This window comes from Epargyreus clarus, unplaced genomic scaffold (genome assembly GCF_041222505.1).
Source record: "Epargyreus clarus isolate Ecla_fem2 unplaced genomic scaffold, WU_Ecla_fem_2.2 ptg000027l, whole genome shotgun sequence".
Classification (NCBI taxonomy): Eukaryota; Metazoa; Arthropoda; class Insecta; order Lepidoptera; family Hesperiidae; genus Epargyreus; species Epargyreus clarus.
In genome coordinates this window covers 10,000,001-10,120,059 of record NW_027332234.1, presented here as the reverse complement: position 1 = coordinate 10,120,059, position 120,059 = coordinate 10,000,001, and the positions used below count along the sequence as shown (strand labels likewise).

Genomic DNA, 120,059 nt, shown 5'->3' with positions numbered 1-120,059 from the left:
CTATAATTACGTAGGTACATTCTTCATAAATAAAATATTAACGTAGAATTTAAGATTTTTTGCGAAATTTCTAATAATTTCTTAGCTAATTATGAATTACGAACGTATCCAAAATTATGTTTAATTAATACCTATGTTATATTTTTTAGATTAAGTTATACCTATTAATGTGTATAATGTGTGTATAATGGTTTTGGAGCAATAAAATCCAGAGAACTTTCAATGTTATTTATCTTAACATTCACTATTCGAATACAATTATTAACACTTAACCTAATTAATGTTTAACATTAATCAATTTAAAAATTATTTCTATACAATTATAGTACCTATTTATAATCTATTCAATTTAAATAACTATATCACAATATGTACAACGGGACATAGGTGCGAGGTCGAGGTCCTTGGAGCGTACTGTCAATAGGGTCTCCACACTTCTTGGCTGCCGGCGCCGTACAGGCCGTGCTTCACGTCATCACTAGCTTCGCAATTCTGTACAAGGCCACTGCCTTCCGCGGTACCTGGAAGCTCCGTCGTAATGGAAATACCACCGTCGATGTCGCTTATTTTAATCTCGCTCGGTATATACTGGTCAAGGTTGTACTTATCGGCCGAACTGTGTAGGTGGACGTGTATTTGGTTTTGATTGACGGTAGAATAAAGGTTTGGTAAGATCATTTGGGCGTTGGGGTTGATGTAAGGCGTGTGGGGTTGGATGCAGGCGGGGTTGTTGATGTTGTTGTTGTATTGGTAGTTGTAGTTGTTGGCGGGCCAGTTGTAGTAGTTGGGGTCGTATCGTTGCGCTGGCATGGCGGTTGAGTTGAGGTCCGTGAGGCCGGCGCTCGCTCCGCTGGGGCTGCCTTTTACGAAGCCAGTGGTCCCGGGCTGGAAGGTGCTGTAGTCCGTGTGCCCCAATTGGATTTCAGGCAGGACTGCAATGTAATATGTGGTCGAGTTAGTTTTAATAAATATTTCTTAATGCTATAAATATGCTAATAATCATTTAAATATATTACTAATACTATAACTATAGAAGTGTTACGGATGATTTTCAACTTTAGGTTGAAACTTATCTTATATCTCAAAAATTTGACGCGATCACCAAATTTACTTTAGATTATGGCATCAAATTTTGCTCTAATATAAAATCTCGAAATGAATAATAGCATACATTAAATTAATTTACATGATAAAAGTGTGCAGTGGTGTAAACGTTAGGATTCCCCCAGGTAAGTAGATTCATGTGCCAAGCAGTACAATAAAAAATATTTTGGCCATTATTTTGATATCTGTAAAAAATCTGTGTAAAAATAACCCAACTCATTTAGTATCGATACTTAATAAACAAGTACAAGTATGACGTCTTTGTTGAAAAACCTGCTTTATTTTCGTCATACAATTCCTAGTATGTAGGTACTATGTGTTCATATTGGATAATAAGGTGCATTATTACCTGGAGGTATATGAATGGAATCTGGCTTGTAGTAGGGTGGCTGTAAGGGCGGGTAGGAGTACACGGGCGCTGTTGAAGGGTATCCCGTGTTCCACTCACTGGCCCCCAGGATATTGCCGCTGTTTTCTGAAATAAAGAAAGCATTTATTGTAATTATTGTTTTTTCAAAGATCTGTACGATTTTTTTAATACTAAGTACTAAGTAGCAGAACTTTAGGTGTATTACTTGATTCAAAATTATCATAGCCATGGACCCGCACACTACTAGGGCTGCACATGGAATTGAAGTTCTAACTGAGGTACATTTCATGGTATCCCTGAGAACTGAGAGAAAGAACAAGGACAAAGATTACAGTAATGCAAGTACATATTGATTTATAGGTATGCCCGAAAATGGTTGGCTTAAAAGATTACAAGAATTGTTAGACTTAAATTTACTGTTAAAAGGTTACTATTATTTACATAGTAGAAGGTAAAAAAGAAATATCATGTTAATATATTTCTACAGTCGTTTAGATTATCCTTAGAACATTCCTTCCTCAATTTTTGAAGAAAACATGCTATCGTAGTGTATCTTTATTTATAATTAAAACATTTTCCGTATAAATAGGTGTAATATCTTCCTTATTATCTTTAAGAATTATTGCACTTGTTTAAAGATCGCATGACTGTATTCGGGATCTCCCCCTAAAGGGAAGGTGAGGACATACTGATTCGGTGGTGTATTTTATAAATAGGACGCCTAAACCTTTATACGAAATATACTTACGCTCATAGCAAACAGGAGGAATTGATAACAGTGATAGCCTAGTGGTAAAGAAACTCGGCCTGTTGATCGACGGGTCCGAGATTCAAATCCCAGGCACGCACGTCTAATTTTAAGTTGTACGCATTAGCAGTTAATTGTCACTTGTTTAAACGGTGAAGGAAAACACCGTGAGGAAACTCTAAAAAAAAGTTTTCAAAGGTATGTAAAGTCTACCAATTCGCACTTGGCCAGCGCGGTGGCCTATGGCCTAATCCTTCTCATTCTGAGAGAAGACCCGTGCCCAGCAGTGGCGCAGTAAAGGGTTAATGATGATGATGATAATATTGAACGCTTCTTTTATTATTTTTAAAATTCCTTTAACTATCGAGGTATGATTATTTTTCTTGTTATACCTAGGTATAAGTATTGAAATTGCTTAGTTGGAAATTGGACATTAGCTTTCTTTATTATTCTAAAGGTGTATAAGTAATACATAACTAAATGTTGTCGTTGTCGACCGATAATATCAATCGCCCATTGTCAATGACAAGCATTATTCTTTACAACTTATATAGAGCCACCGCGAGAATGTAAGCGATTAGCGAACATGTACTTTGCATGCTAATAACTAGATTCTTACAAAAGGCAGTACCAAAATATTTTTTTTGCTAAAACATTATTTTTATTAAAGTTATTGGAAGCAAACAACTGGCAGTACTGCTAAGTAAAGAGCTGAATATAGCATAGTAAATAAGATGGTAGAATCACCATCGCCACTTCAATTTTCAACAGTGCTGAGCGCTGTTGTGTTAAGATTTGAAGAATGTGATAAAAGCTATCTTTTAGTGCTAGTGAGTCTATACTCACTACGACACTTCGAACTTAGTTCTCAATCCTTAATGCATCTATGGTAGTCCTTAGTTTGGGACTCTAGATTAAACATTTTCATGGGCGGTAGTTGTCATCTATATTGGTGGACTAGTGTTCTATTCCTACTTCTATATTAAAGATAGCTGTCTCGGCAAACTTTGTACCGCCTCATAATCTATTTATCAAATATATTTCATATAAAATATAGCCTATGTTACTCGTAGATAATGTAGCTTTCGAATGGTGAAAGAATTTTTAAAATCGGTCCAGTAGTTTTTGAGCGTATTCATTACAACCAAACAAGCAAACAAACTTTTCCTCGTTATAATATTAGTGTAGAAAAAACTAAGTATAATGGTAATGATATCATGACTAATATTTTACGTGAGAGAAGTACGTGTAATTGATTTAACGCTCAACTTAGTTCGTCAATGGTGAGACAAGTGACAGTACTGCAATTATAATGGAGGTCACACGTACGGAACTCGAGCTACGGAAGACGGGATTGCCTGGTGATTCACACGTCGTACAAGTGTCACTATGAAAGTGGGGTCACGGCGAGTGCCAAAATTATGAGTCCTATCCATATTTCAACACTCCATCTGACTAACCAAATTAAATTATTAATGAAATTGGTTAAGTGTTTGTTACCGTTTTGGTTTTGTTATAACTTTATTGTCATTATAGTTTCGAAAGACGAATTTTATTCTCATTATTTTTTTCTTTAGATGTGTCATACTACGAGTATACATATATCTATAAATTTAAAACTACTTTTCCGGTAAGGACAAGTATGGGCCATTACATAATTACGCATGCGGACTTATGTTTTTATTTTTCTTGTTTAACTTACCTACCTATGAACGGCGTTATTTCATCCAAACTTTTTCGTATTAAAAGATTAATTTACCATCTTCAATGAAAACTAAAAAGTCTACTATTTATGTCGATTTACGCTTATCTATAATCTATAATATAATATATATATAATTATGAACCGTGTCGCCATAAACAATAATTTCGTATTTAAAATCAGTTCGAAATTTGGCGAAAGTTTTCCGCATCGATGCCTTCGCATTTTTGAGTGCAGATGCAAAATGTTATGATTTTCGAAAATGGTCATTGGTGTGTGATTGCGATGGGATTGGTCTTATGTTAAATCTGATTTTCCGGCATTTAACTACAGTACCAAGCATTATGGTTACTCGTGGTAATGTGGGAATTTGCTTTTTGGTTTTTGTTATTTTTATCCTCAATTTAGCACGATTATTAACGTTTTAATCCTATTAATAGTCTAAGTATTTTTTCATTCAATTCAATCAATTCAATTCAGTTATTTCGTTTTTAAACGATTGTTGGTAAAATATTAACTTTATTTTACAATAAATTGTATTGTGTACAAAAAGTTGAATAAATAATAAATAGAATACAATACGAATACCAAAAGTATAACATTAAAAATGTACTAATTAACGGTAATGATAGCGCGGTTGATTGCATAATTAATAGCATGTTTGTATTAATCCATCAAAACACTTTTCACAAAACAATTTCAATCAGAACAAAGCTTTCAATTTGTTTGTTTGCATTAAAAGTTTACCTACAAAATGTTGTGGGTAATGTAACGTGGATCCTATGTTACGCTGAGTTCACACAACAGTGTACCTACGCATGTTTTTGTACAGGATTCTTGTCGATTAGTATTGTCCGCGTAAAACTGCTAATCCGCTCTCTATATAGAAATGAATCGCGTCGCCATAGCAAATTGAATGACTACACCTGTTCGCAACAACTTCAGAACGGACTAGCAGTTTGGCGAGGACTATACATAGTTCCATTTACGTAGCGTTTGTCCTGCAAATTATATATTTATTGAGGACTAATCTAAGTTTTTAAGCAAATTATATAAGCTTTTATGTGATCGGTTAACAGTACCGAATTGTAATTAACACCGTTTCTATCACCCATGCTACGTTTTTAATCGAACTTACAACAAGCGCGTAAAGGATCCGATTAATCGTGAAAAAATATGAAAAGACGTTTCAAAATGACTGATTTACCGTTCGAATATCCTGTTTGCCTAAATTATAACACGTCTAAAAACGTGCAGTACTTATTACGCTATAGGATCCGATTAATTGTTGAAAAAATATAAAAAGGCGTTTCAAAATGACTGATTTACCGTTCGAATATCCTGTTTGCCTAAAATCTAACATTTCTAAAAACGTGCAGTACTTATTACGCTATGTGAACTCAGTCTTACGTTATGTTTACGTATTGCAACCGTGCACCGTTGACTCAGAGTTGATAAAGCAAATCATTATGCTAATTCATTACTTGTAAGCTGTCAGCTTTGTATGTATATTCGGGGACCACGCGAGGTGTGACACGTATACACACCCTTTGACGTAGGTATATTTTATTATGGTTAAATCGCTTTAGCGGGAATACAATGGAGTTCCTCTTATTTTGTGACTACAAAGAGTTGTAATTATAAATTATTCAAAGCTAGGTACTAGTATGTACCTACTACTATTTCTAGCAAGTTTATTGTTTATGACAATTATTAATAGACAGTAAACATAGAAAATTATTAAACATTATTTCTCATTTAAATAATGGAACATGGTATTACTTGAGGAAAAATAAAATTTGGTTCCTAAGGACAGTAAAAATGATTATCAAGGTAATAGACATTTAAAAAAAAAAGTATTTTTGATTATAAATATAATGGCAATGCATCTGTTCACTTCAAGACAACGATAACATCCACAAAGATAAAATATTATTTTAAATCGTATGGACTCTGTCTTCGTTCATTAAGTTTCACTAAAATAATGTCATATTTTACTTTGAAATGGCAAAGGTTGATCTCTACTTTTTGCAAATATTGATTTACCCATTTGTTTTAATTCAACATTACTTATTTATAGATCTGTATATCGCTTGAAATCGCGTCACAATTACGTGTAATGACGTAAATACAAAAAGATGCACCGGTCTCTATGTAGAGTTCTAAGTGTATTTTTATATCCAGCTATTTATGTCGCAGAATTGAATAACGGGTCACGTTATTGTGTAATAGATTAAATGGTTAGAAAACAAGAGTTACGGAAAAACCCAATGAGTAGTTAGCTGCATTTTGTAAGGAGGTCTCACCGATTTATTTGTTTAGCTAACAAGGATTCATTATTAACTCGATAATCAACACTTATTAATTAAATTGAATAACTACTCCATTGCAGTTTATGATCGTATAATTAACACCTTTTAGCAAATACTTGATGGTAAGAAAGTTTGACTGTTGTTGTGATCAAATATAATCTTAATATATAGAAATGAATGTTTGTCTGTATGTCTTTTAAATAATCGTATACTATGCATTTGATTATGTGATGATCTTTAGCAAAGTTATTGTGTATGAGCCCACGAAGGTATCTGAGTTGGTACGACCAATTTTCAACAGATGGCGCCACCTTCAGATTTATTTTAGTTGGCGGCGTAGCAACACGCTTAGGGTACAGTTAGTTTATAATATAATTCGTAATTACCCATAATACAAACATTAAAATGTATGTATGAACTATGAAGTATGGTTTTTTTATTTTAAAGTAAGTGGATACTTTATTTTCTCACATTTTTTTATTTTATCTACATTTATTGTACTAAGGTAGTATCCTTAGTACAATAAATGTAAATCAAATAATAAATGAAATAATTATAGATTATAAGTTCTTGTTTTTTACTTTTAGGAAGCTAGACATATGAGAGGAATTTGATCTTAAGTAGATATAATGAATATTAATTACTCTCAGGGAAATATACCGTACGTAGTTGACTGATCATTTACGCAAAGATAGAGGACTTTCCACGGAATGACGTGTGTTACTTCATTTTATTTTACTGTCTAGACAATATCTAGTTTCTATGGAAAATTTTAAAAATGTTAATTTACACCCGTTGTGGAATCGATTTTATGGGTATAGTTTTAATGTAATTTACATAAGTTTTTTTCTTTAATTCTGTATCTAAAATATGTTATCTTTTAAGGCACATAATTTTGTTCGTTGCGAGGATTTAATGGAATAAAGCAGTGATAGCATGGTGGTTAAGAAACTCGGCCTCTTAATCGAGAAGTTCGAAGTTCATATCCTAAATATAAAATCAGAAGTGCGTGTCTGGGATATCACGCACCTCTGATTTTAAAAGCTATGTGCGTATTAGAAATTAATTATCACTTGTTCAAACGGTGAAGGAATTTTGAGGAAACCTGCACACCTGAGAAATCTTAAAAAAAAGTTTTCAAAGGAATGTGAAGTCTACCAATTCGCACTTAGCCTGCGCGGTGGCCTATGGCTTAATCCTTTTCATTTTGAGTGGAGTACCCGTGCCCAGCAGTGGGACCGTAATGGGTTGATGATGAAAAAGTTATTCAGTATATGGAGTTAGTCAAGATGCAACACAGCTCTACCGTGATATACCTACCTACTTCTGCCACATCCATTTATACATTTTACTATAATAGAATCATTATAAAATTATCATAGTTATTTTCATTCATTATTATTATTCTACTTAAAACGTATACAATTCTTGATTAATCAAAGCTTTTCAAATAATATAATATTTCCTAACGGTAACCCCATGACGTGAATCATGCTTTATTGAATCATAAATCCTATCAACTTTTGTAAACACAAAGAAAAACACAAACACAGACAGACGTACACGTACAAACACTACGCTAATACTTTTGGAGCCCAATATATGATAATTTATAATTATTCTTTATTTTTAACGCTTCCAGCAGAAAAATAAGAGGTTAGTTTTAAATAAATAGATATATTTCCTAAAACGGAACAGAATTAATTCGAGGTCTCGTTTAAATTTGTGTTCTATAAGATTTATATAGTGGGTTATAGTTTTCGTATCGTTGTTTAATCACTATAATATAAACCAAGTGAATTTATTTTACATCATTTGAGACAACCGTAAGTGGATTGTCATTCCCCAATGAGTGTGTTTAATTACTTGTACTAATAATTAAATTATTTACAGTGTAATGTGCATTTGCGAGTGGCGCGGTCGGTTTGTGACGTAAATGAACCACTGGTATTTCCAGAGTTTTAAATGAATCGTCATACCAGTTGTATATTGTTCGATAGAACTATGACGAACGATCATTTTAAGTCCTTTTAATTCAATGATAAGTTAATGGAAAATCCTGAATATGGAATTGTAAATTTTCCGTTATTTATTCAAAAGTGTTATTTTCGTTTTTTATAATATAATCCAATGACACTTGCCAGATCATGACAGTGTTTAAATAATGGTATTTTTATATTATATATTTATATCCATATTGAATACAATCTTATATATAAAATTCTTGTGTCACAATGTTAGTTACCGTACGAATCGGCTTTACCGATTTTCACCAAATGTTATATGCATATTCAGTAGGTCTGAGAATCGGCTCCTATCTATTTTTCATACCCCTAAGTGTTAAGAGTTGTTCACTCATAACATTTTTTTTATTTATATGGCAGCACAACGTTTGCCGGGTCAGCTAGTGTTAATACAAATATGTATTAAGTTGGCGACATCGACCTATTGGCGACATAAAGTACATATAGGATATAAAAACAATGCGTCATGCGCTTGACATTTTAAAAATACAGTGAAAGTATTTATCGACTGTAAATAACTGTTGGCAATATATAATTTAGTCACAATTGATAGGTACATATTTAAATTTAATCATAGAAAGATTAGAAAGCAGAAAGAGGGACGAATGTAACATAAATAGTTCAGTAATATTGTGTATTAATTATTAACATCATAATACTTTAGAATCTACTTTCTATTATAGTATCATAGTAAAATATCGTCGTCTACCTTTTAATATCCCACTGAGTAAGTCAACATTGTAGGTTTTTTTACGATAATTTCCTTCATCGTTAAAGGTTACGTTACGTAATATTTACTATAAGCACAACTTCGGAGTATCCGAGATGATCAAGTGGCATTCGAACTTCGGACCCTCAAATTGAAAGGCCGAATTTCTACTAGGCTGGTTGCTATGGTATATCGAACCGTAATAATCACCTTGGCATTTGTTTATTTTGCACATAGATTAGTAAAGATACTTCGCCGCCTTGAAATTGAATGAAGCCGCAACTGGTTTATTATAGTAAGTTCTTTTTTTTGAATTATTGACAAATAAAAACATTTTTGGAGAAAATTTACGAATAAATAACTAATACTGTGTAATTTACATAATAAATAAATAATTTATAACAGTAATTTCAAAATTTTAGGGACATTTTAGCACGGAGACGTGGCAATACTTTTTTACGCAACTATTTCAATTCTCAAAACTGGGTACATTTTCTTATTAGGAGTGAGTAATCTTTACTAATCTATGATTTTGCACTACATATTCGTATGTTTAGGTCCGCCTTCTCTAGGTTCATGGCCTTGATGTCAAACAAATATCTCTTAATAGATTTATTAGGGGATTTTAATATGAGGCTGGTTTCGTAGTACTATAAAAATTAATAGAGATAATATTATTAATGTTATAATTTATGAATATAAAGCAAAGTAAATAGGATGTTTAAGATCCGTTTATGTTTATATCTTGTACTGTGTTAATCGTACAATGACCCCAGAAATACAAGTCAACTAAATGTATTTTGATATTTTTGTCTTTATTATTACATACTAGATATATCGCGCTGTTTCACATATATTTAAAACAGTGTCAATAGTATTTTTACTACTTTTCCATATTCCGATTTCCACTCTCTGTACATAAAAATCCCAATAACCATTTTTTATACATTTATATTATTTTATACATTATATAAATTATAGCTTAAATTATAACTTTACTTAAAAAGTGACTAATATTTTTTATTATTTCGTTTGGTCCGTCCAGTGGCAAGAGTTTAAAACCTTATTTTGAAATTTATAATATTACTAAGTAGATAATAAAATAATGTTTATTAAATTATCAAATGTCATTTAAAATTAAATATTAAATTTAATGTCTCTTACCTAGAGACTTGAAAGATACTTGTATATATCATCGGTAGATGATATACGAGTATACACGTATCTTTCAAGTATCGACTATTAAACTTTACTTTAATATTATAATTTTGGAAACCACTTAACCCGTACTACCTCTTTATTATTATCTAAATCGAATCGAAATCTAAATCGAAAATCTGTCTAGGTAAGGCAAGTGTGTAGCTTGCGCAAAATAAAGTATAGTATGAAAAGTAAACAAATACCATCAACATCAGTACTCTGCGTTATTATAATAAGCACCGCCTCGCTTTCTAGTGCAGGCATCCGTAATTTACGTACGTAACAATGTCATTAGCGCTAGGTACGAGTATATTAGATTAGACCACAGTCGAAATATCGTATTAACTGGTGCCCTCACCACTATGAAAAGTATCCAATAATGATTTTCACTAGCGTCGATTGCACACAGCCCCGAATCCGAACGAATCCACTTCATTTTGCGGTTCGACCGCTCACTGTTCCTAATTTTGTGCGCTCGTACATGAAATTAAAATCGGGTTAATGTATAAATGAGATATGCACTTAATAAATATTTAATTAGGTGTCTAAATAAAAGCGCTCAGTGCGTTCGGGTTGCGGTTCCCATACAATGTTGTTATGTAAAATAATGCATTTCGCGATAAATGAAAAACCACAGCTTTTTGACGAGTATTTTATTAGCCTAATATCATTTAGCGTGAATGGTAAAATTTTTGGTTTAAACATTGTTAAATATTAATTTCATGCTCGTACACACATTATAGGCTTATTGTATTATATTAAATGCTTTATAATTATAACTGATCTAATAGGATTTCCTTTAGGTTCTCAACTGTTGTCTGTCCAACAGTAATTTAAGATATTTCGGTTATAATGATTATGAGGACTGTGCTTGTTTCAACCTATAAGTATTTAAAATACTTTATTATATTCCGTTCCCGAATTCCGTTTCGATACCTCATTATAATCATAAAATTCGTACAAATTACAAATAGTTAAAATTTTGATAGAAAAAGTAGGTTCCAGAGCCTCTCTCATCGTATTCTTCTGATCATCATGCAACTATGTCAATATTGCCATCTGATCTGAATCAACATCATAATTATTAAAGATTAACAAAGTCTACTACAAATCGAGTTACTTTCTTAATTTTCTTTTCTTAATTTTAAGTTTTTAATTTCATTTCATTTTCATTCATCATATTAGTTTTTTAATTTCTTCTTTGCACCTTTGCACGGTTCAAACATCGTCATTTTATTCACTTACGTCATAAAAGTAATCCGTATAACATCAACAACATTCATAAAACGTTCACAGTACCCATCGTCCTCACTTACATAGTTATGAAAGTAGCTAGCTGGCATACAGTCATAGACAGCGACGGGAGCCTAGGTCTGTTGTTGACGTGGGATAATTACCGCCGCCCCCCACCCCCACCGGTAATGTCACATTAACACCACCCGCGTGAACTGTCAAAACATCGCACGGGTACTATTTAACGAAATTGCAGAATGAAAACAACGGTGCTTGAACGAAAGCCATCGCAACAATACAAATTTGATTCGAGCAATCGTGTCTCATTATGTGGGGCGCGCGAATTTAGTTGAATTCGTAATTCGGTGCGCGACGCAGCTTTTTAAATGAGCCGATTATGTTTATCAGTTTCATAATAGTAAGTTGAAATTAATTAGCTGGTTAAAACTGTTGTTTAAAGGTACATAAGCGATGCGGATATTCATATTATTTAAACGCTTATGTACCTTTAAACTGTTGTTTAAAGGTACATAAGCGACGCGGATATTCATATTTATTTATTTATTTATAAATAAATAAATAAATAAATAAATAAATAGATGTAGGTACCTATGTCTATTGTCTATTGTACCTGTACCCTTAGTATGAGTTTTGTACAAAGTTGACTGTTTATGTATTTGCCCTTACATTTCCAATCAGAGCCCCTAGCGGACTGTATCAGAACTGATTGAAAATTTATAGGAAATACGTAAACAAATACAAAAACAGTCGTTTTTGTAAAGACGTAAAAACTCATACTAAGGGGGTCTCGAACATGTAAAGTGATATGGATTTGTTTTCGACATACTCGTAGCATCACTATTAACCTCATTTTGAAATTATCAAATGATTGGTAGGATATACAGACTAATAAATACACGCTACTTTTACTACTATTATTACAGTTAAATTTCTTATGTCGTAGTTAACCTTATTAATATTGTACGAGTCCAACAATTACGTAAGTCATGTTATAATGGGGAATTGAACCTGTGACTGTAATAATTTAACATGTTTCAATTATCTAAGACGAGACAATAAAAAAACAAAAATCCCGACTGCTTTAAAATATAGCCTATATCATTTTCATAATCTAGGCTATTTCAACGACACATCATGTTATGTTAAAATCGGTTTAGCCGTTTGAGGTCTAGGGTGTACTAAATAACGAAACAGGTACATACTCCTACATAATTACAATCAAACATAAGCTCGAAAAATACCCTTTGTAGTTGCTTAAAAATATAATTTGTCCTGTATTCTTGTACACATAATATTGAATGTTAGATATCCTTTTATATATAAACAGGCACAATAGAATACGCTCGAAAAACATTACCCGCCGCGAAAATGTAAAAACTATCTAACCTCTATTCTACACATAGTACATGACTACTACTACACATAGTACTGAACGTTAGTGATCCTTTTTCGTATAAACAAGCACAATAGCTCGTCAAGCGGGCGTGTCGCAAACACGCGTCGCGACCAAGTCAATCGCGATCAAGTGCGTTGATTAGCGCGCGGTAATTAGCCTCCTTTGATCACGCTTGGTCTTGTTACACAAATTTCACGCAAAGCTCGTGGTGTACCTGTACCTACCTGTTATGTGCTTGGTTTGTAGTTAGATCTCATCGTACGTCCTACGACATACAGTCTAATATAAATACTAGATCTGATTGTGATATAACATAGCTGTGACTTGTGTAGATGGTAAAACTCTCTGTGAACACACCAGTGGCAGCACCGCTTTTCTTATTTCTGCCTAATTACAGCAGTGTTAAACGCTGTTGTGCTCTGGTTTGAAGGGTGTTGTAAGGGAGACAAACTTAGCCGCCCATTTCAGTTTAGGTCTCTGGGGTAGCGGCGCATTTGTGGGCGACCTTAGGTAAGAATGTAATCTTACCTGGGGTTGATTACAGATGCGCATGGGCGGCAGTAACCATTTACCATCAGGTGGACTGCATGCTCGTTTGCTTCTTCAATCATATAATATAATAACTATGACTATTCCTATTTCCTAATGTGAAGTTATGATAAAATTCATATGCGAAATATGACTGTATTTAACGGCAGACGTTTTTTTTCCTAGAAAGTAGGTACTACGAGTAGGTCTTGCCAACTGTGACGAATTATTTTAATGCTTCGAAGAACCTTTGTCATAAGTAGTACACAGAGAATAGAACACAGTTTTGTAGGTACGCATTCTGTAATTTGCACGTTTGGATGCACGGAATCCAACTGAACTCTACCATAGATTTTACCAAAAGTGAAATACAAAAGGTAATCTCGTTGCTAAACAGACACAAAGTCGGTAAAAATTATTAGTTTATGTGATCATGATTCATAATAGTATATTACTTTATTGGATATCAAATACATTAATATAGATAATATACACATGAAATACAATGTTTTAGACTGACTAACTTTTAAACTAATTTCTAATATTCACTTCGAAAAATCAGAACCACTTCGCTTATTGCCTACTGTTTAAGTTATGTGCATTTGATAAATTAATTATGGCTATAGTAAATATGGGGCGAATTTTGCTATTTTAAGATACCATGACTACTAACGGGACAAAAATGTGTTATTGGTATAAAATTTAAAAATATTTATGTTTTTGTGAGCCCGATAAATAGGACAGTTCGTACAGCTTCCCAAACAGTTTTTGTGCATAAATCACGAACGCACGCGGTCAAAGCTCGGGAGTTACACGCCAATATCCGATATCGTATCATAAATAAAAAAGGTTTCATTGTAACACTGCTCAGCATACTTTGCTGAAGCTTTATAAATCTCATTAAACTCCCATAAGAATATTCTCACCCCTCGCCCGTCAAGATCTTTCTTGTCGTTTTGTTGAGTTTTTGTTGGTGATCATTTACATCGTAACTCGGCGTAATTCGATACATCCTGTGCTTGACGGCCCTGGGTGAAGCCTCCGTTCGATATAAAAGGGTCTAACTACTCTCCAGTCTCGTGAAATAACAATATTGTACACTATTCCTATTTGAGATGTTAGTTTCACTTTTAAATTGAGGAAAGCGTTATTATGTTACAGGAAATTAATAACAGATAAGTATTTAGAATTTAATAGTTTTTGATTAATGTAGTTTTAATATACAACAATAATAATATAACTTTATCCTTGTAGAAGTACATGTATCTCTGTTATTTCATTTAAGATATGCCTAAGCGTTAAATTAGTTATGTAGATCAAAATTACAAGTAATATAAAATGGAAATGTTTCTTTTAGGTAAAAACGCAATGCAAAGATTTTTTAAACGTTATCAATAATAAGATCATACATGCATTAAAAATTGACGTACTTATTTAAATCATTGTTATTTATTGAGTGGAATAATTATATGATTCTCTGAAGCGATTACGGCGTGGGCGAATATTCAAGGTAATCCTTAGGATTACTTATTAAAATGCGATAAGATTAAACAATTATGATAACGTAACCAAGAATTTGTAGTAACAATAAGTTAATAGCAACAACTTTGGCTTTTTTGGATCGATAATTATTTGAATAAACGAATGATTGATCACGTAATAATATCATTTTAAGAAGTTATTATAAAACATCTGTCTAAGCTGCGTTTAATAATATAATTTACTATTGAATGTGGCGTTCTAGCTTAGCCTCCGGGAAGAGCAATATATATTTTTATCAATTTTTAACCTAAAGTACAGCACCTACTACTTTGATTTAGTGGCAGATGAGTACAGTAACCATTTCACATTAGGCGGCCTACACAATGATGTGTTACTTTAAGTAAAAATGCCTTAGGCCTTCGGAAAACAATAAAATTTCCAATATGGTTTACGGAGTGCAAACGGTAATAGTTTTCGGTTCAGTGCGCCGGATTCTTAGACACGTTCAATGTGGGTAATGTTAGTTGCTGAGATTAGAGACGTGGCCACGAAATCCGAGGAAATGTAATGCTCATTGAAGTGGAATTGTGAAAGTAAAGTTTTAAGGAAAAAATGCATAACGATGTGCATTTACAGATGTTGCAATAAATGGAAAGTAAATTCTTCAATTATAGAGTATAAAGTAAATTTTAAAGTATAGATTAATGGATCTCCTCTGTCGCAGTGTAGACAATTTATTCGTTTAATTTTTAAACAACATTCGTTTAAGGTAGTTTTAAGGTAAAAACATAGATAAGTATAGAAATCTCCCGCCTTGTAATAGAAGGAAGACATTAAATGGTTTAAACGGCTGACAAATGTGTCAGCCATTTAATGGCTGTCATGGTGTAATTAACGCGGAATAATGCCGACATGTTAAGTATGCAGTTAAGTGGTGCAAAAACACGAAATCGAAGAAAAAGTGCGGAGAAACATCATTTCATTCGTAAATGATCTAAAAATTACATTTTTTTAATATTTTTCAATCACGAAAATAGATGACAATCACAATTTCAATTGTCAATATTGGTTACATTTTCTTGTTAGGAGTGAGTAATCTTTACTAATCTATGGGTATAAATATAAAAATCGGAAAATACTACATTTTACCTATGTGTTGCTTGAAAAATAAGTGTCAACGGTATCTTAAATGCTAAAAAGAAGACATTCCTCTTTATATCACTTTTCAATAGCAGTAAATACAAAATTCTATGCTTCAAATATGAATATATAACAAAATTGTAATAAATTCGCGGTTTCGCTTAAAAGTTACGATTACTTATATGTGAATACTATCAATTTAAGACTGTTAGAAACCGTTTTCCTTTACATTGCAATTATCTTTTATTTAACCAATATAACTGCGTACCGCAACATAAACCACAATATTATATAAATATTATCAACAGCAACCGCAAAATTTAACAGAAAATACATGTAGGTAGATGTTTGCATCACATTTTTGATAACTTTCTAGGTATAAGGGTATATTTAGTAACGACCCAATTAATTTTTCTATCGAATTGTTTTTGCGTGATATGTTACTTGTTATATTAATGTTAATCCAATCATTTGATTACTGGTATAATTTAATGTTTACGGACAAAATGTTGGTTTATTACATACAGTACACCTTTTCAACTATATAATTAACCGTTTTAAAAAAATATTTTCTCAATTTAATCATTTCATTACTAGTATTATTTAATGTGTACAGACAAAATGTTGGTTTATTACATAAAGTACACTCTTTCCACTATATAGTAATTAACCATTTCAAAAAAAAATATTTTCTAATGCGACAATAACTCAAATGACAGGGAATCATATTTTTGTTACTTTTACAATTGACTTAAAATAAAATTTGATACACGTGTTTTATTCTACGTTTCACAGGGATATTACACAACTACAAATAATACATACCTATGATATGATATACTTTCCATACTTTATTATGCATATGTGTATACGTATGATAAGCGCTAATAATTCTCATTTCTATCGTTTAATTGTTAATTAGAAATAGATAAAAATAAAAATGTCACAGCTATAACTCAATATTTTAAAACTTGTAAAACTGTTCTTGTTTGGACTATTTCACATTTCTACGCATATGCTTGCCAAAAAGTGTCTACACAGAGATAAAGTGAGTACGTACAAGGCGACGTAAATCCGCTCCCCGCTCGCTGTTCGCCCGCGGGTTGTGTAGCCCCACCGGAGGTATTGTTACACGGAATGAATCCGGCCGATTGACGATCGTTGATACAGCCGGCCGGTCGCGTAACACTATACGCGGTACACGCGATACGCGGGCTAGCGTTACCTATCACATCTCGTAGGTAGATACCGGCGCAATAGAGATATGTACTTGCTGGAATGCCAACTGTGTTGACGGTGAACCTTCTAGACGGGATTTGTTAATTTTCCGATTAATGCGACGTGAATTGTGTTTAATGAACTTTTTAAATAAAAACACTGCTTAAGTGGTTAATTGTACATTAAAACTACCGAAATACCAGATTTAGATTCTAAGCAATATGTGAAAAAAATATGAAAACCTCCAGGAATTGGGGGAATATTTTCTTTTTGATACAGATATCTTATTAAAACAAGTGGTAAGAAAAGTAGAAATCGTATCAACGAAAATAGAAACCCATATTATTATTGGACTAACTTCTCATGAGATAACTTACTGTAGGCCATAGGCACGTGCCTTTCCTATATAGTGTCGGGAAACAACTCAGAAAATAATAAACAGCAACAGTAGGTACGGATCACTTAACAAAATTGTAAGGTACAAAATGTGGTAAGAATCAGAAAATATTTCACCAAAGGCTCTTGTGGCGTGCTTCTCTACGTATGTGCAAGAGCAGGCAATGTTCGTGCTCTTTCAGAGGGAAAATCAAATCAGTACCGCGTCATAGGACACGGCTTACCTATTTAGAACTGCACTTTGAATGTCTTTTTCCTGGGTTTGGCGAGTTAGAGACTTTCGGCAATCGGGTTACAGTTTTGTAAGTAAGTGTAAGTAGAATTTTGTTACAGTTCACAATGCTCTTTAATATGTAATAAGTTAATAACTAAGAAACGTTTCGACACTTCACAGGATTATGTATGAACTCTTTTAGAAAGAATGTAATTTTTCAAACGCCCATATTCAGAGAAGAATTCTAAGTTTATCAGTATTTTATGAGTGTTGCCGGGGTTCAAATTCGGAATACTCAAACGTGTATAGTGTCATTGTCGTCGAGTCGTCGTAATGATTATTTATGAAAGTTCCTGATTATGTTTTCTGAAATTTTAAGTGGAAGTTATCCGTTTCGCAAACCATATTCTATAGAGTATTGGTAATTGTATACCTGTACCTGTGTAAACTATTAAAAAGAATAATGACATCAAAGACATTTAAGTAATAAAGTTATATCAGAGTGTACAAATATGGGAAAGGAAAAGGTGTTTGGATATTAATACAATAAAATTATCTAAAAGGTTTCGAGCCTATGACAAAATTTAAAAGTGAAAATAAGTTGTTTCTGTGACTCACAGAAGACCTACATTACCCTAAGTAGGTAGATAGATACCTGTCCCTGTAGTCCCAGGACTAGAATAGGAGTAAAAATCCCACATACCCTGGCGTCGCTCCCATGTCGTCGGGTAACTTTTGAAGGTTTCCCCCTCGTAAACAAAAAAGGTACATAGATACCTATATAGGGTCATTATTGTATTGTACCCTACTTAGGCATGTAGGATAGTGTATGTGTTAGTTCTTAGATTTATTTTGTTTAGTCACTTTACTACAAATTTCAGGATTATACTGCTACTATCCTTCGTTAGGTACGTATTAAGGAATTGCAAAGGTTACAAAGGTTCATATCCATTCATCCTTACTTTACAAACTACATTATTTTCGATTCCAATTTTACCAGAAGGCAAGTGGTAACGAAAATACCGCTTATAATTTACAAGAATATTTTTTCACGAATTTAAACACATTACCGACAGAAGGTAGCCGAGCAACACGTAGAACAATAATTGATTGTATTGAGTCCGTTGCACACCTCAAAAATGTATCAGCCAATATCGGGAGCGATTATTAATTTGGCGTCTCTCTCACTCTTAGGGGAACCGGGATGTAGGAAAGAGAAAGGGTTGTACACGGTGCTATTTGATACGCGTTTTCCTCCGAAGGATAGGAGTACGTGATTCGGTGTGTTTTTTTCGTGGGTGGAATTATTTGTAAGGTTTCGTTATGTGTTGCTCATTACGGTACAAGCGCGTATCCTGCCGGCGGCGACCGCAAATGCGAGACATTACGTGGTACTCGAACCCACCTGATCCTTGGAGATGAAGTAGCGCTTCTTTAATACTCCCATTTGAGATACGTGCTCGCAATTCCGCAAATGGACGATAGTAAAAACTTTTCTTTTTAAGTCTGCTCCTAAATATCAATGTTGTGTTTTGAAAGAACGACGCAGAACGACGGTAGAATTTTCGAGGTTTTATATTTTATATGTCCAAAAAACCTAACCAGAACCAAACCTACCCAGTGTAAAATGTGATAAAGTTGACAAACCGTATATAATAATAATTTTTGATTATTTTCACTATTACTATAATTTGAAAATTTCCTTTTATGAAAGTGCTAAGGCTGTCGCTTTGTTTTCGCCGATATGTATACGATTACTACACTAATTTGGCCAGTAAGCTAAACGTTCTAAGATTTTCTTAATTTATACGAAAATATATATATTTATACGAAAACTAAATCTAATAGTGGAACAGTCACGGGTTAACGTTAGCGATAAATATAACCCTGTGGTTGCCATCTTAAAACCTTAATAAGACAAATATGCAAACCTTAGACCAGAACACAGTTTTCCTTTCGACATCTCCGGTTTGCGGTCAACGCATTTGGCTTTGCGCTTACAAATTTACCAAATGAGAGAAAATGCGCTGGAATTTACTAGTCAATGGAAAATAGTGGCCGATTCTAATGAGACGGGGGAAAGGTGAAAAGCGAAATAAACTGGATTAGTTATTCATTATGTAGACGCGTCGAGACGGATTATAGATTGGTGTTTGGTATATTTGCCTTTCGCGATGAAGATTGTTATATTAAAGTACGTAAACATGTTTACTACATTACATTATGAAGGTGGTAGAACCCTTTGTGGATCGACTTCGGCACTACGGCAACACCTATTTCTATCTAATAACAGCAGTGTTAGGCGCTGCTGTGTTCCGTTTTTAAGGGTGTGGTAAGGGAGACAGACTTTTCCGAGGCGATTTTGTATGTGTCGATAATATTTATAAAGCTCGTTAATTTTAAGTTTCGAATTGTAACATGAATTCGACATTTTCTTTAACTATTTTTACCCATCTGCGAAGGGTAACTAACGTTATATATGTATAATATTATTATGTATATCTTATTCTTTAGCACACTCTGTAGCTCAAACGACTTGACAACACAAGCTTGAGCTTTTCTAAAACTACGAGTAAATATTTGTACATCGAGAGAAAACATATTAATCAATAATTTATTTCGCGAAACCTTTGCTAGTGGATATAGGTACAAACCACTCAAGATCTAAATAATTTCAAAAGCTGTCCCTGTTATATCAAAATAATTTTCGATTCGTATCATTAATGCAGTCGGTTGGGAAAAACAATTACAGGTACTACACAATTACAGTTAAAACATATTAATCAATAATTTATTTCGCGAAACCTTTGCTAGTGGATATAGGTACAAACCAACCAAGATCTATCCAAATAATTTCAAAAGCTGTCCCTGTTACATCAAAATAATTTTCGATTCGTATCATTAATGCAGCCGGGAAAAACAATTACAGGTACTACTGTTCGAAGTGAAGATAATGGACGATGGGCTCAAGCCAGCTCGTCCAGAAGCTGTGGTTTGCGGCTAGAGAGCTTAATTCCACCCGCACTGCCCCGCCCTCCATACGTTTTTATAGTTTTAATGCCCCTGCAACTTGTCTTCGGCTAATGCTTATTTTTAATGCGTACTTATAACTCGGGAGCGTCTCAGATCGATCTCAAATTTAATTTTGTTACGACATACTAGTTAATCAATCCGTGTGCGGCTTACGCGAGGTTAACTAGGGAAGATGTGTTGGATACAGAACCAGAGGAGGGACGGGACACAAGGCAATCTTACAAAGATAACTGCATATATATCCTTCCCTACCAAAAGCAATGGGGTGTATAGACACCTAGTATAGACTAATGATGAAACCTACTCGTAATTTAGCACGCTTATATTAGCTCCACCTGTTGTTCAATTCTGGTTAACAACATAATACATATAATGTAACCTAAGTATGACTATACGTATAAGTTAACTATTAAGAGCACCTCTTAAAATTAAATTTTGCTCATAGAAGACCCATCTCGGCACAAAAATCTTTAATCCATTCTATTTTTCATATAAAACATAAACGCCTAAATCGATCTAAAATCCGATTATAAAGTTTTTTGTCGCGGATAATTACAAAATCCTTTCCAAATAAAGACATTTGGGAAGTACGTGGTCAATTTAGATCTATTTGGACTGACCGTTGATGGGTTTCTGAAATTTATGACCATGACGTTAAAACTGCTTCGATATTTGACGGTTTATAAGATATTTTTTTAGTATCTATATCTTGCCTTACATTATTTTTAAAATTAACTCTTTCCTTAAGTTTCATGTGTTTATAGCATTCATGTGTTTATACACGTACACAAACCTTTATCTTTTAAATAATTTATTTAAAATAGGTACAACATAAATGACACAGTTTGAATTATATTTTTTTCAAAAATTCCTTAATGTTTAAAGTTATGCTTTATAATTAATTATATTTAACACTTTACATTTAAAACTACCTATTTACCGTAGTGTAAAGATAACTACTACTATACAGATACTAGTAGCTGAAATTAACTTCACAAATTTAAGTTTCGTAATAGCAAATTTACTTCAATGTGTAGTTACAGAAATCGGATTACATACGTGAAGTAAATCAACATACCTACCTCATAACATAAGTGTGATAGGCATGAAGCTATCATTAGGGAAGTGCGAGTAGTAAGGTGAGTGTAGTGTGAAATGTATGTGATGAAACACGGCGCGTGCGGCGTCGCGGTTGTGAAGGCGGCTAATCCCTGACGCTTATTACATCCCACAGTAGCACACGGATTGAAACCGCAGCTATTGCCCCTCGATTTCTGCAGCCCCATCGATCTACAGATAGTTTCGTTATCAAATTTTCACACGGACCCTCGCTCTCGCACCAAGATTGACTTTATTTGAGTAAGTGTAACCGCAGAGCTACGCGGCAACGCTGTTGCTGCATTGAGCGGGGATGTTGAGCTCTGTGACCGTAACCGATCTTTCGGATATTTGTAAGAAAAAATATCCGAAAAAGGAACGTTATGAGTTACGATGTTACCGAAACTTTCGAATATTCGAAAGGAAAATACATGAAATCATATTTGGATTTTTTATTCAAATAACTTTATTTATTGTGGTAAGGACAGATTTTAAATTAAAATTACATTTAAGTTGCACTCTTTTGATTAAGAGCATAGATTACAATCAAAGGTTTCATCATAAAAAATATTTCTATTTTAATAAATATTTCTGGCTAAATCTATTAGACATCCGAAATTAGTTCAATTTTGAAACAGTCACATGACATGTAAATTACGTGTACTAACAACCTTATTGTTACCTCCGATCTAGTTCATAACACAAAGCTGTAGAGCGTCCATTTTTTTAAATATTCTCTCCCAAGACCTCCGAGCACTGGCCATTGTATCGAAATAGAAGAAATAGTCACAAGACAATCGTTAGGTAGCGGCCGGTAGCCAATCATGGCGCCCGTGATGTTATTGATCATCGAAATTGATCAATAAAATCGAAATTTGCACTTTTGTCAATAAGAGCACAGACTTAGGAGATAGTTATAACCAAAGGGTTATCCGATCATCATAAAAATGATAATAAACACTTCCGGCTAAATCGATCAAACTTCCAAAATTAGTTCAAATTTGAAACAGCCACATCACCTGTAAAAGAATTACGTGTATTAGTGTATAGATCCGAAATCGTATAATCTAACAACCCTAGTTACCTCCGATCTAGTTCATAACACAAAGCTCGAAGCTTCTATTTTTTTAACAATTCTCTCCCAAGACCTCCGAGCACTGGCCATTGTATCGAAATAGAAGAAATAGTCACAAGACAATCGTTAGGTAGCAGCCGGTAGCCAATCATGGCGCCCGTGATGTTATTGATCATCGAAATTGATCAATCAAATTGAAATTTGTACCGGAAATAAGGTGCGATGAAATATTTTATTGAATTGAACGTTTTACGCAACGGCGTCTTATTTAAAATAAGACATTTCCTAAAGTTATTTTGGTGTGAATTGAGTTAATAGTGTATATTAGGTAAATATCTTTTTTGTTGTTAGAATTTAATCTAATTTCTTATAAGTGTCGTTTTATTTATTTTTGTACTCTAATAAATGTAACATTTTCCTGAATGGGACAAGTCTGTGTGAAATTATGTCATTTTATATTAATTATAATGGGTATACTTTTTAGAGGCATATTTTTATAAAAGAAACCAAACGGGATTTTGCAACGTATGTTCACAATGATTTTTATTTTGGCGATGGGGCTAGATACCCTAATGGTGATAGGGTTTAGCTACTAGAGAAACCAGCACTCTAAATATACTACAAAAGATACAACTCCGACACAGAACACCAACAGTGTCAAGAAACATACACCGCTACCACGTACTACTACTACACCGTACAGAGCTTTGGAATAATCGACTAACAAAACCAAGTTACGTCTCTACATTTCGTAGATCTATGGACTTTCCGGCGTAATGACATTGTGTCGGCGGCCGTCTGTTTTTTCTCTGGATCGTATTTGAAATTATTGTTATTATTTTTCTCTCGTAGACCATCCAAAGGTTGTCGACCTCTTGTAACTATGTCCGATTTATCAATGTGATATCCGCTCTTGAGATTTGGATGTAATGAGCTTCAGTTTTTACGTTACTTTGCATACAACGGTTTGGAAGTTTTACTCCTAAATTATTTTTCCTTTTTACTATAATATTTGACAATTTTTAAAATACTACGACGTACTTTGGTATTATTCTACAATTAGTAATATCAAAAATTAATTAAGTATGGATAAACAGGAAAATATTTAATTAATTTTAAAATATTTTATTAATGTATAATATTATAATAACAAGTCAACATAATAATATGACTAAACTAAAAGTTGATATCATACAAAAATAACTTTACAGCATTAAATTTTATGTGATTCACAAAAAGTGTGTTAGTATGTAGTAGTATAGTATATATAAAGTTGTTTTTTAATTAAAAAAGTTCAAAAAATGTTAAATATTTTTTTTGCGCTTGTTGTTTGAAAATTGTAACTTATACGTCACAGCACAAATATTTTTAGAAATTGATGATTTCATTTAGAAAATCCTTTTCCAAAAACTCTACAAAATTATGTAATGCACATTTTTTCTACGAGATTTTTTAACGCAGGTCTATACCTGCTAAATAGATAGATAGATAGATTTTTAACAGACTTCGCTAAGGAAAAAAGTCCGTAAGGAAAGTGGTCATCTATGTGTCGCGTGTATATAATTTATTTATTTATTTATATTGCATTCATATGTTTAACAAACATTTAATAAATTATCTACACACAAATATGGAGTCTGACAACGTTAGTTATGTTAAGATAAACTTATAAAATATCGTAAACATGATTATTACCGCATAAATTAAAGAAACAATCATAGTTAATTTCTTTTCGCATCAACCGATCATATAACCCTAAACTACTGTATCCCATTCAACACAATACGAAGATTTACGCACATCGTTTATTATCCTGTGATTGTCGATACCGGCAGCAAGGTGTTCCATCAGTGTGTAATTGTGTTGTTCGGATTGTGCCTTCGCTCCTCACGCAATTACCCGGTATAACAACCCTGTATTGTATGGGTTATGGTGTTTTTTATATAATAGAAGCAAATGGATATACAGATCACTTCTGTAAAGGATATACCGCCTATAAACATTGGTACACTATCGCCTGTGGACATCAGAAATATCATTGGACATCATTCTGAGAAATTTGAAGGTTACCTGTCATAAGTATTAGTGAGATTTTGAAGACTGTACCCAATGACATTTTAGTAGTATATCGATGACTGTACCCTTCAAAGTCAAACACACAGTGCAAACAGTGGTACTATGTGACAGAAGTAGATGTAGCGATGGAGTTGGTGCTATGAAGCCAAGAATAACGCGACAGTTTAAAAACCGTTATAAAGTTAATTTAAGTACTATTAAAATGGTATTAATATTTGGAAGATCAGTTTTAATATACAAATACAAGTTAATCTATCCAATATAAGTACATCAAAAGAAAATCGAGCCTATTATTTCTTACTAAGTAATTCAACAGTAGCAGAACATTTAACGCATTGTTTCAATGGTAAAGTGCTTATGGTAAAAGACACGCGCATCTTAAATAAAAGGAACATTATTCAATGCCATAAAACGCAGTAATTATTTATAACTTTTATTTTATTCTTCTAAATTCTTATCTATATGTAGGTACTACATAAAAATTCCAAACATTTTAAAAGTTTCAAATGTACAATGTTTTGGTGTACAAACAATACTACAATTCTATACATGTACTGCTCCAATATATGGATGAAGACAGTTCATAGTTCACGTATGTTTATTATCTATGATTGCCGATAGCGGCTAGCAAGGTGTTCTGTCGGATTGTAATTGCGTTGTTCCGATTGTGCCTTCGCTTTGCAATAGCTCTGATATAACAAGCATGTATTGTTTACTAGCTAACACGTGTTACAATTGCGTTAAGTGGGGAGTCAACTTGTAGACATTATTATAATGTTTTAGCATAGTAAAGAAAGAGGTTTTAGTTTGTATTTAATTTAGAATGTGTTTTCATCTTAATTAATTTTGAGGTATGAAGTTAATTAAATTAGAGGAATATTTGGTAAAATAAAATAAAATGCGATTGAATATAGTAAGTTTGTTCACAGAATTTCTTGGTTGTTATGTTTAGATTGTTTCTTGACGAATAAAGGGGTATATTTGCGGATATTTATATATATTTTTCAAAATATTATCTATATGGCTTGATTAGGAACTTATTTATCTGTTAAGGAGTCATTGTGGTTAAAGACTTTTAACCAATTCCACATTGAACAAAAGTAGAAACAAATGACTGGCGTTCCGTTCTCTGGGGACATAAGTAACTCTCTAACATACCTGGAATATAATTCCTTTTTTAAACTTCCAAGTTACAGTGTACAGTCGAATTGGTAGAATTGCGAAGCAGCGGTGGGTTGTGGCTAATAACTTAGGTAATGCGCATGTTGATGGAGCCGCTGGCGGGATTGCCTTGTAAACACGCGACGCTTGTCAACACGACATTAGAGGATACAGAAATGGCTACTTTCGAAAAGATTTTCACATACTTTCATTTTAATTGCATTGTTAGTTCGTGTGCATATGAGGGTCAAATCGTTCAATTGGATTATGAACAAGTTAACCCAAACCAATTGTGCTGAAATTTGGCATACACGTTCGGTTTAATAAGATAACTAGCTTAGTGACTTGATTAGCTAACTTTACTGAAAGCTTGTTTTTTATATTCCTCTGGTAGAATTGTCTGTCTACTACCCTAAATCGACCCTAAAAAACCCGCGTACGGTTTCTGCCCTTGAAGACTAAGTTGGAACTTCTCGTATAAATATTTTTCTTACCACAATCCTCAAACCAAAGCATAGCAAAACAGCACTACACTGAAGTTATAATACTAACGTCAGAGTGCCGAAGAGTTCAATCACCATAAAGTTTACATTTATTAATCATTTTAGTAGTCATCAGTAGGATATATTACAAGTCGTATTTACAAAGTTACAAGATGAAGAGTACAAAGTATTGCAAAACAGCGGGTTGTGGCTAATAACTTAGTAATGCGCGCTGATGGATCTCGCTGCCGGGATTACCTTGTAAACGTGCGATGCTTGTCAACGTGTCTTTAGACGCTATAGAAATGACTTCTTAGAAAATATTATTAGGGAAAATGTCTCAAATTTAGGTTTATTTACGAATTTGCCTCGTATGATTGCCATTGACACATTTTAATTACTCTAAACTAGGTGTATTTACGAATATGTCTCATATAATTGTCATTGATTATAAGTTTGCAAGATGAGAAGAATAAAGTCTTTACAAAATTAGATAAAAGTTGTGTATTGTAGTTAACAAAATGAAAACGATTGTCTACGAAGTCCTTTATTGGTATTGTATTCAATTCATATATATGCTATTAATTAATTCATGTAAGTATTGGCTTATCATCATGATGTCACGAGTTATAAAAATAAGTCCTTTCAATATTGTTAATTCGATTCGTAAGTACGTAACTCAGGATATCGTGCTTAGGAAATCAATTTATTATGATGATAATGTGTGAATGTGTGTAATAATTTACGCCCATTTTTAATAATCTGTCTATCTTTAATGTTTTATTTACCAAATATAAATATCTGACAATTTATTTATATCTTTGCCCACAAATGACTGCAAAAATGACACTGTCTAGTGAGAAGAAATTGCCAAGTCGATCTTTGGTACGTCATAATGCATATATTCTTCATTATTAACGGGCGTACATTTCTAGTAGATTCATGAGTGTGTGACTTGCAGCTCGTCGGCAAATAAGGCGGCAGTCAGTTAGAGGGTCGTGATTGTGAGATGTAATGGTAATGAGCGGGGATATTAATACACTTAGCGCAGCCGGGACACTGCAGTTATTTAGGACATAATTACGAATGAAATTAGTTTTGTTTAGTATGATTTACACAATTATTTCCAACGGTAAACACTGTGCTTCGAAATTAGAATTGGTTTGGCTTTTTTATTTTTAAAATTGCTCCGTCATTTATGTAAATGTAAGCTTTTTCTCGAATTGTATGGTAATAATTCGATGATTCCTTTTCTTTGCTGTATATAACGGTTTTGTAATAACTTGTAGTAAACAAATCGGAAGAAAATATGTTATTGATTTAAAAAATAAACCGGGAAGACTTATATTTGTCTACCTTAGAGGTAATGAGATATTGTAATAATAAAATGGGTAAATATCTAAATATACATAAGTACCCAGTCGGAACTAGAGCGAGAACATATTAGAAGCATAAATGTATTCTAATGAGGTATTTTTTGAGCTCTGGAACCTGAGATTTGAACTTTGTATTGAAATTCATAAAATAGGCTGTCACATCCTTAGCTCTACATAAACAACTTGAACTTAATTCCGTTTTACGTACTTTAAACGTTATAAAACACTTGTCAGAACATTATCACCGTATGAAGATTTACTTCTTTAAGAATTTGATGGACGCATCGCCGTGCATCTAGATAAATAATTATTGGGAGCGAAGGTAAAAGTAAGAACATTTAATTGTCAAATCTGGGTGTATAAAAGGGCACTGTAGATCGTCTACTGGGTAGTTATTTTCCGATTATTGTAAAGGAAGTTACTTTGCCAGTTTTGCTGCTAATTTGGGTTTAATTAATTTAATTCTGCGTTGTGTTAATTTATTTAAGAAAATTTAGGTTCCCGGCTTATAAAAAGTTGTTTTTTTAAATAATTTCCTGACGATATTCCTGACAGAATAATAAATGCACTTACCACCAGTTGGTATATTAGCGTTAGTTTTGTACTCTCGTTCTTCATGCGACAGCGTCCGTAGAGACCTCGTCGTAGGGTTCTTATTGCAGTCGAAGTCCCGCAGCGCAAGCGTCGTGTCCATGAAGGTTCTTTGGAAGCCCATCGTCCTAATGGGATGCGTTGGTACATTTGTATCTGGAATGAGGCGGGATGTGAGAAAATTGTCCGTAAATTTTATGATCAGTTAACTGCAATGGGAGAAATATTTAAATCTCTTAAATAATAGAGTTAACATGTTATGGAAATAATCCTTTGTATAAAATATGGAATAGATTTGACTTTTTTTTTAAATCTCCAAATACAAACTATTCTGCATAAACAACCGAAAATTGTAAATATTTAAATTTGCTAACAAATAAATTGTGTTTTTTGTAAATTTAAAAAAAAACAAAATCTACTTGTTCTACCTTATTCAATAAAAATATTGAGGTCTCTATAAAAATATTTCAAATTGAAACGAATTGAACGGTTGAATGCCAATTACTACCACGCGATGCAAACAGTATAAGCTAGAAACAACCTTTAAAATAGTTTATTCCGTTTGCAGTTTCCTGTTTCAAATAAATAGGCATGTGTCAATCATCTAATTAGGCAGAAAGGTGCTCTTTTTTTAATTTAACGGTCCAAAAATGAAAGAGCCGATCCTGCGCTTCTATTTAAAAAGGCACCGACGCTATTATTTCGGTCGCCATCAAAAAAATATCCTCCAGATAATTAGTTTATGAGTTTACACAATGCACAAGATATATCGATACCGCAATTATGTTGTGAAATCGACAAACAATAAAGGAAGCCAATTGTTTTTATGTTTAATAATATGACAGCGACTAGTAATGTTCTTATATCGATACATTTATTAATTATAGCTGATTTTTTTTACCAAATTTATATTTATTCCATTCACTTCTATTAAAATATATTTGTATGATTAAGTAATTTTATTTTTAAATACAATAATTGAACAATATGTTGGTGTTCAAAAAATAAATAGATCAAGTCAAGTAAAACTTATAGCATAAAGTATTTTGTCATATCGTGAAGTGTAAATATACAAAAAAAATACTGAATTTAAAGTCTCAGCAAAGAAGTGAGCCCTTAATAAATTGTTACTTACATATTTAGAAATAGTGTAAAATTATTTGTCCGTATAAAAGATTTTTCACTGTGGACGGTGGACATCACATAACTCTGGTAAAAAGTTTCTTGAGAGTTATCGATAAAGTCTATCCGTTTTAAAACGTATCGATACAATCGATATGTCATATTACGTTATACATCCCACGGAGGGTCAAGCGAAGCGGCTTACACCGGGGCCTACAAATTAAGTCTATTAACTCAAACTTTTAAGTCCCTTGTGCACGCGATCTTCCTTTCTTGTCCCGCGGACTTTGGGGCTTACGCGCTAAGTACCTTTTGTCCCCACTCTTTGTTTCGGGATATCTGGACAATAAGCGGGATTCTCGTTTGCAGCTTTAATGCAATTTAGGGTGATTTCTTGTGATGTTCCTATTTATTTTGAACCCATATCCCTTTAACGTTGTAGGTATTTTGCACGAATATTTGCTAATTTAAAGCGGCCAAATAAGAAAGTTTATAACGGCTGTTTCAAAAATAAATGTTTGGGGTTTTTGGCTTTGTTTTGGTATCAAGTATTACCAAAAGCATGATTCCATTAGTCGGGTTAATTTGGACTAACATTACCTCTTTTATAATTAATATTAATAATTTAACAGCTTGCGTTCTTAGTAGGAAATGTTCTGTTTACGTGACATTTAGATATTGTTTAAAATGTATATATTGTACTTATCTCACTAAACATATACATAATTATAAAAAGATTGTAAGTCTACAAAAAATCTGGTCATAATAGAAAATACATGCAACTTCTATAACAAGTTACAAAAATATCTCGATATGGTTTAGCAAATTATTTAGAAATTGGTGCTTTATATGTATGTAATTTGCTCACGACATAAACTAACACCAATACGAGCGCCGACTTCAACACTATGTACAGGTAAGGGTTAAAATGTTAAATATATTAGCCAATTTTTTTCTTTTTTTTTTCGACTTGGCGGGCGCACGTCCGTGCCCCCAGATACGCCCGTAGTAAAACTGTAATTTCTTTGAAACGACAGACAGGTTTTTCAATTTATTCATCGCATACTACTTTTTATAGCTTTTCACTGGCGTCGCCAAGGCTGTCGTCTGGTACAAAGGTGGAGGAGCAGTTGCTACGTGCGTGAGTGGGACTTATTACTGACATAATTCCGCTATTGTTTGCCACCGGCACTCCATATGGCGTAACGTGCTCCTGTCGGCCAATTTCGATACTTCCAATTTATTCTTCAAAATCCTTAGTTTTGCGTGACTGCGGATGCCGGAAGACTCTGTTATGAATTGTTTGGTTTGTTGTTTCGGGTTGGAGTATTTAGAGTATCTGGCTTATGGTTGGAGTATTTAGAGTATTTGGCTTATTTTATAAGTAAGGTTAACTAATTATACATTTATGAGTCATGTGGGTACTAGGCGCTATGTCGATTTGTTGCAAAGATCAAGATCAAAGATCCGTGATTAATTTTGAGTTTGCGTTTAGGTTTATTCTGTTTCTACGTATTTGGGGCTAGGATTGAAAAATAACTTTTTCAGACTGGTGTCTTTCAGTGAGTTAGCGAGAAAAGATGCGAGTGAAATTTAAACCAAATCTTTGTCTTCAAACAAGTACGGTAGGTTTGTTAGTCATTACCCATATTCGTATAAAAATCGTAAAACATCTACATTTTTTGGTACTAAAATTGTAAATGATATAGAAATCATACTAATATTTCTTTAGGTACGGCAAAGAGTATTAATATTTTTAACGGACGTAAATAATTATATTTTAAAGGCACATTTAAAGTACAAAAATTACACCATTAACTTTATGATTTGATAAATAAATACTAAACTTTGTAAAGTAAAATTATGTATATATCCCCTATTTACCTAATAAACAGAAAATTTCCCTCATTTGTAATATAAAAGTATTGAAAACAACAAAAATCCAAAACCACAAATTTCGGCAACATAATTACAAATTAAAGAGTCGTTAAATTTTACTACATTTTTATAGACAAGAGAACGTCCTTGTGGGACGACCCACTGATAAATCACCAAGTCCCGTGGGAAGAAAACAGTTATCTACGAGTAGATAGCGCGACCACATCAGCGCGGTAGGTATCCGACCGTATCGCATATGAATTATACGTAAAAATACACGCGATAATAATAGAACGGTTATTATTTATTTTAACAAGCTTCAACTTACGGGTGGGCTCGCATTTGTATTGAAAAAGTAGTATATGAAATTTCCTAAAAAAAAAGTTTCACACCAATTAATTAGAGTCTTATTTAGTTTACTTATTTAAACCTATATATTACAAGTGACATCTTCAACTTTATCAACCAATCCAAAAAGTCTACTTCTGACAGGAGATTGGTCATAGTCACCCCGCCTGGCTTGTGCGTTAGTTGAGAATCCGCGACACTAAGCCATCCACGGAAAGGAGTGATCATATTCTAGATCGGTATGGTAATTGATAGCAAAATTTGTACTTATAATCGTACCATTTCTAACTTAGCACCTTGTCTATTGATTTAAAAAGTTTACTAACGTCAGAAGAAGTCAGGAGTTAGATGGCCGGTAGTGGTTAAAATCTGTTAAGACTTCAGTATTCACATCTTTCGGAGATCGTCAGATTCTTATAATGGAGCTGCAATATGACTTTCCACTCAAGCTGACCACAAGCTTCTATATCCCTTCTCATTGGAACACCATAATGGAGCATGATCGGAGCAATCCAGTTCAGCTTCGTAGTGGAATTTACGACCAATACTGTCACCTCTAAAATACATGTACGATGGAAACGTAATACAACGGTACGATAATTATAGGAACGTAGGTACATAATATATTTTAATTGTTTACGTCCCACTGTGGTTTTTGTAACAGTGCGACGAATAATAACAAATTGGACCCCGGGCATGACATGTCCAATCAAATTAAATTTAATTTAGTTTTACATTAAGCGACGTTTGTAACGATTGTGTCGAATTAGCGATAATGTAGTTTGAAGCCACCTTTGTGGTGTTTATCTATTCGCAGGTAATCAATTGGTATGCCAGCGCATGTTATAGTATTATGTTTTTTTTATCAGTAGGTGATGACATAGCTGCACTTAAACTACGAAGGACTCTACCATCTTTTAAAGAACATGGACGCGCACAAATCCCGGTTAAAATTAACTTGTCGTTTTAGTGTGACGGTGTTGGGTGTGTAACTTTTCTTATTTTTCCTCCAAACGTGCTTAAAAAGTAATACTTCAAAAATTATAACTTACTGCTTTTCGAGCGAGGTTCCCGCGGTCCATCCACGGTGACTTTGATGGCCTTAATGTAAGTAGCTACTTGGGGCGGTGAGGTGGATACCGTTATGGTGAGTGAGAAGCTCTTCCCTGAAACAATCGTTCATTTTCAATTATTTTATCTCAGAACCCTTATACAGAATACTTTTACACGTGAATATATTAGTGGCGAATGGACATTCATATTTCATTTGATATAAATTAGTCCCTAAGGATAGTCACGCATCTGTTATCGACTTCATTTGATATTACAGGGTTGGTTACAGATGTTTGTGAGTAGCAGTGGCTACTTAGGATCGGTAGACTATATGTCACTTTATTATATCTATTACTTAAATATACATTAAAAAAATATAATAACGTAGGTAATAGAATATTTATTTAATCATTGGTCATTACAATGAGATCCACCAAAAGTCATGGCTTAACATTAAATGGTTCGTTAATATGTAATAAATAATACATAATTTCACAAATCCCCCTTATTTACTAATATCAAGTACATTAATAACTACGTGTCGTACACATAAACAAAATTACAAGTGAACGCAAAATTATTAAACCACTATTGGATTCTAACAAAGCAAGATAATCGCCTGTCTATAATTACACAATTAATGTAGGTGTATTAAAATAGTTGGTGTGTATTGAATGACACTTTTCCGAGTAGTGCAGCATTCCCCGGCTATCGGGCGGCGCGTATGGTGGAAAATAGCGAGCTTTTTGGGTGCCCGATTTGCGGTCGACAGTAATGAATGCACCGATAAATACGGAATAAAATTACAGTTAAAATGAGTGGATTAACATGTCTAATGCAGATAATTCGCGTGTAGCGCTCTCTCGATTTAGTATAAATGATTGATTTCCACTAGTTTAGGTTAGGTTAGGCTGTTTACGAATTCCTTTTAGGTTACCGCAGTGAGTTGCATTTGATAGGTGACTATTAAAGCTGATTTTGATCAACGTATTTAACTTAATTATGTACTTTCAGGCACTTGACCTGTGTAAGTACACTGTAACTAACTATAGTCTCTTTTTGTTTGTTATTATTGTTAGATAATTTATTTTCCTTAAAATATGTTATGGTACCCACAGACAAATTAGATAAGAATAATCTCTGTCTCTGCTAGTTGGTCACACGCTCGCCGCTTCCTGTAGCTGTACGATAGAACAAGTCAAGACATGTTCCCGTATACTATCCTGATAAATTTACATATTTGTTACATAATAATTAAAATTTCATCAGCAATCAATAAGTGATTGATCTCAGGTGGGATCCCATTTTCAGCTATAATATTTTATTTATTATTAATATTTTCACTGTTGTAAGTACGTGTTAGTGGAGGCTATATTTTCTGTCGGCGTGAAATTCTAATATCAGTGTCGCTTTCTCGTCACAAAGCAACATTAGAGTGAACGATACGTTTCAATACGGAAACAAATCATCATAAAACATTGGACGCTAAACTGCCGAGGCGTGTCTTGAACGATGTGAAATATTGCATTTAAAATCGCTATTAAACTTAATGCATTTTACAAGATCACTCATCAACAGTTTAGGACCTAACACAATACGTGCGAAGTTGTAAAATATAACATTGTATTCCAATGGTCTCCCGGAGGTGTTGAGAGAGCTCCGTGAAATATTCAATTATTGTGCGCGGGCGCAGGTGGGCCGTGGAGGGTGAGGCGTACGAGGGAATGGCGGCCATCTTGATTTACGATCGAGCGTAAATCCTGAGTGACATTTGTGAGTGAAGACGACGCTCGCGCTCTCGTCGCCACGTATGACACGTTTTTCAGGAAAACATTTGCGGTAACGTTTGCATTACGGCTCGGACGAGGTATGAGTGTGGCTATTTGGGATGAGTAAGATCAATGAACGTGGAACCTACTTTTGAGTCATTTTGGGATTATTCCTGTTAATCCTTATATGCGTAAATACCGTGTTATGTATACGACGTGAACCAATAAGCCGTGAAATAACCGTGTAATGTAAGGCGGCGGTAACATAAGACCGGCCTCATTGGATATGTTCAGGTAAACTTGGTACGTAAATATATATGGAATATTATTAATTACTGACTGTAAAGTGTACTTCTCGCGTTAGTTTATTGTATGATAGTAACATGATCGCGTAGACAGAGTAAGTGTACGCACACACTTATAGATATTGATTTCAGATATTGTTGTATAGTTTGCTTCAAACGCTATGTGCAATAAAATTACATAAAGAGAATGATTATTACAAATTCAAAGTCGATACATAAATTAATAAGTATATTATTCAATAGAAAGAAAGAATAGAAATACAAATTAAATTACAAAATTCTTTATCTTGAATGTGTTGGGTTAAACATCGGTTTCCGAAAATTCCATGTAATTTCGCTTGAGATGTTGAATTTGTCAGGACATGCAAGAATTAAATCAGAATTCTAAAATGGAAGAATGAAATCAGAATTCTTCTGCTCAATTCATTTGTGAAATATGTAGAACACAAGTGATGTCGTTCCTCCTTAATCCTCAAGGGTAGAGACGAGTATGACCGACTTTGGGTAGGCTCTCGCTGTCGTAGCCAGGATTTTATTTCGGAAGGGAGGGGTTGTAGTGATTGTTTTAATCTATGCGAAGAATTCGATCGAAAATCAGCTAAATCGTCCAATCGTATGTGTCCAAAATTACGAGTCTATGAGCATGTATCGTACAGTAGGTAGGTATGTTGGAGTCGACGTGTTCTGACGTAATTTCTCATTTTCCCTTTTAAATATTAGAATTAATGATCAGTAAATACGTCATATAATGATTTATCGTAAGTTATCTTTCACGCTTAGTTTCATTAAAGTATTTACCCATAAAAATTGATAGTGTGTAATCATTATAAATTATTAATTGCCTAAGAGTATTTTATTTCATTATTATTTTATGTACTTCGTATCTATATAGTAACAGTACACACATTGATAGTAATTTTGTAAAAACCCAATATATGAAGGTTTTGGAAATAAAGTTTGGTGGAAATGAATAAAGGTTAGGAAAAGGCTTACCTTTTCCTAACCTTTATTCATACCAACCAATTCAAGCTACCAAACTTACCTAAGGGTACGGTTGGTAGCTTCATACTTTGCGCAATACATTTTTTTATTGCAAAAAGAAATCAATGTGTTAATTTTGACTGTCTGTTACCTACTTAAAATAAAACTTACAATAACAATTAACAAAGTTGTCATTTAACAGGAAAATAGCTATAGTAACAATGACTACGTAGCGTTAAATAAATGTGTCATATTATTTACAACAGAATTTAGTTTTAGTAAAATATTTTTTTAAACAACCTGCTTATTAGGTTACAAAATATTGTGATGGCAAACATAATTCAAATGATGTTCTCTTTTTTATCTGATTTATAAATCTAATCTTTGATTTAGTTAGAAAAGACAAATAAAAACTCACACATACCTAATTTGGATATACCTGTTCACTATTACCGAGAATCCAATGTAGATATCCTTGCAATATTTATAAAGCCACTGGCACATAGGTACAATACTTAATATTCGTATATATTTGATTTTGTCAGCCCATTACTGTCTCACTGCCGGGCACTGGTCTTCTCTCAGGGTATGATGGGTCTTAGGCTGTAGTCCACTGCGCTGGCGAAGTGCGAAATAGTACACTACACATTTTCTTGAGAACCTTTTTAAAAGAACTCATTGTTAAAGAAAACCTTTTCTCACCATGTTTTCATTCGCCATATAAGCAAGTGAATTGTAATACTCATTCAAATACGTAAATTTTAAAAATCATAGGCGTGTTTCCGGTATTCAAACTTTGGACATCCTTTTGAGAGACGGAGTATCTAATCACGAAGCTGTTACTGTTGTAGGAATGTGTAACATCAAAACGATTTAAACCAGAATCTATAGCAAATATTGTTTACGTTGTTATTATTTCGTTGACCAGTAAGCGCATCTGAGACTCTGTACAAAGCAGATTGATACATTGTGCTACGCAGATTCTGATTTTTAATTACCTTACCATGAGTTTTTACGTTTTTACAAATATGACTGTTTTGGTATTTGTTTACGTATTTGCCCATAAAATTTCCAATCAACGCCTCAAGCAAATTGTATCAGAACTTTAGTGTCAGTAACGTAACATTAAATGTCTAAATTGACAAATGGCGCTTTATGTTTTGTCTCTTTTTGTTGCGAACATGTGAGGTAGACAAAAAGACTTGAGCACTTACTTATTGTTACGTTTACTCAGTCTACTAAGCAAACGGAACAGAATAATGGATTGAGTAAACGTAACGTAAAATTGTGGGATGTTTTGAAAACTCATGGTAAGGGTACAGATAGGCACACAACTGGAAAGAAAGGTCGTTTAGTACTCATTTGCGAGCGTGAAACGAGCGACGTTGGAATAAGAACAAAAAACGATCGAAACGAACCGTAATACGATGATGACCGCTACACAAAATGATTTGGTCACATTCTGGTCATGCCGTTTATGCACCGACCGCTCGCTCCTAATTATGTGTTCAATTTGATGACAAGGGCACTGAATGAGAGAATCTTGACGGTCTTCAAGATTGACTTTGGATATAAGATACCGGGATAAATCAGTGTTCTTGAATTTTTATACAACTACGGAGGGTAATCTAATTTTGAGCGTGTCTCATTTGGTACCTGCAGCACGGCTAGACGGATTTTAACAAAAGAGGTGTCTGTAGATTCGTCTAAATTGCGGGTTTTTGTTGTTTAATAAGTTGTTGACTACGATATACGGACAACTCTTGTTGTTTCTGTATGTAACAAAATTAGTGATAAAAAATGGTCAAATCGCGCCGATGACTCGTAAGACGAACGAAGATTATGAATCACATCGTTCTAGGGATTCATAGCGGAAAAGAAAGGTGCTTGATTACGAACATGCATTGGTAATAATAATGTCGCTCATCAGGTGATTAGGTGGATGGATTAGTGGAGTTAAGATCAGTCAGTGATATCTAGAATGATATACTCTTAAATAAATGTAGCGTCCTAAAGTCTGAATGTATTTCTATTGGCCAAGGGACTGTTAGCCTAATTTCTAAATACAACAATTGCTGCTACGAATTTTGTAGTTATAATGATGAGAATTCCAAATTATATTTAGAATTGGAAAATTTCGATTCATTATATTGGTGATTCAAATTCGTATTTAAAACTTTAGATTTTCCGAAGACATGAGCCTATTATAAAACATGTCATATCAATTTTATTAATAGCAAAGAAGAAATGCAGGCAAATGGCATTTGCACATTTGACCTTAACTTCGAAAAAACGTTTTTAAGGTATGTAGTATCTATCAACCCGTAGGCATTTTGTATTGGGAGCATTGTTAGTCATAGAATTAAAGCGATATCCTTCTTTGTTACTGAATAGAATTAGTCATATTATTTATTGTCAGATATTGCCATATTTTGTTATGTTGTTGTTTTAGTAGATTTTTTTCTTCACTCACAACCCCATACTAGGATTCCCTGTATCGTAGGTGCTATGGACACACACATAGACAAATAACCAAATACCCAGACCAAGAAACAGAAAATTCCTCATTTAGATATCTGTCTGGCCGGGGATCGAACCCGCGTCAGGCTGCGCGTCAGGCTGACATGGTGACCGCTCCGCCACGCAGGTCATCAAATATTGTGTTGCTAGTAAAACAAATAAAGATCTACAAAGCATGTAGATAATGTTACAATCACCTTAATTTGATACGAAAACCGTGTTCATTATTGAAACTGAGACTTATTAATTGACTAAATAAACAAATAAAGTTGTGTGAATCTGTCATGTCTTCAGATTGCCTAATCTAATATGAAAGGTATGCCCCAGAAATAAACTAAACACTGTCCTTTAAAAATTGTTTTATTGTATTGTGCTGTACCGTAACGTTAAAGGTAACGGATTGTATTACAAATGTATCAGAAACAAAAATAGGGAAACATAGTAACTATAATAATTAATTTACGTACTTACAGGTACACAATGAACAATGATTTCTTGACGCAAAGTGTCACTTAATAAAAACGTCGGTAAGAACCCCATCTAAGTTGGATCAGTTTTTTTTGAGAATATCGTGGACATGCAAACATACATACATAGTGGTCGAGTGCCTCCTTTTTTGAAGTCGGTTAAAAAGCAGTTATTTCGGAATTTCCTTCACTCTTTGACACACTCACTTTTGCAAAACGTTAACATATTATTCAAAGATTCTTATCACCACAAAAATATTTTGATTTCGAATCTGTCATCGAGTTACCTAATCTAATTCGAAAGTCAAAATAAATTGAACGCCGTCCTTTGAAAGTCGTTCTCGTGGCCGTGTAACAATATCGGTATCAAAATTCGGTGCAAGCCACCGATCCCTTGGCTCGTACCTGTCGGTTCGGATCACATCGCCCGCCGTGCAGTGTTGTGATGACCACGTCGGAACCAATGGCACTGCATCCACTACTGGTGTCAACTTACATGCTTACGATAAGCAGACGTGTGCTCTATTTCTCTTTATTTCTAACTTAAATTTGTTATGAGATAAAGAAAAATTAAAATATTTTTGTTTGTAAGGGATAGTTTTTTACTACTACTATAAGATTACTTTGTGCAGCGTTATGATGGATGGTGTTTCTGTTCCATAAAGTATAAAAACCTACCGATTACCATTCAAAAACGGATTGGTAGTTTCCAGACTTTTAAGGATTTTTATGGAGAACTCTTAAGCATATTGATTTGGTTATGAAGTTTTCTTTGACTTTTCAAATAATCAAATCTTTGCATTAGGAATCAAACCCCACATCTTTGTCATATAACATTACTTCCCAGAATTTGATCCTTATAAGCAACACTATCAGATAGTGGAATAATATAGAGAGAGGATGTATTTTTTTTCAAAATCAACTCGTTCGATTCCCGGCTAAGGAAAAAGATATTTAAAAAAAACGAATGATACAGTTTCAGTTTTTATCAAAATCAGCCTCGTAACTTCTTTCAGCATTTTTCGCTAATCCTTATAGTTTCGGATTTAGCCCTGAAGACCTATTTGAAAAATTCACCCTGTATATATGTTTAAGCATTACTCCTTGATTTTTCTTAAATCTATTACTGCGTAGCGCCATCTCTTGGGGTTTGTGCATAAGATACACTCGGACAATTTCCCGCACAAGTAGTTTAATACGAGAGAGTGTGACGCTAAATCTTAATCTGTTTATGACACGTGTACGTAACATACATACATAGTTATGTATGGTGGAATATTCAGAAACCGCAGTCGTATTTAGCTCTTAGCAGTGCAGGCACATATTGAAAATACTCCGGTGTCTACGATCTAATTCTAATTTTAACGGCAGAACCGCCATCGCCGCAAGTAAATAAATAACGCTCACACTAAGATCTTTTTTCTGTCGTGGTTGTTACGGACAAACACAAATTTCATACCCAGAACACGAATCTAATTTCAACTTTATGGCCGGGAATCGAACCCGGAACTCGCTGTGCAGACTTTTATGGTGACTCCGCTACGCGGGTTATAGTTTCTGCCTTATAACAAGTCTTAACTTTTGCGTTTTGCAACAGAGTCAATAGTTCCTACTTACTACCTAGTCTTTAAAGGTGACCCATCTGTGGATGACCTTAGGTAGCATTACACGATCGACCACCTACGGGGCGCCCGCTCCCGCGGGAGCTCCCAGGGCTGGCGACCCCCGACCATCAGGGGGCCGACCGTCCGCTCGGTACAACGACGCGATAATTACCGAATCACCCCCTCAACAGGGGGATGATAGAAATTTTTAATATTTGTTCATTATTTTATTATGTTTTAAATAACATTATATTATTATGAATAAATATCAAGAATCCGGGGGGTATTTACCACCTGAGAATCTGCCCGGGCAAAGAGGGTATCCTCGAGACCCGAATTTCCTGCCCACCGCCCTTATGTTGACATTGCCGCAATATATGTGCGCCCGGAGGGTAAGACGTCCCAGCGATAGATAGGTAGCATTCAAATCCAATCTGATTCATTGACGTTAATGGGCACCAGTGATAATTTAATATCACGTGCCACGTTCTACCACCATTAATTAAATTCCGTAGGTAACCATGAAAGTAATGGCATAATTTTAATACTCTAATTAAATCGAGATGGATATTAAAAGCAACTGACCGAATGTACCTATCAATATTTGTAATTATGAAGAGCGTTTTTAATTTTCCTGTTAAATGATATTCTGGAAACAGTAATTATTTATTTTATAATATTTTGTAATTTCGGCATACAAGCATAGACATTAAAATGTGTTCCGTGCCTAATTTGTACATTCATTTAAACAAAATAGACTCGTTGCCTAATGCATTAACAGGTTAAATTAAATGGTATTTATATTTCATAAACTGGCTTTACCTGTTTGAATCATAATAATTTGTGTTTAGTTACGTAGTTAAATTAATTTGAGTGAATTAGGCAGACACCTAATTTAGTCGTTTAATTTAAGGTAATATGTTGTACATAACATTGGTGCCGAACACTACTAAGTATGATCGGGTTTGAAGAGTGTGAAACAAAAGGCACTCTTAGTTGATTTACTCAATTTAGTAGTCAGGAATAGTCCTTAGATCTCAGTTAAAACGATACATTTTTGTCTGTGCATAATTACATTTACATTTACTTTTAGGTACAATGTTTGTTCGCTATGTTAGTTTAAACTTGGTATGTATATAATTCTGCAGAAAATATTAATGCAGTGGATAAAATAAATTCTAATTTTATAGATACAGTAAGGCACATATACACGAGGCGTTCCAAGTATATAATAGTTATGCGATATATGAAATGATCTCTGTGATTTTACTACTTTTTACATGAGGTACATGTGGGCCGGTAATGGCGTCGGCTGCGCCGGCGCAACACAATGGAACAGTAAAGTGCGAACGTCGTTTACGGCTTGCGGTTTGGAAATTAAAATCGGACTTATCCCGACCGTTCGATGCCGGTGAAAGCAAGCGTTTTCGGTTATTTTGTAGTCTATTCATATAATACAAGAGTCGAGGGAATCTTTTTAATAAGAAAAATATAAAGCTTTGAATAAAAAAGCAACGGTTCCTACGCTCTAGGTACATCAATAAGAGTAACTGTGTCGCTGATGCTATGAGCACGACAAGTCTGGGAACACCTAGACCCAGAACGGAAATATAAATATTATTACATTTAATATATATACATTTAATAATATTTTTATTGATGCCTGACTGATCGGAGATAGATCCTGGAAGACTGCGTGACGAACCGGTACGGCCATACGCAGGTTATATAAGTTTTAATTAAGTTACAATCGAATCAAACAACAAAATTTCGAAGGGAAAGGAGGAAGGCAGCCTTCTCATATTGTTGTTCGAAGAAATTATTGATGCCACACGGTCTTATCGAGTTAAGACAAGTTTAAATATTATAAGTACCTAAATATCATAAAGATTACGAGGTGAAATAATGCAAAAGTGACGTCATATTGCATACATGCATGCAATTGTTGTTACATTTAAAGAGATTGTCCCGGGCTCATGTCTTAATGCTGCACGCTTTAATATACAAAATGAAGACATTAAAGTTCTAATGTCGTCAAACAATAAAATTTAACCCAGGCACTCAATTCTAACTTGTTGGTAAATTGTCAATAAATTTAATGCATGCCTAACTATACAATTTACTAAATTACTTCGTTTCGTGCACGAGCGTTGACGACAAACGCAGATTTTCACATTCGTGATGTAGAAAACGTTCATTTCTTTACCGCAAACGATTATTTTGTTTTTCACCGTATCTGCGGAGCACTTTAATGATGTATTAGACGTTAAACGCGGGATCATTTTACCCCGTGCGCGTGTACGGGTTAAAACTTGAGTATTGCAAGTTTTTATTATTTTTATTTAATTTTATTACTACTTAATAATGATAGCAGTTACACAGAAAATAGAAATAAAAAAGTATATTAACGTAAATAATGGAAAGCCTTTCAATAAAATTGAATTTATATTTAGGTAGATCAGAATTTTAATGTTCTTCTTATTCGTAAGTTTTTAGGGAAGCTTAGAATACTTGAAAATGGTGTTGATTGGTCGGTATTAGGTTACAAACATTTCTAAAAAGTGTCTTGATATGGGATGGGATGATGATCTTATTATTAGTGATCACGGTACTAGTCTCATGGAAAGTCAAGGATTCCATTTTGGATTAAAAAAAAAAATTAAAACTAAGTTTAATTGTGTGCTTATGTCTATTAAATCGCATTTAGTCAGCGCGATGGTGTATAGTCTAACCCTTTTCAGCGGTGCCCAGCAATTATGGGTTAAAATCGGGAAATTATGGGTAAACAACGACGTATTTGTGTGTTTACATGTATTTATGACTGTCTGTGTGTGTGGCACTCCGAAAGAATCTTAAGAGCGTAAAAAGCTTTTATTATTCACTAATATCAGCCACATTTCTAATAAACATCCTATATCCCACTTAACAGAGTTTGGTAGTGCAATAGACAATAAAACCCATAACCCGGTTACAATTCGCCGAACGCAAATCACAGTGCGCGGATTAACCAATTATTATCTAACTCCGCTGTATTAGTTAACCGGCGCAATAACCGCTGCGATGGTTTAACTGAATTCGTATACCTATGCACTTTACAGCTCGAACTCAGATTGGGTAATAGTTTACGGGTATGTGATATGGTTTAGAGCTATGTGTTTCGAGTGCATTCTAGAGCGCGTTATAAATATTGTGTTCTATATAGGGACACGGGTATGTTTTATCTATCAATTCTTTTTTTATAATCTATTGCTGAATGTAAACCTCTCTATACAGCTGTTAAATAACTATATTCTGTATGCCTTTGGCTTGGCTTGGTTATATTCTTTATACCTTTAACATAAGGATTTGTAATCAGACGTAGTCTTCATTCGAGGACCAGTCTACCCCGACATATTTCATATGTGATAAACCTTCATTGTTAGGTAGATATGTATTGATATTTTTAATAGCTAGCTTAAATTTGCATCATTTTACTTCTTGCCTTGGATGTCGTAGACAACTAATGGTTATTATTCCAGAAAGGTAGCAACAATATCTTCTCACAAAGTTATTCGCCTACTGCGGTTAACAATACCTATAATAGCGCGTTTTATACGTGGTAATGTGGCTTTTAGACCTATGTATGTCCACCAAATGTCTAGCACAACAGGACAAACTTAAGAAAGGTTGAACATTTCAGGTGTATCAGTAGTGGGTTTTAAAGCATGGTGAATGGATAATACGCACCTCGCCCGCTCCTTCCCACGAAGCGTAAATCGTTAAACTTAGCGACCCTGTTCTTCATCACAGCTGTATTGTTCCGGAGCTCCGCGGAGCAGTTCTCGTCGTTGCCGGCGCGGACGGTGACCAGGGTGCCGTCGACCACGTCGCTCAGGGCCACCACCTTGAAGCCGCTGGGCAGCGTCTTGTTCGAGCGCCAATGGGTCGGCAGTTGCGAGCACATGTAGTCAGGGCTGCCGGTTTTTACTGGTAACAAAGAATGATTTAAGTCAATGATGTGAAATTAAATGTGTTACTTAATTATGTTTAAAAAGAACATTTTTAGTTATAATATTTTGTTATAATGTAGGTTTCTTTTGCTGAAACCGAATACATATTTTTAGGGTTCCGTACGAAAAACCATAATATTGGAACCCTTAAAAGATCACTTTTGCGTTTGTCCTTTTTATAGTTATTATATAACTGTATGGTAAACTAAAATATAATACACGTAATCAAAATGATTAATAAATAAAAATCATATTAACATTGATCTCATATTTGTATGTTACCTATATTCGCATTTAAATTATATATTGAATTATATAAATAATAAATAACAAAGACGCATTAAACTTGTGTACTGTAGTTCAGGAATAACACATAGGTATAAGTTAAACACATGTGTAGTTTATTAATACAACGGTCGGTTATCACGCGCCATGGGTTATGGTTAATTAGAAACACCATAAAAATAAGATTGGATGAGGAAAACCGTTAAACGTTAAAACCGACATTGTTATAATTATCATCGTTTCAAAGACTTTAATTAAATTCCCTAAATATGCGTTTACCAATTATATTATGTCCATTTATTTTTATATTATATTCGTTTTTGTATGACGTGTACGCGTTTATAAAACTTGGTAAATACCTATTTCTAAATAAAACATGTACATAACAAAATGGAAAAAATGGTAATATTTTTTGTTTGAACCAAATAACAGGTTGCATAATAGTTGCAAAATGGAAATTAACCAATATTATTTTGCGTATGCGTGGAAAACAATATATTTTGATATTTTTATATATTTTAAAACTTCTTATAAAAGACCAAACTCAGATAACAAACAAAACATATATCTATTGTTTAAATATTTATTAGGTACATACTCATTCTCAAATGAAATTATTAATTAGCGTGAAAATATCTCCAATTATGTAAATGACGATTCTATAAAAAGGTAATGTAACTTAAACTGGAAAGAAATTAATAAATAATCGATTCGTTAATCGTTATGTTGAAACTTGAGTATCTTCAAACCTGTCTGTTTTGTTATGTCCGATAGAAAGTAACCTTGAGGACGAATATGCTTACTATGATACATAGTAGGTAGGTAGGTATAACTTTGAAGTAGTAAAAATGTGTAAATTGCTGTAACCTAACAAATATTACAAATAATAGATCGTCAACACAAAAATATGATGTGAAAAGTAGAGTCAACTTTAGCGCCGTCAATTTCGGATGCGGTTAGAACATTTTGAGCCTCAGATTTCTTTTAAAATCGCCGAGTAACGGGTTGGGGATATAAAAACATTAATAGTATAACTGTGGTTTCTCTATTTACGGAAGCTGGAGGTATATACAAATTATACAGCCGCAAACTGCGGGTAGTGCGGTCACGGGTATAAAGGGTTCCTTCGCCCGAGTCCGCGGTGATGCGCAGGCGCCTTGCATCAATGCTGTTATTAGAATCCAATAATCGTATTAGGTGAAAGCTATACGTGGTGTTTTAGCTTCTGATTATAAGATGAAATCAAATTTCTTTTGGATTATTTTATGGCTATGGCACACGAAGAAATATTTAATTGATTTTTTGTTTTGACAAATAATCATGCATGCAAATGAATTAAAACATGCATTGTTCAAATTTATCATATAATTATACTTACTGGAATATAAAGGCTTGGAAAATTCATCATCATCAACCCATTATTGTCCCACTGCTGGGCACGGGTCTCCTCTCAGAATGAGAAGTATTAGGCCATAGTCCACCACGCTGGCCAAGTGCGTATTGGTAGACTTCACATACCTTTAAGATTTTTATCTCTCAGGTATGCAGGTTTCCTCACGATGTTTTCCTTCACCGTTTAAGCAAGTGATAATTAATTTCTAATACGCACATAAATTTGAAAATCAGAGGTGCGTGCCTGAGATTTGAACCTCGGACCCCTCGATCGAGAGGCCGCGTTTCTTAACCACTAGGCTATCACTGCCAAATTGGAAAATTGTATACGACAAATTATAGAGGTGGTTACTTGTTAATGTTACAATAAAAACGGATAGAAAAAACTATTAAACACTAGTATTACAAAAAGACGGACAACTAGTGGTTTTTATCTACAATCTGTAATGCTTCTATGGCAGCTTATTAGCTACAGTGCTACAAAAACTTCATAATATTTTGATAGTAAAAAAATGATTACAAATACTTTCTTTTCCGAAGCACTAGGAGAATACTTTGTTGAAACTTGATAGCTTTACAAACAATAGTGGGTTTCGTTGCCCCAAGTGTTAACATAAAAACTTGGATTTGCCCATCATATACAAGAGGCTCGATTTTAACTAGAATTTGTTTTTACACGTCTTAATGTACAAGGATTCGTAGTATTACTACTTTACAATGTTACGTGGAAAAATCCAGTGGCGTGCTATTTTTTCCAAAAAATCCACTTATATTACTGTCATGCTGGAAACTTGTATTTACTTCCGCGTTGACTATTTATAGTTATTATTTGATTAGCTAAGTTTACTTACAGTAGGTCATGCGTGGGTTTTTAATCAAAGTAATGGTAAAAAACATTGATACCTAGGTAAGGTGATGCGTGCTTGCATCTAGTGCATATGCTGTAAAACCTCGTTTTACCGCATATGTACTATGATATATGCACAACAAAATTGGATTGTTTATCTAAAAAAATACTAAAAATAAGTATGTAGAATACTATACTAAAAGTGATTAAAGATCTAATTTTTAAACGTACAGTTATCCTCAGTTTTAGAAGCTAGCTTTAGAAGATCCAAGTAATCAATAGTAGGTTCTAATTGGCAAATTAATGATACTCGTAATATTAAATAAAAATATATGTTATGACATTATTAAACTTTATTCGAAAGTTTCTGATACACAGTATATGTTGGAATTTTCCTTAAATTTTGGTGAACTGTAAGAATGTGATCGAAGCAAATGTTTGCAAATGAGAGTTATGTAATTGATGCTAATTTTGATGGCTGATGAAAATAGAAAGGCGTCGCTTATACGCTACATTGGTCATGGTGTCTTGGAGTATCTATATATGTTTAAATGATTTTTTGTCTGTATGTCCTTTATAGAATCGTAAACTATGAATTTGATCATGCGATGATCTTTAACAAAGTTGTTGTGCATGAGGTTTCGGAGTTGGTACGACTAATTTTCGACAGATGCCGCCATTTTAATTCCAATGAAGGTAAACATTTTCAGTTATATGCATGTCAAGTTATTCTTTTTAAACACGGGCGAAGCCGCGGCCATTGCTAGTATGGTATAAGTTGTATGTTGTACTTCGAAATCAGTTGATTCTAGTTGCCATTTTTTTACACCGATTACACATGTAGCTTACATAATACATTACAATGCCATTATTTGCGCTATTATGCCAATTCAAACTCAAACATTGAAAGGGATTGTAAGTAAATTAAGTGGATTTATTATTTACTTTCAACCGCTGAATATAAACTTTAAGTAATATAGTAATATTTACAGAAAATAATTTAATTTAATACGAACATCATATTATAACCATGTTTATTAAAATTAGTTATATTTTATTTTATTTTTCAATATAAATTTAAAAAATATATAATATATTACAAAAAAAAATATTAAATGTATATTTTTATTAAATTAACTATCTTCAGTTCTATTATTTAGTATTCAGTAGTATTCTATTTTCAGTTGGCCATACATTTCCAATCAGCGCCCCCAGCGGGTTATATCAGAACTGATTGGAAATGTATGGGAAATACGTAAACAAATACAAAAATAGTCATTTTGAAAAAACGTAAAAATTCATACTAAGGGTAAACCGTTATGTATCCGTCAGAGAGGATTACCTACATTTAGGCACAGCTTAAAATTCTTATCGTTTGAACGTGCCAACAAAACCTATTACAATTAGCTACTACAGTGAGGAGTCGCGCCGCGTACTGTAAAAGCACTCGTGGTAATGAGCTCGTTCAATGCAGGCTAATGAGCAGGGTTGTTCCACAAAACCAATCCACCTCTACATTTGCAAACGGTCCCATACTTTGACAAAAAGAAGCGAAATGTTTACTGGGGATGTTAAATCAACTAGCAGTGATTTGTGTAACAGGGTGATTTTGTCAGTGAGGTGTCAGTGGGCAAATCGGAATTACTATGTTAATTGTATGTGTCCTCCAGAGTTTTTTCACATATTATACTCGTTTGATTTTTAGCTAGCAAAACATTTTTAAGAAGTTATAGAGCTTGGATAGCCTAGAGAGCACCTCCCTAAACCTGCATATCTCAGAGATTTAAAAATAAATCTCAAAGGTATGTGAAGTATACCAATACGCACTTGGCCTGCGCGGTGTACTATGGCCTAATCCTTCTAAATATGTGAGGAGACCCGTGCCCAGCAGTGGGACAGTAATGGGTTGATGATGATGATGATGATACTGATAGCTTTACTTTTTATCTAAATCTGCTGCTACGTGACTTCTTTCAGTATTTTTAACAGAAGCTATACTTTTAAACTTGTAAAGAAATTCATAAATTGGATGCGTATTTTATAGATCTATCACTGTGTGATTTGTATGATCATCAGAAAACTTGGTATATCTGTGTCTTTTTAATTTTAATTTCATATTTTATTAGAAAGTTGTAATAGTAAATAATAAGTGTACGTTAAAATTTCAGTGCAAATATTTATGTATCAAATTATCATATACTATGTAAACTCTCTCTATATACTCTACATATATAAGTATTACCCACTATTTTTTCTACAAGTGTGAAGCGATCATTGTAGTTCGTACACATCTGAAATACAGTGCAAATAGAGCGTGATTCCTGAATTACATACTTATTGAACTATTTTAATGTAAAAATTGAAAAAAGTGGCTACTTTGCATTAGGTTTGATAGTAGTAGAACCCTTTGTGGTTCGATTTCGGAGCACCACCGCTACATTTATTTCTGCCTCATAACAACAGCGTTAAGCGCTACTCTTTCTGGTTTGAAGGGTGTGGTAAGGGAGACATACTTTTCTGACGCATTCCAGCTTAGTCCTCAAGGATAGCTGCGCGTCTGTGGCCGAGCTCAGGTAGGAATATCTAATCATATCTGGGGTTGATTACAGATGTCTATGGGTGGCAGTAGCTACTTACTATCAGGTGGACTGCATGCTCGTCTGCTACTCCTATATTATACATTAAGTCCGGATGCGTTCCTCATTTTTATAAAAAGTAACCAGTAACTCTGCTATCGTTAAAAACATGTAGCGTTAAACAACATAGGCATTTTCATAAGATTAAACAAATGTATAGGCAAATACGTAGACAAATACAAAAACAGACAGTTTTGTTAAAAACGTCTGGTTTTGTATTTATCTGTTTTTGTATTTGCGTAGTATGTAAAAACGTCTGTTTTTGCAAAACTGACTGTTTTTGTATTTGTCATACTAAGGCTACAGAACAGTGTTAGTTGTAGTATGGCTAACTTTCTTAGAATAGGTATGACCTAAAGTGTATATTCGACAATTTCATCAATATTTGTTTAACTGGCCACCAAACCTGGATACCAGATACAATAATCTTATTGTTAGTACGAGTATGTCTGTGCTGCTTAACATCACAATTTCCGTTTATAGAATGTATTTATACACTATAATTTTGTCAGGAAATACCCAAAATACACACGAGTATATCCTCGTACACGTCACACTAAAATTGTACTTTATATTAATTACTGAAGCATCCTGTAATTACATTGTTAACTATTATTGGGTTTCATTTACGTATGTGAATTATCATTATGTTTAGGTGTAGGAAAACCTCCCGAAACCTACACTTCTTCCGAATTATTTAAATGTTATTAAATCAAAGCAACTAAGTATTAAGTGATAAGTATTATAAGTATCAGTAGATTATACGAAGGAAAATATCGTAAGGAAGCCTACATGCCTGAGAGTTCTTGAAAAAATAAGTTCTTAAAGGTTTGCACTTCTCCAGAGCGGTGAATTATGGTCCAAAGATTCGCTCTGAGAGGAAATCCTTACCCAGAATTAGAACCGTAATGGGTTGTCGACTGAAAAGCACATAAGCATGCAGTTCAGCTGATGGTACTCTGTCGCCCAGAGACATCAATAGTTTATTTATTTTTTGCATCACCTCTAACAAGAAATTAACAAAAGGGCAAACTTGCATTGAGGGTATTCTCTACCACTCAACCCTGGGTGGACGTAGAGAATTTGCAGCAGGTATTAAACTCAATAAAAAGATATACCTATATAATCGATAACAAATAACATTTAAGTCCTACTGACATCGGCCATAGACACGATATATCTTTTTTTTTGTATAATATAGTAGTAGCAGACGAGCATACAGTCCACCTGATGGTAAGTGGCTACTGCCGCCCATGGACATCTGTAATCAACCCTAGAATTAGATATTCCTACCTGAGGTCGGCCACAGATGCGTCGCTACTCCTGAGGACTAAGCTGGAACGCCTCGGAAAAGTGTCTCCCTTACCACATCCTTCGAACCGGAACACAGCAGCGCCTAACACTGCTGTTATTAGGTAGAAATAGGTGTGCCGGTGGTGCCGCCGGAGTCGAACCAGAAAGGGTTCTACCACCTTGAGAAATAGTATCTATGGACTAAATTGGATTTTTTTCTATAAATGTTTCTCCCTTATTACACCTTTCAAACCAGTGCCCTTACCATGTGTTTTCAAAACATCCCACAATTTTACGTTACGTTTGCACAATCCATTAATTTGTTCCGTTTGCTTCAGTAAACTGAGTAAACGTAACAATAAGTAAGTGCTCAAGTCTTTCTGACTCCCTCACATGTTTGCAAAAAAGAGAGAAAACATAAAGCGCCATCTTGTCAATTTAGACATTAAATGTTACGTTACTGACATTATAGTTCTGATACAATCCGCTAGGGGCGCTGATTGGAATTTGTATGGGCAAATACGTAAACAAATACCAAAACAGTCATGTTTGTTAAACCGTAAAAACTCATGGTGAGGGTACAGAATACGACAGCGCTTCACAACAGCTGTTAGAAGGCATAAAACGGTGTGGAAATGGTGCTGTAGGAGTCTAACCAAAAGAGTTCTACTTTCCAATTATGTGTAAAATCTATCATACCTTAAGGATATGTACCTAACACATACAACATCTACAAGAGGTCTATCAACATATCCTAGCATTATCGACATACAGTCTGTACCTACTAGATCAGCAAGGCTTTTTTAATGAGTTCAGATTCATGATTTTGTCATGTTTTCCTTGTTGAATAGGAAAGTGCTATAATTTTACGTGGTTTAACTACGTATAACTACTATAAATCACAACTTCTATCCATATTTGATACAGTTTTCTGATTTATGATATTTAAATCTCAAAAACTCCGGTCATTATTAACCAATTCGGTTTTTATAGAAATTTTATTGTACAATTTATCTGCCAATTTGATTAGCAAACTAGTTTTTGCATTCGTTAGTATTTATGCAATGCGTAATGAATAAAATTAATGCCTAAACAGTACAAATTCATTAACTTAACAGATGATAATATCGTTTACTATAAAATAATTACAACGTATTATTTATTTCACTGACAATAAGTTATTAACATTTACTTTTTCCTATTTTAATTGTAATACATAATTAATAGGCAATATTCTTGAAAGAGTGGCAGTGATAGCCTAGTGGTTACGAAACTGGGCCTCTCGATGGAGGGGTCCGAGGTTCGAACTCTAGGCACGCACCTCTGATTTTTTAAAGTTATGTGCGTATTAGAAATTAATTATCACTTGCTAAACGGTGAAGGAAAACATCGTGAGGAAACCTGCATACCTGAGAGTTATATAAAAAAAAACTCAAAGGTATGTGAAGTCTACCAATACGCACTTGGCCAGCGCGGTGGACTATGTGACCTAATCCTTCTCATTATGAGAGGAGACCCGTGCCCAGCAGTGGGACAGTAATGGGTTGTTGATGATGAAGATGATGATTCTTGAAATATATACATTTAGATTGAAGAAGCGCGTAATATTAAGTTTAACTATAAATATAATTTTTTGCTTCAACGGATGCGTTGAAGTCTTTTGTACGTAGCGCATTTATCTTGATTTTTACATTTATTTTTAATATTCCTATTGTAAACTTAATTTGTCAGTTAGCAGATAATTTCAGCTTATATTACCTATAAAGGTCTTGATGATTGAATAATAAACTATGGATGCTAAGTCAAGAATTCTATATGTCACAGGAATATAAAATTTGGAGTATATTGGACAAAGAATAGAATAATAAAGTAGAAATAATAATAAATAAATGTTGGTTTAGGAAAATGTGTTTGTTTTTAAATTTATGTAGTTTAATGCTTGTCAAAAATAATAAAAATAAGACCTAATATTATTATTGAAGTTTATTATTTATTATCTCTATAAATTTTAATTAATTCCTTTAAATTTGATATACAGAGATGGGAATTTCCCGAAAAGTAAGTTTATTAATAATTGTAGGAATTGAATACCGGAATTACACATTTTAACAAACAAAATACGTGGTTTTTCCAAATTTAATAGTCACGGTTCAGTAAATAGGAAAATTTATCACTGACAACCTCACTACGGGGCACGGTACTCTTCTCAGAGTGAAAAAGGCTCAGGCCGAAGTCCTAAGCGCTGGTCATGTGCAAATTAGTAGACTTTACACATGAGATAACATTTCTCAAATACGTGAGAAAAAATTGTAAAGGACTTTCAGTCATGTTTCCTCACGATATTTTCCTTTACTGTTATAGCAAGTCTAAATTAATTTCTAATACACACAATTCGGCAATGATTTTTTTCCGACATAAAAGTGAAATCAAGAGCAGAATTTATCTCATTTCTACTCGTATCATTTTTCCTTGAATACACACAAAATTAAAAAAACACAGGTGAGCGACTAGGATTCGAACCTCGGATCCCCAAATGGGAGACCTGGTTTGAAGCTACCACCGCTATAAAGATCTACGTATGGTATTTCTCATCCCAGTTAATTGTACAGATCCGAAGGAAATAGTAAAATCCATGAAAATCCATACTTATACAAAAACGTGAACACTTAATTCATATTTTAATGGCATTGGTCAAAGGTCAACGCACGCAACCGTAGCAAGCGAACTTAGTAATAAATATGTGTAAACTGATTATTAATTTAGACATATTACGATTGGGTATTCCACTGTTTCCTAACATCCGTCAATAAATGTATAATGTTTGCGGATACAAGAGTTGATATCATTCACGGAATTGTGCGTATTTTTAGATCGTAGAGCGGTTTGATGGTAACTACTCCGGAGGCACCTAAATATCTATTTCTGCTTAGTAACAGCAGTGTTAAGTGCTGCTATGTTATGGTTTTAAGGATGTGGTACGTCAGACAAATTATATGAGAGCTTTAAAGTTAATCCTGGGAATGCATCTGTGGCTATCCTTAGCGAAGGTACCTTACTGGTCCTATCTATGGTTGATTACGGATGTGCAATATGCACGGGTAGCATATTAGGTGGATTAGATGCTCATTTGTTATTTCATTTTCATAAATAAAACTTTCAAATTTGAATGGTATTCAGGAGATTAAAATTCCGCGTTCCTAAAACATGCCTACTATGATCACGTAGACATATTTAGTAGACATTTCCTAGTACATATTCAGTAGTATATATTCTTTGATTATATTAATAAATTTTAAATGTAATGTATGAAGCGTTCTAACTAGTCTTGGGAAGTAGCAACGCAAACGTATTGTTTATTTAAATAATATTATTTTATTTAAATGTTTCCATGGACATTGAAAGTAAATTACATACATGATTATTATAAATACCGGCCGATGTTTTGATAGCCTTCAAAAGTTCTGTTAGAGGCAATTAATGTTAGTACTGAAAGCTGTTATTACCTAGTACTAGTACTAAGAATCGTCCTTCGCGTGTGTCGGACTTGAACGTGTAAGGTTAATGTTAACAAATGTATGTAAATATATCTCCTACTTATTTAGAAAATTGGCTTTTAAATTAGATTGTCTCTATTTGACAGTGGAAGAATGTTTAGTATTGATTACCCATTAAACGGTGGTAATTGTGTTCATTTAGTAGTTACTTGTTTTAATTCACTTATTTTATGTACATTAAAACTTGCATGCTTAATTTAATTTAAATTATTTTCTGCAGTATAAAAATGTGTATTTCTATTTTTTACGGTAACATAAGACATATTAATTGCATATATTTGTAGAATAGGTTTCGTAATATCGAAATTATTAGACGATTTTTGTATTAAAAAAGTAAAGTAAAAATTATGTCAGTTGAGTAAACAAATCTCCTTCGTAAACATATTTTGCTATTTTAAACTTATTTTTCTAAACGAGAATATAGCTACGTTAAGTTTAAATTAATAATAAATTACAAATTACTTATAATGTAGGTAGTTCTTTCATTTTGTATTCTAAATTATTTTTTGTATTAAATCGACAGGTAATTATCGATTTAAAATAAGGCACTTAACCTGCTAATTCCTTACAAATGTTAGTAAGTACCTATAAACATTTACGAAGCGTCGATTAAATATAATTGCCATATAATTTATTACACGATATGTATCTAATATTATCCTGAGTTTATTATTAGTAATTTATGCAAAACTAATGAATTATGATGTCTTACCCAGATCAGGGTGTTCCCCGATGGTGTCTTCGATGATAGCCTGGTACCACCACGGCTCTAGATCAGCCATCTCGCGGCGCCGCCGGCCCCTAGACTCGAACGGCAGGTGCATCCTCACGCCCGCATCACACGCTACGTCACTACTCCACACTTTGCCGTGTGAAGAGGCCTTACGTTACGCCAATTTGTCGCTCACCGAACTCAAGGTCACCGGTCGCTCAGATTCGACTGCCACTCAGAAGACAAGCTTTCTCCGCCTTTCCTCGCACGTCCTTCGACCTTCGGTGAGTAATTTATTGTTGTAATATTTATGAGACACCACAAATGTACAAACTTGGCGTAATTCCAACAAATTTTCCTCTTTATTGTTTAACAAACAAACTATTACTTTGCGCTCCGTAATAAAAATATGTATATGAAATATTTATATTATAGATATTATACTTATTTGAGGTGAGTCTTTTGTTTGAGATCTTTGGATTAATAAAAACATAAAGTTGCCTAAATAACCGTTGATACTTAAAACTTGGCACTAACAGTTCACTAACAAAATAGTTTGCCAACAAAGTTCGACACCACTTGTTAGTCCAACAACAACATGTAAACAACCGTGATTATTCGCATAGTTCCTTCCTTAACTCAATATTTACAGTGAATAGTCAGCGCGGGCCTTGAGGAGTTGTGTTTCAACTTAACTTTCGTCATTTTATATGAGTCACTATCGTAGGGTCTCGATGAGAACAGTCCAAAATAGTCCTAACATTCGAACCGAACCGCTAAAACCTTCCAAGAAACGCAAGTATCTCGAAGTGCGGATACGCACTGTCAATATCAGCTGAGCGGCTCTAATTATTCAAGATATTTCCCCGCGCGTTGCGTCAGCGCCGGTTTCCTAATCGAGCGTTATATTTTTTGCAAATAGCGGCAAGCGTAAGTCCCACGTCGGTCACAGGTATTTACCGCGTCCGTCAGTCCGTCACACCGCCGGCCGGATGAGTCAACGCGCGGCGCGTGGCGGAGGCTGCACGCGTGTTCACCGTTCGCGCGACTCTCTACTACTGAGTCGCCGCCATTCTGTCACTCGCTGCCTCCATTCTCTGCGGTCAATCTGTGGTCTGGCCACGCTTCATTTGCCGGGAAAATGCGCGCCGTTCGCCTCTCTTTCGCGCTCATAATATAGCGCAATCGTGCGATAGGGACGCGCGCAAGTTTTATGCCATCAAACATTTTTGTTTAGTTCCATTGTTGAAAGGGAAATATAATGAGCTTTTTCATTTTGACGCCCTATTACGTATCTCGATCTGCTGGTCCACTAGCTGCGGTTTACGCGGAGAGAGATGTCTATAAGCCCGCTAGTCGCATCTAGTTTGAAAACTTTCAGGTGATTTAAAGTTTGGAGTGGATGTCGAAGAGTTGAAACAATTTTACAGAAAAAGGCTAATTAAGGAAGTTATGTAGGTAATTAGATGGCATAATAAATAACGACTGAATAGATACATTAACTGCATTCGTGAATAATGATTACAAATAATCGATTCTTAATGATAATTACGTTTAAGCGAAACGAAAAAAAGACAAAATGTAGAGTCAAGAAAAGTTAGGGTATTGTGGTGCAATGAGTAGGTATTAGGAGCGAAGAATTGGTGAACGGGCGAATATCTTATCTGGCTGTAAGCGGGGAGTATCTCAAGACGGGTGGGTGGGCGTGCGCGCGGCTGGGCGTGTCGCCCCGCCCCGCGCCAAGACGCGGCGCTCGGAAAAATTCGCGTCATCTCAATGCACTTGTTGCACACGCACGTGACGTCTGCAGCCGTTATCGGAGCGGTCCATGATCAAACAAGTTCACTACAAATAGTTATCCTGTGTGCTGTTGCGTTGTGTTCTGTAATCTGCAAATACAGAAATGTCAAGACTTTGTCTATATAAAGAACCTTGGGCAAAAGGTTACATTTTAACATACATTAAAAGTTTTCTTGCATAATTATTGCTTACACTTACTCGTATACTTCATTTCATGCCCACTTCTAGAATATATTTTATTTTATAATTCTTTGTTTTAAAAGTAAAGCTTAGTACAGCATTAGGTATACCAAGTTCTTTTAATACCTAAATTTAGTTCAAGTTTGATACAAAATATTTTAAGACAAAATGAAATAATATATAAAAGTTAATTGTTACTCCAACGTCGAGGTTGTTAAGAGTGTTGAGAATCTGCCCGATGTTCGGTTGACCGCAGTGTTGACAAATTTTTGCGGGCGAACGACAAGGCAAATACCGCAGGGTACGGGGCACCGCGAATCAATTAGCTTCGAGTACCCACTGTAAGTTTATCACAGTAGTGGTTTAAGTTTATCATTATTAATTCCTTATTAACCTGTTATTGTGTGAACCCACCCGTTGTGGTTCGACCCTAGACTGCTTCTGAATCTTTTTGCCTTATAACAACAGTGTTATAGGTATTATTTTCTGATTTAAAAGGGTGGCGAAGCAATACCAATTATCAAACTTTAAAAATTAATTTTGATAGTCAAAATCGCTGTTTCAAATTTAAGCTAAATTAAGTTGCTCTAATATTAAATTTAGCTGAATATTTAAATTCATCATTGATTCGTAGGATGCCTCCCTGTGCTTTTAGTTTTCGACAGTATTAATATTTCTTCACGATGTTTTCTTTTGCCATTAAAATGAGTGTCACTTAACTTATTTCTAATATACACTTGAAGACAAAAATCAATAGCACTGCTGTGTTCTTGTTTGAAGGGCAGTATAAGTGTTCCTTCTCATATGAGGCATTCCGGCTTACGTACACCGGTACCTATCTATAGGTTCATCTGTGGCCTACTTCAGATTATTACCTAATCTTATTTGGACTTGATTAAAATAGGCACGATTATAGAGGCTCTTTCAATTTAGGTACCATCAGATGGACTGTACGCTCATTTCATATTTCTATACATTACGGATAGCCTAGTGGTTAACAAACTCCGCCTCTTGATCGAGGGGTCCGAAGTTCAAATCCCAGGCACGCACTTTTCAAAGTTATGTGCGTATTATAAATTAATTACACTTGCTTAAACGGCGAAGGAAAACATCGTGAAGAAACTTGCATATCTGAGAATTTTGAAAAAATATGTTTTCAAAAGTCTTCCAAGTCGTAGCAGTGGGACAGTAATGGGTTGATGATGATGTAGATGAAACATTACGAGTACAAATAAATATCTGAAATTAGTACCTTGAATTAGAATCCACACCTTCGCAGTATCAGGTCGAAATTTACACCACTACGTTTCCTTTCAATGTGGTAGAACCTATTGTGGTTCTGCGGCGGCGCCATCGCTATAAACATGCAGAAATATTTATTGTTATGCGTTATATTGTGTCTTCTGTCCTGATTTTAGTACAGTTAGATATAGTTAGCATAAAATTTATTATACGTACTTACCGATTTATGGATATATAAGCTCGTATAGAATGCTTCTACCATTAAAAATAACTATCTGGATAAAAATAAAACAAGAAATGTGTGAATAATAAGTTTGAGAAAAAAAAAGAAATGTTAGCAATGAAAGTAGGCAAGTATATTATTTTACTTTAATAGAGTCAGAAAAGTTATTTTTCTCGCGCCTACCCGCATCGTCTAGCGGAGCTTTTATGGTTTGCCACGAGTGCTGCGGTCTCTGAGACATTTTTCAAATTCTCATCACTTTTAACATTTCTTAGTAATAAAATTCATGTTACTTGTTATATAAATTCCTCTGAAACTGATTAAGAATTTAAATAATGTCTATTGATCCCAATATTCGCAGAGAATAGGTATAATGACAGTATACCTACCTACCGCACCTACTATAGAGTAAAATAATTAGTAAAACTTTTAAATGTGAGTGAAACGTATTAATCGGTCGGTGCACGGGTCGTTTTTAATAAATTATTCGTAAACGTATACATTAAGCGATGATAACTAAACCACCAATCAGAGACGTCATGTCTTGATACAAATCTAACGTATTTAAGCTGGCTTTCCTCATGGGACTTACCTAGACAAAATAGCAAGACGTCAATAATGCAAACGAGGTATAAAAAAGTAATGAATAGCGTTTAAAATTAGTTAATTGTTAAAATAATTATGTCTTCGGTAAAGATCCGCAAGAGTATGCGGGTAGGCGCAATAAGTTTTCTGTAGACAGAAACGCTGTCGCCGCTCATCATCATCATTATCATCATCAACCCATTACTGACCCACTGCCTGGCACGGGTCTCCTATCAGAATGAGAAGGATGAGGCCATAGTCCATCGCGCTGGCCAAGTGCGTATTGGTAGACTTCACATGCCTTTGAAAACTTTCTTTTTATGATTTCTCAGGTATGCAGGTTTCCTCATGATGTTTTCCTTCACTGTTTAAGCAATCAAAAAATTAATTTAAAATTAAAAGCAATTAATTTCTAATACGTTCATCACTTTAAAAAATTTGACGTGCGTGCTTGGTACTTCAACCTCGGGCCCCTCGATCAAGAGGCCGAGTTTCTTAACCACTGGGCAATCACGGCTTTATGCTGTCACCACTCCCCGCAACTATTGTTTTGTTGTCGGTGGGAGACTACTGCTATCAACCGTCGGCGATGTTAGCCGACAAGCTGTCCCTCGTATATGAGCTCCCTAAAAACAGACGTTAAGAATGAATAGTAAGTATTTAATTTGTGCCAAGTAATCCTCAAGGATTTTTAATATTGTTGAAAGTTGACCCTAGAGTCGCTGCTTGGTCCGAAGCCACTACTAGTGGATGTGGTGCTCACGAAGGAGGCGGATGACTAGTGAGGGTGCATCTTCCCAACTTCTTCGTCGCAGGCGCTTTCACCGTAGAGCGCTGAAAGCCTCTCTTTCCCAGCCTTATGAGCCCACGAAGGCAGTTCGAGGGAATCGTGTACCGGTCATTAAGGCTCGAGGTGTCATGAGTGTCTTCTGTACACTTATCTCATGAGGAATATGACTAAGTGGGGCTCGTTCCTTTCAGCATAGGCTGATGTTGCTGGGCCGCTAAAGTTGCTAACTTTCTCCCGTCATCCGGCAGCAAGCATTCAGAGGGTCGTCACAGGGTTTCGGTAAGTCGACATGCTCCCTCATCTCCCTCAGCAGAAAGAGATCCATAAGGATTTATCTGCCCATGGAAATACTAATAATAATAAAAAATATTAATAGATGACAGTTGTTTATCAATTGTGTGATAAAAGACTTGAAACACTTATGTTTTTCCCTTATAGCCGAGAGAAAATTTGAAACATTAAGTAATGCGAGGACTTTTTTTTCAAATGATTTAAATTTTTAAAATCTCTTTGTGGATCGATTGCAACAGCACTATCTAATATCTAATATGGTGTCTTAGAAGCTGTCCCTGTAGTCCCGGGACTAGAATAGGGCTACGGTATCCCCTGCCTGTCGTAAGAGGCGACTAAAAGGGGGCTTCCGGGGTTGCGGGTGGCAAGATTGGGAGGTCGAGCCGCCCGGTAAGCAACTCCGGGAAGGACGGCGGTGTGTGTGGTCGCATACCGTCGTAAACACCAGACGGTGTGGCGAGTCCTGAAGCTTACCTGGGTGGAGCCCGAAGGGGCGACGCGTTCAGAGGACTCCGGTTGCGTTCCGTAGGAGATCCCGGAGTCCTCTTGGCAACGTAGAGGAAGGCCACCGGGGGGGTTTTAGTGCGGTAAAAATCCCACATAACCCTGTGTCGCTCCCACGGCACCGGGTACCTTTTGAAGGTTTCCCCCTCGTAAATAAAAAAAAAAAAGGTGTCTTAGAAGCAGAACTGGTAAGTATATTTTGATCAAAAGTTTTGGTAAAACATGATTCATCAAGTTTTACTTACTTTCTTAATTTTTTTTTAAATATTTCCAAATGTTTATTATTTTATTATCCAAATTTGTATTTTTGTATTTATTGAAGAGTGTGCTTACATCGTAAAATTGCCGAAATAATGTCAGAGGTCTGATAACTAAGTTGCAGTGATGTATATTATCCAATCGTAAGGTAAACATTTGCTGATGTCTGTGGTGCTGTCGCGACTGAACTTTGAATCAAATCAAATCAAATCATTTATTTGCAAGAACATAGTATTTTACAAGTCAATTTATAACAATTATCTTATGTTCTACCACATTGGGCGTGCAAAATTTATGTGTCTTGTTCATTATTACATGGAAAGTCAAATATATGTTAAGAGTTCGACCGCGACCGCGAGAAGAGAGTAGAAATATTTTATTTAAATTAAATTACGGCATTGTCACATTTTTTACATAATTAATTTAGTTTAATCAATTTTTATGATAGATACAGACAGTAATATATATATTACCTTCCTTTACTGTCAGACCTTCTATTACTGTCAGATTATGTAGCAGCACGGGTCGATCATAGAACGGGAGACCGCTAGATTATCAACACACAAATATTTTTTTGCATTCATAATTTTACATTTCGATTACATATTTTATTTAAAGCCTAACATATATATTTTTTTATTTTCGTCTCCGAACGTTCTTTGAAGGTTCTAAGCCTTTTAAGTCTTTAAGCATCAAACATTTTGACTCAACACCCGGCTTCAGCTTCACTACCCTACATTTACAACAATGCTATATAAATTCCATTGCTAACTGCAATTGCATTAACTTTTACTACTTTGAGAGTTGTAGTCTTCAGACTATTTAGTTACCATTTTATAACATTACAGATAGATACGGACTTGTATTGATGACAGTGAGTCACTCGTATTACTTCCAGTATAATAAGATACACAGTATCACAGCTTATGACATTCGATATACTGATATTGTAACAATGCTCTGAATATCTCTGGCGCTTACCTTGATTATAAGCAGGCGTTTCTGCAAGGAGCTTTGTTGAGAACAAATTAAACGCTTTAAACGCTTTCTACACTCACAGCCCCACACTAGGATTCCCTGTGTCGTGGGTGCCATGGACACACACATAGACAAATACACAAACACCCAGACCCAGAAACAGAAATCTAAATTCATCATTTAGATATCTGTCTGGCCGGGGATCGAACCCGGGACCCTTTGCGCGTCAGACCGGTATGGTGGCAGCTCCGCCACGCGGGTCGTCACAACAACAACAATTACAAAAACGAACGATTATAAAAACTACTAGCTAGTTATAACTACTACCTAGTTTGTAGGTGATAAAACCCTTTGTGGTTCGACTCCGGCGGCACCACCGCCACACCTATTTCTGCCTTATAACAGCAGTGTTGAGCGCTGCTGTGTTCTGGTTTGAAGGGTGTGGTAAGGGAGACATACTTTTCCGAGCCGTCCTCAGAGGTAGCGGTACATCTGTGGCCGACCTCAGGTAGGAATATCTAATCCTATCTGGGGTTGATTACCCATGTCCATGGGCGGCAGTAGCCACTTATCATCAGGTGGAATGCATGCTCGTCTGCTACTCCTATATTATAAAAAAAAACTTTCAATGTTTAACGGGAACATTAACATAAGTAGAGACTAATTTAACACTCCTTTGTTTCTGCAAATTGCATTGATGTTGTGGAAGGTATTTCAATATTACATTGCCTATTCATCATAAATGAATTAATTAAGGCGTCCTGCAGACTATCTATTTACGAGTAGCTGCTTTTCGAAAGCTAGACTAGTGATTAAACGCTCGACACTGCAGTCGTGATCAAAAAATACTGAACTCTCAGAAAGATTTTTATCATAACCTGCATCGAGGTTCGTCACGATGTTTTCGTGACTTCGGACCCCTCGATCAATAAGCTGAATTTCAACCACTGTGACTGCTGCGATTACTTATGAATATTACTTGTAATAAAACTGTGTAACTGTATATAATGTTTATGTCATATACATTATATACAGAGTGAAGTATGTTTTATACCCGGTATACAAATATAAAAGTAGGGTGAATTTTTCAAATAGGCTTTCAGTGCCAAATCTGAAACTATAAGGATTAGCGAAAAATGCTGAAAGAAATTTGGATAAAAACTAAAACTGCATCATTAGTTTTGTTAAATATCTTTTTCCCTAGCCGGGAATCGAAGGAGTTCATTTTGAAAAAAATACACCCTCTAAATTATTCTACTATCTGAAAGTGTTGCTTATAAGGATCAAATTGTGGGAAGTAATGATAAATGACAATCTAAAGGACAAGCCTAATAGGGGGTCCGAGGTTCAAAATCTAAAAACATATCTCTGATTTTTTAAAGTTACGTACCTATGCTGCGAATTCTTAAAAAAATCCTAAAAGTGTGTGAAGTCTGCCAATTCACATTTAGCTTTGATAGGAGACTCGTGTCTAGGAGAGGGACAGTAATGGAAAACCCACGTACTTGTACATGCAAAATAATTATTATGATAATTATCTTAAAATCAGAAAGATAAACTCCGAATTAAGCCTGTATATCGTCACACTCATTTTATCTACTTTGACATAAGCTCGCATAAAACATTATATTTTATCATGGTCACAAAGTGAACTTTAAACTTAGTTGTCATCGGCTTTGTGAAACATTACACACTGTCCATGCAAGCCTAATCGAATACCTGTGGCGCCTAACGAGGTTGATTGTTTACAAGCAATTGTGTCCTACGTTATGCCATACTTAGATACGCGCTAGGGATGTCATGGATGTGAATTTGCGGATCTGTACCCTTACCATGAGTTTTCAAAACATCCTAAAATTTTACGTTACGTTTATTCAATCCAATATTCTGTTCCGTTTGCTTCAGTAGACTGAGTAAACGTAACACACACACATAAGTAAGTGCTCAAGTCTTTCTGACTGCCTCACATGTTCGCAAAAAAAAGAGACAAAACATAAAGCGCCATTTTGTCAATTTAGACATTTAATGTAACGTTACTGACAGTATAGTTCTGATACAATCCGCTGTGGGCGCTGATTGGAAATCGTATGGGCATATACGTAAACAAATACCAAAACAGTCATATTTGACGAAACATAAAAACCCATGGTAAGGGTACTGGATACGAATACATATATGAAAGTATTATACTGGTTTCAGATAGGACTACGAACGTAGAATATTGCATTATTCGATGGTGTTGGATAGTTTCAGTTACGAATATAACATTTTTAAGGAATTGTATAAGTAATGATGAAGATAATGATGAAGATTGCCGCTAGACCGGACTGCTCCATTCAAAGGCACTGTATAGAGATAGCCATTAGTCTAAGATTACTAACAATACTAACATAATATAAGTACAATTGTTACTAACACACTAACGACATATGGATATACCAACGTCTGAAATAAACGTGTTATTATTATTATTATTATTTCATTTTACCCGAAATTAATAGAAACTGTTATATTGGATTCAGTTACGGTTTCGGATAAATGTTTGTTTCGGATATCCGATAGTTTCTGTGACGGCTATGGATCTACATAACAACCTTGATAAACGGTATGAATAGGTATGACCAGCATAGCTCGTAGCACAAGTTTTTATTAGGTAAGATCTACTTTGTCCCTGTAGTACCGGGACCAGAATAGGGCTAAGATATCCCCTGCCTGTCGTAAGAGGCGACTAAAAGGGGCTTCCGGGGTTGCGGGCGGCAAGAGTGGGAGCTCAAACCGTCCAGCAAGCGACCCCGGGAAGGACAGCGGTTTGTGTGGTCGCATATCGCTGTAATCACCAGGGCATGTGAGAGGAGGAGGGTAAATTGCTCCCCCCAGGGCAGTGCCCGATAGAAGGCCATCGCGTTATGAGGACTCCAGTTGTGTTCCGTTAGAGTTCCCGGAGTTCTCCACCAAACGCTGAGGACGGCCACCGGGGGAGTTTTAGTGCGGTAAAATCCCACATCACCCGGCGTCACTCCCATGGCGTCGGGTACCTTTCGAAGGCTTTCTCCTCGTCAACGAAGGTAAGATCTACTTATTTTGAAGGAAAAAATACTGTATATGTAAAAATATAGTACCGAACTACTTTTGGGAAATTCAGGAAGAAAAATTTAACATATGTATTATATTATTTAGTTTTCAATTAATTTATTTACCGATTTACTATACGGAGTGAATTTTTCGATAGGACCTTCAGGGCCAAACCTGAAACTAGTCTTTTCCTTTACTTTTTCATTTATCCAGAACTTGAATAATTTCCAGAGTTTAAACCTTATAAGCGACACTATCCTATGGGGGAATAATACAGGGCAGGCATAATCAGGGCAGGATTTGTTTGTCTTATTAGTACAATGATAAAAACGATTTCTATTAAGACAAATCCAGTAAATCTTATTAGGTATATCTTATAAGCTTTTACCATAATTAGTATGTTAGCTTCATACTAATACTCCAGGGAACATTACAGTTTAATAACACGAAGTGGTGCATAAGTCTGAATGGCCTGAATGAACGAAAACTTAAATAATTGGCCAAGTGCGATTCGAACCCTTAAACGGAGGGTTCCGTACTACCGAAGTTTCATCTTTTTTTTATATTTTTGTGTTTATTATCATAGCACCCATAATAGTAAATGCATTGTGAAATTTTTGACTGTCTACCTAATTACGGTTCAGCAGAAAAAGCAGTTTCAAGTATGGCAATTCCTACATTTTTCAAGTTATTTTTATTTAGTATTTGTTGTTATACCGGCCACCGTTATATATACCTACTCTATAAAATTTTAAGTGTCTTTCTAATAACTTTCTAGAGATAGAGCCCTGCGACAGACGGACATATGACGACAGGGGCAGACAGCGGAGGCTTAATAACAGGGTTCCGTTTTCACCAGTTTGGAACCCTAAAAATCAGACGAGATCTTTTTCGCCTATTAAATAGGATAACATTTTTGTATTTCCCATCTACCTTCAAATATTTATCATAAAAATGTTCTACTTCTATTGTGCAGAGTCATATTCTTATTTCACTTTTTAAGAAATTATCATGTAAGTGAATGTACCTATATTCTTATGAGAATAAAGATATCTCAAACCTCAAAATGTGTAATGATGTAGGTATTAAACTGGGATGGTTTTTCCAACTTAGTCCTCACTTCCTCAGGTATAGCACAGAAGAGTTGCTACTCCGCATAATTGAGTTGAATTAGCTCTTATAGAAACGTCTGTGCTTCACCACACCATTCTAATCAGAATACATCAGAAATCGAGCTTACAGTCAATCTAATGGTAAGTGGTCTCTGCCGACCATGGATTTCTATAACCAACTCCATATACAACGTGTTCTAGGGTAAGCCGTAACATATGTGTTACCTCCACACCCTTCTACCGAAACGCAATACTGCTTTATGTGAGAAGGCGCTACGGCTATGTCCTTAGTCGCCCCATAATGTCTCTACCACCTTCCATACCTTTTGGTTTATGAATAACAGGTATTGTTTACAGTTTTTCTAAATAAAAATATATCTTAGCGGATATTACAATAAAATGAATCCACTAAAACACAATTTTAATCCGACTGACACATATTTCTTATTAGAAATTAATTCCTATTGATTTTTTCTAGGCACAGAAAAAACATTTTACAAAGTAAAAAATGCTTGCTTTTAAAATTTGCAAAATAATGTACTTAAAATTACACACTTCTACAAAATATACATCTCATCTCAGTAACCTTACCAGGAATTTTTACGTTTCGACAAATATGACTGTTTTGGTATTTGTTTACGTATGGACCAATACGATTTCCTAGTTCTGACACAATCTTCTAGGGGCGCTGATTGGAATTTGTATGAGCAAATACGTAAACAAATACCAAAACAGTCATATTTGTCAAAACGTAAAACTCCTGGTAAGGGTACAGGACTATGACATGGGGCTCTTCAAGAGGGGTGTAAAAAGAGCTCTCCTTCAAAGTCGGCGATGCATTGGCGACTCCTCTGGTGTTGCAAATGTCCATAGGCGACGGTGACTGCTTTCCATCAGGTAGCCCGTTTGCCTTATCGTTAGGTTACATATAAAAAAATAAATACAACATGAAAACAGCGCGACGACAAACTCGACGGAAATGTACAGTAGATAGACGTAAACATAGGGTAGCGATGCGCTAGCAAACATGCTGCTTCTGAATATATTTACACGGAAAAATAATAAAATCATCATATTGCTTCTTTCTTTCATAGTTTGTGCTTAAAATAAATCCAACCCGAGAGCTTGTTAAACAGGTATTCCATGAAATATTTATTTATTGTGTACAACTATTTTATTATTTTAGGCGGTGTTTTTTTCTTTTACTTATTTATTTATTTATTAAACGAAAAATAAAGCAATAAAACATTACAGAAACTCTTTCCAATTCGTTTTAAAGCTTTGCAATGTACGCTCCTGCCGTGCTGCGAAGTTCAGCAAGAGACGTGCAGAAAATATCGACAGCTGGACTCCATTCCACCAAGCCATTGAGCAAGGTCAGCGCTCGCATCAGTGGAGACTCTTTCATAAGGATAAGTCTGCAATGTGGTACCGCAAACAGCATCCGTCGTCGGGCTCCAACATAATTGTTTGGGACATGTAACGATACCAGTTCTAGTACGGACGGGTTAGATGTCCTCCCTCGGATTAATAATATGAAATGTTCTATTAAGGCAATGTTACGTCGATATTCGAGTGTATCCATTATTATCTTGTTTGTATATATAAGGACTGTTCATCATGATCGAATTATTATTATGAAGCAACAGCTGGGCATAGCACTCAGAGTGTTTAGAACTGAGGGTACGATCATGTTTGCCGAGTACGAATTGATAAACTTAACATAGGTTTCAGATGTTTTTCAAAAAGAACTATTAGACATGTAGGGTTTCCGTGCTGTGTTTTCTTTTAATGTCAATGACACGCGATATAAAAATCTTTCGCGGTCACCATTATGGTTTGATACGATATTCAGGTGGTAGAACCCATTGTGGTTCGACTCCGTCGGCACCACCGCCACACCTATTTTTACCTAATAACAGCAGTGTTAGGCGCTGCTGTGTTCCGGTTTGAAGGTGATAAGGGAGACAGACTTTCCCGAGCCGTTCCAGCTTAGTCCTCAGGGGTAGCGGCGCATCTGTGGCCGTTAGGTAGGAAAATCTAATTCTATCTGGGGTTGATTACAGATGTCAATGGAGCAGTAGCCACTTACCATCAGGTGGACTGCATGCTCGTCTGCTACTCCTATATTATAAAAAAAAAATACGCAGTGGGATCCAGGTTCGATCCCCGCCGAGAAAGAATATAGATTTCTATTCTGAGTCTGGGTGTTTGTGTCCATGGTACCCACGTCATAGGAAATTCCTAGTAAAGGGCTATTCGTGTAGAAAACGTAATAAAATGTGTTGATACATAGTATCGAGTTTTTAATCTCGTACCCTCTTTATAGTCCTATTCCATTTATTATGTTATTTTAATTGAATACTCTACTTAGTTACTTACAACGTTGGCTTATAGCGTTTAGCTGGGGCCCTTCAGACACGTGTCTGGCGAGCGACCTAATCGGGTTACCCTGATACACAACGAGCTCATCCCGTAATATTCAAAACTTCAAAGAACGACGTTTTCTTTAATTAAATTCACAAAGTTGACTTAAAATGAGTATTTTGCACTGGAGTACCTACAATTACATGTTTGTTTTAAAATAGTGGTACATACGCAAGTATTAATAAGAAATATTCGTTCTTGATTCGTTATTTTAAAAATAAAATCAGATACTTTTTGATATGGAATAAAATCTAACTATCTGTCTGTCTGTATCTACAATAGCTTTGAAAGAATATACAAAATAGGATATTTATGTTTGTTTACTTATACGTTACTTTAGAGTAACCTACATATAATATATCATCAGAAAAAAATCAAAAACTAAAATAATGTAGGAATTTGTAATAAATATACTCTACCACACATATTACTCTACTATACATTTAATATAAAATTATTTAATTCTCATAAGCTTTTTACCATAAAATACAATGCGCGTTTTGTTATATGAAGCAGCGCCATCTAGTACATAGTTGTGTAAAGTATTTCACAGCGCCATCTATGTGACTCTACATGAACTGTTTGGAATGGTTGCGTGTAAACCAGTCCACTATTGCTGAAAGTGGTTTGAGCGTGAAGTGTTTGTGTTCACTAAAAGTTACGCAATATTCACGCTAGATGGCAGCGCCAGGTTATTTCTGAGAGGCTTTTGTAGTGATGCCGACTCTACAAATGATTTTTTTTGAGAAAATTAAATATTATATAAGTTCAAATTGTAAGTTGTATTTCAAAAATGATTTTAAAGGAGAAAAACTTAATGTTTGATTGAACTGAAAAAAAGACGTTAATGGGTAGGTACCTTTTTCATTGCATTGTTTTTGCTGTGTTACTATAATCATATCTTTAATTTAAAAAAAAAAATAATTTATTATTAAAAATTAAAGTATTTCATTGTGCATAGGAATCGTAATCCTGTAGTAATTTAAATATTTTTAATACCCATAATAGAAGACAGAAAAAATTGGCTGCTAGTTCATAATAATAAGATAGAGCGCATTTTTATTGAAAATTAGCTGACCCAGCAAACGTTGTGTTGCCATATAAGTAAAAAAATATTAAGGGTGAAAAACCCTTATCACTTAGGGGTATGAAAAATAGATAGTAGCCGATTCTCTGACCTACTGAATATGCATATAAGATTTTGTGAAAATCGGTAAAGCCGTTTCGGAGGAGTACCTACGGTAACTAACACTGTGACACGAGAATTTTATATATAAGATAACATAATATTACTAAGTTATTAGTAACAACAGAAACTATTAATATAATGAAGTAAACAGTTGGCATTTAAACGTACATAACCAATAAGTACCTAATTGCTATGCAATGTAGCAAGGCAAGACACCTCTGATTTTTCAAAGTTATGTGCGTAGGTATTATAAATTAATTACCACTTGCTAAACGGTGAAGGAAAACATCGTGAGGAAACCTACATACCTGAGAGATTTATAAAAAAATCTCAAAGGTATGTGAAGTCTACCAATACGCACTTGGCCAGCGCGGTGGACTATGGCCTAATCTTTCTCATTATGAGAGGAGACCCGTGCCCAGCAGTGGGACATTAATGGATTGTTGATGATGATGATGATGATGAAATGTAGAGCTAGACATAAATTCGTGTGAATTATCAAGCGATATAAAAACTGAAAAGAAATTACAAAGATTTATAACTTGGTGCGTAAATAAAGAGATTTCGGGTAAGTAAATATTTGGGTACCATACAAACATTTTAGGGATCCCGTCTAACACGGTCACGCCCTCCGTACAGTAGAATATAAAGGATGGTAACCTAACATATTGTGTTTATTTCCACGCCATAAAATCTTGTAAAAGTCATATCTCACGTATAAGAATTGAGCTAACAATTAATATTATCTATCAATGAATGTTTTTTATTAAGGTAACATTTTCGTAAAACTGTGGCTGTTACTGGTTCATATAATTGTTTGGTAGGGATTTACTTCAGCCTAGAATAAAAATACTTTACATGGACTATTGGTCGTTAGAAGTAGCACTTATCAGAACTTATTTAAATTATTATATACATTGATGTTATATTTTTATCTCTATGATAAGTGGTACCTATGATAACAAATGAAACTGACTTTATAGCCCGAAAATACTTATGGCAATATAAATTTCCTTTATAAGCAGTTATTTACTGGTATAAAATAGTAGTACGAGAATGATATGATTTTCTTATGTACCTAATCTTAAAATAAAAACGTTTCAGCTACCAACGAAATTTAACATGAATAGGTATTATAATAATACAAGTTATTTACAAATTGTGATCAATAATGCAACAATGTAACTACGCATTCTGGGAACCTTCTTTGGATTTTTAGAATGAAAAGTTGAAAAACAGGTACATAGATAAAAAGCCTGATCACTATATCGTTATCATAACATTTTGCAAAGGCACCGGCACTGGCTTTCAATTCCAATGGCCAATAAATAAAGATTTCGGGTAAGTAAATATTTGGATAGTGAGACACAAAACATTCCAGTAATGTCTTGGCCATGCAACGCGGTCACGCCCTCTGAAGGACACAATACGAAGGTAGCTTGGTAACCCAAAAGCAAATTGATGTTTCCACGCCATAAACTTTTAACTTACTAAAGAACACATTGGATCCAACTATCAATCTTTTATAGAACTTCTTTCGTGGAATGAAATTGTGATTGTATGAATGATATCTTACTTTTTCGGTTCAAATGTTTTTATAGCATTAAGATTTTTTCAATCCAATGAATGAATTTTTATCAATGGCGATACGAATTTTATTATTTTTATTTTTTTCGATTTGCTACTAATATAAATACGGAAAGTTTTGTTTTATTTTGCAGCAACTAGGTAGAGAAAGATTAGTAGTGATAAGATGCGCAACTTGGTAAGTATCTATAATAAGTAAACGCCTGTTTGTAGTATTCAGAAGGTGGTAGAACTCTTTGTGGTTCGACTCTGGCGGCACCACCGCCACACCTCTTTCTGCCTAATAACAGCAGTGTTAGGTGCTGCTGTGTAACGTTTTGAAGGGTGTGGTAAGGGAGACATACTTTTCCGAGGCGTTCCAGCTTAGTCCTCAGGGGTAGCGGTGCATCTGTGTCCGACCTCAGCCAGGAATATCTAATCCTACTTGCGGCAGTAGCCAAGTGGCTATTGCCGCATGCAGTCCACCTGATTGTAAGTACAATCAGGTGGACTGCATGCTCGTCTGCTACCCTTATATTATAAAAAAAAATCAATATCTAATGTTTTGTCTGCAAAAGAACAGAATTAAGACAATTAAGTACTTCATATTAAAATATGGAATATTTGGTAGGCAAAATTTAATTTCATCTATATATATAAAAGCGTTCATTATAAATTGGATAATAAAAACAGTCATTGGAAGCTACGTCTATGTTAGTCATCGTTAAAAGTACGAGTATAACAGAATTTTCAATTTACAGTAGCAATAAAAAGTTAAAATTTGCTAGACACCTCGTCGCCATGCAACAGATATCTTCTGACTCTACTTCACAGAAACCATACATTCTTCTCAGGGCTCGGTTACACAGCGTATTGTTCGAATGAGGTTTTCTATCAACATTCGCCATTTATTATCTGATATGTGAATGGCTTGTCGCATCGCGCCCAAACAAAGCTTCCTGAGGTATAACTCGTCCAATGAGCGTTGACCCCCGGTATTCCATTAGCGAATTCTTTTACTATCTTCATGTCAGTGGGAACGAGAGGCGAGGTGGGTCTCCGGGTGCTGGTGAACGCGTTATAATACGTTTAATGGCCTGTAATGAATGGCATAACATCCATAAAGCGACAATACGGCCACTCGAACATGCCCCTTTATAATAATACTTGATTTATCGACAAACGTTGCGAAAGGCGCGCTTGTTTTGCACGTGTTATAAAGCAACGCCTCCGTCTTCAAGTCTAAAGACCCGATATAATAAATCAATAAATAAAAGAAAGAGAATTCCCTTAGATCGAACATAGTATAATATTTTATCAGAAATTATGATATCAAAGTCTACGGAAAAATAGTGTCGTGTAAAGAATATTTATTATGAAGACTGTTTCTTCGTATGGGCTTTAGTTGGGAAATGCTAATTCGATTTAGATCGGACTGAAATGTATAATGAAGGCACAAAGATTTATACTGGAAATACATATATTAAGTTTTCATAAAAGAAACCGAGCACGCTGGCGCAGCTTCATGGAAAAATGATTAAGTACGAGCACTTTGATACAATTACTGTCCCGTATAAGAATCCTTTATCTTGTAAATGAACAGAAACAAACAGAACATATCTCAGAATATATCTCAGTTCTTTATTTAATTATCTGCCGATAGTGGGATTGTTCTTGATTATAACTTGCTATTCTTGCTTTAATGGTGACCTTACCAGAGAAGCTTATCAAATATATCTTAAAAAATGTTCTCATAGGTAGAAAGTTTACTAAACCGCACTAGGTCCGAAAGCCTAGGGGATTTTGGACGGTCGTCTATGGCCTCATGTTTTTTAGTGTCAGAGAACACATCAGAGGACATCAGAGGGACAGTAATGAGTTGACGATGATAGCAATCCTCCTAGTTAAGCAACGTACACCTGATTGAAAAATTGATGTTAAAAATATTTTAAAAGTCTTTCGAGTTTATTGCAAGGCTCGTCTAAATAAGTTTAGTAGTTTCATAAATAAATTTGTACGGAGACAGACAGTTAATAATATAATACGTCTTACATATTTTAGTATGTGTTAAGTAAATATGTTGAGGAAATAAGCATCACAGACTCTTTTGTGAAAAGAAAATGTAAATCTAGATCATTCTGGTCAAATCATAATGTAGTGTACCTAAATGCAACTAATATTATTTACGTAGATAGGTATAGAGGTTGTATAGGCAAGCGATTTCTTAGAAAACGGTAAAGCCCAACGCAGCGACATATTAAAGAGCTAAGTGGCTTATGTATCCGACAGACTCGTAAAGTTTGCTCTTTTTATACCAAAGATAAGAACCGCCGTCGTACAAAGCAAGAGACAGATGTCCAAACTTTATCTCACTTTTTTAGTTGAGGGATAAAAAGTTTAAAACTTATTCATGTCGAACAACACCTACGTAACAAGCCTTTGTATGAGACAATAGTCGGATAAATGTGACGTGAAATCTCTAGAATAATCCACTTAGAGGCATGTCGTCGCTTATTGTGAAAACAGAGGCACGGTTCATTGGGTTTAAAAAAATAACACCGCGGGGCACCGTACGTGCAAACAGTAGGGGCCTCACAATACGTGTTTATAGATGTGATTGGGAATAGTGAATGCGAGCTAATAAGTATTGGTATTTGGGGAATTTGCTGATATATTCATACGTTGATAAAGCCGTGGAAGATCCATCGTCAAAGGGTTTAGATATCTTTTTATTGAAGCTCCAGTTCTTTGTGCACTATATTTCTATTGAAATCAACCGATAAATAAAATTCAAGTTTATTTGCGATTTCAAACGAGAAAGAATCCTGGGGCGTTACTACCATCTCTTAACAGAATATTATTTTAATCATACTTTTACTTTTTTGGCAGGAAATTTAACTTTTTAAGCAAAATATGAAAATTTCAAATGGTTTTATACAATGGATAAGCGAAAAATTAATATGGGTTTAAGTTTGTTCAACTGTGTGTGACGGAATATTTTACTGTTTTAAGGAGGAAATCAACCTTCGTGAACTATGATGGTTTTTAAAAGATGGTGGTAGGCCCCCTGGACTTAATATCCTGGAAATAATATTGCGCTCTTCTAGCTCTAGTATTTAATTATACATATACCTACTAACTAATACTGGGCGTTTTTAAAACTAGAAAATAATTTGGGTGAACCTAGTTATACAAGAAATACATTTTCAGGCAATATTTTTAGCTGATAAGCTTGGAACTAACTGTATATACGAAATAAATGCAGTCCACTGCCTTCCATGAACATCTGTAATCAATCCCAGATAAGATTACAGTTCTTGCTGAAGTTGGCTATAGATATATTGCTCCCCCTAAGGACTGAGTTGGAAGGTAATGGACATATATATCTTCCATAACAAAAACCAATCGAATTGCATCATGAAAACAAACATGAAATAGGATGGGCACAGCGGTGTGGTTTTTTTTGTAATAGGTATAGGAGTAGGCTATGTGCTACTGCCGCCCATGGACATCTGTAATCAACCCCAGATAGGATTAGATATTCCTACCTGAGGTCGGCCACACATGCGCCGCTACCCCTAAGCTGGAACGCCTCGGAAAAGTCTGTCTCCCTTACCACACCCTTCAAAATGGAACAAAGCAGCGCCTAACACTGCTGTTATTAGGTAGACATAGGTATGTCGGTGGTGCCGCCGGAGTCGAACCACAAAGGGTTCTGTCACCTTCAAACAATATATATCTCCCATACCAAACTCCAACCGAAATGCATCAGCGCTTAACACTGCTGTCATTAGGCAGAAATAGGTGGGACACTGCGGTGTGATATTATAATGCTGTAGCCCGATAATCCCTTTACTTGGCTATTAAGAGCGAATAGAATGTCAACGTACGTAAAGGGCATTTGACCACAGTTCCGGCTATTCAATGCCTACAATGAAGTTTTTGTCACCTCGAACGTTCACGTTAATATCTTGTTCACGTCTGATTTATGTGACCAAATACTTTTAATACGAACTAAGGTTAGTTTTGAACTAAAACTTGATTTTATTAGAGTTGAAAATACAGTGGCTTAAGTCTAAGTTCGGGTTTGAACATGAAACATTGCGCGAATATATTTCTAAACGTTGTGAGAGGTACAATTTCACGGCTTTTCAATAAATGGAAGTAAGGATTGTGGGCATTTATGCTCTATTTAGATCAGTAATGATTTATGTTTGTCGTAGACTTCTTAAGAACATGAATGAGATGTAACGGGTGCTTTCCGTAGAAGTGCGATTCGATTAATCTAATTCTTTCTTATTGTACGTGACAGGATCCTTTTAAGTAGACAAACGTTTTAAATTTATTGATGTAAACTTTGAATTATTTTATGTAATATTACAATGGATCAGTTGGATACGCAATTCTAAAATCTATTAAGAAGGACGTGTGATAGAGTGTAAATAGAACATAAGTTACATAGATAAGATTGACCTTACCTGCATAATTTGATAGTTACGGACCCTTGAAAACTTTGAGATATCTATTCATTCATCATCAACCCATTACTGTCCCACTGCTGGGCACGGGTCTCCTCTCATAATGAGGATTAGGCCATAGTCCACCGCGCTGGCCAAGTGCGTATTGGTAGACTTCACATACCTTTGAGCTTTTTTTAATCTCTCAGGTATGCAGGTTTCCTCACGATGTTTTCCTTCACCATTAGTGAGTTATAATAAATTTCTAATACGCACATAACTTTGAAAAATCTGAGGTGCGTGCTTTGGATTTGAACCTCGGACCCCTCGATCGAGATTCTTAACCACTAGGCTATCACTGCACTTCTTTACATCATCTAAAATGAAACAAAACTCCACTAAGCAGTCAGATATAACAGAGTATGTTGGTGGTGCCCCGGTCAACATTTTTCCTAAACCTTGCGATCCCAAATGACGATGAAGAAGGCAGCAAACAGTGGCTTCTTTACAAACAAATCCAATACAAATCTGGCGCGACCTAAGCCGCGCCCAAGTTTATGCCGCGCGTATCAGTTTTCCGACTTACCCAATAAAGGGTAACCCGTGATCCGTTAAGTAAACAAAAAAAGAAAGGCTTGCGAGCCCGCGAAGCGACGTAACGAGTAAATCACGGGTAAGCCCCAATACGCCGCGCCGCACCGGCTTAAGCCCCGTAACCCCTTTAAGTTCACCTTCCGATATCCCTGGATATGCCGAATAAACGAACGAGCTTTGTCCCTCCTCTTTACCGAGACACGACGTTCGCGTTTTTACATTTTACTTTCCGAATGCGCAGACGCCTGTAAAAATTCACTTTGTCATTCTACGTAGGCACTTCTATTTTCCTGTGTTTAAGTGAGAGTTCCGGTGAGAGAAATAAACTATTTTCATTTCATTTTCATGTCAAGGTCTTAACTTTCTTTGTGTGATCGAATGCCGTGAATATATGGAGAATTAGTAGGTATATCATCTTCTAAGATGCCGTATCTTATGTTATTCATATTCCGATTGTGTAAAGATAACGCATTTAATAAGCAGTATAAAGTTATCTTTTTCTTTAATAATATTTATAAATTCTAATTTAATGGAAGATGTATCAAATGTATAATATTAAATGGTCACCATCTTCTGTGAACACTTACAATATCACAGGAGCCGTTAATGCACCACCGGCATGGATGGAGAGTTCTTTAAGAAGTGCATAACCTTATTTTCAATGCATTATCAAATTGCTTTCAAATCTTAACATTTTAAGACAAGTATTTTTCAAGTCATTTATATTTTGGTTGTTCTACTTCTTAATAAATAATTAAGAACTAAGCGATACATTTAAAACAATGTTATCCCGTCGATAAAGGAATTTAGGGTTACATGTACGAAACTGTGTAATCCTTGATATAAAATAATTTGATAAATCTTAACGAAAAATCCCTCAACAATAAGAGCAGTTCAGTACCACGGGGAATTGGTCTCGACTGAGACCCCTAATCTGTTTCAATAGAAAAGTTTGTACGATTTCCTATCGAAAGGTAAGTGTAGCTGTAAAGAAATGAGGCGGACCGGAGGGCGGGTAGCACTGACCCGCGTCACCCAACTACTTTCACCGACACCCTTTACACAAATTGATTTTAAATGGCGATTTATTTCCGCCTCATATCGCCGATCCGATCTTCCTATGAGTTTTATGGGCGGCTTTACGTGGGTTAAGGAAGTCTGAGTTATAAAACGGTTTATTTCTTTTTCAGGACTGTAGTTAAGCACCCCCTAATTACACCGGATTGGGCGCCCACCAATTTAAGGTACATTACGTCAAATGTAAAGGGTACCCAACTTCGTATGACGATCGTAAAGAACAACTAAACGAGTTATAAAACTAACGGGTAACGGTATTTCCAACAATTCTATGCATAACGGGCTTTTGAAATAAAACTCGGTCCTCGCAAAATTTCACCCTTTTGCGAATTTGTGCAAATTACTTTATGAGCGCGCATTCAATGGCGAGTTTGGAGTTTTTTGTCAATGCCGTTTACAACTGCAGCGAGATGGAATTGTCGTTGAAAAGTTAAACCGGCCACGTTCAGACGGGACTCCGATTTTATGAGGTCCCCAGTCGAAAGTGTCGAACCCTAAACCGTCGGCTAATAGAAATAAATAGTAACCCTTCGGTGGTGGAACGTTTGCTGCCGAAAGGTTTACTTTTATTGCCGGTGACTTTCTTTTACCCTACCCCTTCATAATTGTTAGGGTTGAGAGAAAAAAATAGAAATCGCTGTTTTGCGGAAAAATATCATTGTTTAACTTTTAGCAAATTGCGTATTTATTGTATGTAATAACAATTTGCCAATTGTGCAAAGTTGCGAAAAGGCAATATTTGCTAAACAGTTATTTTATCGCCATCGGATCTTTACAAAGTTTAAAAGAAACGACAGGAAACGATTGGCTAATTGAAATCACGGTGATACAGTGAAGTGTTAATAAATTTATCGGCGCAGCGGGTATCATACCTGCGTGCGACGTAACTGCCTCTATATTAGCTAGTCGAATTTTTTGCCTGGTGCTTCCAGATTGATACATTTGTGACCGCAAAAGCTTTCCAGCGGGGGGCCGCGGCCGACTGACGGTTTTTTTTCACTTTCCTAGTAACTTGTCGATTGAAATGTCAGAAGCCGGACTGAGTAATGCCGCTGTATGAAGTAATAAAGATAATGTTGGTGTCAGTGCGATGAGAAATTTCGGTGACAATGCTCTCCGTAGATAAAGATTTTGCGGTCGTTATGTAACAAAGGCTGACGACAAGTGTACAGTACCTGCTTTGCGCAGTGGAATAGTTAAACGGAATCTCAAGTTAAACGAATTCTGAGGGTTACGACTGAAGTTAAAAAAAAATAATAGTTATATCAAAAACCTATGTTTCTTAATACATAATTATTTATGTATTAAGAAACATGTAATTCATATAATACCTATAGTTGTATTTTAAGTACGACATGTATTGGCGACACTTATTTGGGAGATCACCATTGATTTAGAAACACATCAAATTTGAATCATCATCATCATCCCATTACTGTCCCACTGCTGGACACGGGTCTCCTCTCATAATTAGAAGGATAAGGCAATAGTCCACCGCGCTGGCCAAGTGCGTATTGGTAGACTTCACATACCTTTGAGTTTTTTTATAAAAAATGAAATTTGAATATCTCAAATCAAATACCATCACGATCATTTAACATCAGTTGGAAATAATAATATTATCGCATGCTCTTCTGCTACTTCTTTAACAAAAACCTATAATTAAGTAGTACTCGTATAATTCTTAATAATGTTGTTTAATAATACATTTGGGAACTTATCAATGAACTACCGACTATAGAAGCTATGGACCGTAGGATCGTGCGTATAAAATAACGATATAGGCGCAAATAACTATTAGATTTTATGTGTTACGGAAGACATAGATCCCTAACTCCGCCCATAGACCACCTTCGAACTATTTCAGGGTTTACTACTAAATGGTCACTATTTGGATGAACTACGTAAACAAGGATGGTAATTAAGTAAATCGGTAGAAATATTTCCGAAATAATCGGCGTCTAAATTTAGTTCAAAATTAGTGTGACGGGATGGTTAAAGTTAAGTTTGGTTCACATGGTGCTATTTATGTTTATTTAATTTTTATTACATATAAGTTATATATTCCTCATTTTTATTAAATAGTTATTTTTATCAAGAGAAAAGGAATATATTAGTATACTATGGTAATCAACATGTGTAGTACATTTTACTTAGGTTTAGTTTATGATTTTTAGTAAAAAGAGACGTATCAACAGGAGCTATCAACATGATGTTTGTCCTGTCTTAGAGGTGTTATTACGTTACCTGTAAAAATCAAACCCAAGAAAACACAAAGTTTTCATATCAATAGTAATGTCACATATCGTTGATAATCCATTAGCTGTTCCTGTGTCCTCCAGAAGTGAGAGGAGTTTGATCCATAGTTCATATGTTGGCTAAGTGAGAATTGGTAGACTTCACACACCTATGATTACTTTTTTAACGGGATCTCAGACGTGTTACATTTCGCACGATGGTTTCCTTCGCCGTTAAACCAAGTGACAATTAATTTAAATATGCAGATAAATTTTGATAAATCAGAGGAGCCTGATGTTTAAGCCACTAAGCTATCACTGCATTAATGCGCCATGTAAACCCACTTTATACCCTAGAGGTGCATTAGTCCACGACACATCGGGCGGTGCGCACAGAAAGTGGCGTGGAGTCGTAAAATTTTATCGCTCCTAATAGCCGGCTCCACTGATTTGTGTGACACCAGCCTCTGACCGACGTTTGAGAGTTACCTATGTCTTTTCCCTTTATAGAAGAAACTAGGGAAAATCGTCGGTTTTGCGCCGGTGTTATTTATAAGTAGCATTATTTAGGCTTAAAGTAAGGTACTCGATGATTAAATCATAAATTTGTAGTACCTAATATAATTTGATATATAAATTAATTTGGCTGTAAATTTAAAATCACTATGATTTTCTCTAAATTTTTTACAGTTTAATTATAAAAATTAATATTTCCTTGTCTATCCGTTCTCAGTAATTTTGAAACAGTATGTGAATTTTTGTCAAAATTCATTATGTTGGAAATACTAAATAAATATTTATTATACCAATTATAAGAGTTTTTATTAATAAGACGATCTATACTCACATCCCCAAGACAGGTTTCCTCGTGTCGTGGGTGCCGAAATATAAATAATTCAGAAATCTGTCTAGCCGGGGATCGAATTCGGAACCCACTGCGCGTAGACCGGTATGGTGACCACTCCGCTACGCAGGCGGCTACAGTTAATTTTCTCATATTCAAATGGTTAAACAGCATTGTAATGTAGCCGTACAGTATACCAAAACGAAATATCGTTGAAAAATGTATTCCCATGAGTAAGGTGGAAGTCATCGTATATCAGAGCGTTTTTGTCACGCGAATACATTACGCGTATTTATAGTTAAAAGATCATTTGTTGAAATGGAGCCAAATTTCCGGTGCGAGCTTTCAACGGAATTTACAAAAAGCGCCATAAATTGGCAAATAATCCCCCGCATAACGCAACCTTTGTTTGGCCACACGTGCTTTTAATATCTGGCTCGGATCGCGATCACAACAAAGCTGGGATTTAGTCTTTGTGCGCCACCTAAAGCAAACACTCGTAAAATCGTAATGTATCCTTCCAGTCCTCGGAGAATTCCGAAAGTATACGTATTAATAAATTTTATTAAACGATACGCGAACAAAGCGGTCGGTTATTCAGTTGTCATCGCACAATTGTGCGGATCGAATTTGTCATGAAACTGTACGCCTTTGTTTGGTGCATCAATGCCGTGTGAGAAGGAAAGACTTCCGGAGCACCGTGCGGGCTTAGGCTGAGGGCACATGCACGACAACTTAATAAACGCGCAATTTTAAATCAAACATCTTAAGTGTAAAATTATTACTGATGATAAATTGTTTCCCATATACCTGTTACAGTGTGTAGTCAACGAGTGCATCCTTAGCATTTACCTACTTATAGATACTACTAATCTGTTTAATTGATTGTAGAGGTAATGTCATTACATGGCTTAAAATTTTCAAGCATTTTGATTTCTGGATAAGAGATCAATTCCATCAAATGAATTGTATTTGTGCTATACCAAGCTTTATGAATTTTGTATTTTAGAAATTCAAAATTAGAATCATAATAATTATGTTGTTAAATCAATAAATAACTATGAACTGTCAATAACTGTATAATTCAATCTCCTAACTTTTTCCTTTGTGAAGGTTTCAGCTTAAAATGTAAATTAATATGAAAAAAATTAACGTCAAAATTTGGCTCTTCATTTTTATGCAATCATAAATTATGAAATCAATATAAAATAGTTGTGCGAGCATGTGAATGTAGCCTTAAGCTCAGACCGATGCCCCCGGCGATATCTTGCTATCGATATTCAATACTATTTTTTTAAGCTGCATTGTAATATATCGCTCGTCATTTAGACACCTACGCGTATTATCTTCATGCATTTTGTATGATAAATGTGAATAGCAAGGGAATATTTCTGAAAGAAATGTTTGAGCACACTGTTTATATTGTTTCTAGTTCTGTATAGCAGAATATTTTTTTACGATAGAAAATATTGAGGGGTATCTAGATAGTAAATAATTGTATACCTATGAGATAGTGTTTTCATAGTTGTTCTTAAAAATAATATCTTGTAACTCTTGTAATCATTAAGCGTCCAGAATATAACTATGTACTTATTACCTGATATAGGTACAACAAGTTCTTAATTGCGTGTATTATTTTGTTAATAAAATAATTACATAAGCTTTATAACGAGCATATATTGCGAAATTTCTTTAAAATGTTTATGTCATCATTATAAGGAAAAGAAAAAATATTAGGCTACATTTATTTCATAGTAGCGATTCAAAATACAATAATAATAGACAAAAATCCTACCTTCCTACATAAATCTGCATAGCGAAGGTTCGTTTTTCAGAGGATTTAGTTTCAACCGTACACAAAAACGCAGATCCGTAATATAACAATGCTGACGTATTTTTATTTTTCATCTGTAGCCCCGGGATATCCCGATCGCGGTTAAAATGGTAGATTCGCAGCCAAGTTTGAAAAGCTAGCGCGTGATACATATTTTATAACTTCGCTTCGATTGTTCCGTGGTTTCATTTTTTTAGCCTCCCCCGTCGATGCGTCCATTGACATATCGCGGATTTTTTTCTTGTTTCCCAAATACCCGACCAGTGTTTGTTAGTACCTAGCATGAAGCAGTCATTTAGTGTAGGATCCTATCTTTTTACCTTTTGTGATACCTCCGTGATACACCCCTCAATGTCAATTTTCAACCGCAAACACGTTTTGCCGTATGCGAGAAATCTGTTGTTTGATATTTATGAGGTTGGGAAATAAGCACTTAAAATGATTATTGTACAAAATAAACATAATTTTCTCATGATTTTAATAAATACTTACATTAAATGATTACCATACGAATTATTACGATTTCTTGCATTCCTTCTTTGTCGTAGCTGCAGTGTAGGCGTAGTTCACTGCATTTTTCGTCAAACTGTACCCATATTGAAGTATAAACCGCAAAGAACACAGGAAAGCAGAGTTAGTATATTAGTAAGTTGTTGTGGTAATCAGGCGTAATAATAATGGTACCTATGCTTATGAATATTTCATGGTAGATCTTGCTGGACCGGACTTCCTGAACATCTTATAATAGAATAAATATTCGACTGTCTTGGTAAATGGACAAATATATTCTGTGATAGATCAGCTTTGATCTCCACAACTGAATTTAATTTACAGAAACAATGGTTGTGCTGTAATATAGGGAAGATAACATAACGCAAGGGACACAGAATGAAAAGTGTGTATCTAGAAATTGCGGCGCATCTGTAATCGGCTTCAGTTAGGACCCTTATTCTCTATTGTCTAAATATATATAACTCAAAGGACTGACTGACATAGTGATCTATCAACGCACAGCCCAGACCACTGGACGGATCGGGCTGAAATTTCGCATGCAGGTAGATGTTATGATGTAGGCATCCGCTAAGAAAGGATTTTGATCAATTCTACCCCCAAGGGGATAAAATAGGGGAAGAAAATATAACATCGGAACGCGAGCAAAGCCGCGTGCAAAAGCTCGTTGTTACATATAAACCACAGACCACTTAACACTAGTTGGACCCAATTGCTATTATAATTGCATAAAAAAATTGAGGAAACCTCATAAATATTAAACCAAGAGATATTACTAGGTACACGGGAGCTGACAGCAGACATCTATAAGATGGCACCGTTCCACTATCTTGATGTCTGCATTTTGTTATCTGTGCGGTGAAAAAATATAAAAGACGACCATTATGTCATGGTCATTAATTAACTGGCCAAACTTGACATGTCCACGAACTGATGCCAATTTCGAAAAAAAATAAAAACGGTTGTGTTATGTTTAGAGTCTGTTGTTTTAACTGATACCAATGTGTTATTGTAAAAAATACCCAGTGTATGTAAAAAAGTTATTTTTATGGTTTTGCTTAAAAGTTATTTACATTTATTATTTTAAAGATGTTTAACATATTTTCATTTTGCTTTAAAAGTTATAAATCGATAAAGTTTTATGTGGTTATTTAAGTTATTTTCACCATAGTAATGAAAATAATTATAACCCATATTTTAGGTAAATTCGACCATTTTTATGAGTCTGGTATTAAACATATTATATTACTGTTATATTATGAGTCAAGAATTTAAAACTTTTTTATTTGTTTAAAAAAAGGAAAAGAATAGATTTTGAAAAGGTGTCACAATACTCACAAATACAAATGCAAATTGAGAGTTCATTAATAATAGGAGGTGCCGGCGCTGCGTCGCCGGGCTCGGTTCGCCGCATTTATTACCCACGGGCCAATCCGAACGTCATTTTTAACCGTCATCGCTAATTTGCCATTGTTTTGCCCGCTGACGCCACCTTTTTGCCTAAACCATAAAACAGATAAGTTTTTGTAACTCTAGCACCCTTAATTGAATAAACTTTGAGCCCTCATAACAAAAAGCAAAACAAAGACATCGACAATTAATCATTCGCCAAGAAATTTATCATTCGACTTAAGCCTCAAAATAGTGAAATACGAATGCGAATCGAGTCAGTGGAGTGGATGTGCCGTGATTCTCCCTGGGCTCGTATCGAGTAACGTAGTCAATATGTTAGGCGCTAGCGTCGTAGGCATCAAGGCAGAGTCTGGGCTGCTATAAAGCACGGTGCAATAAAGAGAATGGATGCCGCCCATCGGCAGGCACCGGCCGCCGGCAGGATTACCCGAATCGCCACTATTTATCGCTCGAGCCTTGCGCCCAGGTGCCATCAATCTATTTAATGATCGGGTCAGCACATACTCTCGGTCTTTTTGCCACTAACGCCCGCCGGCGCACAAAACGAAGAAGCAAAGGCGGAGGCCGGGAGATGGACGTTTGATGAGGCGCTTTTGTGTCGATCGTTGACGTTAAAAGGGTTCCGGACGCACTATCACCAGTTATGTACTGAAGGTTTTGCATATTTTTTTACGCAACACTGGTCTATGAAGTTGACAATGGCCGTTGAAATATTTAACGCGCTTCGAACAATTCGTACCTATATGTAAAGTGCGATTGAAAACGATGGGTTTCAATATCGCCTCCGCATATCTTTAATACCAAGCATATGTAATTTAATAAATATTCGCTTTTAATTAATGCAATAAATGCAGGATAAAGCTTCCTCGTTTTTGTTTTTCACGTGGTTCATATTCAAATATTTTACAAGAGCTGTTGAAGTTTAGTTTGTAAAATTTAGTGAAATGTATTGTATTGTATTGTGAAGTTTGTTGTATTTTTGATACCAACAAATTGAATGTAAGTGTATTCACAAATTTATGGAATTCAATGTTGCATTAAAAAGTACGTTTTAGATCAAAGGAACAGAGAACAAGAATTTAGGCTAGATCTTTGCGTAATCATTGAAGCGTTTTCTGTTATGTACGTACCTAAGTTTTCTTCCTATTTTTCATCGCCGTTAAATAATGATACCTGATATCTGATTAATATGGATACAATTGATTAAAAGTCAAGATCATTGTTCAATAAAAACCATTACAATTTGCTGATCTATTGATGACTTTATTAACACAAACTCATATCAACAAGATCACTAAATAAATCAAAATCTAAGCCCAGTATGCCCAGTAAGCCCGTGCCTATGTGTGTCATCGTAAACGTTAATTCAAAGGGATCTGTGGATGGTCACTCAAGATTTAAGTGTCAGCATCAATGGCACGAGGAGCCGTATGTCTTGCGCAATGCTCCGGCCATACATCTGCCATACACGGCCGTGCGCAGAGCAATGGACGCGGGGATTTGACGGCCGACTCATTGTACGCCTCCGCTTTGTCTAAACGATCTTTCCTCTCGATTTAGATACCAATGGCCCGTGGCGTGCGTGAGGATTGTGGCACTTAATCCTTTGTCTATTTATTGATATGTAAAACTAACGTCGTGTTACTAAAGTTTGACCTATTTTTTCATTTGAGCTGTCGATGTTCGCGTTTCGTTTAGGGATAACGTACGATTTAGTTGTCGGGTTTAACGTTGAAGGTTTTTGAGTATTTTGTATTCGTTGTAACGTTGGTGGAAAATATTTCCAGCATTGACTAGTTTCAAAAAAGCAATAATCTAGCGAAAAACGAAAATGGCATTGTGCAGTCTTCTCAAAGTAGAATTACTTTTATGTTCGCCCATGATTTGATGAAAAAATAACACCTTTTATTTTCATTGCTAAAAACACATACGCTCATTAATAATAATGAATCTTAGCCAATTTTTCTGGACAATAATTGTCAAATTTCGACTTTATGAAAAAAATGGTTAAGATTGTGGTTGTAATTGTGATACAAACATCCCAAAGCATATCTTAACTAATCAAATTCCTTTCCTATCCAGGCGGTAGTGCCTGGATTCAAACTACAGGCACTACCGCCTGACAAGCTACAATGTTGACACAAAGTTATGACAATTCTCAATCAAGTATTTCCCTGGGGTTATTTTCCTCAAATCGGCCTACTTAACAAGTCAGTGGGGAGGCGCGGGGAGGTGTCAAACGTCTTGGCGGTTGAATGTGGCCAAATTGGACGAACGGAAGCCGTCCCGCCCGCGACTTGACCGGAACTGCGCGCCGCCCACCGCCCGCCTTGGGAACGTTTTCCATTGTATTGTAATTTATTGCACGTTAATGCAAGTTAGAATAATATGGTTCTATTACTATCATAAAATGACATATTACGTATACAATCAACTTGTAAAATCAAAATATTATCCTGAAAATTTACATAGGTATCTTTATTTCATAATTCGTAATCTTTATTTAGTAAAATTTTGGGTTACAATATATAGGATGTACACATAGTCAAAAGAAAGCACCAAAAATGCAAAAGCCACAATATGCCGATTAAGGCGTTCTAAATGCTCTCACATAATCGTAATTTACAGAATACTATTTACAGTAGTAAACAAGCCTTACAAAGTACTTTTTTTTAATAATATAGGAGCAATAGGTAGGTGTATTTGTATGTCAATTGTTATGGAAATATATTAAAATCCAATATGCTACATTTCTGACGCATTGATTATTATTTTATTTATTTGAAAATAAGACTGAAAAGATTTTCTTTTATGTTTATTAAGGTTCCATAAATTTGTAGCTATGAACTGTAGGGTAGAGTAGTAGTAGTAGATTTCACCCGTAGATGTGATACTATCGCATCTGTTATATTCTCAAAATTATTTCATTATTATTTTTGTAACTAAAATTAATAATATTCATAAGAACAAATATTCCTTTCCACTGTCCACAACGATGAACTATAACAATTTTAGGAGTTCAATAGTACCACCATTGTATGAAAACCCACTCATTCCCAAAATATTTTAATACGCGCTAGACAATATTTTTCAATATCAATTGTATTTCTCTTATGGAATCAGTCCTTAGACAGAAAAAAAATCTGTAAAGATTTTTTTGCTTAACCTAATAAGGGTGACGGATTAGCAGTGGAAACACACCACCACCCAAAGGGAGGCATCGCAGGTGAAGTAACCGAGTTTACCATTCGGCGTCAAGCTCGCGTTTATTGGGGTAGGCCTGATCGCATCACGACCCTCATTATGCCACATTTCTGGTAATTTCTGGTACATGCAAATATTTCATGTTCGTTCCGTTTGCCGTCTGGTGTGACCTAGTTCTCGTCTGTATTGCTTGGGCTATATATATTAGGCATATGTTATGTCACATGCTAGAGAGGAAATCAGGTACAAATGTGACGAGGAAGAAGGATGCAAAGATTTCGCGACGTCGCATCAGTTTATTTTATGCTTAAACCTAATAATAAAGTCTGAAATCTGAAGATTTTGAAAATACAAAAACTATTAATAAGTTACGTTAGAATTTAATTTTTATTGCAACCAACGTGTAACAAATATGTGACAAGGATAACTTATGGGTTGTAAAAACATCTCAAAGATTTTTTTTTATAATATAAGAGTAGCAGACGAGCATGCAGTCCACCTGATGATAAGTGGCTAGTGCCGCCCATGGATATCTGTAATCAACCCCTGCTTAATAAGCAAGCTGCTGATTAAGCTGGAACGCCTCGGAAAAGTCTGTCTCCCTTACCACACCCTTCAAAACAGAACACAGCAGCGCATATCACTGCTGTTATTAGGTAGAAATAGGTGTGCCAGTGGTGCCGCCGGAGTCGAACCACAAAGGGTTCTACCACCTTCAAAATTGTGTGAAGAGAAATTCAACTGACTAGTGCCTCCTCATTGTAAGAAGAGACTCGTGCAGGATTTGGACAGTAATGGGTTGCCGATGATGATGGTGATACGATATTACTCCAGTTGGTAAAACTTTTCGTTATTAATTAACTCATAAAGCTGCCGAGTGGAAGGATGGAGTGTTTTTATTAATAACCGTCATTTTAACTTTAACCTCTAGGACAGCAACGTATTTGCAACCACGGTAAATTGTGACTTCTTTCTTCACTATTGTCTGATAATTTCGACTATTTTCATAAGTATCAATTTTACAGTCAAGTTCGTTGTGATAAACCTAAAATATAAAAGGAGTAATAAGTTATCTAATTTAATACATAATAAAATAAAATGTATAGGTAAAGGACAAACGTAGGTACCTGCTATTTTGATTCATTTGTATTATTTGTAGAAACGAACCGTTCAACTGACTAAAGCAGCTTTCAGATCGCCAGAAACGGTTCCAACTTTCTATATTATGCTTTCATAATTGCAAAATAAAGGTCGTGGTTGTGACCCACGAAATCCTCACTATAGGTGGTCGGCAGCTCATTAAGAAGTCGGAAGGGTAAAAAGTCGAGACCCTCCAACGCATCGGCCTTTTTGTAAAAAGAGGCTTAATTAGGGCTCATGCGGCTACCCTACAACCCCTGTAACTTTTAATAAATGTTCGGGAAGCGTCGTTACATGCTATATACACATGTATCTATGCTCTGGAGTGGATTAAAAATGGCATGTTTTAAAATTTAATTTGGCAACCCATTTCAAGGTATTTTGATGTTTGGGAGAATTTTCTCCCATTAATATTTATAATAAAGGAAAAAAAATATTTAGTTAATATTTATAAATTACTATTAAAGAAAAAACAGGAATCATATTTATTATTACCTAATTAAATGGTAAAGGTACTAAATAACTTCATTCTTGGTAAATATAATTTAGGGCACAAGCACTTTGTAATTATGTAATAAAATGTACTATAAAACGCTTTTGCTTTCTACACTCACAGCTCCACACTAGGATTTCCTGTGTCGTGGGTGCCATGAACACACACATGGACAAATACACAAACACCCAGACCCAGAAATATAAATCTAAATTTAGATATCTGTCTGGCCGGGGATCGAACCCGGACCCTTCGCGCGTCAGACCGGCATGGTGACCGCTCCGCCACGCGGGAGCACTATATAATGTGCTCTTTCGTTAAGTTAAGGAGTTCTTATGACCACTGTCTTAGAATAGTTGGCTTAGCATTGTCTCTGGAGATACATAGGTTAAATGTAATGATACCATCAAGTGCTTGAAAACATATTAAATCGTAAAGACAGTGCAATATACATTGACAACAAAATAAAAGCTGTCATCTATTACACATTGGTTATAGGTACAGACAATTTAGTTACCTATCTTTTGAAAATCTATTCCAACTTATGTGTTAACAAAAATACCAATCTATAAGCAGGTCTACAAATTCAAAACATTTTCATTGCACCGAAAACTCTACTGGGAGTTTATACGAATGAATACTCGATACATGTAAGTCATTCATTACATCAACCATTTGCCGATTTTGCTCAAAGCCGTGTACTTACAAATTGTAAAAAGCAATATGTAACTAAGCAATATGTATGTCGGACCCGATCATATCACGTTTAATTCATTACGGTATGAGGTCTTCCCGTGTTCCGCGCGTGTGCCGACGCTGCAAGTCCTCGTGGGAAGGTATTAAATATCTCGAATCAGTGCACACCGCTGTATTACTGAATGAGACTCAGATTGGACCGTCTGATAGTGTTACGTATGATCACGCCAATCTATCCTGACCTCACCTGCCCCCAGATGTTTCGTTTCTCACTATTACAAACGCGAGCTCGTATTAGCTCCAAGGGATCTACGTAGCTCGGTCGTATTATTTTAATAAAGCGATGAGCCCTTATCAGCGCCATCTGTGTGCCGCCGGCACAATGACGGATCATCCCATAATGCGGACGGGAAAAAACATGGAGCATTGTCAATTTTTTTTGCGCACTATTCCGGTTTATTGTTGCGTTGTTTAATACCGGCTTTTTAAGCTAATGATATGGTTTTATCTTTTTGCATCTCCAGCGATATGAGATAACACTCCGTACCTGCATGAAATATTTCGATTCTGAATTTCCTGAATGGAGTGCAGATTTCGTTCCGATATTGCGTCGTGCAACACCGTGTATCTTTAAATCGACCTTTCCTGAAATGAAATGTGTTCGATAATGATATTATATAAAACTGCTATTTAAAATGTTATTTGGCAAAATAGGTATTGTTTATGGTCGCATACGAGAAGGACAATAATGAGAATGCCATAAACCCGCTGCCACAGCGGCGGCGTATCGGGCCGATCAGCGTGGCTCAATGGAGGTTATTTACATAGCAATAAGGTGGAGATAGCGTCTCGTCTCCGCTCCACCTTATCTCTGTTATTGCCTGTGTGCACGCGGCTTATGGTCGGAAAGAAAATGAACTGGGGCGTCGAGGAAATAAAGACTTCTTAAACAACCTCTACTGATTTATCCATGAAATCTATGGAGATCGTACATAGTTGGATATGGAAATTTCTAACCTTATTGTCAGTTAAGCTTTGCGTGAGGGGTGACTGGTTTATTTGCAAAATAAATTTTGAATGCTTGTAAGACTTTCCCTAACGAGTATTTGCTCAATGTGAGGATAAGTTTTTTAGTAGTTAGACTGCACAGTGCACAGACGTGTCTGTACGAAGGTATGAAGGTATGAAGGTCTGTATGAAGGTGGTAGAACCCTTTGTGATTCGACTCCGGCGGCACCACCGCCACACCTATTTCTACCTCATAACAGCGGTGTTAGGCGTTGCTGTGTTCCGGTTTGAAGGGTGTGGTAAGGGAGACAGACTTTTCCGAGGCGTTCCAGCTTAGTCCTCAGGAGTAGCGGCGCATCTGTGGCCGACCTCAGGTAGGAATATCTAATCCCATCTAGGGTTGATCACAGATGTCCATGGGCGGCAGTAGCCACTTACCATCAGGTGGACTGCATGCTCGTCTGCTACTCTTATATTATAAAAAAAAAAACCCACTTGAATTTTAATAAAATTTTATGGTATGTTCTGGTTCAAAGGACTTAGCAAGGTAGAAATTATTTAAGTGGTTGCTTCTCTTTGGGGAAAAAACTTCTCAAACCTATAATACTGTTGACCTTATTGGGATTGAAAGGTGTGATATCTATAAGCTGCAATGCAATGCAAATTCTTACACACGCAGACAGGCTTTTCTATTTGTTTACTACTTACATAGACAATGAAAAGTTAGTTTAGGAGTTATAATGCGAGTTACGCCATGCTTAATATGTGATTTTTCACCAATATCATTGTTGGTCATAAATGTTTTGTTCAAACATAATGTCCTAACTCCGTGTCATGCCATTAATTTTCCAGTTATTGAAAGCGCAAATTGGCATGACTTATTAATGTATTCATATACAAAATTGATGTGTAATTCGATTGGAGGCCCGAGGCTCCCCCGGCCTGGCGTATTAAGATTGGTCGTCGGCCAGTTGGGGACGAGTATTACGTGAATTGATAATTCTCGAGTAGTGAACGTGGGGTGAACGAATATTAAAATTAAAATTTACGAAGTGTGACTGTCAGGGAGTCGGCTAGGCCGTGGTGAATCGATTTGTATGGAAATTTGGCAAAACGTCTCATTCAACGGGTGTCGGGTTATAGCCAGAGGTGTCGTTTGATGGCATAATTTGGGACAACGAACGTTACCGGCCAGATTTATGTCTGTTTGCTCCACGGTTTATTGAATGTTGTGGAGAAGGGCATGGTTTTATGGTCACTTTGTGTGTATACGGGTGAACGTTAATGTACGAATGTATATAAGTGCTGACGTCATAACACAGATGAACATGTAAGCGTAACGCGGATGTCGTTAAGTAAATTAATGATTTCAGTTTATAGTCAAGATCTTCAATGTAAAGAGATATAGTTTACAGATATCACTCTATGACTTTGTTAGCTGGTTGATCTTTTTTTATAGTATAGGAGTAGCAGACGAGCATGCAGTCCACCTGATGGTAAGTGGCTACTGCCGCCTGAGATCGGCTACAAATGCACCGCTACCCTTGAGCACTAAGCTGGAACGCCTCAGAAAAGTAAGTCTCCCTTACCACACCCTTCAAAACGGAACACAGGAGCGCCTAACACTGCCGTATTAGGTAGGAAAAGGTGTGGCGGTGGTGCCGCCGGAGTCGAGCCACAAAGGATTCTACCACCTTCAATGATATGTGAGGCGACCATCTAACTTCTTAGAAATGTCAACGCATTTCTGATCGGTTTTAGGTAGGTAGATCCCCTGTTTTACTAAAGTTGGTTACACTTACCAATGGGCGGCAATGACCACTTACCACGAGGTAGACTGTGTGCTTTTTGCTACTACAATCACGTAAAAAAGTTGTAAGAAAACAATTTGCCGGTATCACAAAATAATCACACAATATATAAGTACCGGTTTTTTATGATATCCGAATATATCCGAAATGTTGTACAATGTATGAATTATTCGCTCTCATAACTGAACCAACTATGACCCGCCTAGTGACAGTTTTATGTTTAACGTTCCTATAACAGGGACTGTGATAAAAATAGTATTTTACGCGCGCTGGTGGAAGCTACGTGGCGATAAAAATCGCAAATTAGTGGTTGGTTGGATTTCCAATCGTCAAAAAATGTTTTTTTTTGTTGATAGAGTTATATCTTTTTGAATAAATTTACTTGTATATAAAGCTATTAAATTACACGTTCTTTATACAAGACTAGTGCTTTACTTTATTCATATTAAATAGTTTACTTAAAATGGCATGTGAAAAAGATTTATCAGAAATAATATTTGAAAAGTGAAGATCAGTGGATTTTTGCTACTATAATTTGACTATTTTACAAGAAGGATAGGAGTAAAGGATATATAATAGTCTTCATCTTCTGTACAGTAGTTCGGTAGATAACTTTAAACATATAAAATACTAGTTTTTGCCCGCGGCTTCGCCCGCATTTAAAAGAAAATAATATGACATACTAACATACATAAAACTGAAAATTCGTACCTTCATTGGAATGACAGTGGCGCCATCTGGCGAAAATTGGTCTACCAACTCTGAAACCTTCGTGGGCTCATGGACAACAACTTTGCTAAAGTTCATCACTTGATCAAATGCATAGTTTACGATTCAATCCTTACTAATATCGATTAAAATAATCGACTTTTTGGTCCAAAAGATCGATTCTCCGATTAATCGATCTTAGATCGCCATCCTTAGTTCCCGTGGGATTTCCGGGATAATAACTATCCTATGTCCTTTCACGGGTCTCAGACTATCTTTGTACAAAATTTCATTAAAATCGGTTCAGTGGTTCAGGCTTAAAAAAGAGCCAAATAGACAGACAGACAGACAGAGTTACTTCCGGATTTATAATATTAGTAGGGATGACACCACAACTCATAGGGTACACAAAGTTTATTGTTAAGTTAACCGAACGACTTTTTGTTATAAATTTTATATTTAATTTTAATACTAAACATACGCATCATTTTCAAATCAATAATTATATCAATAGGTATAATTGAAATGTATGGAACAAGGTTTACAACCGTTTAAAATGTTAATTAGAACTGAACTAAAGTTGCCAAAATTCGTGCAAAAGTTCGATAAGGTTGACAGCGACTGGCAGCAACAATTAGCATGCAATTGTCATATGTCAATTAATCCGAATCGGGCACCACTCGTTCCATTTATTTACTATTCTATGGCTTCTATTATTAGGTAGTTTTATTTTGTAGGTATTTAAAAAAAATGTTATTTCGTCATTAACAAAGTGAAAATGAATGAAAGTGAAAATTTGAAGTCAATCTAAAAAATACAAATATTTAAATATTATTTTATTATTAAGATTTAATATCTGCAGGCAGTAATAGCCTAGTGGTTAAGAAACTCGGCCTCTCGATCGAGGGGACCGAGGTTCAAATCCCAGACCTCTGATTTTTAATTAAGTGCAAAATTATGTGCATATTAGAAATTAATTCTCACTTGCTTAAACGGTGAAGGAAAACATCGTGAGGAAACCTACATACCTGAGAGATTTTACCAAAAAAAATCTCAAAGGTATGTGAAGTCTACCAATACGCATTTGGCCAGAGCGGTGGACCTAAACCTTCTCATTCTGAGAGGACACCCTTGCCCAGCAGTGGGACAATAATGGGTTGATAATGATGATGATGAATTTCTGATTCAATTTACATATTAATATAACGGGAATGGTAATAGATACAGAGATGAGGGGTTCTACCTTAGTCCTTAGGCATAGACGCATATCTCAGTAGTTCAGAACAGAACTGATTGACAGAACTACCCAGAATAATCCGTCGATAATCAGCTTTAGCTAGGACATCTGTCCTATTTGAGGTAAGTTTACACTGTCCATTGGTAATGTTCTAGTGTTATGTAATAGTGATCCAAGCACTTTACAGAAAGATGTATGAAAAGGAGAAGATTTTACGTTTGTTAACAAATTTTACTGATTATAATATATACAGTAGGTGCCCACAAAAGTGATATACAGTGATGATAAAAATTGACAGCTAGTCATGTAGACATTCAATTAATTAATATTGTTTATTTGGTGACCTATATATACTCTTAGATTTTACGTTTTTACAACAATGACTGTTTTTGTATTTGTTTACGTATTTGCCCATACATTTCCATCCAGCTCCCGTAGCGGACTGTATCAGAACTGATTGGGAATGTATGAGAAATAAGAATAAAAACGTTATAACTCATACTAAGGGTACTGACTTCAAGTTCCGTCAGAGCCGTTTATTGTTTCTGTCACAAAAAGTTGATATGGTATATAGAAATGATGAAGACAAGTACCTCACTACGGTACGCTAGGTACCGCTCTACGTCACTATGTAGAGCCTGATTAAAACAGTACTGTTTATATGGCGGTGTAGACTTAAAGGCCCATCGAGGCCATCAACTGATTCTATTTAAAAAGGTGAAATGATATATAATGATGATGAAGATAGCTAGTGATACAGACAATGATTAAACCAGTGTTTATTTGGGGCAGTAGATTCAAAGCTGTGTCCGCAGCTGTGTGCGGCGCAGTGCGGGGCTGGGGGCAGGACGCACAGTTGGCCGCATTGTGCACACCGCCCCGCGCTCCCGCGAGTTTGTTTTTCGGGCAAATAGCTATAGGCTCGATAATGGGCTCGCGGACTGAGCTTTGTACTGGGATGACGCTCTACTTGGGAGTTTTAATTATTTTGTAAGGTCAAAGTTAATCTTGTTGTTTGGTGCATGCTCGTATGCTAATTCAATCTCAAAATATCAAAGTAAAATTATAAAGTAAAGTATAATTAAAGTCTACTTCTATTTCAGTTGCTTGGGAAAATATTTCTACCTGGCTAACCCCACTCAGAAGCATGAGAGAGTACTCGTATGTGAGAGCGTTTTTTAAGAAAATGCAAATAAGTTTAATACTCTACTTTAAAAACATTTGGAGAAGTAATATTTATAGAATTATATAATATTTAGTGAAAATGCATGAGAAACGGAGTTATATTTTTTGTTAAAATAATATTTGCATAATATTTTCTTACGCTGTGACAATACCTTAAAATACATTGTGTATAATTATTTGGATTGTGTGAGTGGACAGCACAAATAATAATTTGATATTATTTAATTATTTTTTTAAATTTTATAATAATAATATATTCAAGATATTAAATTGAAAAAAAAATTGTTGGTCATATTGTACACACATTAGAGACTGCACAAAAACATAACTCTGCATATGCATGGGCTGTTTGAATACATGAATCTAAATATATTTGTACATTATTATTCCATGCGTTTCTACGATGGCATGATGTCATTTGCACTCTCTACCTAATTTAAGTGTAAAGTGAACATCACAGCTTAAATGATTATGTTTGTAACACATAACACATGGATTGTAAGTTAAAACCTATTCCTAATACTCGTATTATCTACATGTCTGTTTACGTGCTAGACTTAAAGTTCCGTTAAGGGCCTTTGCTATTATAACATTGGTATTATAATATTATAACATCTTATGGAAGTAGGTATAAAAAAATCCACAAAAAAAAAATTTGCGAAGTAGAGCAACCTTCAGTTCGCGCTTGTAGCCGAGTGGCGGATGGGTTTTGATTTTTGTAGTTTCGTATTATTTGCGTATTTATCCGCCCGCCGCCCGGCAGATACATTTATTTGCACCACGTCTGCCCCACCCCACCCCCTGCGTTCGATTGATCGCGATATCATTGCGATAATAGGAGCAGTGCGATCGACGCGCGGTTCCGTCACGGGCATGCAGAAATATGGCCGGCGCCGCTCGACCGTGATCGCGGAATATAACGATGACAACTGCCCGTAATATGCGATATGGCCATATCGAAATAATATAGCCGGATTCGGAAAGGAAAGAATGGTCGGTCCGAATTCCATTTAACGTAAACATAGTAAAAACTATATTGCTTGATGATCATACTTTGATATAAATTCTAATAATAAATATGTAGTTTTAAGATCGATTTTGTTTACATAAAGGATCAATTCATTGCTACCACAATTTTGCATAAGTATATTTCCATTACCTTTAAAATAATTTTACACATACCGTACCTATGCTTATGTTACCTATAATTATGTAATTATAACGTAAACCTAAGAATTTGTTAACCCCCTCCGACAAAACGTTTGACTCTAATAAAAACGAACCCAAGCAAAAACAGTAGTAGAAAGCGCTTATATATTTTATTAAGTGCGAAACATCACACTTTTAAGTTCTGATCAATCATAATAACAACTTCTGGGTAAGTCGGTGGCACAAACAAACATTATCTTCACAAAATATGCAAATGGTCGTCGCCACAATACTCGCTGGGTGCAACAAAAAGTTGTTTGAAACTTGTCTTTAAACGGCTGTACGGTTAGATTTTAACCAAATAATATTCGTCAAAGGGCTTCGTGAATAATAGTGGATTTGTGATCCGAGGCGCGCACGCATTGAGTTGGTTATCAATTTAAAAGTCGGCATTATCCACATAATGCTGGGGGTGAAATAAAACATTTCAATTTGGAGATCCGGTTACGGCCCCCGTTTCGAATCTGCATTGTGGGCCTGCGGGACCCCGTACACTAGTAGTTTTTAGTACTGTTACGCACAAAAGTGATGTAACTAAATCTTGTAGTTTTGTATAATGATGCACAATATTTTTAAATATTAGCTAAATAGTAACGTTAAATTTGACAACATGTTTCATTTAAATTTATCTTACCTGTAATATCGTAACATATTATTAAAATTGGTTTAACTAACTTATTATTTTTGGACATAGTTTTCAAACGGAAATACAGATCCCTTGTGTAAATTACTTAATAAATTGCATAATCATTTGAAAAACCCAAAAAGAACTGTCCATTGTAGGACTGCATGTCAGAAGTGAGAACTTCTTAGCCTCACTAACTTGGTTGTCCCAGGAGATTAGTGCTTGTTCTCAAATCCCATCCCAATGCCTAACTTGCCTAAAGAAGCTTAAGTTCAAAAATTTAAAACCCAATTCTTCAATCACTTTTGTTCGCGACAGTCCAGTGCAGTGTATGCTTGGTTAAGCCGCGCCTCCCCGTCGAACAAGAAAGGGGTAGTTAGCCGCTATTGTCTCACCGCCCCAGTACGGTTGCATTGAGGTACTCCACGACTGGAAGCGAGTAAGTGGCATTTAGCTAAGTTAAATGTTAAGATTTAACGTAACATTAACCGGTAATTTATCATAGATTTTGTTTAAAGAAAAAGTATTGGTGCTTATGTTACAAAGTGTTTTTGCATAACACTAAGATTATAAGACTAATGGTAAGTAGTGGTCACTGTTGATAATAAGATAAGTAAGGAAAAAGAAGCCAGGACGCTTGTTAAACCATCGAATTTTGAAGGATAACTTTGGAACATTTCTTAATTAACATCAAGTATATGATATTTGCCTGGTCATTAACATACTATGAACTTTCTTTCGTAACAAAATAATATTTCCGAATTATAAATACGTTTTCTTACTTTAGTCTTCTGCAAACAACAAAAAACTATATCGGTGGAAGAACATCAAAAATTTCTTATTAATTTGGTCGTGAATTCAGTTACAGGGTTTTAGTTGACAGCAGTCGCATTCGCCGCTCCCCCACAAAGACGCGAAACACGGAAACACTTTGCGCTGTTGACACTGCATTCGCCGCTGTTTGTGCTTCAGATCGACCTCGAACGGGACACTTGTCTTCAATAACAGCTATAACAGAAGAAATATATGTAGTGGCCTAAAGTTGTAGAAATAAAATATTTTTCTCCCATAATGACTGCGTTGAACGGTGAAACAAAGCTTTTTTATTTACGACTCAAAATAAGGCATAAATAATTAAGTAACAATTATAAAATATCACTTTAATGTTACACGATCATTTAGTAAAAAACGCCAAGAAACACTTTCGTATTAATAGTATATCGATGTTCGTAAGTGTATTATTTTCATCTACAATTCAGTTACAGGGTTCTAGTTGACAGCAGTCGCATTCGCCGCTCCCCCACAAAGACGCGAAACACGGAAACACTTAGCCCTGTTGACACTGCATTCGCCGCTGTTTGTGCTTTAGATCGACCTCGAACGGGACACTTGTCTTCAATAACATCTATAACACTTATAGAAGCAGATTTTATGTACACTAGTATCTAGAGTTTTACTACCGAAATGTTCTTTTTACAATGACCCGTTAGCAGCGTTGGTAAAAGATTTGGTCCTGTCAGCAAGATGAATTAAATGAATTAATTTAGGTAGGTATTTGGTTTGGATTTGGGTGTTTGTCCATACACTTGCCTATTTGGCTTTAACTGACAAATTCATTATTTTTATGTCACTCCTCTTCATTTGTTTCATTTCTTCATGTTAATATTAAATCAAACCGGGTTTTGACCTCTAGAACAATTTCAAATAGGATTCCTACATAAGTGGTGTAAGCGTTGTCACGGCGTGTTAATTATTTTTTTATACTTTACACACACTAATGCATACTGGTTATCGCACTTTATTACATCCAATCCATAGTTACATTCACGCCCATAAGAGTATTTCCCTCTAGAAAAAAACATAATAATGGAAATATTGCAGCACAAACTGAATGAAATAAATATGGGTGGCGTAAATCAGACTTAGTTCTCTATCACATTCATTTGATAAAAAAAATCCCACAAACACAGCACGAGTAGTCCTTTGTACATGAAAAAGAAGTTTTGTTCTTATTAACACCAATAAAAGCGCTGAACAGATACCAAACAGTTTTCAGTTGCAATAATTACTGCGCAAATCCTGTTTTAGAACAAACTGGTTGTTTTCTCTTTCTTACTTCCGTTCTTACCGAGGTAATGAGGCGATTGAGAGGATTTTGTTGGAAAGCTCTCTAAGGGTGTTAATTTATTTCTGTCTTGTTTTAGCATTTGATCCTTTATGTTTTAATTATTACTTACGTATTTGAAAGTGATAATAAAGTAATTTAAGCGAATCTTAACTAGCTAATGGACACATTGGTCCATAGGATACAGGTTCGGTACCTGGCCAGATATTTGTGAAACAAAATGTGAAACAATTTTTTGAATGATTCAATATGATCGTTTGTTTACTTGGTCTAGAGCTCTTCGCAATATTGTTCTCATAAAAGTAGTCATGCCTTTCAGTCGATTAAAATAAACTTGTATTTAGTAACAAAGATAAGTATAGTAAACAAAACATCAACACCAGTGTAGATAATCCCGAAAAACAGGTTCGATAACATCAACCAAAAATTGAATGTTAGGACAAAACTTTGCAAAAAGCAATCATAACTAAAGCGTGTTTGAAACAGTAGCGCGCGTAATGAATGGCCGCCACCGTATTATAACCGGACTGCAAATCTAGTTTGGAAGGGGAGTGCGGCAAGTTTGGTGAGCCTCCATGGCCAGGCGCTCACCGCACTCCGGCGTGTACGGTCCCCTTAGCCAACGACGTAATGATACAAATCACCTAATACAAACACCCTAATTTATATACTATACGCTGTAAGACTGAGCTGAAATTCGCCTGTTTGTGCCCCCGAACAGGGCTAGCTCATAATGATAAATCCGGCAGATCGCTATAACGTGTTCTTTGTCGCTTTAGCCACGTCCCTCTCACACAATGGCATACTTATTAGGGATTTAGTCCAGATATTAGTTGGGGTAGCATTGTTTGGACTTTAATAGAATTCAGCGCCCCGGGTGGTTGGGTATACGTACACGCTACGCCGTAGAACGCACGTGGTTCCGGCAATATGTTGTGAATTGTTTTAGAAGTCGTAAAAGGAACGCAGTTTTATTTTGCCTTAGACTTAGACAGTAGCATTTGTTATTGTATGGGTAACATTAATAAATCTTGTTGGAATGATTTGTACCTAAGTTATATGAGTGTTATTTACCAAATTTCGCTGAAGACGTTGCAACTTCTTTTAACGATGAAGATGTAGATTTTGTGTAAGATTTTAAAAGATAGTCTCACCTCTACTGGTTTGAATTAAATTATTTAGAGTAAAATATTGATTAATAACCTAAAGCTCTAACTAAAGAAAGGATCCTTTACAATACCCATTGAGTTCTGGATTGAAAAATTTTGCAGAAACCAAAACACGAGCATTGAATTTGAACCCTCTTCGAATATCACGTAGCCTCATAGTTTACCAAGGCTTACAGACTTTAGTTGACATCATATCTGAGGACTAATTTTGGTGTACTGATGTAAACGGATGGAAAAAACACTCAGCAGTGGTTTAAAAAAATAAGCAAAAATATTTAAGAATTTTATATCGTATGGACTGAGATGTTACTACTTGCATATTGTTTGCTTTATTTTTTTTCGTATGGATTTAGTTGTGCATACATGCTCGCTGTATTATTTTATGTAGGCATTGTGTGTAATATTGTTTACTGTTTCCTACTGCGCCTCCGCAGTGGCAGGGTCGAAGTTTGACTAACGGCGGATGTTCATACTTGGATGCACACCGCAGAGGGCTTGCATCTGAGACCCTGGCACAGTAGTTGTATGACTCGATCGATGCCCCTCGATCGCACCCCTTATTGAAAATTATAACAATGGTGTGCTCTCGGCCGCCCTCTTAACACTCACTGATTTCGGGGATGCAGTGTGGATACGACGCTAAAAATAGATAGTTTTATTTATTTTGAAATAAAAATAAAAGATTTGGGTTTTTGAAAAGTATTGAAATGTTACAGAAATAATAACATTTAAGAAATAGAAATATAAAGTAAGGGGTAAGATTGGAGATTTGCAGTAATTTGATATCAAACACTTTTTTGCAAGTCAGCAAGTCAAAATTTACAAAATCAATCAATAGTTTTCTATTTGGAAAACACGTACATTTTTGTCTGTGTGTACCTTCTAAACATAAACGTTACAAAAATGGTAAGGAAGTATCTATTTTATCTGTATTAAAAAAACGTTTTAATTCTATCGCTCATTTATTAATGAACTGTGAAATTAACCCTTTCTCTACCAAGAAAATGCGTAACCAGGGGACGGACGATATGGTATATTCATATCCATATCTTGCCATATCGTAGGCCGCGTTAATATATCGGTCGATTCGGCCCCGTGTAGGGATGCAGGGATTATAATGAGGCGCAGCCCCGCTAAGTATTTTTGACATGCGTTGCCGTCGCCCGACAAACATTCGGGGGTTAACTAGTATGGCGCTACTTGCGAATTGTTATTTCGCGGACATTCACCGTTTAAATTGAGGTTATTTTTAAATATAAAAATCTAATTACGTAGTCTATACTAATATTGCCCTCTTGGTAAGTCTGCCCTGCTGATTATAAAAATCAACTGCAAAAGAAAATGTCTGTCCAAAGTAATGGTTTGCTTGCGGATAATATCGTGTATATCTATATCCATATCAAACCATATCATAGGTCGAGTTATGTATCGCCGTTATCCAACAAACATTGGGTGATTAAATAGTTACGTTACTTGCGAAGAGTTATTACTAGGGCATTCATTGCTTAAAATTGGAGTTCATTTATATTTTACATATTCTATTTATAATTTAATTTTTGACGGTTTGTTAGTAACTAGGATACCTTCGTATTGTAATTTCTTTTCGATACGTACGTCATATTCATCGCTTTTTGAAATAAAAATACAAAATCCAGTGTATATAAATATATACCACATGTATATACTGCCACATTTTTTTAATTTATTTTCTATTCCAGTCTTTTTGGGCAACATTAAGCGTACTCAAATATATTCGGTTTAAATCATCGTCGCTAGGATATTAGGAGGGTTAACGAAAGTAATGTTACTTGCGTATTGCAATTGTGAGGGCATTCACTGCATTAAGCGTCTTTTGATGCATAATATAATTTGTATCAAAGATTTTTAGTAATTCAGCATCAAAATATTCGCCAAATGAAAATCAATTTTGTAACTATGCATGACGTTTAGGGGGTGAATAATAAGTTGCCGGTTTTTAAATTTTTATTCAAAACTATTGATTTATTGATTTTAAAAAGAGGTTGTCCTAAAAACATACCCTTTAAAGTACTCGAATTTTTTCATTCAAGTGAATATTTCGAACAAATAGTGTCGATGAAATAAAATTAGGAGTAAATTCTAAAATCAGCCTTGTCTCAAAAGAATACATTTTGCCCTGGCGCAATTTTACTTTTAATACGCGCAAAAGATTTAGTTTCAGTACTTCTTACTTAGACAAAAATTTCAATTTTCTTTATGTATGTAAATCTAGATTTAATGGTAGCATTCTCCGTCAATCTCTCAAAGGACAATTATCCCCAGCTTTCGTCTCTACTGACGTCCACTAAGCCAGCAAGCACTTACCTTGTATTTAGGCTGACCCAAGCCTAATCCCTTAGTAATAGGTTGACAAATTAGGATAGCGTTGATATATAGGCAGCTTCGAGTGAGACGGAGTATGTAAGTAGGCATTAATTGTTAGGGTACGTAATATTATGAGATATTTCAGAAATAGAGCAATACACTTTTGAAAGGAATTTAAGCTATTTGGTGATCAACATCGGTGGCAACCGCCAGGCTTCTTATTTTTATTACTATTGCTCTACAACATATTCCCGAAATTTGGTTTATAAGGTTGATAATAATTGTCAGGGGTAACACAAAAACTTCCAAACAATCCATCAGTGATCAGCTTCAGCTTCAGGTTGAATATTAGGATGTAGATAGCATCTATTATATTGAAATTTATTATGTTCGGAATTATATACAGGTCTGTGGAATTATACCTACGTTTCATGAAAAAGTTGTGCTTGGCATAAGCAGTTTATTTAAATTTTCTCTTACACAATCTGTGTTTAATAGTGTTATAGGTGTATTGTATACAAATTGGAAAAAACACAATTTTCTTAATAAGAATTTATTTTTTTGTATCTTTGATGAATAATTATTAAGATACTCAAGATCAACCAGATAATAAGCGAAAAACTACGAAATGGAAGAGTTGAAGGCAAGTGGCAAAAACACTCCAAAGTTATAACACATTTAGAGTCCACAAACCGTTTTTTAACCGGGAGTCAAATAAATTTCAAGGCACGCGTTCACTTTTTTGGTTACATCGACATCAAATTTCTAAACTTCGCAGAACCTTCGCTGTATGCAGTAGAAAACGCTGTTGGCAAAACAGTGGAACTAATTCCATTATGGTGTCGCGTGGGTGCAATAAATGGGCCACAATGCGGCCAGTCCTGGATGTCATTAGTCAAAGGAATCTGTCATTGTATCATTGGTACCGGGAATCGTTAAAGAATTCCATCCTTTGTCACGTTCCAATAACGCATTGTTGCATTGTTTTTACCATTTTGTCCCTTTTTGTTTAATTGTTAGGAAGTTAAATGTAGTTAAGTCGATTGTGTGTGTTTTTGTGGTCTTTGTGTGTCAATTTCACGGAGCCATAGGAGTGCTATGGGATGTTTTCGTTGCATAGAATCAGGTCGTTTATTAGTGCCCGCGGGAACCTGTCACTAGCGAGTGATTGAGGTGTGTGCCCCATTGGCACATAATGTCTTCATTACTGGTAATGGAATCCCGATTTTACGTGAGTCCTGTGCACAATTGTATGCTGTGTAGGTATACGTTGCAATCAATATAATTAAAAAGAGTAGATCTTTCATTAGCAACCATGCCTTTATATTAAATTTCTCAAGTTACTTTTTTTGTTATAAAACAAAGCGTGTCTTGAAATTAATAATTAAATGATTTTCAAAAATCAAAAAGTTATTTCTTAGGTTACGAGAATTGCGAATGTCTTTATTCGGAAACAGCACTGAATACTATGACAAATGTTAAATTTATGAAACATCGGTATTAATCGAACGAACATTTTTTTATCAATAATAATAATTCTTGCAGGATCTCTGCTGTATAACATGCTTTACATACCAAGGTTGATAGATATACTTTGAAGGAGGCAGATTGTCTTTGAAACATGGATGTTAGTTTCTCTTAAAGTTCTATATTTGAACAAAGAGCGTATATAATATGAGGCAAATAAACAACCTATTTAGCAAATTGAACGTTATTATTTTTCTCGAAACCGAAGCCGTTCAGTTCGGAGTTAACAAAGACCATAGACAATAGAGTAACACCAGTGGCTGTAAGCTCTATTGTTTATGACTACAGGAGCTGTTTGACAATTGCTCTAGCAAAAAATTAAGAAAAAAATTACGACTGTCGCACAATATTCCTGTACCCAATATAATTTAAAAATTATAATTCGCTTACTTGACATAAGTTTCGACCTACTTAAGTAAAATTATATTTTACGTCTAGAAAACAACACCAGCATTAATACTGTCATTAATTAAAGACATTTTGGGAAAACAAAACTCTTGTAACAAATAAAAAACCATCAGAATTAAGCAATATTTATACATAACTGTGTATATTTAATAAAAAAAAATAATTTATTATTAATATTTATATGTATTCACCCATGAAAGTAACTTTCTTAATAATATACTTTACCTTACAATATTCGTACTATCAAAACGTTTGAAAGAATGTTCATACCATTTTGATTAACGGTTTGAACATTCTTTCAAAAACAATAGAATCAAACGTCACTCAAGCACCGTTATGATATTTTGATACAAAAACTACCAAAACAAGGTTGTATACATCGGAATAACGGCACGATTACTTGTCATCTATTGTTCCTCCTTTCTTCTTTCTCCTGTTGCTCAAAACTGTTACTTTATTGCCCGAGATAGCTAACGGCACCGATATACGTCACGTCACCCGCGTCCCGTTATCCTCATAAACCAGGAACTAACGGTCCGACTGAACCATTTTCGTACAACCCTTTCAACAGTTATGAATACGTAATTACACAAAACACCGTAATAGGATAACAGTTATACAAAGAGTAACGCTATCCCATGAAAGGGAAAGAAAGTTACAACAAAAGACTTTCTCCGAGAAAGGATTGTGGAGCAGTTCTCCATTTCCTATTAGCGGGTTGTGACGAATCTGTTGTAATGTTGACTCAATGACGGTTTCAATTGGGAGCTTTGAAAGTTTGCAGGTTAACTCAAATAGATATCAAGTAGTTGCTAAGTGAAACTGAGTTAAGCAACATAATCTGTAAATTCCATATATCTACATGCATTTTACAAAATAGTAGATCCGAAAAACTCTAAGATTAAATTATGTTCCACATATTACGCAATATATATTGTACGTAATATCAACTGTTAAATTATATTAAGGTATAAAATAAATAACTTTTACACATTTAACATGACATTCTTATGCATAGACATAAACAATTTATTTACGACATTACGATCATATTTTTATGGAATAGAAGTAGCAGCCAAGTGTGTAGTTGCAGTGATGGTAAGATCAAGGTGGTAGAACCCTATGTGGCTCGACTCCGGCGGCACCACCGCCACACCTATTTCTGCCTAATAACAGCAGTGTTTGGCGCTGTTGTGTTCCGTTTTGAAGGGTGTGGTAAGGGAGACATACTTGTCCGAGGCGTTCTAGCTTAGTCCTCAGGAGTAGCGGCGCATCTGTGGCTGACCTCAGGAAGGAATATCTAATCCCATCTGGGGTTCATTACAGATGTCCGTGGGCGGCAGTAGCCACTTACCATCATGAACTGCATGCTCGTCTGCTACACCTATATTATAAAAAAAAGTAGCAAGTGTTCTCCTCATTCGTAATCAACTCTAGATAAGATTAGAGTCCTATCTGAGGTCAACCAAAATTGCATTACTTGAGGACTAAGTTGGAACTCTTCGTAAAAGTATATCTTAACACGCCAGGGTATAGAGAACCATTACTATAAATTAAATGTAACATTTTCACATAACACTATTTAATCAAAATCTGATCATAGCAGAGTACCGTATACTTATAAGTCACCAACCCGTAATCAACATACCTTTTGATGCACCGCCAAAAGCCCGGATGTCTATTAATTCACGTAAATATGGAAGCTCATCTCGTGCTCACAATACGGATCTATTTGAAAATTCAGCTACTCTTTTCTGACGACTCCATTTTTTCCTACTTTGTACAGCGCATTAATGTGGACTTAACCGCATAATGCTGTGCCGGGTATCCAATTCTAAAAAGCAAGGGAATTCGCGTTTTCATTCACTAATCCATACTTTATTACTAAAGGAATTAAAAAAGATTGAGGTACATATGAATAATGTTTTGTTAGTAAATTGATACATTTTTTATGATAATTTATATGTTGCGTGTATTGAATTATAACGTACGGGTAGTTAAGTAATCGTCCGTTTTAATTTATATGACTTCAATATAAAGCAACACTATCATGTCTATAAAAAACCCTGTCTATTATTTTTTAATTATTCAAAAAATCTTTTTGAGATTTGCGTCAATATAAATTCACCTGAAACCTAATAATTGCTGTTGCTAAGGGCGCCACTACTGTCTGCTATTGAAAACTTTATAAAAGTATGAAAAACTGAAAAAATGTTGTGTTACTTTGACACATACAGTGCAGTCATCATACAGAGCAGTACCTTTACCAGGAGTGATTACGTTTTGACAAATATGACTGTTTTGGTATTTGTTTACGTATTGGTCCATACGATTTCCTAGTTCTGACACAATCCGCTAGGGGCGCTGATTGGAAATTGTATGCGCAAATACGTAAACAAATATCAAAACAGTCATATTTGTCAAAACGTAAAAACTCATGGTAAGGGTACTGATCCCATTAATAAACAGTAACCATTGTTGTTGAGCGGTGAGATATCTCAGTCAATATTTGATGCGTCTGCCAAGACGTCGTACACGTTAGGAAGGCGACCGCAAACAGATATAATCCCTACTAATCGCAATGTTAAACCGAGATTGCACATTTCCACGACGCGACACTGTTGGTGAAATGATTTAATACAAGGTGAGTTTGTAGGTGAGTAAAGATTTAACACATTAAGTATCTGACTGTACCTACCTAGTATGTTAAGTATAATTAGTTTTTATATGACATGTAACTATGTATTTAAACTTATTGAAGGGTAGCTCACGATTATGATTAATCAGTCCTGATATTATTTTTATTTATATTATTTATTTATTATTATTTATATTTTAATTTAAAATTGTAGGTTATATTTAGGTACTTTAATTATTTGTATATAGTTTAATTTATTTTAATTAGTGTATCAGTCCTGATTGATTACTTAGTGGGGTAATGTTGGAGTATGGTCCAGACGATCCCAATTTTGTGTAGCTACTCGTAGTAGGGCAAGACAGACTAGTGGAGTATAAGCCCGTGATTCGTAATCGCAGATATAAGCCCGAATAGAAGATTTGCAGTGCAATATAATTACGTTTCAACTACTTTCAGTAGCAGGATTTAACCAGGAAATACAGGAAAAATAACTCAAAGTCCATTAATTAAGTTTCTATGATTATTGGTAATCAATTGTTCATAAAATATTTGGAATGTGGAGACAAAAAACATGCTCAAAATACATATAGTGTATTTTGTCAGGACCATGGTCACAATTAAATTTATGAATCTGTACATAAATCTTTCCTGTAAACAAATTTTCGGCTCTAATAAAATAAATAACACGTGACTTCATTTAAATTCAATAAACTTAATATCTCGATCAGTATTTTTAACTCATTTATTGTGGATGTGAAGCCGTCGGCACTCGCAAACAGACTAATCCCTGCTAATCGCATTGACACTGGGAATGCTTGTCTCCGCAACATAACCTACAGATTAGGAATGTTTGCATAAGATATTAACGTTTATAACTTCAAGACTTTCGAGAATTTTGTTCTAATGTATGTTAGTAAGTTTATGAGTTTCTCACGGTGCAATAAACTTGTACTTACTATATAAATAAATGTAACATAGGTACACGGAGTAATAGAGTAGGTTGTGCAAATTGAAAAGATGGAATAAAAAGTGTATTAATAATAATAAGTAGTTATGTCAATGGAGTCCAGGCTTCGAAGTTCACTTTGCATTTTTCATCACTCATCACTTTATTATCACTGAGCTATTTATCATAAGAAATTATTTATAACTGTTTTACTGTCATTGTTTATACTTTAATCGTAAAGGAAAATCTATATGTCTGACCTTTCTCCAAAATATCCTCACAAATCAATAGGCTACGTATCCGTGCTTACTATATTAGTAGAACATTGTTTAAGTACCTCTCATTCTGACAGAAAACCCATGAACCATGTTAAAATAAAAAATGACAAGTTGTTTAAATGAATTGCATAAAACATGCAAAGTCATAGAAATATAAAATGTATTCAGGAAAAGTACTCAAGGAAAATCCTATAAGTAAATTGGGCTGCGTATTGTTTGTAAGACAAATCCTTCCGTAATCCAAATCCTTATTCACCTAGGAAGTGCGGGATTTAAGTCATGTGAGCAAATGGCTTAGCTTACCCTTTATTTTTACCGTTTCTTTAAGACGTTACATCAAGTTCATGTTGCATTAATATAAGATTGTTTTATTATAAGCATATGATCGTTGAAAAGTAGTTAAGACACTTATTGAAAGTCTACGTGACGTTCTTACCAAAATTGGTTTGATCAGATACTTACAAAGTCCATATGTAGGTACACTGTTGAGTACATAAATATGGACTTTGCATACACGGATAAAAAATGTAATTTGTAAAGATCTGAACATTACTCCAACAATCTGACAACCATCATAACCAATCATCTTAGTCTTTAGGAGTCGTGATGCATTTGTGATTAACACGTGGATAAAAGGGAGTGTCTTATATGGATTTGGTTACAGACGGCAGTAGCTTACTGTCAAATGGACTTCTTGCTCATGTACCAGTTCAATTATGTATAAGAATGCTGTAATTTACGTTACTTGATGCTCGATTCGTAATAGAAATTGGGTTATATTAAAATGGGGGCAATTCTCTTTGCTCCCATGTTTAAGCGAAATTAACAAAAACGCAATTTAATTACTATTTTTATCGCATCAAGTTATAAGCAATTTGCCAATTCTTGTAGATAAGTACTATCTTAATGTATCCTAAGGCACCCGACCCACGTCAGTAACACACCAAAACAACTCCAAATAAAAAAAAAAACTTTCATCACAATGTTTAATTCATGATGATCGTCCGAAATGGCAATCGGACACTATTATTCGTTTGTAAAAACTGTCGCGGATTGGGCCGTATCGATCGGCTCGCGTCTCGCTGGCCACTGGGCGGCATGCGTGTCGGTGTTAATTCATATATGCCTCGTTAATTTTCCTTAACGCCCGCGCCTAGCCGCGGTGGACTAATGAATTTCAATTTGTTGGACGCGGAACGAAAAAACGAAAAGTTGCTCGCTTCAGTTAGATTAGGTCTGTTTGGGGATACATATCAGTGGCTGTGTAGTGTCCTAGTTGGTTGTGGTCGTGGATGTCATAGGCGGCGACTAAGATACTAAGATTTAATTAAGAGGATAGACACTGTCGTTTTCTTGTCACAGTAGTTTGCTGATAAATATCAGTTACTGTGTGGTATCCTAGTTAGTTGGGTTATGGTCGTGGATGTCATAGGCGGCGACTAAGAGACTAAGATTTAATTAAGAGGATAGAGACTGTCGTTTTCTTGTCACGGGAGTTTGGGGATAAATATCAGTGGCTGTATTGTCCTAGTTAGTTGCGCTCGTGTCGTGAATGTCATAGGAGGCGACTAAGAGACTAAGATTTAATTAAGAGGATAGACACTGTCATTTTCTTGTCACAGTAGTTTGCTGATAAATATCAGTGTGGTTGTGTGGAGTTCTAGTTAGTTGCGCTCTGGATGTGGATGTCAAAGGAGGCGACTAAGAGACTAAGAGTTAATGAAGATGATAGACACTGCCTTTTCTTGTCACGGTATATGCTGTACTAATTATTTTTAGACGATGTCGTATTCTAGTTACATTTGTAAGGGTCAATCAATCGATGGTCTATTCTGATATGTACATGTCTGTTAAAGGTAGGTTGTTTAATAATATTAATGGAGTGGTTTTGAAATCACATACAGATATTTGAAATGTGTTTCGATACCTGTGTATATGAAATAACTCAATATACGATACGCGGTTGGAATTCCACACAACATTTTTATTTGTAACACGAGATAAACTTACACGTTACACAGATACAAAATAAGTATTTTTTATAAAATAAAACCTTTATATGACGTTATAAAGCTTATCATTTCAAATGTATTTATAGTGGTGATTGATACAAACCGTCCGCTAAGTCACTTAATAAAACTGTTTGACAAACATGATTAGTAGTTACACATTTCTGTCATTGACATGTAAAGTAACATTAAATTCATACAAACCGACCCTTCTTATTCTTTGTCACTCGAAGCGTGTATACCCACAACTCATTCATATTCGCGGCTCACCTGGTGCCAAATTGAATAATGTCGGAGGCGAGAGGAAAGTTGTCATAATGTAGAGTGCCACGCGACGGTCTGTACTGACTACGAATGGTTTCAACGGAGAAGCCAACGAGGAAAGTTTATTCGATGAGTTGATAACGGATGTGTTATGATGTTCCAGACACTTATAAAAATTTTCGTTCCTGCTGCTAACCACGAACGAATTGAACTCACTCCCGCGTTCGTTGCTGCCCGATACCTAGGACTTGGGATTGTTGTCATAATGTAGAGTGCCACGCGACGGTTTGTACTCACTACGAATGGTTTCGACGGCATATCCAATGAGCGAAACTTATTTCGAGTTGATAACGGATGTGTTATGTTATGTTGATTGGGTGTGTAATACTTACAAAAGTAAGTATTTACACAGCCAATCAAGTTCAGTCATCAAACGAATTACATGACACGATGTTGTGTCGTGTATCGTACCTCGTCGTCGAATGTCGAACGAAAAAAGTTTTTGTGTCGAGTTGTTATCGATGTGTTAGTGACGTTCCAAATGAACACAAAATAATCGTTTAGATACACATTCAAGAACATTCGTCGAGCTATCAACATAACACAACCTTGTATCGTACAGCGTACCAAGACGCATGTTACGAGACACGACGTCACAACGACGACGACGTCGTAACGTAGGTACGTTACGTTGTTTGTTGTACATTTCTAAGCAAAATATGCCTAATATGGAAGTTATGGACGGCACCTAAGCACCTAAGCTGTGTAAAACGAACTCAGTGATTGATGACGAGCTCGAAAGATTAATTAATGATAACTTCGGAAGTTTAGAACGCTATCTGGACATCAGCAAATAACGCTTTATCATTATTGTTTATAGGTTAACAAATCGAATACCAAGAGGTATATGTCATGACAATAAAAAAAAAAATCTAAGCAAATTAATATAAATTAGTTATACACTTCAGCGAGGTAATGCTGCTAGTATCTTGGGTACACTTCCACGGGGCAGCGATTTGGCTCATTTATTTTATTTATAAAATTTTAGTGTTAATTGTATTAGTTTTATTTTATTTTAAATAGTGTTAAATTGTTTTTTGTTTAAATTTACATTGTAATTGAATATTAAATAAATATATTTTGTTAAAAAAAACTTATGATAAATAAATACATTTTTCCTTCTTACTCAAGATAGTTTTATGTAGCATGTGTTTGTTGCTAACATTGGTTGTTAAAATTTGTTGTATTGGGTAACTTTTTCACACTATTGTCAATATTATGACAGATAACGTTTAAGTAATATAGAATACGTCTTTACAATAATTTTAATGTAGGAACGCGATTTATAATTGAATATAATTTTATTTTTAATATTGATATACTGTTTAATATTATACTGGCAGGAAATTTCATACTTATACTCATAAAAAAAAAACATTTAAAAAATAATGTGAAACAAAACAAATGAAGACTACAATCCTAAATGTTCTCTTTTTGCGAATGACACTATAAATACGTTATTGGTCGATGTCCTATTATAAAATCGCAAATCGGTGAGTATTTTAAGTACTAACAATATTATAATAGGTTACATAAATATAGCACGTATCTATTAATATTAACATAATGAAACTTCAGCATAAAGTTACATTCATTTACCTAAACATCTTTTGTTTTCTTACATTACAGAGTTTAAACATATTTTATTTGTACTCGCCGATATAATAAAAAGAAAGTGAACAAAGAACTTTGTTTAGTGTCGGTACGATAAAAGATGGGTCTAATAAAAAATCATAAAATGACCCAAAAACATTGTTTATTTATTGGCTACGAACTCTCCTGATCATAAACTGATTGCCAGAAAAAGCGCTACTGTTCGTTTGTTCGACAGAAATTTTGAAAAATTACCTAAATCTTATACCTGGGTATTTTACAACTCTAGTTTACAGCATACAACGTTAGTGAAATGGTATCTTTCTGAAATTAGATACTTTTATGTATAGGTAAGTATAATTCGTGAACTCAAGAATTTAATGAATGAATATATTTAATGTGTCCACTATGATAATTTTAATCAAAAAATTAGTTTGTTGAACACAGTAAACAGAAAAATTGAGTAATAATTATATTATGCTGTTAGTGCATACGTGTTACTTATCGAAAAAATATTCGTCATCAACCCATTATTTTCCCAATGTTGGGCATGGGTCTCAAAATGAGTAGGATTAGGCCATAGTCCACCGCGCTGGCCAAGTGCGTATTGGTAGACTATGTGAAATCTACCTTTAAATTTTTTTTTTAAATAAATCTCTCAGTTATGCAGGTTTCCTCACGTTGTTTTCCTTCACCGTTTTAAGCAAGTGATAATTGTTAATAAAAAAATATTATATTATGAAAAACAGTTTATGGGTTAAATTAACTAACAACACCAAACAAGTTGAAAATGGCGATTATTACGTTTCAAAATTATTAAGCTATAAGATTCTGATCATTTCGAAGAAACGAGACCCCGTTCGAAACGTTCGCGCTTAAAAAGCGCCTAAGACATCAAATCGCCGTGCAGTACCCTTACCATGAGTTTTTACGTTTCGACAAATATGACTGTTTTGGTATTTGTTTACGTATTGGCCCATACTATTTCCAAGTTCTGACCCAATCCGCTAGGGGCGCTGATTGGAAATTGTATGGGCAAATACGAAAACAAATACCAAAACAGTCATATTTGTCGAAACGTAAAAACTCCTGGTAAGGGTACAGTGTCCTAAAACTTTGCAATAACGTACTTTTAACTAAGTAAGTTGGTTAGGAACCAATCCAGACATTCTTAAACTAACCGTGTCCCCAATCCGACCAACTACAAACCAATCTTTTTCATATGCTAGCATAGGTATACGCAAATAGCTGTCACTAAATGGTTTTGAGCGTCCATCCACAGTAGTCATCACGTGGCGGAAGCGCCCAGCGGACCAATTTCCCGCCGGCGCCAATTAACAGCACTTGGCTGCAAGGGTTCGCCAAGATGTTTGTTATGATTTATTGACCCAAACTACCTAGAAGGGGTCTTGGAATCGGTTGGATTGGGTTTACGATGACTTTTCGTACTGAATATTCCTTGTGTATGCATCGTTAATACACGTCATATATTTTAACGCACTATCCGTGTTGTGCTTTGTAATGATCAGAATATAATAGAAAGATGTTGCAAGAATTGAAAGTTATGTTGAATTAGAGGACGTATTTCAAATATTAGTATCAAATAGCTGTTATAATGCTTAATATTATTAATTTATTGCATTATAATCGCAGAGTGTATTGCCGTGAAATGTAAAGTAGACTGTATTATCCTGTAAGGTTTTTCACTAAGTTGATACAAGTACTTAGATGCTAAATATTTGACTTTTTCCATATTATTGTTTAAGTATCTGTATTGTACTTAGTTTAGTATTAAATAAATGACTAAAATTTTATATTTTTATTATTATTATTTTATAATATTGAAGAAGCAGACGAGCATACAGTCCACCTGACAGTAAGTGGCTACTGCCGCCCATGGACATCTGTAATCAGCCCCAGATAGGATTAGATATTCCTACCTGAGGTTGGGCACAGATGCGCCGCTACCCCTGAGGACAGCTGGAACGCCTCGGAAAAGTCTGTCTCCCTTACCACACCTTACATAATCTCATTTTCATAATATGAGGTCCGTGCAGATGATAACTGGCATTAGGTATTTTACCAGTAGGTAATTGACTATATTTCCCTTTAGTAATTCGATTCCCTATATCTATAAAACAACGTTCATTTATATCACCACCGATATCGTTAGCGGTATGCATTAGACCGACAGTAGTTAGCGGGTCACAATTCACAATGTACCGTATGGTATGTGATTTTTTATTGTAGCAAAGTGCGGTGAGCCATGCTAAACGCGCAATAAACCTATTTTACAACAGGGCCGTTAAAATTACGCGTTTTCACGTAACGGTGAATTTTTTAGTGCGAAATATTTGAAAGCATTATAAAAATGTCTTTATATTCTTAGGTAAAAGTACGGGAACATTGCTCTGGAATCATTAAAAAGTAGAGCCCGAAACTAAAACATTTTTTACAACTTTAATGGTTTTCGCTACAGAAAACAGTTATATGTAAATTGTGCAAGTCGGGTAAAAGGAGAATGTTTATGTAAAAAATGGGGCAACGGTACTCATCATTAGTAAAGACGGATCGCCGATAATAAACCGTTAATAGAACTAGTCCAAATGTTGGTAATTTGCATAAATAAACAGTATGAAGTAAAGATGTTTAAAGTGCCGATATTGGAGCACTTAAATAAATAAAAATTAAACAAATTATCTTTTTTGGATGGCAATACTTTTATTGTTGTAACTTTTATATTTTAACCATCTCTAATTAACGTTAGTACTAGCCATAATAATCATTTATTTTATTTGTTGCTTAACAGTTATTAAACATTAGATATTAAAGCATTATAACACTGTTGTGAAGTTGTATTAGTAACTTTTATTAAGTGGGAAGGTGAAATTCATAATTATTAGGTATTATTACGTATAATCTGTATAAGTCGTTTTTTAATATAAAATATTTTAGTTTCTGAATAAGGGTAATAATTTTATAGGAATTTAAAACTACTTATTTATCGGAATATAGGTATTTACAAGAAACAATTTTTAAAAAATAAGCAACATTACCGCTCCGATAATTTGTAAAACTCAACGTTAATTCCGATGCCGATGCCTCCATATTATTTATTCGTTTCATTACAGATTTGAAGTGTTTCGGGAGATTTTACGTTTTTTCCTGATTCGGTTCGGACGGAAGGAATGGAATAAATATTAATAATAAAGGAGGGTTTGCCTTCCAAATTACGCAGAGAAGGCGCAGCGTGTTGACGACTCCTAATTTGACGTAATTTGCATAGATTATGCCAGTTCGTTGAGTGCCAATCTTTTTAAGTGGCTTCTTCTACTCATTTTGTGTTCCTGCCCTGCCCTATAAGGAATTTATTATATCTAAGAGCTTGTACAAACATTTATTCGTGATTTTGACGGTTGTTTTAAGATCTTATTATTTCGTACGAATTTAGGTTTGGTTCATTTATAAAAAGATTCATGACGTTTTATTTTTTATTCATGTTATTTCTGTTAAACGTGTTATGTAAAGTTTAGAGTAGTTCTAAAGCGTCTTTATTTGGTGCAGATAGACCGTCAAACACTCAACTACTACTTATGATTTAAACACAAATTTATACGGAACAGACACATTAAGTACTTACTTCTTATTATCAAGTTAAATCGAAGCTTTCCAACTACACGCAAATAAAACCTCAGCTATCTATTAAAACGTTTATTCTAAAGCAGCGCTATAATGTGGTCCGAGTATCAGTTCCATTTTATTTTATACAAAACAAGTGTATCGAGCTAGCGGCAGCGATGACCGCCGCGGTGAGGCCGAGACGACCGCACGGCCAAACGCAAATATCGCCTGGGACTCTTCACATTTATTTGCCATGATCCGCATCACTTAGGTTAGCAAATAGTTGGCCAGGATTCTTTGTTTTAACTCTTTTGGATTGCAAATAACTACACATTCAGAGGTCATGACAGCGTTTTAAAGGGAGCAAAGGACGCGCTATAATGTGTTCCGACTATAATCTTCATTTTATTTTATACAACACAAGTGTATCGAGCTAGCGGCAGCGATTACCGCCGCGGTGAGGCCGAGACGACCGCACGGCCAAACGCAAATATCGCCTGGGACTCTTCACATTTATTTGCCATGATCCGCATCACTTAGGTTAGCAAATAGTTGGCCAGGATTCTTTGTTTAAACTCTTTTAGATTGCAAATAACTACACATTCAGAGGTCATGACAGCGTTTTAAAAGGAGCAAAGGACGCGCTAAAATGTGTTCCGACTATAATCTCCATTTTATGTTATACAACACAAGTGTATCGAGCTAGCGGCAGCGATGACCGCCGCGGTGAGGTCGAGACGACCGCACGGCCAAACGCACATATCGCCTAGGACTGTTTACACTTATTCGCTATGATTCGCATCCCTTAAACTTGGTTAGCAACATTTTTTGGATAGGATTCATGTTTTAACTGTTTTGGATTGTAAATAACTACATATTCAGAGGTCACGAACGGAGTTGTAAGGGAGCAAAGGTCGCGCTATAATGTGGTCCGAGTATCAGTTCCATTTTATTTTATACAACGCAAGTGGGTTGAGCTCGCGGCAGCGATGACCGCCTCGGCGAGGCCGAGACGACCGCACGGCCAAACGCAAATATCGCCTGGGACTGTTTACATTTATTGCACATGATTCGCATCGTTTAGACTTGATTAGCGGCTTTTTGCTGGACAGGATTCTTTAACTGTTAACACAAGTTTATCGAACTAGTGTCTGCGATGACCACCGCGCTGAGGTCGAGATGACCGCACGACCAAACGCAAATATCGTCTAGGGCTATTTATTTTATTTGCCATGATTGACTTAAACTTGGTTAGCAACTTTTTGGTCAGGGTTTTTGGTTTAGGTAACTGTTTTGAAATCTAAAGAACTACAAATGCAAAGGATTGGCCAGGGTTTGTAAAGGAGCAAAGGTCTTTATAATCCGGAGTTGTGGCGCAAACAAGTTAGTAATACAAACTTTATGAGCAACTTTTTATAATTAACAGTTAAACGCGCTATCGCCTCACTCGCCTTTTATGTAGATCATAATCGATCTACATAGTTAAGCATTGTCGCGTCCAATCTAAAGTTGTAAGGATGATCACCAGTGGAAAAATTCATCAGCACTTCTGTGCTTCGGCGGTAAGTCTAGGCCTAGGTTGGACATCATTAGATTCGGCAATCTTTCATAAGATTGAAGTAACGAACACGCAGTCCACCTGATAGTCACTGCAGCCCACGGACATGTTATCAGCTCCATATAGAACAGTGGTTCTATACTTAACCCGAAGCATTGCAATAACACATGCACTTTTTATTCCTGATAAGTAAAAAAGACGCCTCAAATATTAGTCAGAACGTTTGGATAGAAGTCATAGACTTTATCTTAGCAAGATCTCCGATTAGAAAACATCCGATTCGATCTATTGACCATTAATTCATACTCTGATCCACAAATTTTAAAGAAAGAAAGAAAAATACTAATAAATATTTTTTATTGGAAAAGCGTGTTGTAGTTCATAGTTCATGGGTCACTACGGCTCCTTGATCTCTCGTGAAGACCTAAGAGACACCTGATCTTAGCAATGGCTCATCAAAAGCTATACAATTAAACGTAAGAAAAATTGCTATAAAAATAAGAAGAGCTACGATAAGCGTTCAAGTTCATATATTATTTATCTTTCGTATTGCATAAAAATGCGTTAAAATAGTTCAATATTTATCGCAGTTCAATAAAACTGAAGTTTTCTATCGCAAAAACGTAGTTGTGAACAAATGTAATTAGTCCCTAATCCCGCCCGGCGACCCCACTTTGTAAGCCAACATTATCTCATGTTATTTTTCGATATTACCCCGTTTTACGGGGTAGGGGCCGCGTAAATCAAATTTATAGCCATTTTATACAGGCATTAAAATTTTATCGGCGTGATTTCTTTCGTCCTATTGTCCAGTCGAGTTTTGTCACCCCCTTCTCGCTTTCGAGTGGCACCACTGTGACAGGAGCAAAATATGTAAAAATGTTTAGCTTCCCTGGAAATATAACAAACATCTGAGAGTAAAAGGATACTTTATGTTACGTACATGTATACTACTTTCGTAGATAAAATCTTATAGGTCTACGGATATGTTATGAATAGAGATGGGCAGAGGGTTTAAACCCAATGGGTGGATACGGGTTTAAACCGGGTACTTTGGGTGAAATAGGGTTTAAACCCAAATAAACACCCAAACAGCGGGTGTAAACTATTGTCATTCATATTTTTATTTTCTTCGAGTAATATCATTTTTAAAATAATATTGTAAACAATTCACTAAATATGCACTCTAAAAGCACATATTTCATTTAATTACGCTGTTATAGTCCATTTGGATGTGTTACATTTGGGTTGCAATTTTCGAAGACCCAATTATATTTTATAGATGTCAATGATTAGTGTAAAGGGCTTAGTGTACAGTTAAATCGTAATTTGTGGAGTCCCAACTGTTGTCCCTCGGCCGCCATCTTGAAAAAAGGGGCACAAAGCGTTTTTACGCTCTACCAGGCAAACTATTTGTCGCACAGAAATTTAGTAAGAACAATTATGGTTTCAAATTGATTTATCTATAATTTTAGTTCTATAACTTTTTGTCGTTAAACCAAAATTAACAAAGATAATAACAATAATAGATTAAACTTTGGGAAGACTTTTTTTTAAACTTTTTTCTACTTAATTTA

At 35.2% G+C, this 120,059-nt stretch overlaps 1 protein-coding gene across 1 annotated transcript; it reads right to left on the bottom strand.

Annotated features, from left to right (window-relative positions):
* Window positions 1-214: 214 nt before the first annotated feature.
* Window positions 215-57,311, bottom strand: LOC140753859 (uncharacterized). The gene is made up of 6 exons (XM_073088662.1): window positions 55,445-57,311; window positions 44,463-44,702; window positions 33,090-33,203; window positions 28,672-28,845; window positions 1,454-1,579; window positions 215-932 (listed from the first exon to the last, which is right to left on the bottom strand). Exons 1-6 carry the CDS (start codon window positions 55,554-55,556, stop codon window positions 418-420), a joined length of 1,281 nt encoding a protein of 426 aa, XP_072944763.1. The 5' UTR covers window positions 55,557-57,311; the 3' UTR covers window positions 215-417.
* Between the last annotated feature and the right edge of the window lie 62,748 nt (window positions 57,312-120,059).

Excerpts from the sequence above, each read along its gene's own strand:
- LOC140753859 (XM_073088662.1), bottom strand. The coding sequence starts at position 55,556 with ATGCACCTGCCGTTCGAGTCTAGGGGCCGGCGGCGCCGCGAGATGGCT. Across the intron at positions 33,204-44,462 it reads CGTGGGAAGGAGCGGGCGAG|GGAAGAGCTTCTCACTCACC; the intron begins GTGCGTATTATC and ends CGATTGTTTCAG. Across the intron at positions 28,846-33,089 it reads GGAACCTCGCTCGAAAAGCA|ATACAAATGTACCAACGCAT; the intron begins GTAAGTTATAAT and ends GCCTCATTCCAG.